This window comes from Castor canadensis, chromosome 1, assembly GCF_047511655.1.
Source record: "Castor canadensis chromosome 1, mCasCan1.hap1v2, whole genome shotgun sequence".
Taxonomy (NCBI): domain Eukaryota; kingdom Metazoa; phylum Chordata; class Mammalia; order Rodentia; family Castoridae; genus Castor; species Castor canadensis.
Window position 1 is genome coordinate 24,215,897 of NC_133386.1, and position 144,179 is coordinate 24,360,075.

General features: G+C 33.7%; 1 long non-coding RNA gene across 1 annotated transcript; it reads right to left on the reverse strand.

The window, feature by feature from the left end:
• Nucleotides 1-16,428: 16,428 nt before the first annotated feature.
• LOC141420674 (uncharacterized) lies at nucleotides 16,429-76,005 on the reverse strand. The gene is made up of 3 exons (XR_012445198.1): nucleotides 75,956-76,005; nucleotides 33,206-33,333; nucleotides 16,429-17,288 (listed from the first exon to the last, which is right to left on the reverse strand). It is a non-coding gene; the product is annotated as an uncharacterized lncRNA (long non-coding RNA).
• Between the last annotated feature and the right edge of the window lie 68,174 nt (nucleotides 76,006-144,179).

A 144,179-nucleotide genomic window follows, 5' to 3' on the forward strand; every position in this document is an offset into this window, starting at 1 on the left:
ATCCTGAGTTCAACCCCCAGTACTATCAATAAAAGAATAATTAAAATGTTTTACAGAATTCAGTGTCACGTTTATTGAAAACTATATAATAAGAAGGTAGAAAAGGAGAGACTTTGCATCCACCTAAACAGCTTCTGCAAGCTACCCCATTCAGCATCCTTTCATTTATGATGATACCCAAGTATAGTAAGTAGAAAAATGAGTTGTCTTATACAATGTTTCTAGTTCTCCACACTAGATGTTCCCGGATTGGTACCATAATAAGACAGCATAGGTTTCATCTTGTCAATGTCATCCAGCTAAGACCCATTACTTTCTCTCAAGCAGTACATAGACTTTCTGTGATGCTATATGCAATGAGTACTAACTTTTATTTATTTATTTATTTTTTCACTTGACAGATTTTTTTTCTTTTATTATTCATATGTGCATACAAGGCTTGGTTCATTTCTCCCCCCTGCCCCCACCCCCTCCCTTACCACCCACTCCACCCCCTCCCTCTCCCCCCCCCCCGGGTCAATACCCAGCAGAAACTATTTTGCCCTTATTTCTAATCTTGTTGTAGAGAGAGTATAAGCAATAATAGGAAGGAACAAGGGTTTTTGCTGGTTGAGATAAGGATAGCTATACAGGGCATTGACTTACACTGATTTCCAGTGCGTGGGTGTCACCTTCTGGGTTAATTCTTTTTGATCTCACCTTTTCTCTAGAGTACTAACTTTTAAATGAGAGTACATCTTTCCCTCCCCTATCAATACTGTTCTCCATTCTAATACCAATAAGGATGGTACAAGAAAGGACTGACGATTGTCTAGATGGATAAGTGAATTAAATTCATAATTGTTTTTATTGTATTCATCAATTGATTAATTGATTAGTATTCATCTTGAGAAGACAACCTGGATTATTTCTTTTTTCTGACCTAACCAAACCCTCTCAATTCAATGGCATTATTAACTAATTATAGTTTACAACTGGAGTTGGATTTTCAAACCAGTTCTGTGTGTAGCATGGTCTGGCAAGAATAGAAAAAAGAACAACTCTGTGTAGTTATAATCTGAGTTATTTCTGCACACTCCCACTTAGCACAAGAGCAATACCTCAGACTTTTTATACCTTTACAAACGTCAAACATGTAATCAACTCAACACAGAGATATTGATTGAGGAGCAAAACAACTTCATTTCAGGTGAAATCAAAAGATTGAACACACAGATATGCTTTCTTGTCTGACAGGGAATTGTTACATTGAGGAATAATGCAAACTAAAGCTATTACCCAGAGAGCTGTCTAAAAACAATGCTATCTCATTTCTTTCTGTAAATAGAATTCATTCAATATCAACAAGCACTTTGTTGCACAGAAAATTCCGAAGACTGTATTTAATGTATTCACAGTAATAATGGTTAAGTGCAATAATATGAAAAAGAAATAAAAATCTGAAAGGAAAAAGCAACAAAACATTTAACTTCTGAACCAATGCCTTAGGGAAAAAAAATACAGTTTCCAGGCATATATGCATGTGTAAACTGTGCAGTTCATTTGGTATGCGTTTGTTGAATTTCTTTCATGTACCTAACACATTCCTTGGCTAGATGAGGCTTAAAAGATGTTAGTAATGGTCATTTACCAGATGGGTTTGTAAAGAAAAAGTAAACACACCATGAAGCATTTAGTAAACAAGAGGATGTGTTTTCACAAACACATACACAACCATATATTCTATTTATATTTGCTATTTATAATGAATGTAATATCCTGTGAAGTAACACTAAATGTTAGGAATTGGGACAGCTTACTAAAACAATGATTTATTGAGGTGATCATTTTATTTCTATCTCATAGCACTGCTTTCACTATTTGGAAAGAAATTCTTCAATTTTCAGAAGCCAATTTGTATATTATTTTAGCTCAGTGCCTTGTGCTCCCTAGTCAGGTGCCACATCCAAGTCTTGTCAACCAGTTTTATGTAATCTATATTACTATTTACTAACCCTTCTTTCTTCTCCCCCTTTCTTTTTAACATTAGATGGGGAGAATTTGATCAAACTCTATTATATGCATGTTTTAAACATCACAATGAAACCCGTTTTTACAATTAAGTTATGCTAATAAGAATTTATTTTAAAAGCCTTATGTAATCTTAACTCCTCACTTTTACAAATGCACCAAGGTAGAAAAATGTTATATACAATACTTGAAAATACTAAATAACAGAAAAGATAAAATGTGAAAGAAACACAAAATATAATATAGGCAATTAGCAATATGGAGCATATCCCTCCCAGGGTATATGATAAGTTGTTGTGTATGTCCCCTACTGTAAAGAAACAGAGGTACAATGTCTTCTGTGATTTCAGGTTTATGATACATCAAAAATCAACTCTGGATATGGTGTGAGGTAGGGTAAAACTTAAATATTTACATGTGTTTATAGTTAGACTAACACCATTGTGGAAAAGACTATCATTTAAAGTATTGAAAGGCTTTGATGCCTATGCCAAATATTAGTAGATTGGAGTTCACTTCTGGCCAAAATTGAGTAATGGGGACTTGATTAATCCTCATGCCTGAGGTAAGTGAAATAAAACAGACAAAATACATGAAAGAATAACTTGCTGTATTCAATACTAGGTAGCACAGTGATTATCAAGAAGAAAATTATGTGAGCCCTAGAATTGTTCCCACTTGGTTTCTGAATAGTTATTAGAGCTTTCATTATGTCTGAAGACTGAGATAGAGTCACAGGACTTGAATTGAGCTCATGAATTCTATAGACAATGGTCTAGAATTTGTAGCAAGGAGCTCCAGAGAAAGGAGAGGTACCTATATGGAAAGAATCCTGGAGATCTACAAACAGTATCAGGAGTTGTCAGATTCTGATAAGCATATTCATATGAAAAAATACTAGAGGTCAGAGGAATAAAAGACTCAATTAAAACAGAGAGAAAGCCTCAGAGATCTCAGGGGACCAAGAATTGTGTCCCAACCAACCAAAGACAAAAATTTTGTAAATTAGGGGGATTTGTATAAACCACCCAGTACAGATTTTTCTCAAAGGGGAAGAAATAAGCAAAAAGCTTCTTTATTCTCTTATAATAAATTTAAAAGAATTGAATCAATTTCACATAAATAAAGTGTATTCCAGAACAAAATTTTAGAATATTTTTAGAATACAAAAATACCTGGTTCTAAACAATGTAAGATTTTAGATTGTTATCTAATCAAAATTCCCAGGTATGCAAAGAAGCAGAAAAAAATGATTCATAATGAAAAGAAACATGAACCAATAAAGACACACTAGAAGTTAATCAAGTGAAAGATTAGGAAGCAAGCTGTTAAAATGGCAATGACAATATATTGTATTATAAAAGGTGAAGGAAAATCTCAGGCAATTAAAGTAGAGGCTTGGGACATCTAAAAATGTCCAAAAAGATTCTAGTAAGGAATAATGCAACTCTGGAATTGAAAAATACATGATGCAAGATTCATTGCCAATTAGAGAGTGAAACATAAAAAAACTGATGAAAACCATAAGCTCACATATCCAAGATATTCAATGAACCTCAAGTGAAAAAAGATTAAAAAAATGTTATTTGGAACCAAATATAAACAGCATATCTTAAAATCAGTCAGAAGGAAAAAAAGCACAAAAACATACAAATGATAGCAGTGGTTGTCTATCCAAAGCAATACAAATTAGAAGACAGTAAAACAATATCTTCAAATTCTTAAAAGAAAAACAGAGAAACCTGCAATTCTATACCTACAACTTTTTTCAGAAAGTAAAAGCAATATAAAGATATTTAGGAATTTATGAATGAATTAATAACTAGCAGTCTTTTGCTGCCATCAATATTATAGATCCTTTCAAGTAGGAGATAATTATTTCAAATAGAAATCTATATTAACAAAGAAAAGCCATGACAATGTAAATACATCATTACATGTAAAATATCTTCTCTTATTTTTAAGTGTGAAGAGATTTTCAAACAAAAGTAGCACATATCTCAGGTACTATGGCAGTTTGTTTATGGCATATATGAAAAAGGTAGGAGGAGATAAGTCAAAGTACACTGTTAGGTCCTTACATGAGATGCAAAGTGGCATTATTACATGCAGGGACTATAAACAGTGAAATAATCTAAAACTGAGTTATTGATTAATAAGCTAATAAAGGAGATACATTTTTCCAAAAATAGTGCTTATTCCAATGAAAAGCACAAAAGTGTAAAAAAATGATGAAATGAAAAAAAATAGAAAAGAAATTGGTTGATGAGCCAACTTTCCCGATAAGCACATTTAGATAAAATTCCAGAAAACACAAAGTATATTTCCCCAAAGTAAATCTTGTTGCTCGTGGATGGGATGGGCAGTGAACTGTGAGAAGGAAAAAGAACAAAATAGATCAGACAAATTTTAGAATTTTGAGTGATTGTTGTGGTCATTATCTTGTAATGGTGACTTTGTGATGATGTTTTATGGATATATATATATATATCTGCATATATATGTATATACATCAAAACTCTTTGAATTGTATAATTTAAATATTTGACATTTATTATGAATCAAGTATATCCATTAAAGCTACTCAATTAAATCTAGTTATTTAATGCAGTAATCATTGATTCTCTTAGATACCCAACTTTAAGAGGCTCAGGTGATTTAAAAGGATTGATTTAGTGGACTTGTGTCACATGCAGAGGCTGCAGCTGATACTTATTTCAGAAAGTCTGTAGGTAATGTCATATGGTAATGCTTCATGTCTCTCGTCCACTTCTTACTAGCGGATTACCCTAGTACAGGTTCTTTTCATTGATCATGACAGTAAATAGAAAAAAGGGTAAACACAAAAAAGGAGGGACTCTTAAATCTTCGACATAGAAACAGCATACAATCACTCTTGACTCATTAAAGCAAGCCACATAATTGACTTCAAATCAAGGGTAGGAGATATGTTCCACCTATCATGTAGCCATAATAAGGGTGTTGTTACAAAGATGGTTGAGGAATTCAGTCAATAAATCAACCACACACACACACACACACACACACACCCAAAAGATACAGTGTTTGGTTCAAAAGAGCCAGTAAAATCAGAAAAGCACTTCAAATAAGAAAAATCAAATTTCTCTTTTCCTTTAATAACTTTCCATTATAGTATGAGCTCTTATCTTATAAAACTTATTGTATGAGCTTTGACCAGTGACTTTAACATGAAATTAATTAAGTGAATTTAACATGAAGTTAAATGTACTTCAAGATAGGTTTTGTCAACTACATTGTAACAAAAATAATTCTTAAGCATATTACTTTAAAATAAAGTCCTTGATCCTATGAAAAACGAAAACAGAAAACACCATCCTTAGCACCTCAATGAGCTCACAATCTTCTTCAGCTATTATTGCTGAGATGTAAAACCTTTGACTCTGAGATTCATACATTTTCAACAATTGTATCTTTTTTAGGTTGAAATCCTCATGTAGTTTTTTGATATTTTTTTGTATGGTACTGACACTTGACTAAATATTCTTCATGTTTTTCCCATTTCTGTAAAAAGTACCTAAGAAAATTTAATGGTGATTCATGTGTACATAGGCTTTGGAAAATGTTAAGAGGAATTACTCATCACCACAGATTGGTGACTCTGCTGACTAACAGAGCTGCCCACATGGTGTCCTAGTTAGTATCAGAGGAAGATAGAACTTTAAATCTCTGACTAGATATACAGTACTGTAAGGTATGAACACACAATTCTGAAGACAGCAAGTTAACATTTGTTAAAGTAAATTAACAATCGCTGTCCTATATGCAATAATTGTTTTTCCAAAGTTAAATACCTATGGTTTCAGGAAATTTTCATGTGAAGCAAAATTCATATTTTAATGTGAATAAAAATCATTATAACACTCTTCCTCAGATGTACTGGTATAACATCCAAATATAAAGAACAAAAATCTCACAGGACATTTTCTTTCTCTAACATTTATAAGTGCTTACGTACAGAAGGAGGAAAAGGCCTTAGAACAAAATATTTAGCTATGTAAATTTTCACATCTATGTGGTTCAATGAGGATACTACAATTTAATTCACTGTAAATTGTTGAATAATAGGGGCACTAGAGAAAGAGTAAGTAAAAGATGAGGTTAATCTGATTAAAGTATGATATATAGATGTCTGAAATACCAAGACAAAACACCCTTGAGCAATAAATATACCCTTAAAAAATGAAGGACAGGAAGGTAAAACAGTCCTGTCTAGGGATGGGTATGAATAGAAGGGACAAGGTAAACAGAGAAGGTGAATATGGTAGATGTATTTTGTATTCATTTATAAAAACAGAACAATGAAATTTGTTGACATTGTTGTAAGTGGGGAGGAAGAATGGGGAAAATGATGGAGAGGGGGAGTTCAGTTAAGATATATTTTAAGCACATATGTTAAACGTCCCAATTCATCCCCCTGTACAACTGCTATATGCTAATAAATTTTAAAACAGAGAAAAAATGATTGTTATATTCAAAACCAAGTCTCTGCATATAGCTTGGAAGTTGCTATCAAAACAAAACAATATGGAAGTGTAGAAAACATTTAGTGCTTGTTCCACAGACACAAAAGAAATGTAAAATAATAATAGCTCCAACCTTGCAGACTGAAGTGCAGTAGGGGAGACCAGGTTGTGAGCATCCCACATCTATCCTTTTGATCTTATTATTATGTGGCACCGAAGGAGAAAAGGTCCTGCTGCTAGGTAAAAACAATCATGGATGGAAAGGTAAATGTCAAGGAGGAAGTAAGGTTAAAATATAAAATCATAACCAAGGTAACAACATTGGTTTGCACAGAATGCCAACTTAAAAAAAAATCATAGTTGGAAAATAGAGTAAGAGTGAAACAGGAGGAAAGAAAATGAAAGGGTTACAAAGGTCATTTCTCTGAAGCATACTGAAGTGCTAACTTGCCAGTTCCTTGACTTTTCAGTGGAGGCTATTTTAGGAAAAAAAGTATATCACATGCATGGGATTCATGCTATTCATGAGAATAAGGTGGATATTTAGTTTTGTTCCCCTTGTTTTTCATTCCATCTGCTGGCCTGTAATTGTATACTGGCTCATTTTTTCACAAAACAGTTTTAAAACAGATATTCCTAGAGTCCTCCAGAGAGATGCATCATATTTGTAAAATGGTGAGTTTTGAATAGTGAGGTTGTGAATTTAATACATGAGCACAAATAACTTTCAGATGCAGGAGAAAGTTTACAGAAATGAATCTAATTTTCCAAAGCCCTACCTCCTAGAGATGCTTGCATTTAAACTTGTGTATAGTCCATGTGGCTTTTGACTATTACTGTGTTTAATTAATAATAAGACAAGTCAGAGTGCTTCAATTGTTAAACACAACACAGATAGAGGGTTTTATTAAATCTCTTTACATTGTTGACTTTGACATTTACTGATTCATCATTGATATTTTTGATTCCTTATAAGTGGTATTATGTATTGCTCATAATGGTATTCTATGTGCCAGCAAGAGGAATTGGGAGTGTTCACCTAGCCAGCCTTGGTCTCATGTGGTGGTCTCTATCAGGCAATTTACATAATGTAATATAGACAATTTAATGACATAGAAAAAAATTTTGTACCATATAAAAAAAAGAAGGCTAGAGTATAGTATAATTTTAATCATATTGTTATATTGTTCTCAACCAAATTAGTATGTATGCAAAAATATATAGAAAAGAAATAACTAGAATATACCCAAAGTAGTACAGTTATTTTATTTCTTAGATAGTATTTATAGTGGTTTAGATTTTCGACTGTTGTTTACTTTTTATACTCAACCTGCATCACCTTCCTGATAGAAAACAATAAAAGTTATAAACAGCTAATGATATAGATATAGAACAGCAGACCATTTTGCAGTTGGCTACATGTAGGGATCTCAGGAGAAATTTAGGTAATCCAAACATGTCAAGTATATGACTTGCTTTTAGTTTCAAAAGTCACATCTCACATACAAAATTTTAGGATCTGAAAATAGTCAGTACCTCACACACTACTCTGGCTGTCCTACCTCCAAGTTTCTTACCTGCCTACATTTTCTCCTTGTTTTCTGTATCACTCTACCCTACTCATATGCATCTTGGTGGAATTCTTATTCCTACCATCATTATTACTATGACACTATTATTACTTTTTTGATATTATTATTTTAAAAATCTTTTTGCTACTTATCAGGAACCTTACATTTTTTAGATTGTCCCAAGGACTATAGCAATAAAAGTCATTAAGAAAAAATAAGAATTCAATGAAAGGGAAATCATAGCTTTGGAGGGAAACTTTAGTATATCACTTTTGAAATGTTAGGAAGAAAAGAAAGAAGAGATGTAATAAAATAATTAATAGCATGTATGTGAATTTAGCAATAAAAAATATCACCATTTAAGGGGTTGGGAAAGTGAATCACTAATATTTTGCAAAAATAATACATACATATTTTCATACCACAGTGTAATAATGGTAAGACTAAGAAAAATGCAAACACTATTAACATATTTTTAAATGCTTTGGAATGTAAAGTTTTTTTATTCCTTTAAATGCCTTTATAAAAGTGCCACAATGTACCCTCACCCAGCACAAAAATAAAAAAAGGCTTTATAAATTAAAAATGAGGAGACAAATTAACAAACTAAAGATGCATTTTATTTTCAGCACAGAAGAAAATTAACAAAAGAATGAAGTGGAAAATAATTTTAAAAACTATAACAAATATTGCAAGGTCAATACAAAATTTTAAATGGTAAAATAAAATTAGAATTTTTCTTCTTGTCCATAATACTAATTTTAAAAGTTCAATAATCCTAGAAATTTAAAAAATTAAGATAAGCAGTTTAAATAAGAGTAAAATGTGTGTACATGCAAAGATTTTTTAAAAGCATACATGGGAAGATAATTTTATTAAAAAGTAACAATTATAAAAATTAATATATCAACAAAGAAAACAAGTAGGACAATAATTGTGAATGAAATAGGAAAAAAATCTAAAATATTAAAGACCATCTAAGAATTTGATTATAGTTCATTTTTTTCAAACTTTTTATAAACAAAAAAAATCCAGAAATTATGGAAAATATCTTTAAACATAGAAAAACAGCATCATCTTCAACTTATCCTATACAATAAATGTGCTCTTGAGTGTAAAATATGACAAAGATAACAATGGTAAAAGGTAGGTCATTTTTACTTCTCTATGAAAATAGATGAATATTCTAAAAAATCTATAGATTTAGTAATAGGAATTTTGTTGTTTTTATTGTGTTTGCTTATTTGTTTATTTTGAGACCAGACTCACTATGTACTAGGCTGCCCTGGAACTTGCTATATAGCTGAGGCAGGCCTCCAACTCCTAATGATCCTTCTGCCTCAGAATGATCCACTGCCAATTGCTCGGATTACAGATGTATATCACTATATTCAGCTTCCTATTTTTAAACAGTATGTTTTATTATAGGAATAAGATAAAAAATAAGCAAGTAATTGACTTATGATCACCAAAAATGCATAGAAATACGACATCAAGCAATTATAAGACTAATATCAGATGACTGTACAAATACAATTTTTAAAAGTATATTTTAAAATCCAATTATATATTTAAAATAACACAAAGTAGTAGATGAATACATATTTGATATGATCAAAAGGAATGTTTTGTTTAACACTATATAGAAAAATAAGCACTATTCTCTTTCTTAAAACTAGGGAAAAAAAGCCTAGCAGAGCCATTTAACATCCCAGTTGCTAAGCCCTGACCTCCTGTTTTGATCAGTCAGTACCTTCTACAACTTCTTCCTGATACATCTGCACCACAGGCCGTACACTGTAGACAAGGAGAATACTTAATCTTCCCTGTATCCTGTCTTCTCTTAATATGACTTATGCTTCTCTTGCACATCAGTTCATTTCTCCCCAGCTGTTTTTCTAAAACCAATTGTTTAAGAGAAAATATTGTTACTTTAGGACTTATACTATATCTCAGACCTATTCTGGGAACTCTGAGTGTGTTACTTCACTTAATCCTCAAAGCAATCCTATTGTTACTATAATGATTACTGTCTACATTTGACAGATATGAACCTGAGGCATGGGGGTTAAGACCCTTGTCTAGAATCTTACATCTGAATGATCTAGATCAGAATTTAAACTTATTTCGAAGCATAGTCATACAGGAAGAAGCACAAGGTTTTTTTTTTTATTGTTGTGCTGGGTGGGGGTACATTATGGCATTTACAAAAGTTCTTACAATACATCAAATATATCATACTTGAATTCACCCCATGTACTACTCTCTTTATCGCCTCCTTTACCCACAATCCTAGAATAGTTTCACTTTTTTGAATTGTTTGGTTTTTTTTTTTTAATTTCATATCATAAACCAGTCAGTTTATTGTTTTGTACTAAGATGTAGAACTTGTACCATGCAGACTGAAATTCCTGTATCAGCATGAACAACAAACTTTCTTCCTTGAGGCAGTTACATGGAACACCAGACTTTATTAGGTTATTTAATAGGTGTGAAATCCAAAGGGAAGCTACACTTAAGACTTATGCCTCATCCAAAAGCCTGGGGTACACTTTTCTACCACAGGAACAGCCCAGGCTCTGGAAGCTCAGACTCTTCCCTCCCCCTTGCTCTGGGTGAGCTCCACCAATGGTGACCTCCTGTAGCGTACTGGCCTAGTCATCAAGTCTCTCTGCTCACTAGTTGGTTGTTTTTGGTTTTCTTTTGTGGTTCTGTGGGTCAAACTCAGTGTCTTACAAATGCTAGGCAAACATACCACCACTGAGCTACACTCCAACCCTGCTTTTTATTGTTAACTTCACCATTAATTAAGGCTCCAAGGAGGCACATTAATTGCTCCCAAGTCCCAACTTCTAGAAACAGTAATAATCCTGTTGGGATGCTCTCCAATCTCCAGTCTTATGGAGTTTTATGGATCATCTGCTTTGCAAAGGTTCTTTCCACATCTTTTGGCACATACAGAGGTTACCTAGGAAAACCAATTTTGCATTTACGTATATGTGCTCACATTACTGGTTTTACAAATTTTATATTCTCAGGTCAAAAGACAAATTCTCCAAATTACTATCCTCATTTTCTGGCATTGTAATATCTTAACCCTAAATTTTATGATAGTTCTTAATTTATCTGTCATTCATTGATCTTATCGTGCATATTGAATATCCAGTTTGGACTGTGATCTCCTTGAAAATAAATTCTAAAGAACTCAGAACTATATACAATGTAGTTATAAAAAGATGTCTAAATTTAATTCTTTATTTAGCTATGTCTTTTGAAGACCTTGAACTCACACTGGTTAACTCCTATTCCAAATAGTATGACAGATTTCATTCATGTTTCCTCCCATTTCACTTTTGTAACTCCCTTCTCTGATGTTAAGAAATCTGGGCACCATAATCTTCATTATATTAATTTATTGATTCAACCTCTGTCAGTGTCATTAACTTTTTATTGACATCACTACACCCACTGTGTGGATGTTCTACTCAGTCCAGTGGAGCTCAAATGCCACACCAGCATCCTGCTGTCCCTTTCTTTCATAGGCACCTGTTTTCTCCACTTAGTTCCAGCCTACCTGTGAAAGACTACTGTTATGCCCACCTCCTAGTTCTAGTTTATAGCCACCTTGCCTGGCACTGCCCAATATTTTTTTATTGCATTATTCAGAAAACAAAAAGGATAAAGAAAGAAGGCAAGGGATGGAGGGAGGGAGGGAAGAAAGGAAAGGAGTGAAGTAAATACAGGATATTTTCTACTTTTAAACATTTGTTGTATATAGAGAACACCAATTTTAAAAACTCTCTACTAAATACCTCTTGGGGAAAGGGCAAATACAAAACTATAAACTTCCCATCACAAAATTTCTAAAAACAAAAGATAGAACACTATATATCATATTCTATGGGCTACCAGGAATACATTTTAAAATAGCAATCTGAGGAGAATTAATATAATTAAATACTTATATCTATGAGCATGAAGAATAATATTAAGTAAATGAAATATCTTAGTTTTCAAGTACTGTAAAAACAATAAAGTAAGTCCAATTAAGACCCAGAAAGTAACTAATACTGAAAAAGTCAGCAATTAATGAGGTTAAAAATAAACAAACAAATAAAACTAGAACTAACTGGTCCATAAAAATGTTATTTTGGAAAAAGAATTAACATAATTTTTTAAAAATATTAAACATTAGTACACAAAATCAAGAGACAAGGGAGAATTGCTAAAGCAAAACTATAATAAAAATCATAAAAAAATTTACAAAATTTTAGATATATTTTAAAGCTTATGAAAATTGTATAATGTTTTAAGACATATTTATAAAACCTAACCCCACTGAGGTAAAATTCTTAAAGAGAATCATTTCTATGGAAGTAGAGAACTGAATCAGCAACTACTCACATGAAAGACAAGACTCAAATAATTTTGCATATAAATTATTTTGATCTTCAAAAATAAAAATCCCAATGACCCTCTCCTTTTTAACACAATGAAAAATCTGTGATAAATTCTAAGTTTCAAGATTCACAGTTCCTCTTGTATACTCAGTAAAATGATTTCCCTGCTTTTGTTGAGTACAGCCTACTGAATTGATGAAAAGTCACTCCCATGTTTATTATGTTACAGAGCAAAGAGAGACAGTCTTGAGTTGGCTGGACCTAATCTAGTGAGTGCTTTAAAAGTGGAAAGTTTTCTCTGGCAAGCTAGTGAGGGAAGAGGAAGAAAAATGCTCTTGCTTGCCCAGGAGAAGAAGAAGCATCTGCTATATTCTGAATTGCCCCTGGGAGCCACATGGCAAGGAACTGTGAGTACATTCTATTTGCTAAGAACTATGCTTGGCTAACAGTTAGCAAGATAAGGGGACTATGGTCATAGGCCTGCAAGACAATGATGCTGTCAACAATTGTGAGAGCTTGAAAGGAGCTCCTGCCTAGTCAAGCCTCCTGATACAGCTGACTGACACCATGATTTCAATTGTGTAGAGAACCCAAATCAAATGGGTCAGACTTCAGACACTCAGACATTGTGAGATAACAAATTTGTACTATTTTCAGTCACTAAACTTTGGTAATTTATTGCACAGGAATAGCAAACTAATACTTTAAGAAATCATGCTACCACACTGAAACAAAGTGACATTCCACATCTCCCAGTGTGAGCTCTGAGAAACACAACCAACAGATAAAATCACCTCGGAAGTATTCTTGCCCCTCCCCAGTCCAATTTAAACTAAATGTGTATGTGAGAAACTAACCAGACAAATCCAAGTTGAAAGATATGACCCAGAATAGCTGCTCTGATGTTTTTAAAAATTATCAGTGTCATGATTAAAAACAAAAGGAAATGTGTTCTACCTTAAACAAAGCTAAAATGGGACATGAATTACATGCAATATGTAATCAAGCATTGGAAGTCTATAACGTACATTTGAGGAAAATGTGACATTGAGATAAATGAGGAAATTTAAATATCATGTCAATAAAAATGTTCATTTTTGCTGTTGAATATTTTGAGTGTGACAGTTGTACTATGGTTAGGTAGGTGAGTGTTCTTATTTAGGCAACATGTAATAAAGAATTAAGAGTATATTAGTATCCAGTGTGTAAAATATCTCTCAAATGGGTAAGAGAAAAAAAAGAAGAGAAACAAATTTGGCAAATATTCAAAGATGGTGAATCTAGAAGTATATATGAATGTCCACTATAATAGTCTTACAATTATTATAGAGTTTGGATCTGGATGTCTCTCAAAGGCCCATGTGTTAAAGCCTTGGTGCCCGACTTAACACTTAGAGCTGAGTTTGAGATATCCTGGTCATTAGGGACTTTAAGGGGTTATTGGAACTCTAACCCCCTTTTCTCTCTCTTTTTCATTCCCAGTTACCCATATACTCCTATCACAATGTACTGTACCACCACAGGCCCAAAGCAATGGGTCACTCATTAACTGAAATCTCCAAAACTGTGGACCAAAACAACCTTGCCTTTTTATAAGTAGATTGTCTGATATTTTGTCACAGTAATAGAAAGCTCTAATACAAATTACAATATTTTTTCTGTGCATTTGAACTTTAAAATTACTGAATAAAGAATGGTGCTTCCTGGTGGCTTCAGGAACAAATGTTCTAAATAAAAATACTCTCACTAAAGTCTATCTCATTGCAGGTTTCCTACAGAGAGAAGTGGTGCTGAATTTGATAATATTTTGGTATTCTCAATGTAATCATTTAAGTCTTCTTATTTTAAAGAGTTAAAGTGATGAAATGATAAATACATTTTCTAACAGTAAAGCATCCTTGAACTCTTGGAGCAAATTATTGTTGGTCATGGAAGATTAACCTGGTAGATTTGTTTCCTAGTATATTTTTCTATTGCATTCTATTCTCATGTGACTGTAGCACTTAGTTTCCCATTTTTTACCTCCTTCTTCATTCATTGTTTAAAATCAGAACAAGAAAACTTAATAGAATTTCTTTATAAGTTTCCCCCAATTTTTTTATTGTTGTGCCTAAGTATATTGTAGGCACATGAAAACAATGGCTTGTCTCTGTTTTTCTTTGTAGCATTAATGACAGGTTTAAATACTGTTTCTAATAAAATTATATTGAAAAACAATGAGGACATGTATGAAGGACAAAGAATGGAGACTGAAAGGACTCCTTAAAGATAATTTTAATAGTGCAAACAGATAGCTATATTGACAGAAAATAAAGGAAGAAATGGCAATAATTAGGTCCCTCTGTCAATTGAATTGGTAGAGTTTGCAGGACTAGTTCAGAATGTTTTCCGAATTACTTGCTAGGTCCTATTTGCAGACACTAAATATTAATGGGGGCTTTTACCAGCTATGTTTTGACTTATAGATTATTTAGTTCAAATTTTACTTTAAAAAATTTGTTCATGGTTTACTTGTCATACATATATAAAAATCACTGTTTACCTGAGTCTTACAAAATTCTTTCTAGTTAAAGAAAGCTGACATTATTAGTTCCACTTTATGGATCATATAACAGAGAGAGGAAATTAGGAGATTTTTCCAAAGACATATTGACAGTGAAACAACAGACTTGAAGATAGGGTCTCAGCTTTCTGCAATTGTTATTTCCATTTCTTTCTGCTATGCCGTTATTGGTTGACTGTAGCTTCATTTTCCTTCACTTCAAATTCATATAATAATGTTCTCAACTTCAAAATATTACATTATTTGAAAATAGGCCCATTGCATGTGTATTAGCTAAGCTGAGTTACATAGGAATAAGGTACCCATCCAATATGACTGGTGCTCATATGAAAATGAAAATGTGTAACCAGACCAGCCCATGGGGAGAACATCATATCCAGATGAATATAGCAATCAAGGTGATGCTCTAGCAAGCCTAAGGATGCCAAGTTTGCCAGCAAGCCACAGAAACAAGGGAGAGGCAGTTTCTCCCTCATAGTCCTCAACAGGGAACAATCCTGGTGACATTTTAATTTATGTCTTGTACTCTCCAGAACTGCCTGTTGTTTAACTCACTCTGTGTGGTACTTTGTTATGGCAGCCATAGAAAATTAATACATATGTCTTATTATACTTGCAAGTAGGAAATTATAATGACCAAAATTAAATAAGTAATGTGTCCTTCTTTCTATTTCACTAAACTTTCCTATATGTTGTTTTAATCTAATCTCACATGCAGCCATGATCTAAACATCATTTAAAAACAATTAATTTAAACTTAAACTCTTACCCAGATATACTAAATTTAAATTTATGGAGGGAAAATCTTATTTGACCTTTTCTTCTATCCCAACCATACTTTTTCCATAACATCTTCTTCAAATAAAATTATAAGAGATCATGAATATACAAAGTTTCCTTTTACCATACAGTTCTTTATATAAAATTATAGTAATAATTTATCACTGTTGATGTAAAGTCATAACATGTGACACACTTTTTAGCATAAGTTTGTCCCATGCAATACCTTGGGACACATTTACATTAAGCAATTGTCTTTTCTAAAATTCAAATTTAACCTAATGTTATTTTGATTGACACCCTTGCCTCTCTCAGCTAAATAATTTCTGGCTGTAAGAATTCAAGTACATAAACCAAGAAAAATCAACAGTCATAATGAACCCTTCAGAAATGCCATTGTGGTAATATCAGATGATTTAAAGAACTTAGTAAGAATTATAATTGACTAAAACAATAAATTTTAATGCTTTAAAAATTAAACTCATACCAAGATCATCCATTGTTATCAATCAATTTAAATGAAGCAATGCATGCATATTTATCTAGAAGATATTTGTTGCAATTATCCATTATAATTTTCCATCCATAGAGACAATAAAAGTATTTAAGAGTTTTACTGATACCTTATAGTAACCAGTAATAACATCATCAAAATTATTCATTATTTAGAGTAGTAATAAGGGTTTATTTGCTGTTCATAAGTGAGCACCTTGTTTAAATTTTGAGGACCAGCCAACTTCCTGTACTTTATAAAATAAAATTCTTGAGTTTCAGACAACTCAATGCCATTCCTGTCTTTGCCCTGGCTATTCTTTTCAGTCAGCACATTCTTGCTCCAGATTTTTAAATGACCAGCAATTTTCATGTTGCTTTAATTTTAAGATGAGCCATTGCCTTTAACACATACCCTTCTCTGTTCGGACTCTGTAAGGCAGACCTAGACACACTCTCACACACATAATTTTGTGTTTCCTTCTTAATGCTTAACATTGTTCAAGCTTGCATTTCCAATGCATTTCTTGCATTTATTTCTGATCTATATTATTTGATTTTTTAAATCTATGTTTTTTCCTGTTGGAATCTAAATTCCATAATATCCCATGTTGTGTCAATGCAATTCACAATAGTATTATCTGGACCAAACACAGTTCTTGTCAAAATTTTAATGTGTTAGAAAATGACAACTTTTCTGGTATGCCTTTGTGGTTAAATCCAAAAGTGAGAAACTTATGGGCTTCAGGAAACACAAACCTTGCCTAACCATCCCTAGTTCTGAGATTTTGGTGTCTTGGAACTCTTAAAATTCATTCAAAGCTATAATCCAAAGAACAGAGTTTGGCAAGTACCTGACATAGTTCTTCAATCCAATAGACCAAAGACTCAAGTTCTCGAATTCACAAAATGCAGATTTTGTTGTGATTTAGGTTCTTGACCAGCACAGAGAAAATAATGATAGCACCTATAGCATAGGAATGAAGAAACAAGACCAAGGTCAATTTCCTAATCAGTAGCTCTGAGAAAGTACCTGTGAGGCTGGAGTTGTAGCTCAGAGGTAGAGTATTTGCCTAGTATATGCAAGACCTTGAGTTTTATTTCTCAACACTGTGGAAGGAAAGAAGGAAGGAAGAATGAACATGTGTTTGACAGAAGTTTGGGGTGGCTTTTGTTTTGCTGTGTGGCAGGTAAGAGTCTAAAAGGAACCCCAGTGAATCACACCCTTGTCTAATTCTCTCTTCTAGACTATGTACAGCCTTGGGACTTTCTTGTAGCCAGTAAAATGGTAAAATGTGACAAAGGCGACATACTGCTAGTCTATGGGTCAGGCTACATAATATCACAAAGGTGATGAATTAGCCATTTTCATACTTATCAATCTAGAGCAAGATTCTTCTACAGGCTTTGAAGAAATAAGCTGCCATGTTAGAGGATCCCTGAGAGAGCCAAGTGGCAAAGACTGGGGAACCTGTAGGATCTAAGAGCCTCAGGTAAATATCAGCAGGAAAACAACAACCTCAGTACAGAAATTAATTTAGCTAACAATCATGTGAGCATAGAAGAGGGTCAAAGCTCCAGAAAAGAATGCAGCCTGGCCAATACCTAGAATGGAACCTTGTAACATCCTAAACAAAGGTCCCAGCTAAGCTGAACTTCTGATCCATGGAAACCCTGAGATAATGTATATAGTTTTAAGTTCCTTTTTTGTGCTAATTTGTCCTATGACATAGAAAAATAATGCTTGCTACTTCTTTTACAAATATTCCTATACCTTTTCTCCTATTACTTCTACTTTCAATGACTCCATATCCTGCCCTCCATATCCTGTCTCACTAAATCCTTGTCAGCTGAACTTATCTTGTCACATTTCAGAAAACTTTTTCAACTACACTGCAGAATATAATAGATGTCATTCTTTCCTCTTCCCATGGTAATTGTTTTTGCTTTCTTAGATTTTATTTTAATGAATTTTCATACAAGGTTCTTGTTTGCAAAAATAATGACTTTCTGTTATCTCCATTTTTTTCTCCAAGTTAATAAAATTCATTGTGTCCCCATAATAATAAATAGGTATGGTCCCTAAGCTCTGAATTTTAAGTGATCCTTAACCCCAGTTGCATCAGAATCACAAATTCTGAACACACTGTAAACCAAGTGTGTTCAGATTTGAGTGGGTAGGGATGTTCTAAACCAACTAATCTCTCTACTCTTATCTATCAATCACATCCATCAGGAATTGCAGATATATACAATTATCTATAATTTGCTAAATCATCTTACTGTCTCATTCCTTAATGATTTTCCTTTTTTTCCCTTTTCCATCTGTTTTGGTAGATACTACTACCATATTTTAGTCTTGTCAAATCACTCATTATTTAAAATTAAGCTCAATTTCTCTAAAAAGCATTATCAATCGCTAGATTTTCTGAATGTTGTTCTATAAAACAGTGCAGGAGACCAGAGTATGGAACACTAAAATATGCTACTTTGTGTAAGAAATGCTTTGAGATGAAGACAATTGACAAGCAGATACAAGAAAAACTTTCTACCTTCCTCCTAATTGTCTAATTGTCTAAAAGCAGGACATAGTTTCACAAAAGCAAAGGTGTTCTTCTCTGTCTACCAGGAAAGGCAAGGGTTGATTGCTGAAGACATCTTTAGACATGTATCATCCTAGAGATGACAACAGAAACATCTTCCTAATAAATCCCCATATATTTGCCTTCCCACAATTTGATGGCCCTAGGTAGTCAGTCTTTTTTTCCCTTATTACTTCTCTAAAAGTTTACTGTTCTTTGATGAAGATATTATATAAGCTAGAATTATAGCCTCCTCTTTGAGAATGATTCATTACTTAGGTGTCTCCATGTACATACAAGATACATATCTACATATCTTAATAAACTTCTATTTTTTTTCATTTTAATCTGTATTCTCTTACAGAGCTCTTTCTCAGCTGAGACACAGAAGGGTACACAATGATCTATCCTCTTTACAATATAATGAATTATTCATTTTCAGTATATTTTTCCTATACTAATAAAAGTATAACTTGTATTAAATTAATCTTTGTGTCCAAAATAGAGTTTCATGCATGAAACATAGAATACAATGTAATTTGTCTGAATGAAAAACATATCAGAGGCACATAGGTAGTAATTTAGAGAACTGTGGACATATGCCTTCAGGAATCCTAAGTAGAAACAGGATAATTCTAGAAATAATGATACTGTGAGATAAAGTGACCTGTGAGGAGACCTCACCCCTGTCTCCAAGAAATCTTGGTATTTGCCACATGCCTCCCCTTTTTTGAGAATTACTGCCTAGTGAACAACTATTGTCAATAGAGTTTCAAAATTTGGGGGACTAAAACTAGTTTGAAAACATCCACAATGAAGTAATGAAGCTAATTTCCTTTATAGTTCAGTGAAATTTATCACATTACTTTGGTTATGAGCCTATATCATAGCTTTTGGCAAATTTCTTTATAGGAATAGAATTACCAGCAAATTAATGAATTAAAGTATTCATATTCTTAATGCCCAAAAGTACATTAAGAAGTGTTTATCTTTCAATGTGTTTTATGCTTTATGCCAAAGGCATGTTAAAACAACTATCTTACATTATAACATTACATGGGTGAAAAATAAAATTTTAAAATATGAAATGAAATGAAAATAATATTCTTTTAATACTTTGTGTCACAAATATTAAGCCTAATCTCTAAATTTTAATCTTAAATTTCTACAAGCATGTACAAGTGTTACCTTACTATAATTTATTCTTATAATTCTTATAAATTAATCTTTTGAATGCCTAACTTGATCAACAATTTCACTACTTTCTTTAGTGTCATTTTATTTGCTACAATTTGAGCTTTATTTCTATGCTATATTTAGAATTTTTTATACTTTATTTTTATTATTTTTATAATGGAGATACATTGTGACATTTACAAAATTTCTTATAAAATACCACGGTTGAATTCACAACCTCCATCATTCTTCTTTATCTCTCCTTCCCCTATTCCTCGAATTATTTCAACAGGTCTCATTTTTAAATTTTCATACGTGTGTACAGAATTTTTCCACCATATTCACCCTCTGACCCCCTTTCCTTATATCCTTTCCATTCCCACTTGTACACACCCCCAGACAGGACCTGTTTTGCCTTCCTGTTATCTGCTTTTGTAAAAAAAAAAAAAAAATGCAATTTTGTTTTTTTAAGATGGCTATGCAGGGTTTCATTGTGGCATTTTCATGTATATATGTATTACATTAAAAATTGGTTTATTCCCTTAATTTTTCTCCTTTCTACCTTAGTCCCCTTCTTATGGTGATTTGAACAAGTTTTAAAATGCTAAATTCACTCTTGTATAAGGAGTACATTAACCATATTCACCTTCTTAACTTCCTTTCTTTTATTGCCCCTCTCTCATATGTGAACTCCCCTTAGTGTAAACTGTTTTTCAAAATATTGCTTATATCTGTATTGGGTCTATATTTCACATATGAGAGAAAACATTTGGTCTTGGGTTTCCTGAGCCTGGCTAATTTCACTTAAGATGAAGTTTTGCACTTTAAAGAAAATGTGCATTTTTTATTATTATCACATGTGAGTACATTGTTTGGGTCATTTCTCCCCCCTGCTCCCTTCCATCACCACCTCCCCCACCTCACTTCCAGGCAGAACTTGTTCTCCCCTTATCTCTAATTTTGTTGAAGAGAAGATATAAGCATAATAAGAAAGACATAGCATTTTTGCTAGTTGAGTTAAGGATAGCTATACAGAGATTCCTAGCATTGCTTTCATGTACAAATGTGTTACAATCCAAGTTCATTCATCTCTACCTGATCTTTATGCTGGTTCCTGATCCCCTTCTCGTGTTGACCTCTGTGGCCTTAAGATTTCTGTATTAGCTCCTCTGGAGTGAGGACATCAAACGCTTTCATGTTTTGGGTTTCCTACCTATCACCATACCTCTCGTATATGTTCTTCCCTTGTCATGTGACCCAAGTCCAACAACATTGCCGTATTTGCCCTAGATCTAAAGTCCGTGAAAATATGCATCTTTAAAAAGTCTTACAATACAGAATCCTTAAGTTTCTAATTTCTTCTATTCTGTTGTTTACATTACATAAAACTTTCACATTAGATACTAACTAGGATCTTTACTGATCATTCAGAGAGCAATTATGGATAGTCAAGAGTGGATACAAAATGCATTGCTTTTAATCTTTACTGTCATTGAGATGGTCAGTTAATGAACTCTGTAGTCCTCTATGCAACAGAAGTGGATCTCCTAACAGAGTCCCTTGATTTGGCAGGTTATAATGTGGTACCCTATTTAATGTTGGCTAGATTTCAACCAAATGACTATGTAAATGTGAAAGACTTAATATCCCATTAGCAATTCCATGATTCATCTAGTCCCTCAGGCTTGTTTCTATCCATAGCTTCTAATACTATACATAATATTGGAATGAGAATATAAAATGTTTAACAAATTGAAACTTGAATGGTTAAAATATGTACCAGATAAAAATCTCCTTTTCAGATAGCCATTTATTTTATTGTAGCTTCATATACCTATGACATCTATTTATCACATTTAGTTTAAAAATCATCATGTTTTCAAGTAAAGGTTTTTTTTTTTTTTTTTTTTTTTGATGGTACTTGGAGGGTCTACACCTTGAGCCACTTCACCAGCCCTTTTTTTTGTAATGGCTTTTTTCAAGATGGGTCTTGCAAACTATTTATCCAGGTTAACTTTGAGTCATGATCCTCCTGATCTCTGACTCCTGAGTAGCTATGATTACAGGCGTGAGCCACTGGTGCCCAGCTAACACAAATTATCTTGAAAAGAGAAATCTGTTGGCTAAGTGTGGTTTAAAAGATGACTAAACATTTATATAACCTCTAAATATTAACACTTCTGAGATTATCTATGTATGATAGCCAAGAATATAGGGAAGTAAAAATAAATTGTGAAGAGATTTCATCTTACTAGTGAATCTTACTTGAAGGATTACTAAGAACACTTTTAGAATGAAAACAATATTAAACATTGTATATGTACCTAAAAATAAAGACTCAAAATAAAATTTGGGAATCATAATAAAATAAAATTTGTCTGCTCATCCTTATCTACTCACAGTCAATCTTGCTAAAAGCAAAACTTAACAATGAATTTATAAAAAGGTAATATAAACTTTTATCTTTTTTTGAGAGGACCAAATACTCTACTTTGACAAAGACAGTGAAGGTATAAAAGCATGTAGCATAATAAGAGTCATATTATTACTTCTTCCTTCTGATACCTAGAAATTAAACTGATTTACTATGAACATATCTAATCAATTTAGATCATTCTAGGGTCTTGCCATTGAAACTGATGGGAAAACACTCTTTTTTGATGAGAAGCATGCATAATTCATTAAAAAATTTCTAAACCATTGATTTACATTCCATAAAACCAGTTTATCTTAAATATTACAGAGTCAATGTTGTTCTGTCAAGCACAAATTTTATTGAAATATTCACATGGCTTTTAGTGTCAAATAAAAAAATCTTTGTGTATAAAGTAGTCTTGAAATTAGAACAATTATAAAAGGGAAACCTAGAAACTGTTAGAAACAAGCCCTGGAAATTTCAAGCAGTATTGTAGAATTTATTTATAGGAAATAATTAAGTTTTCACTGAGTATAGATGGACAAACTAGTATATGTGAGTGTCTTCCTCCATTTTCAGTTCTTTTGGAGTGTGATTATCGGCAATTCTCTGACCTTCAAAGGATCAGACCCACCTGTCTTTGATAGTCTGGCTCTTTAAGTTTGTTTAGATGTGTTGTCATTTTCACTTTGAAGTGACTTTGAGTTTACTGTATGCTCCTTTCTTCTTCTCTTCCAAGACCTCAGTTTAGGGTCACTGCAATGGCTTCTGGAAGGCAGAGCCTTGCTCTCGTGTCCCTTCCCCACGACACAACACCTTCACTACCTATGTTCATCACTATTAATGGTTTTATGACAGTCTTTTCGATAGTATCAAGATAGTTTAATTGTAAAAGTTGTGTAACAAAATTAAATATCTATCAGTTAAAATAAAGGCTATAAATACCCATGCAAGTAATGTGTTTTTCAGTACTTCTTATAATCAGAGATATTATATTAAATAAACATCTTTATAATTACTATGAATAACACTTACCTTGGCCAGAATTATTGAATAAATGATGTTTGTTCTTCAGTACAATGTTCCCGATGGCCAATTTAAAAGATTGTACACAATAATTTCCATTATATTAGTGATTTTCAATGATTCCAAGAAACTTTAATGCTTAAGCACATGCAATATTTATATACAGGGTGATTTTTTTTTTTTTTGCAGAGTTGAAGTGATTCAAATCATCCTTGATAGCTATTTTTTTTTTTAAAAATGGAGTTTCTTCCCCATTATACTGGCAATATTTGGTAACTAAAATATGTTGATTAAATCATTAGCAGATGTATGAAAATAAATTCTAACTGCCCATTAGTAAGGAACTCTAAAGTTTAGTTTATTGCTATTTACAGATTCTATTTATTTTGTTAAGTTTTTATAGAGCCAAATAAGATGTACCATTTAAAATTGCATTAATTTGTTCTATTTTTTTTCAGATGGTTAAGTGTAAAATTACCATTACTATATGAAACTGTTGCAGAACCTAAATTGTGCATATGACAAAAAATAAAATTGAAGAAAGAAAGGTAATTAATCGAGTGCAGTATAGGATATTAAACAGCCATCATTCTCTGTCTGAACAATTACCAGGATGTCCTTCTAATCTGAGTACAATAACACTCTTTCACTTTCAGAAGTCTCATGTCCAGAAGAATTGAAATCTTTTGTTTTGTTTAGTCTCTTTACTTTATTTCTACATGTTCTTTATACTTTCTCTCTTTCCTTTGACTCTTTGCATTCTGACTTATGTTTTAAAAGATATTCATGCATAGATAAGAGGAAACCTACCTTACTTGGGTGCTCCTAAGTTTCTTTTGGCAAGGTGTGTATTTGGCTTATTTCATTTGTCATAAACCAATAGTACGACATGAGATATATCAAGCTAAACATGAAGAATTTATATCAGGACTCATATGCTTATGAAAACGACCAGTGAACCTCTAAAATGTTTGATGTTCATATTTGAAATGGAGCTTTTGTGTGAGAGGCCTGAACATGCTACTTAATTTAGAAAAAAAAAAAGCCCTCTGTAAAAGGTAGTAATATATGGACAGAATTTAAAATGTTTAACCTAATTAAGCCAATGATACAAACTTTGCAGATTTATTACAAAACAGAACTACGCTTTATTTCAATGGTTCAACAGTATGTCAAACTTGCCACTACCACCTATAGCCACAATTTCATTGATTCTATCACTCTATTTTCTGCTTGTCAATTTGAAAGTAGTCACTTACCTAATAAATACTAAATATATTCCTTTTGGGGGAAATTTAGATAGTCTCAGATTATTTATTTATTTTAGACCAATTTCTTCATTTGGGAGCAGTAGCAGAAGTCAATAACTATAGCAATATATCTAAAGGAAAGTAATGACAGAAACACTCCCTCCCATGGTGAAGCCTCTGATTTCCATTCAGTCTACTTGCACTAGCAATTGCAGTTTTCCAAGGATTTGACATATTAATTGACTTAACTACTGAAAATTTGTCAGAAGTTGTTGCTCTTATAACTTAGGACAATAGAATGTAGAAATTTAATCCAATTTTTGGGTGCTGCTACAAGAATTACATGAAAAGAGATTACATATATACACTTTTTTTTTCACATGAAAACATTTATGGGATGCTTGTATAAGCATCAAAACTGGAAAAAAGCAAGATTTAAATTAATATCAAAGCACAAAATAATTTTATAATTTACTTTTTTCCATGTCTTTAATATATCTAGAAATAACAATATTCAGCTAGAATGTTCACAAATTACTAAAGGGCACACTTTCGCAGTGATACTTTTAATATCAGTCATTACAGGACAGGATACACTGTAGTAATAGTCACCACTGCATAGCAGGAGCTTAATACAACAAAGGTTCACTTCTTTTTTATAGATTCAGCAATCCAATGATAGTCAATCAAGCTTATCAAGTTTCCAACATTTTATATTTCCACAAACAATATGACCTGTTATTTGGTAAGAAATTAAATGCTCTCTCTCTCAGCAAAGACACAGAGTTTGTAGGGATTATATTTTTATCAGTCATTAAGTACCTAAAAGTGAATAAGTTTAAAAAGTAGATTAGTCACTTAACTAGATAAAGATATTGCATGGTGTATATTTATGTCAAAAATATTTGTTAATTTTCTAAACTTAAAATTTAAATGTCATCCTGTATTTTATCTGGAAATCCTACAAAGGAACCCAATAATATGGAATGTCAATAGTTTTTCGCTTTCTTATTACAAAAGATTTTTTTCAAACAGCATATTCCATTATGATGTCTTCTAATGACATGCTTAATGTTTAGTTTTTGAATCCAAAGGCAATAAATCAGTTTTTTTCTCTATCAGTTGATAGAGAATTCAGCAGTTGACAGAGTTTGTGGTTTAGATGTTTGTTTCTTTCAGAGAATGCCGTTTCTGAAAAATATCCAAGTTCTAACAAAAGAACTATCAACCTTAACAAATAAAAATTTCACTTTTTTGTGAGGTATAATGGTTTAAGTGAAATATAAGAGTAACTGTATCAGAATGCTAAATTCTTTTCAAATGACTTTGGTTCTACTTTATACCAAATGTAGCTGCTGAATAAAGAACTGCTGCTCTTTTTTATTATTAAGTGTTTAGCAAGCAGTGACTTAAGCTCTGTAGAGAACTTGACTCATTAATCAGTAGGACAGAGTCAAGGCCCATAGCTGAACAAGAGTCAGAGGGAAAGCATCTGTCTATCTGATTACCTTGAGCCCTTTACTTACTTTTCTTCGCATAAACTTGTATGTGCTTTTTTTTATCTTCAGAGAGAAAGTGAACAGAAGTGTAGAGGACAGATAATGGCACAGGGAATCGTAAGTTTTTAGTGTTCTTTACTGTATAGTTTGAGAATCACTAATCTGTGGTATGTTCTTGGACAGTTATTCACTGAAGTTTGTTAATTTCACAAATGAAAAATGATTCAAAAGGGATAAAATATTTAACATGAAGTAATGTCAGCAATGATTATAAATATACTCACTTTGCAAAATGAAAGGAGAAATTACAGTTAGGAGAAAAATGGAAGTCATTAAAAAGACCTCAATCAAATGTTTTGCAATGAAAACTAGAATATCTCACATAAAAAACAAACTAAAATAGATTAACTAAAATAGATTATGTTCTGGGATAGATAATATCAGCAAAGTTGGGCATGTAGCAATAAAAACTTTCCAAAATGAAGAAAAGAGACAAATAAAGACTAAAACAATGTTTAAACTCTACACATAGTACCTCTGGAGTCAGGGGAACTTTCAAAGATAGATTAATTTAAAATAATAATAAACTAGAGATAATGTTTTGGGACACCCAGAGGAATAATGCCTATAGATGTGCCCTGAATTCAATGTTGGTCACAATTTGTATCATTGCAATTCATTTTACTGCCAAGTGGCCTTCTTAGAATATTAGATTTCTGGATTTCATAGAAACTAAAAATGGATATTTTAATCTTGAGTATCATACATTTCTTGATTTTTATTGTAGTGGTCCATGTTTAATAAAGCTTGCACAAAGTTTTTCTGTGCAATTACCTACTTTTCCAATTCTCTTACTCTGAGTTCAAGTTTATATAAGGAATAATTTGATGCAGTTAGCTCAGATTCTTATTTTTTCAAAATTTGGACTTTTAAAAAAACATCTGAATCAAAATTATATAGATTTCTTTACCAAATCACATGTTTTAATAATCTAATGTGCATTTAAAATTTATGGGAAGAGACACATTAAAAAGCTCTTCTCCAGAATATTTAAATCTTTGAATCTATTTTTAACTGAGCATATTTCAGGACTAGAGTTTTTATTAACTGATTTTAAAAATCTTTCTGTAAATCAAGAAATTGCTTGACAGTGGAAGAAAAGATCAAATATAGTAGTCATTTAGAGAAAAGTTTGTACACAGTTATAGATGATCTATAACTACTCTTTGTGAAATTTAATAGAAAGAAGTCTGGCTCTGAGTAAGATACAATTAGAATGTGATTCGGCAGTATTTCATCATTGGTCTACAGCCAAGCAGAATTCAAAAATGAATAAAGTATACACAGGAGGAAACCAACATAATTCTCCCATTATATGCATCCTTCTTCAGACCTTACCTAACAATCTCTGTCTCTGTGACTTAAGATAAATGTACACAGCACGAATGGAGTACCCAGGAGAGCAGTGACATTTATGAAAAACCTGTTTACCTGTTTTCTTAGGTAAAATAAGTTTATCTAAGAAAGTTTACAGAAATGATTTGGCCACAAGTGACATTTCCAACGATGGGGATGGCTGAATTCACGAATGTGGGGAAATATTGTTATTCAAATGCTGATGGCTATTTATGTTGATGAAAGAGCAAAGGACAAAAGTCTAAGATAAAGCAGGAAGCATTGTGTTAGACACTGTGGGATGAAGATTACTCCTGAAATGTCTTCTCTGCCATGTTATATCAAGATAATGCATAATTTAATACCTAAAATTATTTATGTTAATGTCTCCAAGCAATAGAATTAATGATCTTCTGGGGTTATTCAAGTTCTAAAAGTAGAATATGTTTGTGCATGTGTGTGCTCATAAACATACCATGTGTATCCATTTATGTAAACAGCATACTTACTGAGAATTGTTCTGCTAAATTTTAACATGGTGGATATTATAATTAAATGTAACTCCTGACAATAGACTATTTATTTCTCAACTATGCTTTAAGATATTACACTAATGGCAGAAAGAAAAACTCCCCATTTTTCCAAGGAGATTATATCCTTGGCCAGTAGCTCACCAGAGAGTAACCATACCTGATTTTGCTTTTCTTTTTCACTATATTATGTACTTCAATTGGTGCTTATAATATATAAATATGTTATTTGGTTATATTTCTTGTGAGTTATTTCAGACCTTAAGTATAGTATAATTCATTTGCTTTTTTTAAACAAAATGTTTTCAATATCTTTAGCAGTGTACTTCATGGTAAAGTCATAAGGAGTGCTCAAATTCTAAAAATTTTAAAAAGTTATATTCTCTCTCTTTCATCCTCAGGGTGAAGGTATAGAAAGGCATTATCGAAGTTACTAGTTAACTGCTGTCCTAAAATTTCTGAGTGCTTTCACCTTTCCCTCAAAACTGGACCTCATATCTCAATCACTAAGTAATAAACGTGGGAAGATTCATTCCAGTGTTAAAGACATAATCCAATCAGTGTAATGATTTTTGAGAAAGAAGGGAGTTAGCTGCGTTCACAGCTCACTGCTGTAAAGAATGAGATAACAGAGGACTTTGCTGGTAGATGAGCGCCCTGGAGGAACTCCACTGGGCTGCAGCAGGCAGAACAGGCTGGGTACACTGCAGAAAGAGAAAAGTCTGTCTTCATTTGTACTTTCCCCTTAGGCTTCAAATCCATTTTAAAAATGGACTGAAGCAATAACAAAAGGGATTTGCACCCCAATAAAATCACCCTTTTGAATGACAGCTTTGCTGCTTGGGGAGCATTTATCATAATTCAACTGTTTCTATAATGAGGGAAAGCAAATGTAAACTCAGCTACCTGGACCCAGTCATTGAACTTAGATAATTATTTCCCAATCAAAAAAGAACATCCTGTTTTTCTTTGGCATGCTTTGGTGTCTGTTAGCTTTGCTTTTTATAACTTTAATTGAAATTTCATAATCACAGAGTTCAAATACAGAACAGATTTGAGTCAGTACTCTGGAACAATATCATTCCCTTAGAGCACTGCTTTTTTAAAAAGAACAAAAAAAAATTCCCAGGTTTTTATTAGACTTTGTGCTTCTGCAGATTCTTGGTATAAGACTCTCTGCTCTAAGGATGCCTGCTATTAAAGAAAAGCCTGAGGCTAAACTCAACAGGGAAGTGAGTGGAAGAGGCAAGTGAGCTCACCTAGATTATGGGTTTAGCTAGTTTATTGGAGAATTTAAGAGAAAAAATAGAAGGAAAAGCACTAGGGACACAGCAAAAGCCAAAACGAATTTGGGCGAAATCTGTTGTGAAGCGATGTGTGTTTTTAAAAGAAATGTAATCCATGTTTCTGACTCATTTACAATGACCTTATCAAAATGTCATGTAATGAAAGCTATTCAGGGTCCAATAATTCTTTTGAGCTTCTAAACAGCATTTCAAAACATTTTTCTGGTTTGATTATAAATGAACTCAAATTCCAAAAGGTCCACCAAGGTCAATAAAATTCTCAAGAGTCATCATATTGAAACAGAATTTAAACTGCAATTTTTCCTTTCTTTCTGAATCATTCAAATGGTTATGGAATGTTTAATTCAGTTGGAGACTTTGGATTGCATAATTACAATCAAACGAAATCAAGAAAAAGCTCCTAGGAATAGATTTTTAAAGTTATTTTGTACATTCATTATTTATTTTTTAAAAAGTCTCCTAATTTTCTTCCTCTGTAGTATAATTGTAGCTTCTTATTGTTTCCCTGGGAATTGGGGGGACTTAGCCATATGACACTGAACTGCGGTATTGACGTCCTGATGCTCTTGTATTTTTCATGTTCTATATTTTATACATTAATCTGCTGAGAAACATAGAGGGTCAGAGATGAAGGTTATGGTGGTAATTTAGTCCAAACCCTGAGAGTTAAAATGGGAAATTGCATTACAGGATGTTTAAATTTTCTGCTCAAGGAGACATTAATATTTGGTGGCAGAACTAGTCTGCAATGACATAAAGATTCCTCAAATACTTTCAAAATTGCTTTCATAATCTTTTTGTAACATGCTCACCTCTATTTCAGAGGATTGTCAAAATCTGATGTCAGTATGGCCAATAATTTAAGGGCACTGTCTAGCCCAAGGCATAACAATCTCTTGCTTGGACTACTGCAATTTTCTTATACCTGGTTCATTCATTTATTCCTTTCTTCTACAGCCTCTTGTATACCCAGCACCAAGCGTGATCCAATAGATCTTGCCAACCTCTTGTTTAAAACCTCCCATCAGCTATCAGCTGGTGTCCAATCACATTTTAACTAAAGTCTTCACTGTGGCTTATAAAACGCTATAACGATCTAGATGCTCATACCTTAGAAAAATGATTTCCTATCACTTCAGTACTTGCTGACCATGCTCTCATCATACTACTTTCCTTGTTGTTTCAAGAGTCACCAATTAAATACAGAGATTTTGAACTTCCTGCTCCTTTTATATAATGTACTACTTGCCCAGATATCTACATGATCCACTCTCTCACTTAGGTTTCTGCTCAATGGCACCTTCCCAGAGGGATATTTCTTCCTTTCTCCATTAACAAAATATCATCTTTTGCTTTGCTTAATTTTCTTCCTAGAAGTCAACACTAACTGACAACCATAACTGAATGATGATTTATTGTCTGTCCAAGTTACTAGAATATAAATTCCATAAAGAAAGAGACATGGCACATAAAGCAACATGTAGGAAAAATATGCACCCCTAGCTATTTGTGGACCTGTAGAAGAGTGTACCTCCATTGAGATCCATTGAATATTTATACAAACATGATTAAAAATTCCTTTTTTCTTGGAGTCAGTGCATGATATGACCATCTAACTACTTAGGCCAATGTATTGAACTATTAGAATATAAATAATAAAATATTTATTTCTTTGGTATTTCAAAATCATTGTAGAATGTACTTATTAGTCATTGCCAAAGAAAGCCAAAATTGTTCCTCCAATCATAAGCAATCATAGGTAATGTAGTCAACTTTGAAAAATAAAGAATGTATAGGGTCTCCTTCTATAATTATACAACTTTTATTATTATAAGAGATGAAGAAATGAGGAATTGGTGGAGATGCCATTCCTTGAACAAAGGACACTTGCAATAGTATATTTCTACTGAATATAATTTCTCAGTTTTCTGTCTCACATTTCTTTGAATAGAGAATCAGAACTGGTTTGTAAACTTACTACTATTAGGGAAAAATGAAAGGGTGCATTCAAGAATGAACAGAAAAAAGTTGCTATTCTTATTAAAATGTGAACTATATAAGATCAATTATGCTTATAAACAGTATAAATAAGCTATTCAAACTTAATTACTTTATTAATAGAAAATTATACAGTATATTAAAAATTCTTAACACAATACACATCCAAAGAAAATTGTTGATATTGCAATTGCATTATCAAAAGATTTGGTACTCACATAACTCTCCATCAGTTATATATCAATCATCTTTGCTATTTAGTTCAATTATGATGACAAAAAGTCAAATATAAAAGTAGAAAATTCTGAGTTTTCTTTAAGGTCAACTGGGTTGTTTATGAACTTGGAGAAGGCTGGAGTTGATGTCTATATGATTAAATGTAAATGATAATTGCAGGTAATATAATAGTAGTTATTTCCATTACTCGCCAACATTCAGAAGTTCTACAGCTATTCTCTTTATAAGACCTCACTCCTCAGTAGCAACAACTACTGTTTAGATTTATTTCTGAACTGACCATATTGGAGATCAAAATTTTCAAATCTTCCCCTACAAGATGCTTCTTAACTAATTTAAACAACATTTACCTATGGGATATTAACATGCAAAATCATGAACAAAGACCAGCTGGATGTCAGTCAGTTACCAGTTTGGAAGCAATGCTGAGAGCAATTTACTTCTGTTAGTTTGGACATGTGGAGTTGATAGATGATGGCAGTGCACTTGAGCAGCTGGCCATGTAGGAAACAGAAACAAGACTAGTCAAAAAACAGAAGATCTGCCTTAAGGATACCCAGAAGCACAACTTGCAACCTAACTCTGATTTTTTTTGAAAACAGAAAGAGTAAAACAAATAACTTTTGGAACAATAATCACAAAGAAGTCTATGTGAGCCAAATTACACACACTAAGTCTCAGACACAGAACATTATTAACTTAAAACAGAGTAATGATGCATGCCTGGCCAAAGACCCATCACAGTAAGCAGTGAAGACCACTCACACAGGTGGATAAATTAATCTTACCATTCTAATTATTATTGGAAGCAGACAGGATGTGTATCAAAATAATTAGTCAAGTTAGTGGCAATAGGGGAGAAAATATATTGTAATAGCCCAAATTCTTTGTTTTGATTTTTAATCTAGATATGTCTTTTTTTATGTTCTACATGCTAGATTGGTTTCAAATTAAGATTCTCTGAATAAAGTCAAGGAATATGTTTGAAGTAAGAATCATATTTCAAAATTATATTCACAATAATAATATTTAAGAAATGTTTGCAGAAATACATAGACATTTAAATGAAGCTGTAAAATAATAAACTATACAGAAACCACTGAAAGTCACTTGTGAAACTATATAAAGTATTGAAACTGAAATTTGAAGTATATATAAATCTGAACAGAACCAAACTAGAAATAAGTTACAGTTTCAGACAAGGTAATGGGGCTATCTTATTGAAGGGGCTATATAGAAAGTTGTACATAGATTTAAAGAAACCAAATAAGAAACAAGGTTAGCGACAGCAGGAATATTTAAAATCCTTGGCTTGAAGAGGAACAAGAAGGACCAGTACCTGGAATCCAGCAAAAGTACCTGTATTGAGAGAGCTTCCCAAACTCAACCAGATACAGCTGTGACATTAGGTACAGAGCTATAAAAGCTTCTCAGCAACTGGTAGTTGGGATCATATGAATATACATACCAGCATCACTCTCCTTCCACTCTCACTTCCTGCTAGAACCTTTCACCATTAAGAGATTTCATTGATACTAGACTTATAGGATCAGGTCTTTTTCTTGGACACAGTGGGACTGAATAGGTTGAAGAAATCTGGAAGAAAAAACAAGTAGTGAAATATTACTCGAGTTTAGGATTAACACTAATAAAAAGTACATAAGTAGATCACAGCCAAATACTCAGTTTCTACCATAATCTTAGTTAAGTTTAGAGTTGTATATTTAACAACAGATGTAAAATGCTTAGGAAAGGCTGGTTCCTTCTTCTTCTTTTATGTATTATTGTCTTCATTGCAGTTGTAATGTCATTTTTATTTATCCCAGGTGGAATATTTGGTATTTTATCAGCTTTGTCAGTGATGAAATATGAGGCTATGCGTACATGTTGCATTGGGTGCACAACAATGGGACAGAGGAAATAATTATAAGATAACTACTTGTGAATGGCACTCCAAGTGTTTAAACTTGAGATCTAACAGATGCCGATTGGAGCTAAACACTGTAAAGGTAACTTACATGCAATTACAGTACTCTGGCAAAATATTCTTAATGTTAATTTCTCCTCATAACATCTAAATGGTATTTCTCCAATTTTTTTCTTATATTTACTACAACTTGCTACATCATGAGAATAATAATGAAATAAATTACAATATGTACTATAAATAAACAACTTTTAAAATAGCCCATTACTCCTGCTTTGGATTATTTTTAATCATTACAATTTGTTGCCTTTGTTTTTAAAAAAAAAATCATGAATATAGGACTCAATAGTATAATGAAATTAAATGGCAAGATTTATAACTAATTAGATTTATAGTCTTAAGAAAATAATCTACATGTATAAATGATTATTTTTTTTTAATCATTGGCCTGGCACCTTTAATTCCTAATGAAATCTAATCAGATGTGAAATTTACACCATTAAGTAACATTTACTGAATCCACTGGAAATAATTCCTACAGTGTATTTCATCTTCTTGTCAGGAATGGGCTGTGGAGTTCATGAAGACACATTTGGGGGAGGCTTTCACTAGAGGAAAGAAAGATATAAGATCTCCAAGCAATACATTCTTCTCACCAGGTTCAACTGAGGCTCCTGGAAGCTCAGTAACTTAGAAACTAAAAAGATAACTTATCTGAGCTTCTTGCTGGGGAAACTCTGGAAGCAAGTGATTGCCTTAAGGCTCACACAATCAAAGTCAAAAATAATTATTCTTTTCCAAGATCAAAATATAACTTAAGGAACATTTTTATTCAGTTTCAAATAAAAACTTGAATAGTAGATAAGTATCATTTAACAAACTAAATTGTTTCTTCTGTAGCTCTAAGGAAAAAAATGAAGTCAAACTCCATGCCCCGTTGTTTCCATTAGGTACAACTAAAACATTTAGAGCTTGAAACAAGCAGAAGATTCTGAAATTTGGAGAGAAGAGGGAAGACAGAAAAGGGACTATAGAAACCCAGAGACAAAATAACCATGAATTTTTTGAGTCCTATTAGCTTCAAAGGTCTATGACTTGGTGTTGGAAAACTGGGTGACCAGAATAGAGCAAATATAGACAAAAAAGTACTTCCACAGTATTCTGCTGTTTGAAACAAAACTACATATCTTTATTATCAGCATAAGACAAAAAACTTATTATATAATAAATGTACTTTTGTTAAATAGTACCAAATAAAACTGTTTCCTCTACTGCAATATCACTAGCAAACCTTCAGTGAACTCTAAGCTTGCAAGGTATTCTAAATCTCATGTAGCAGTTTCATCACAGAAGATCAAAAAGATACCTGGGTGGTACAGACTAAGTTGTACAGACTAAGTTGTATCTCCTAAGATTTATATCTTGAAGCTCTAATGACCAAAATTTCAGAATATGGCTGAGTTTGAAAAGAGGTCCTTTAAAGATGTAAGTAAATTAAAATCAGGTCATTAGTATAGGCCCTAATCTAATGATATTAGTGTCCTTGTAAGAAGAAAAGTTGAGGACAAAGAGACACCAGATGTTCACAGTCTGACAACCATGCAATGTCACATAGAAGAAAGACAGCCATCTATAAGTCAAGGACAGAAATCTCACAAGAAACAACCCCACAGATTCTATTATCTTGGACTTTAAGCCCCTAGAGCTATAAGAAAGGACATAAATGAAAATAGTTTAATCCTTGCAGTATGTGTTACATTGCTATGGCAGCTTTAGGAAACAAATACAGTTACTTCCTCAGCCAGAGCACTGAAGACACTGGAAAGAATGCAAAAGGCCCAAATTGCAAGGTTATGGGGTATCCTTCTTGCCCCACCAAGTTGATGTCAAGGGGGCCTGGAGAACAGTCAAGATTTTCATAACTTACCTGCAGAAAGAATGTCTTTCCTAATCCAAAGGTCATAAGGAGAGCAGTAATAAGATACTTTTTCCCCTGCCCCTGTCAAGGTAGTGTCAATGGAATCCTAGTGGAAGTGGCAATTCCTACATTTTTTCCAATCAACAATAACTAAGAGCCCTTCCTCATCAGATGTCAATGGAGGTTGAACCGGGAACCTGACTTTCATTTCATTCATGGAAATAAAAAAGTCAAACCATCCCTCTTTCCTAGTCAGAGCAGAGTTAGAGGAAATCAGTGAAAACAGAGGATTTAAATAAGACTCAGATCCTGATTCTGATAATAAAACCTTACAAGAGCTTAGGTTCAAATTTTTAAAAAATCACTCATCATACCAAGAAATAGGAAAATCTTAAAGGGAAAAAATACAGTCAGAATGTGTCAGGACCAAGATTACAGAGATTTTAATGCTAACTTCAAGGATTTTAAAGCAGCTGTCATAAAAATCTTCAATAATCATTATAAATGTACTTAAAGCAAATGAAAAGTTATTAGCAAAGAAATAGAAAGTGCTGGCAAAGAAATTGAAGCTAGAAAGAAATTGAAAATATAAAGAATTAAATGGAAAAGAACCAAAAAATATAACAACTGAAATAAAAAGTTAAGTGGATGACTCCACAGTAGGATGGATGGGGACAGAGGAAGAGTAACTGTAAAATGGACTGTTATAAGCACAAAATTTGAATAAGATGAAAGAATAAACTGAAATACAAAATAGAAACATGTAATCTGAACAACAGAATGAAAATAAACTTGGAAAAAAGACTTGAGGACCAAAAAGACTATAATAAAACATCTAGCATTTGGACACTTGGAGTGTCAGAATCAGATAAGAAAGAGGCAGAGGTATTTTTTAATTGCTTTAAGAAACAATGGACAAGTTGCTTCCAAATTTGGCAACAAACATAAAGTTGTAGATTCAAATAACTGATAACCTCAAACAAAATTACACTTAGAGAAAGCCATTCTAAAATTAAATATAAGCAAATATTTGAAACCTAAATAGGAAGAGAAATATTCTGAAAACATGAGAAACAATCATAAATTTTATACCAGAGATAATAGAAATCAGGAGTGGTACATGTTCCAAGTGCTACAAAAAGTAATATTGATCAAAAATTCTATATTGACAAAAATTTTCTTCAAGTATAAAGGGAAAATTAAAACATTCTGAGATGAAAGAAAACTAAGAGAATTTAATGTCAGATAGGAAACCTAACCAAATAGCTAAAAAGAAGTTCACCAAACAGGAAAAAATTAGCATATAGTTGATCTTGTAATATCTAGAAGGAAGAAAAATAAATTGAGTAAAAATGTAAGAAAATGCAACATATTTCATTCTCTTGAGCTTTTTAATTTATATGTAATGGTTGAAGAAAGAATTATAACAATATCTGATGTGATTATTTGTGTATGTAGAGGAAATATGAAAGACATTTATTTTAATAGAAAAAGCCAAAAGGGTGTAATAAGTTTAATTTTCTATAGCTTCACTTAAAATGGTTGACTGTCAACATCAGGACACAATGATAGCATATACTGGCAGATGGAAAAAAAAAATAACCAAACCATGTATTGTCAAAAAATAGCTTGGTTAAAATACAACAATAAAAATAAGTAGGTTGAAAGTAAAAGTATGGAAAATGGTTAGCCAATATTAATCAAAAGAAAGTAACTTTTCTCTCAACAACTATCAAAACAATTAGAACAGCAGCCAATAAAGAAGAACAACATAGAACAGGATAAAGTCAAGAATCTGATACACATTGATAAAATGCTCTCCCCAATGACAGCAGACATAATATTTCTTTAAGTGCCTATAGAATGTATAACAAGAAAAACCATTTTCTGGGATAAGAGATGAACCTAGATACATTTAAAACATGTGAGTCATTCTGATATATTCTGTGACTGCAGTAGAATAAAATGAGAAATTAATACCAGAAAGATGATGAAAATTTTCAAAGAGTTGTAATTTAATAATTTGCCTCAAAATAAAACAGGAATCAAAGAGGAAGTTCTCAAAAATGCACTGAACTGAATGAAAATAAAAAGAAAGCATGTCACATTTGGGTGCAGCTAAAATGGGCGCAGAAGGTAATTTATAGCATTAAATGCTTACATTACCAGAGAAGAAACATCTCAAATCAATAATAGAGTCTCTACTTCAAGAGCCCAGGAAATGAAGAGTAAAATAAACTCAAACGGAAGAAAGTATAAATATAAAAGCAGAAATCAGTGCATTAAAAAGGGAAACACAATAGAGAAAAATCAATGAAACAAAGTGGTCTTTTTGAAAAGATCAATAAAATTGATCAACCTCTAACAAGACTGACACAGAAAAAGACACAAATTAACAATATCAAGAAAAGAACAGTGGAACATAAGAATAAAGTGAGATGAATTATCTACTCAAATCCAATATTTATTATATGCTATAGAAACCAATATTACATGTCAATAGCAAAAATATACTCACACATATTAACGGAAAAGAATAGATATTACAGAATTGTCTCAACACAAGAGTAGCCAACTGATTTTTGACCAAAGTGTCAAAGCATCAAGGAAGGAAGGATAGAGTTGTCAATAAATGATGGGAATTCATTAAATGACAAAACAACAAATGTCATTTTACACTTCATATCTCTTACAAATTTAATTTGAAATAGATCATATATTTAAATGTAAACTGAAAACTATATAGCTCTCAGGAAAACATGTAGGAGAAAATCTTTGGGACTCTAAGCTTTGGTAAAGAAATCCTAGACATGATACCAAAAACATGCTATTTAATAAATAAATTATATATTGGATTTTATTAAAATTTTAAAAAATCTCCATGAAAGACCCTATTTCAAGGATGAAAGAAAATCTACAGACTGAGAGAAAATGTTTGTAAATACATACTCAACAAAGGAGCAGTATATACAAGATATAAATAATCAGAAATTTAATAATAAAAACAAATCATGAAGATATACAATGGGCAAAAGACATGAGACATTTCACTAAAGAGGATATAGAGGTAAAGGAGCAAGTAAAAAGATGTTTGACATTATTAGGATTAGAGATATGCAAATTAAGGTCTCAGTGGGTGATCACTACACATCTATTTTAAAAAGCTAAATTTAAAATATACTGATTACAGAAAATGCAAGTGATGATGCAGAGAAATTGGATCTCTTACACATTGAGAGTTGGAATGTAAAATGTTATAGTCATGCTTGAAAATAGTTGATAGTTTTGTTTCTTACTATATGAATCAACAATTGTTTTCCTTTGTATTTAGTCAAGTAAAATAAAAATTTATGTCCACACTAAGACTTGTGTAAGATTATTTATGGCAATAACTAGCTTGCTTAGACCCAGCAAAAAATTATTTCATACTTCTGGAGGATGGAGCGAGTACAAGATTATGGAAGATTTGGTGCTTGGTGAGGGTCCAATTCCTAATTTGCAGTGTCTTCTTACTATGCCCTCCATGGTGGAAGAAGCTGGTTAGCTCTCAGAGTCTTCCTTATAAGGGCCCTCATCCCAATCATGAGGATTGTACCCTCATGATCTGATCATTTCTCAAATCACCCATCTCCTATACAATCACTTTGGTGATTAGGATTTCAGCATATGAATTTTGAGGAGACAAAAATATTCAGGTCAAATCACTGCTCAAAGGCATTATGCTTAGTAAGAAAAACAATCCCCAAAGGTCATATAATATATGGCTCCATTTATATAATACTTATCAAATAGCAAAATTATAGCGATGGAAGGCAGATTAGCATGGCTTGGGTCCTGAGGCGGTAGCAAGAAGGGCAGATTCTATGACTATAAAGGGATGGCATGTAAGATACTTTGTGTTAATGCAGTAGCTCTGCCTTTGTATTGGAATAATAGTTACACAAACACACACATTTGATAAAAATGAGCTAGCATACAAGTATACGTATCCATCATGCTAAAGCCAATTTCCTGGCTTTGATATTTTTCTATACTTGTGTCAGATATAGCCAGAGAGAAAACTGAACAAAAGGTGCCCACAACCCCTCTTACAAATTCTTGAGGTTATTTCAAGAGGAAAGTTCTTTTTTTAAAGACCACAAATGATAGATTCAAAGATGTTAGAGTCTGAAAAACATTGCAAGAATTGGCATCCTTAATATTTAAGAGAATTTTTTTTTCTTTTTAAGGAATACAAGACTTTGTACTCAGGACTTCATGGTGTGGCTTGAGCCACAACTCCAGGCATTTTTGTTGTGGTTATTTTTGAGATAAGGTCTTGCTTTTAACTGGGGCTAGCATGGAGTGAGATCTGCTTATATATACTTTCTACAGTAGCTAAGATGACAGGTATGCACCACCAAACTCAGCTTTCTCTGGTAAGATAGGATCTCATGAACTTTTTGCCCATGCTGGCCTTAAATCATGATCCTGCTTATCTTAGCCACTTCAGTAGCCAGGATTATAGGCACAAGCCACCTGTGCCATGCTGGAGAAATATTTTTTAAAACACTAATAACATGGTGAAGTTAGGTTATCTCAAGACTTCTAGGATTTAATGTATGTGCAAAGCATGTAAATTTAAAATGTAGAGCTCCTCTAGAAGGAAGGTGGGAGGTATCAGATGCTTCTTTATAAGTTCAGGACCAGTGAAAGTATATTATTCTTAGGGAATTCAATTTTAAATTAGAGAAAATTAGTTAAACTACAAAACTGATTGTAATCTATCACGTAACTGTCTGCTTTAGAGAAACAATACGTACCTAAATAAAAGTCTAAGTATAAATCATTGTAGAAAAATGTACATTGAAGAAACACTCAAACACATTCACATAGAGTCCATGAATTTTTCACCTTAGTAGAAAAAGCTACATAATATTATGCTGGAGATCTTGTCCAGAGAAATGAAAACATAATTGTCCTTCATCAACATGACAGGGAAACCCGGCTAACAAACTACTTTGCTCATTTTTGTTAATTATTTCTATAAGACATTACACGTCTGTCTTAACTTTGTTAAAATTAAAAACTGAGGTAATAATGTCTGCCTTCTTCAATGGCTTGGAAGTTCCTTCGAGAGAAACACAAATATATTTCTATCAATAGATGCATATGTGTGTGTGATTCATAATACTCTGGATTATATATATTCAATAGGAATGGAATAAACTATTTCTCCATTTAACAGATGAAAATCTGAAACACATTAACTCAGGAAGTTCATGCCCATGTTAACAAACCAATAAATAGTAGAATAGTTTAAAAAGGAAAGTAAAAGATAGGAAGATAAAAATAAGATTAAGTAGGCCCAAAAAAAGCCAATAAAGGTAAATATGTAGTATCTATTATTTTCAAATCAATGTAACTGTTGACTGGTCTTTTGAACATAGGAGTATTAGAAGTATTAACTGACAGAGATCATACCAGTGAACTACTGAAGTAGTAATGATATTTCTCCAAGTACAAACTTGGGATAAGAGAAGATTTTGATACTTACATTTTATTAAAAAACAAGTGCTTTTTCTTTCTCTGTGTGTTTTCTATTTCTGTAAATAAAAAGAATTTTGAAATAGCTCGGTTGCTCTCTAATTAAAGCATACAAGTAGAAAGAGAATAGTTTTTATATAACTTAAAAGCTCCCTTTGCAGTTTAGCAAGCACAACTATCATTTAACTTTTAAAGACAAGGTACATAATGTGAAGTTAAAATGAATTTTATTAAGTGCAATTTTTTTTTTAAATCAACCATGAATCCTTATTCTCCCGATAAAAGTCCAAAAACTTTCCAGTGTCCATGGATGAAAACTTAGGTGATTTAATATGAATTCAGATAATAACATTCAGCAAAAGAAACTACATGTGAGACTCAGTGACCTAAATTCTATTCTGTCATCCTCAAGGTCACAAAGAAAGTCCCATGCCAAATATAATTTGGCATTCTAGGACTCCAATTACACAATGATGAAATTTTTGCTTAATCTTTCTTGTTTGATTCTGTAGGGTTTAATGAGACACAGGAGAGCTGAGGAAGTAAATTACTCTCCATTCATCATTCATTTATTCATTCATTTACATTTTCATTCATTTGTTCACCAAACATTATTGAGCTATGTATATTTGCTCAAAGATTAATAAGACAGCATCCAGTGACACATATGCAAATAGATAAGTCCCATAAAGGGTGGAAAAGCTAATTCTGAAGCAATTCAAAGGTTTCTATTTTGAAGCTTAACCTAGGATCTAGAATACAGTATTCATTTATTTTGGGTCTCACAAATAAAGCATTCATTGAGAGATGAGTTTATGACAGGCACAAGAACATGTGATAGGGATAAAACAGTTAGTGGTAGAGTTCTGTCTGCAGACAGATGCTTATGTCCTATAACTAATAATAACAGGTTATATATTAGAGTATGAGATATTGAAAATACTTACATTTAGATCACCAAACCTAAACTATGAATCAAAGGTCATAATGTGGCATAAACATGTGTTATTTGTGTTTGACTAGTCAAATACAGGAATATATTTAAGGATTTCTACTTCTTCAACCCAGCAGTCGCTTAGAGACCATCCCTTATGCTTTATCAATCCAAGTGCTAAATTGGGCTCCATCCTAAACTCCATCGGTAGACATAATGCCTTAGACCAATCACGACATGGAATCTTGCCAGCTACAGTGACACTTCAGCAGTGAGCCTATAATCTACGGTTATAATTTCAGAAGCCCAGTACACTTATTCAGAAATGGAATGGGAAAAAAGTTAATTCACATGTTGTGACTGTCAAAATATGCACAGATTTTACCCAGAAAAATTCAGAACTGAATCTATCATCTTGTTGACTATGAGCCTTTGGAAGCCATCTTGTACTACATGGAACTTGATGGAAAAAAGTAAAGATAAGAAGAACCAAGAGATGGAGTGAGCTACAGCATAGGTGAGAACAAAACAAAAGAAGCAATTGACATAGAGAAAAATGTAGAAAGATGGACCACTGAGGTGGGTGCATGAGACAAATGTTTTCCCTTTAAATGATAGAAAAAATAACTGCTTTTGCTTGGATATGGTTTGAACATCTCTCAGGGCTTTGTGTGCTAAAATTTAGTCCCCAATGTGAAGTATAAAGAGGGTGGAAAGTAAATTTGACTAGTGTTTGAAAGTGGAGCATTTAGGAGACGATTAGAATTAGAAATGGCCATTCAGATGGAGTCCCATGATTTAATCCTTATGGCTTTAAAAGAAAAGGGAGAGAGACCAGACAGACACATATATAAATATGGTCTCCCTGTCTTTTGCCATGTGATATGCTGAGCCACCTCTCTGCCAACAAGAAGACCATCACCAGATGAGACCTCTAGAATTTTCACATTCAGAACCATAAACTAAAATAGAGGGCTCATGTTTACAAAGTAGGCTACTTCATATATTTTGATATATGAGGTAAAAAACAGATGAATACAATGACTTTGGATGATAAAAGTAAAAGGTTATCATGTAGAAGAACTTTTGTCAGAGGAGTGACAAAGTAGATTTTGAAAGAAAATTGTTCTTTTGACTGAGAAGTAAGAGAAGCAGAAGATTAGAGTCAGGTAAATGAGGTAAGGTGCTGTTAGTGTCATTCTAAAAAGAAAAATGAAAGGCAAAACTCAAGTGGAAAGATAGAAGACAGAAAGGAAAAAAATAACCAATATCACAGAGTAGAATTAGCAGGATATGGGTATCAAGAATGGTAGAGATACAGGCTGAATTCAAAGTTGTGCTTGAGAGGAAGAATAAATAATGAAGTTAAGCATTAAATAGGAAGTACAAGAAAAGAAACAAACTTGGGTGGATAAAAGATGTTATTCCAATGATGTTAAACTTTCATGACTGATTTTTGTAATATATAATAGGTAATTTTAAAGTTTATGGCAAAATATGAGTGTTTAAAATATTTTACAAATCATCAAAAATTAGCCATGCATGTATGTAAATTAAAATAAGATGAGTTAAGATGAAGAAAATGGAAGAAAATGCAGTCAAAAGACTATCAGAAACTTGAGTTTGGGAAGTTTCAGGAAAGAAAGAATGGTTCAAGGAAAGAATAATACCATTAAGTTTAGCTGAAATAGTTTTGGATAAAATGATAAGTGACCACAAAATTTGCAATAAAGACTTCTTTGTTATTTTTGATGAAAGTTATTTTGGTGAATAGAGGGAGTAATTTTCTCCCACTGCATTCAAGAATTTAGGGATGATGTGGTAAATGGACACTTAGAAGCAAATAGCTTATTACAGGAGACATAGATGGTTAACTTGAGAGTGTAGCATGGAAAGATTTGGTGTTGATTTTTTAATTTGGTTATTAATGTATGCTTACTCATATCCAGTAGAAATAAAACATGCCTCCAAATGTTTTAAGAAATAAAAAATATAACTGATGGAAGGATCCAATGATCAGCAGAAAGAATAACTCCAAAATCACACATTAGAGCAAGGAAATGAAGATGGAAACTAGGAATGGGGTTTACTAGACAGGATAGGCCTGGGTATAGAATTGAGGATGGTCTTGTGATGGTTTGCACCTGAGAAAAATGTTGTGAGATGGAAAGGTATAACAAAGGGAGTCAAAAATAGTTCTTGTTGAGAAAAGAAATTAATTCCTACTTGAACTGGAGATTTGGACACATGTACTATTCCAGGTAAATAAATGGAGGGCATTCTAAAGGTAAATGCAAGGATGTGGAAGATAAACTATTTTCCCTGTTCCTTTCCAGTGTTGCATATGGTAGAATTGAGTACAGTTTGAGGTAATAATTGAAAATAAGACAGAAGAAGGTTTCTAAAGTCACTTTGTTGGGAACTTTGCCTTTAGAACTAGGAAATGAACAGTTTTACCTTTGCTAAAGAATCTTTACCTGGAGCAGGGATAGCATCAGATGTCTTTTAAAAAGCATAATAGCAGCAGCTAGACAAGAACTGATGGGTTTCGATGGAGAACAAAAGGCTAGATTCCTAAAGCATTTTTTGAGATGGAATCTATGTTTGATAAATGTAGAACAAATGTGTGTTGTAAAGAAAGGAATCAGTAGATAATGACTGTAACAGAAGAAAAAGAGAGTTTTTGAAAGTATGTATTAAATCAGGACTCTTTTTGAAGCCCACCTGAATTCCATGATCCTGTAAAAATATGCTCATTTCAGTCAATTCAAAATGTAAAACTTTATTTAACAAAGCACTGGAGAGAGGCATAAAACTTAAACCCTCGTCTCTAAAATCTTCATAGCCTTCTAGGAATAAATAAAGCAATAAATAAGAACAAAATGATATTTTAAAGATTGTACTAAAAGTATGCATATGGTTGTGTAAAACTACAAAAGAAGTGCCTAACTTCCCACATACATGAAGGAAAGCCTGGAGATGTATTTGAAAAATGGCCCAGACCATAAACTGAGGTTTTTATAAGATTATAAAGAAAAGGTATGATAAGGAGAGTAACAGGGAGAAAATATGTCCTTGTTAAACAGCAAATTACCTTCATAGGCTAAGGGAAGTTAGTAAATATTCAGAGGGCTTATTTATTGAGGAATGTCAGGTATAAAGCTGGAAGGTCAAATCAGGTAGTTACAAAAAGTTTTGAATGCTATGACACTGAGTTTTTTCCTATTGCATCAGTCTATTTGGGCCATTATATATATAAAAAAAAAAAACCTGAGATGGGGTAATTTACAAAGAGAAATTTCCTTTTTCTTACAGTTCTAGAAGCTGGGAAGTACAAGATCAAGGGTTTGGCAGATTCAGGTTCTGCTTCCAAGATGGAAACATTTGCTTTATCCTTAGGTAGCAGAAAGTCAAAAGGAAAAAGTGCTCCCTTAAATCTCTTTTATTAAGTCACTAGTTCCATTCAGATCTCTGCTCTCATGAATGAATCACATTCATTCTAAATGCCCTACTTCTTACTCCTATCACATTGGTGATTAAGTTTCAGCATATTAATTTTGAGACACATTCAGACCACAGCACTTAACATGATTGTATGATAATATTGGTGATGGGCATAATAATTCACATGATGATAATATTTATTTAGTATTTGCCATGTACCCATAGTTATTATACTATAGATTTATAGAAATCCATTCACTTTTTCTCTCATTCAGGCTATAAGTCAAATATTTACACTGTTTTAGAGATAAGAAATATAAGGTTCAGCTAGGTTAAGTAAATTGGCTAAATTCACCAACAACTAAGAGGAGAACACAGCATTGAAGCCAAACTGCCTCTGTCATGTTAACCACACAGTCAGACTGACCATGATGGATATGGGAAATACTTTGAAGACTTTAAGCAAAAAGATGACATAATGGATTTGCCTTTCTGAAATAGTAACTAAGTTAAATATTGGGAAGTGGTTATTAGAAAGCCACAGCAATGTTCCAGGAGCCAAATAATGGTTATTAGAGTAAAGACAAGGAAATATAAGACAGATTTAAAACTTTTCAGAGGCCAGAATTAGCAGAGTTTGTTGACTTAGGGTATGGTAATTAGTGTCAGGGCACAAAAGAAAAGGAGGATTAGATTCCAAAGAATAGGTGTAAAGTAGGAGATATGGCTTAGTAGGAACAGAAAAGAATTTGAGGCATTTTATCTGTGAATGGCCTATAAAATCACCAAGTTGAATAAGTGGGATGCAATAGGGGAGTGGGGCGAGTCTCAAGAGAAATGGTTCAATATGCCTAAGAGTCAACAAAGTGAGACTGGTATCTAAAGATATCAATGTAGATACAGTTTTAAAAACAATGATGAACAATGCAAAATGTACTAAATGCAGATTTTTTGGGAGACAGTGGACAAAATGTTCTGCAAATTAGACTAGCAAGATGTCAAGATGTAGAAGAAATACAAAGGAAAGAGATGCCCCAGAAACAGTAAAGGAGCAGAAAATATTAGCTGATTATAGTTTTGAGGTTCTGGGGTCCCTGAAGAGTGCCCTTTGGAATTGACCATGATGATAGTACCAATGATCTTAGGGAACGCCCTCAAATGGAGTAGCTGGAGATACTGCTGGTGGCAGGCTATTAAAATTTCTTCTGAGTAGCTTAGTGCTGTTGACACAGGAAGCTGTTTGACTGATACACAAAGATGACAGTCATGTGACTAAGAGTCCAAGAGACTATGGGAAAATGTTCCCTCTGACCTTACCCCCAGATGGTGCTGTATGCTTGTTAGTGGAGATATAAAATAGCATGTCATTGGCGTAGGGGAGCAAAGTTTCCCTTTAACTCCCAACCATTAAAAAGGTTGTCAAAGCAGCACTTTTCTTCGGGGGTAAGGACCTGTCCTCTGTTGTAACTCAACAAATATTAACTAAAATCCTACTCTGTGCCTTCTACTGAGAAATTCCCTCCTGGCCTCAGTGTAAGAGGAAAGGGAAGGTTCTCAGAAGTATTCATAATTTGCTCATTAATTTCCTATATTTAAATTACTTACAAAATTAATCAACATAGAGTCTGCCATACAATGTGTAATCAATGTAGGATAAAAAAACTTCTTGACAATTGTAATGTTTGTTAACATACCAGTTTTTAAATGCAATGAAAGTTTGAAAGTAAAATTGTAAAAGGACTCTAGTGTCTAGAAAAGAAATTAGGAATTTGTCTTCCTTTGTCAAAGTCACACCATTTTCCATTAGGTGTTCATATTAAGAAGAAATACATATGTACACAAGCTTCAAGCTTGTGGACTCACATATATACAAAGAACTTCAGAACTCAAAAAACATAAATACACATGTAAATTTTTAGGGCTATCAATTTTTATGTGAAATTTTGATCTTTAGCCATTTCTTTTATAATCAGTACCATTAGATCTCATATTTATGGCTTTCATTCCTTTTACTTGCTTTGAAACAGTTGATATATTTCCATGAAAATGACATCTTTGTTCTTTAGGAAATCATCTCTGACTGATTCTCCGCCTGGAATTACAATAATCCTGTATTTGTGACATCTTAATCACCTCCAAGGCAACCAATTGTGAGGTTAGAAACAGAGGATTAAAACTGCAAGTGGAAACTGAGAAGCAGGAATTGATGAGCTCTTAATAAACCAAGGTTTTTATTTTCAAAATAAATATCCTGAGGTACAAGAAAGCGTTTTCAAACAAGGACTGTGAAGAATATAGAGAAAATATGCAGAACTGTTTATCAAAGTTTTCCTTGGTGTGTCAGCAGGTCCTTTGGAACTGACAGTGCTGATCTAAACGTTTTGATAATAATAGAAGTGTTAACAGTGATAGGAACAAATAATATTAAACACTGTCAACTGTAACATTTCATTTTCATTGTCCTGATCTGTTACTGCAAAGAATGAAATGAGGAAGAACAGACTTAACTATTGAGTTAAGCCTTATTTTACTAATAATATTAGCAATGGAAGCATGGACATTCAAATGAAAGACAGGAAAGAAGAATTAAAAACAGGGCAGAAGAGATGGAAAGGAGAAAAGAAAAAAAAAGACCAGGGGAGGGGAAAATATAAGCCAATCATGACTTGTCTGTATTAGTGTCTTCAAACTATTTTATATAATGTTCTGTTTAAAAACAAATGTGCATTCTACTTCAGTCCCTTTCTTATGAAAAAATGTGTAATAAATAAAACACTTAAGTATAAAAAAATAGTAATCGTGTTTTATGTTTTATGATTATTTTATGTTGGCCCACTTTCTATCTCACCATCATGAACGATGAACCAAAATAACAGTCTGCTTATTGAAGAGAAATACGTAGCCTTTGAAATGAATGCCTCAGTTTTGTTCTAGTGAAACATGGCATTATGAACAACACAAATTGCTGTTCAATAATAATATGTTTGTGCAGTAAGTATTCAAGTAACATAACATTCCATTGAGCTGAAACAAACATTATGAAAGTGTATATTGTTATAATCTCCAGAAATATAAATTCCTATATTGGTGTTAGAATTTAATATCAATAGTAATATTCCAAAATAAATATTGATGTCTTTCTTTGTATTGAATAATCAATTTACTATAAAAATGAAAACACATGAAATACAAAGAATTAAAGATATGTTCTCAAATATATACATATAAAGTTTTCACTATTTTCCCAATGTCAGAATCAATCAACAATATTTGGAACTAAGCTCACATAATTCATATACAATAAGATTATTAATTTAGGCATATGAGTCTATTTATAATTATGTACTATATAAAATAATTTACTCATTCAGAGACACACTTCTTTTCATATTTCAAAAATACTTATATGTTTCTTTTAAATTAACATGTATACAGTCACCTGACAATATGCATTTAGTCACATAACAGAGCACATAACTGCCACTTGTTTAAGATACAATTCTTTTCAAGTTATATTATGATGTTCTCATTGAAATGCTATCCTAAATCACAACTATATGATTATGAATATTACAACTATTTTGGAAATAGTTGCTTCTCATGTTTCTCTCAGTGAATATTTAGTTCCATTTTTATGATATTAAATACTTACAATTAGGTGTCTTTGTTAAATTTCTAGTCACTTGTCTTTTAAACAACCCAATTCTTAAGTTATTTGTACAAGCATAGACAACTATCTTTGATTGAGTTAAATTCCAACTGATATTCTTTCCACAAACATCAAATTAACTAAAAATTAAAATGAGAAGAATGATTTGAAATTTGTTTTTAGAGATTCAAATTAGGGACAATGCATTATTTTCTGAATTATGTTTTTGCAAGACAAAATTTCTGGTTCATATGGTTAGAAAAATTGCAAACCATGTAAATGGGAAAATATGAATAGTAAAATAATAAAACCAAGAAGAAGCTTTCCATCCACAATTATAGTGCTATGGACAAGTATGTTACAAGGAGTATTGATTTTTAGCTCTAAGTTTTGAATCAGAATAAGCAAAGACAAGTACACAACCCTAGACTCATAATTTCTGAAAACTAAAAACAAACTACTTTTAGAGAAGCACTTTTAAATTTTCATTAAGAGGGCACACACATTTTTGACAACTTTCTGCTGTATGTTGTATGTACCAAATGGAAGTTATTATAACTGTGTATTGTGTTAGATCATTTTATTTGGTTGTATATATATTGATTAGTCCCCTATTACATTTGTAGTAGTGTGTGAGCCCAAGTAAGGGTACATTTTCTGAGTCTTGGAGCTCCGACTTTGAGTCATCAAGAGAGGAGCTAGCTTGAGAGGATAGAATGGTCTCATTCTCCACCTCCTCTCCCCTTAACTGAGCCTCTTTGTGTCTGACAAGGGTGGGGTTAGGACATTGTTCCCAGAAATTTCTCGTTTGTAGCTCCAGGCTACTCTCTGATGTCCACTAACATAGACTATAAGGATAGTGGCTAAACACTGCCTTCTCCAGCTGATGCCATGAATAGCTTGAATTTAGTTCTAATCTAGTTTGATTCTATCTGGTTCTGGCAGAATTCAGTGGTCCCAAGTATAAATACTACAGCAGTGTTTACTAATTCTCTTAACTCACAAGTTCCTGCAGAAATTCTAGCTCCTGTCAGATAGGCCTTGCAAGATAGAGCCTCTTGCACTCAAGCCCGGAGACCCTGACCCTGTCAGGACTTGTTAGAGGTCACATACCAGATGCTCCTCATCAAATGGCTGAAACACGATAGTGACATGAGTCTCATATCACATGGTGCATTGCTTCCTCTAAATCTGCAACCTCACTTGCAGGCTTTGACTTTTATGTCAACCTCTGCATTTTTCTTCATTATCCCTCCATCATCCCTGACCTTCTAAAGCACACACACACACATACACACACGCACACGTAATGATAACTCTGAAGAGTACAGATAGGACGAATGTGTCACAGGACTCAGGACATGGACGATTGCCCCGTCTACCTCCTGTAGGGTGGAATGCCCTGTCGCTATTGTTTCTGCAGCATCAGCAAGGCTGCTACTTCTGAGATGATGCAGTCAGCTAGTTATTAACCAAAGAGTATAACATAATCTCATGGTTTTTTTTATGAAATGAAAAACTAATTTTCATGCCTGAAAGAAAGATTAAGTCATAGGCAGGCAACATGTGGCACCATTTAGGGAGTAGGGGTGGGGAGTGGTGGGAAGAGAGCAGTGAGGAGAGAAACTGGAGGATGTTTCCAGGCTATCTTCCCCACCAGGTGCTTACTATGTTAAAAAAAAAAAAATTGCACTAGAGAAGCTTTGCAGACCCAATTTTAACCAAGACCAATGTTATTTACAGCAATACATACAAAAACAACCCCAAATAACATCATGTACCAACTGACAGAATACACTGGAAAGGACACAGTAACAGAAAAATATAAATTGAGCATGATCCCACCAAATAAATGGACTATAATCTCCAAACACTCAAGATTGTAAAAGACAGAAAGATTGAGTCAGGGTCCCAGATTGAAGAAGAAGACCAATGAACATCAAAAGATAAGCAACACAGCCATAGGCTGGACTCTGGATGATGAAATGTGACTAATATCCACATTAGGTAATAATGATAACAATATTGTACAATGATTATTTCCTAATAGTGTTAATTGTGTTGTGAAAGATATAACATGATATTCTTGTTATTTTGGATAATATGCAGGGGTGTCTTGAGATAAAAGGGCCTTGGGTCACTAAGATATTCTCAGATAGTTCTGAATAATAATATTTCCATAGTGAACACAAAAGAATAATTAATCAAGTATTTCAAAAATGTTAATATTTAAAGAATGGGGGTATACAGTATTAATTAAAACTTTCAATGTTAAAAATATTGCTTTCATATGTAACTGATTATACTACAAGTGCTCATTTGAAGAAGTGACTCACTAATAAAAAAGAATATTCCAAGGTTATTATTATTGTCTTTTATCATATTTCATTCATATCTTTTTTCCTGTTTTATATAGTTTAAAATTATGAATATTTTATTCTTTGAAAAAAATTAAGTTGATTAAAGAAGACTCCACCCCCTAAAAAATTCAAGAGAAGTTTTAAAATTAACATCTCCAGAACACTCTAGAGTTACATCTTTCTTGCCATGTGTTAAGCCTTAGGCTATCACTATGATTTCAGTTACCCTCTCTTTCTCATAGCCCCTCAACATGCCCAGCTTCATCTTGAGTCTGAATTTCATACTTTCCTCAGGATCCATGGCAGAAAACTGTTTAAGAAGCACTTGTATTAAACAATGTTCTTGGGAGGACAGAACCAATAGAATGCAAACATAATTATTAGGGGATGTTTTTAGATGGGATAACATGATCAGAGGCTGAATAGTCTCAACAATGGCCATTTGCAGGCTAGAGAACTAGAGAAACCAGTAAGTGTTCAGTCCAGGAAACCTCAGAATTAAAAGAACCAATCACAGTCCCAGGCTGAAGGTCTTGAAGGCCCTGAAGATTGCTGGTACAAGTCTACATTCAAAGGTTGAATAATTTGGAATCTGATGTTGGAGAAGTAGCTGCAACAAAAACATGGACCTAGTCAAGAAGAGTCAAGAGCAAGTGCCTGTTCACAAACTTCTTCCTTGGCTTTTTGTTCCAGCTGAGCCTCCAGCATAGTGGATGGTGCCATCTACATTCAGGGTAGGACTTCACTCTCAGTTCAAAGACACACATGGCAATCAGCTCACAGAAACATCCATTTCCCGTCAAGTTAGCAATTAAGAAAAATCACATTTCTCCATTTCTGAACATCATTCATTCTCTTTGGAAAAGATCTCAATTTAGAAGGAAAGAATGTAATTGGTTAGCAAAGAAGTTTCTTCAATACCTCCCTCCTATTCGAATTAAGAGCTGTTGGAAGCCATAACTCTGAAAGAAACCAGAAATCAAATAACATTCACGAGACCCTCTAGTTTCAGCTATGGCATAAAAGGCCTCAAAAATCATCACTCCTGCCTCTCTGACAAGAAGAACTTGAACCAAATGAAAATACACAACTTTTCTTGGACTTTTAGAGAACTGAAATTCCTGGGCAAACTGTCACCCACAAATCTGGAGAGACAGGTGAATCGGGAGTCATATATAAAATCTACCTGCCTGGTATAGAAGTTACTGGAGCCATAAATTGGAAGAAATATTTGAGTGACCATATTTAAAAAAAAATGTGAGTATGTGTGTGTGTAATATATCTCATATATGTTGTATATATTACACAATATAATAATTAAATATATAAAATCTATTATACACACATGTATATTACTGCTGGGGATCAAACCCAGAATCTCACACAATGCTGGGCAAGTGCCCTACCACTGAGTTACATCTCCATCACTAAGTGAAAATTTTGTCAAATTGCTAGCAGCTGAATATGTAAGATTTAGGAGTGTCTAACTCTGTTATGGGTTTTCCCTTCTGAACATATGCCAAGTTATTTACATGGAAAAAATCCAGAAAGATCTCCCCCTGGTTATAGCAAAAGGAAGAGAAGTGTAATCCTTGTGCATCTTTTGTGTAATCTTTGTTGTCTTCTCGACAACAAAGGCCTACTCTGTCTATGGAGAAAGACTCTTCCAAAGTCATGTCCCAGAACTATGGAGAAAGGCATTCCTGTCACTCCACTGGCATTCAAGTCTCAAGAAGAAGGAAGAAAGAAAAAAAATACACATGCAGGAAGGAACACTTGTGAAGGTCACAGGCCAGGGACACAGGAGCAATAAGAGATTGAGGTTAATTAGAAGATTATATAGTCCTTCCCTTACCTTACTACAGTTACAACAAAGCCCTTGTTTAATAATGGTGATTACAGAGCCACAGGACACAGACTCTTTCTGAGGAGAAGTACTTAGAGACATTCGAAGTCAAGAGGGGAGACAAAAGCAAGGATATTAGACGAGTCTGAAGCCCTTGGCACACATGACTATAGCAAGCATTGAACAAAGCTCAACCGCTAGCCAAATTTACATCAATCCTCACACCACGTGCCAGTTTCCTTCATCTCGTGTTACTCAATAAAGCACGTTTAGTTTCGTAAGTAAATAAATATCATGCCAAAAGGTAAGAAAAGCTGTAGTCTGAAGAATCAAGCATCAGAACCAGACTTTAGCAGGTCATTGACATTAGAAACATTTTGCAGATAATATATCTACTAATAATATGTTAGGAGCTTTCACACAAATAGTAGACAACATACAAGAAGAGATGGTGAGAGAGTAGAACTCTAAAGAAAGCACTGAATAATAAGGTAGAATTAAAAATATTTAATAAATGAAGAATGCATTTGATGCTCTCATAGGCAGGCTCAAGATAATAATCAGTGAGCCTGAATATGTCTATCATAACTTTCCAAAATGAAATGTTAAAATGAATTCACAAGAACATCAAAGAATTGTAAGAAAAAAAAATTAAAAGTGATAGCATATGCAACTGAAATAAGAGAAGGGAAAATAAAGAGCAAGGCAAAAGAAAGATTTAAGGTAAAAATGGCTAAAATCTTCCAAAATTAATGACAGATGTAAAAACACAGATTCAATAGTTTCAGAAAACATCAAATGGAATAAATATACATAAAACTATACTAAAGGACAGCACATTTAAAGTGCACTCAACCAGTAGCAGAGAAAAATCTCAAAAGAATCCTGAAGAAGAAAACAATCTACCTATAAAGGACTAAGAATATAGTACGAATACAAATTTCATTAGATTTCAGAAACTAGGTAATGGGGAGAATAGAAGGAAAATTTTACCCATTAAACACAACTATTGAAATAAAGAAACCACTGTTTACACTAATATAGTCAACAAAATTATCCTTCAAAAAGAACTAGGAATAAAACTTGAAATAGGGAATTCATTACCAGCAGATCTAATCTGCAAGAAATGTCAAAATATTTTCTTCAAACAAAAGGAAACTGATATGGATGAGATGTTTGCAGCTATACACACACATCTCACACACACACATGACACACACAAACACACGTGCCAAACTCACACACACACAAATGCACACAAAGCTTCTGAGAAGAAATAACTGAAATTAAAATAAAGTCTTCTGTTTACTTGCTCTTAATGGATCTGAAATGTAAATAATGATAAGAGTGTATTGGATGATTACAGTTTATCAATAAGTGAAATAAATGACAAAAGTGTCACAGGATTGAAGAGAAGAATTAAGCATGATGTCTTATGCCATAACACAAAATATGATTACTTGAAAGAATACTCAGATTGGTAAAAATATACATTAACTACTAAAATGTATAATGTAAAGTTTAGGGAAAATTCTAGAAACTTTTAAAAGGTAAAAAGTAATATGCTATGACAAGTAAGAGAAAAGTAACTATAAAAGCTCGTCAACTAAAACTAGAGCAGGTGAGAAAGTAACTCCTGTCAATAAATATAAAACATTTAAAACCATGGCTGGTATTGATTCAAATATATCAGTAATCACCATAACTTTAAATTGTCTAAATATACCAATTTTGAGGACAAGTTGTCAGAGCAGAAAAATAAGTTGCTAACAAAAATAACATCAATTTAGATAAAAAGACTCAAGCCCAGCACAGTGGTTCAAGCCTGTAATCCTAGCTACTCAACAAGAAATGGTCAGGAAGATCACAGTTGACACCAGTTCAGGCAAAAAGTTCACAAAACTCCATTTCAGCCAATAAAAGCTGGGTGTGGTGGCACACACCTGTCATCCTAGCAATGCAGAAATTATAAATAAGAAGATCATGCAGGCCAGCCCAGGAAGAGAGATCTTATTTCATAAATAATCAAAGCCAAAAGGGTTGGCTTGTGGCTCAAGTGGTACAGTGTCTGTCTAGCAAGGCCCTGGATCAAAACTCTAGTACCACTAATAAAAGCAAATAAATAAATTGGTAGATTAAAGTTAGTAGGATGGAGAAAGTTATACCATGCAAACACAAATCTAAGTAAAACTGGAAGAACCATATTAAATTCAGACAAAGCAGACTTCAGAGTACAAGAACACATAAGCAATAGGTATAAATAGTGGCAATATATGATGAGAAGGAAATCAATTCTCTAAGAATACATGGGAATCCTAAATACCTTTTAACCTCTGCCTCTAAACATGATGCAAGAAACAATGGTTAGAGTGAGCTGTCATTAAATACTACAGTAGAAATCTAGAAATAACTAAAGTCAACAACCTAAGCTTACAAGTTAGAGAAAGAAGAAAAATTCAGTGCTAAAAAAAGTAGAAAAAATTAAAATATGAAATGAATGAAACAAAATTAAAAAAATATAAAATCAATGAAACTGTAAGATAGGTCTTTCCAAAAACCAATGAACTTGGTAAATCTCTAGCCAGGCTAACCAAAAAATAAAAAGAGGTAAGACACACATTATTATTACGCAAATGAAATAGAGGTTATCACTACTGACCCCACAATCATTAAGAGAAAATCAAGAAGTACTATGAAGAATTCTAGATCCACAAATATTACTCTATTTGGTTGAAATGGATTATCCATTAAGAGATAAACTACCAGAACTCACACAAAGAGAAATAAATAATGAGCTTCATATTAGTTACAAAAGTTGGATCTGTGCCTAATTACCTTCCAAAAAAAGAAATAATCAAGAAAAGATGGTTGCATTGTGAAATCTACCTAACATTTAATTTTAGAAATAATACCAAGTTCCTGCAACTATTTCCACAAAATGGAAGCCAAAGGAATGCTTCCTAATGCATTCAGAGAGGCCAGCATTACCTTAACACTAAAACAAGATAAAGGCACCAAAAGAAGGAAAACAACAGATCAGAGGCTCTTATGAACAGAGACCCAAAAACTCTGAAAAAAATATAAACAGAAAATGTCAACAAAAAGTTTTCAGCCAAATATTAGAAAATGAAACCCAAAAAGTGTGTAAAATAAATTATATATTACTATCAAGAGAGTTTTATGACAGGTATGTACTCTGGTTTCACAACTGAAAATCAACCATTTCTTTATCAATAAACTAATAAGGAAAAAAAATCACGCAATCATATTTATTGATGCAAAAATACATTTGACAATATACAATACTTACTCATGATTTAAAAAAAACAGGTCAGCAAACCAAGAATAGAGAACTACCAAAAACCCATAGCCAGCATCATACTTAATAATAAAAGGCTGATGACTTTCCTCATACAATCAGCAACAAGGCAAATATTGCCTACTTCAGCACTCGTATTCAATATTGTATTGATTTCCTGACCTGAATGTAGCCCACATAGGCAAAATGAAAAAAGAAAAGGATAAATTGGCTAGATGCAGTGGCACACATGTGACATCTCAGCACTTGTTAGGATGAGGCAGGAGGATGGAACCAGAGTTGAGCTCAGCTTGGGCTGTATAGCAGGTTGTAGGCTTGGGTTATAGAGGGAGAGCCTCTCTTACAAAAAAAAAAAGTCAAAATTAGAAATTAAGGCATAAAGCTCCATTCATAGATGGCACGAATCAGCATTCATAGGATATTGCAAACTCACCAAAAAGTTCCTGAAACCAATAAGAATAGAGTATCATCCATATATGTGCTTGTACATATATATGCATACACAAAAATAAACACTTGACATTTGAAATTTAAAAAACTAATATCATTTACTGGAGTACCACATTACTATAAAAATGAAATAGGTAGGCATATATTTAACAAAATGTGTACAGAACATATAGGTAGAAAACTATAAATATTGACCAAAAAAACAAAAGACCTCCATAAATCGAGAGATTTTTCTATGTTTTTTGATTGGAGAACTCAAGGTTAATAAAGTAGAAAATCTCAATTTTTTTCTGTATTTTTTATTTGTATTAAATTATTGTTGTACTGGAGGTACATGGTGAAATTTACAAAATTTCATGCAATATATCATAGTTTAATTCACCCCCTCCATCATTCTCCTTCACCCCCCTCCCAGTCCTGGAGTGAGACATGTTGTTCCATATATCAAAGCATTTTTATCAAAATCCTGTTATTTTTCAGAGTTGACATATTTATGATAAAGTTTACATAGAGTGCCAAACAAACTAACAAACAAAACCCAGTCCAAATAATTATACAGAAGAACAAAGTCGAGTGATTCTCCCGACTAATTTCAACATTGTGTGTAGTTGGTTCATTCCTTGGTTAGTTAGTGAAGTTTTTCATAAGATTCTTCACTGTACAGTTACCTTTTCCCTTTCTCTACTCTGTTCTTTATAAGTGAGGAGTCTACTGGTTAGGATCTCACCTACTCTCATGGAGGTGGGTAAGGCTTTTGTGTGCATGGAATTAAACTCCAGCTCCTAGAGCAGAAAATAACTACATACACACAATTTTTCTTTACAGAAAATTGAAATTAAGGCAACAGAGTTATCCTCTGGTAGGATTGAATATTTATGATCATTAATTATTAATAGTAATTAATAGATTAGTACTATTTATCCAATTTTTAATCCTTATGGGACAATTGAATTAGTATTAAACATTAGCTGTCATACTTCTTTGTGCATTAATTGATCACAGTGAGTAAAATTTTTTTGACTAAAAAATATTTTAAGTAAGCCTGTTGTCTCTTCTTCTTTTGTTTATAGTGATGTGTATATTTAATTTGATTCTCCTTGAGATAATTTTTCCCGACCATTTAGAGTAACACAACATTACTCTACATATTTCCTATTTGCAACAAATATTTTTCTTCTGTTGAAAACTTCACATAAGCTTCTGTTTACAAGAATATTGACCAATAAAAAAAGGAAAAAAGAAAACTCTCAAAGTTCAGTGCTATTTAAAGCTTAATGGAAAAAGAACTCATCAAGCTGTATCTTACTTTAGTAGCCAGTATTGAAGGGCTTAGTACACTTTTACTGCTTTATAAATTATTTTTAGCCTATTGTCTTGAAAAATGGATTTTTTTCCTGTGTGTTGTTTAAATTTCTATGAATGCATTCAGAAATATGAGACATCTATATTTGGAACAAGCACAATCCTGAAGTGAGAGATTTAATTTCCTTCTCGACCAAATACCAGCCTTGAGATTTTAGACAACATAAATTAATCTGTATTTTTTCCTCATTGAAAAAAATGAGTTGAATAGGAAAGTGAAATGAGGACTGGTGCCAAAAAGCTCCTGTGCTCCCATCTCAACCAATAGCTGGGCACAGTGGTGCTCGCTTGTCATCCCAGCTACCGCAGGGGACATAAATAGCAGAATTGTTGTGCAGGCAGGCCCAGCCATAAACAAGACCCTATCTCAAAAATGACCAAAGCAAAAAGGGCTGGAGATGCAGCTCAAGCCATAGAATGCCTGCCTATGAAGTGTGAGATCCTGAGTTCAAATCCCACTACTCCAAAAAAAAAAAAGTGAAATGATAATATGTTAGCAAAGGTGTGGACAAAACAGAAACCTTCTATACCACTGGTGGAAATGCAAGTTTGGTGTAGTCATTATGCAAACCAGGATGGCAGCTGCTAAAGAAATTAAAAATAGAATCACTTATAAATGGAATATGACCCAGAAATCCCTCTGTGATGCATATGCAAAGGAAAGGAAATCACTGACTCATAAACATGATGCACTGATGCTCAATGCAGCATTACTCATAATATCTATGATAATCAAAACAACTTGCATGTTTGGCAAGGGATGAATGATAAGGTATCTGTGGTAAGCACACACAGTGGGATATTATTCAGCCTTAAACAAGGGAGATCTCTCATTCGCCACAACACGGACAAACTTGGAGGACATTATGCTAAGTAAAATAAGCTGGACACAGAAAGAAAAATATGGTAGGATCTGACTTTAATGTGGAATTGTTATAGGATTGTCATAAAAAACTAAACAATGCCTGAAAAGTACAGAGTGAAGTGCATGACAAAGAAGGAATACGTGTGAGTTATATATGTATACACATGTGTACATGTATATATATGTGTATGCATTGGCCTTTTCTCTGCATCCTGAGAACAGGGAAGATGTTCCTAGTCTAGCTGCTCCATTTAGAGGAAGTGCCTTAACTTTGATTTTGGTCTTCTCTTTTCTAAGGAAACAATATACTCTCTGTCTAATCTTTTTGGAATAATTCAGTAATAATGTAAACATGCACCTAGCAACATTCTTGATAAAATGGCTACTCAATCTTTATTCCTCCTTTAGTTCCTCATCTAGAACACAAACTAGTATTTCTAGACTAGGGAATATACATAATTTTAACTATTCTTTCAAAAATTTGGCAAAATGCTAGGTGCAGATTGTGGGGTTTTTTTATTCATTTATTCATATGTGCATACATTTTTTTGGGTCATTTCTCCCTCTTTCCCCTCTTGCCTCCAGGCAGAACCTGTTCTGCCCTCATCTCTAATTTTGTTGAAGAGAAGACATAAGCATAATAAGGAAGACAAAGTGTTTTTGCTAGATGAGTTTGGATAGCTATACAGAAAGAATCCTAGCATTGTTTTCATGTACAAATGTGTTACAACCGAAGTTGATTTATCTCTAACTGATCTTTACATTGGTTCCTGTTCCCCTTCCCATGTTGACCTCTGTTGCTTTAAGGTTTCTGTATTAGTTCCACTGGAGTGGGGATATCAAACACTTTCTTGTTTTGGGTTTTCTACCTATTCCCATATCTCCCATATGTGCTCTCCCCTTGTAATGTGATCCAAGTGCAACAACATTACTATATTTGCCCTAGATCTAAAATCCACATATGAAGGAGAACATAGGATTTTTGGTCTTCTGAGCCTGGCTAACCTCTCTCAGAATGATGTTCTCCAGTTCCATCCATTTACTTGTGAATGACAAAATTTCATTCTTCTTTGTGGGTGAATAAAATTCCATTGTGTATAAATCTCACATTTTCTTGATCCATTTGTCAGTAGTGGGACATCTTGATTGTTTCCATAACTTGGCTATTGTAAATAGCGCTGCAATAAACATGGGTGTGCAGATGCCTTTGGAGTAACCTGTGTCACATTCCTTTGGGTATATCTCCAGGAGTGGGATTGCTGGATCATATGGCAGATCTATGTTTAGATTTTTAATAAGCCTCTAATTTTTTTTCCAGAGTGGTTGCACCAGCTTGCATTCCCACCAGCAGTGTACAAGGGTTCCTTTTTCACCACATCCTATCCAACACCTGTTGTTAGGGGTGTTTTTGATGATGGCTATTCTAATAAGGGTGAGGTGGAATATTAGTGTGGTTTTGATTTGCATTTCCTTTATGGCTAGAGATGGTGAACATTTTTTGATGTGTTTTTTGGCCATTTGAATTTCTTCTTTTGAGAAAGTTCTGTTTAGTTCAGTTGCTCATTTCTTAATTGGTTCACTGATTTTGGGAGAGTTTAGTTTCTTAAGTTCCATGTATATTCTGGTTATCAGTCCCTTGTCTGATGCATAGCTGGCAAATATATTCTCCCACTCTGTGGGTGGTCTCTTCAGTTTAGAGACCATTTCTTTTGTTGTGCAGAAGCAATCTACATGTTTAATGCAATTCCCATCAAAACTCCAATGACTTTCATCACAGAGATTGAAAAATCTACCCTAAAGTTTATTTGGAAACACAAGGGACCACGAATAGCCAAGACAATACTCAGCAAAAGGAGCAATGGTAGAGGTATCACAATACCTGATCAAACTATATTACAAAGCAATAAAAACAGCATGGTACTGGCACAAAAACAGACTTGAAGACCAGTGGAACAGAATAGAGGACCCAGATATGAATCCACACAACTATACCCACTTCATTTTTTACAAAGGTGCCAAAAATATATGATAGAGAAAAGACAGCCTCTTCAACAAATGTTGCTGGGAAAAGTCGTTATCCATCTGCAAGAAACTGAAACTAGATCCAAGTCTATCACCCTGTACTAGTATCAACCCAAAATGGATCAAGGACCTAAATATCAGACCTGAAACTCTGAAGTTAGTACAGGAAGGAGCAGGAAACACTCTGGAACTAATAGGTATAGGCAAGGACTTCCTCAATACAACCCCAGCAGCTCAGCAACTAAGAAAAAGGATGGACAAATGGGACTTCATAAAATTAAAAAGCTAAGTGCAGATTGTTAGTTGCTAGAAACTCTTAAATTAATGAATAAATTAAAACAGGGTAGTACTAGTTTTATAAGTGATACTCTAAAAACATTGCAAAATCCAAGAAAGTTGTGCTGGAGATGTCAGTAAAATTGAATACTTATCTTATTAGTTCATGTGTGTTCTGTTTGCTTAGAAAATATTAAAATGGACCCTGAGATTGAAATAGTAACTTACAGATGTAAGTTATATAATATTGAAATAACAACAGTGATGTAGACTTTTCTTGGTTGTTTTGTAAAAATCAAGGTATGATATGTGATTAATATAGCATACAATATGCAATGCATAGTGAATGTGTTGGTAACTTTAAGTTACACATGATTACTGTTGATTTTATCGAGTTCTTTATATTTTATCTGACTGTAAAATATAAAGTTAAGGGCTGAAATGATTTTAAAAGAGAACTCCTTAAAATTTCAGTTTTTGAGTCTTTGTTCTCTTCCAAACAAGTGACTTCAGGTGTTCTACCTCACCACACCCTCTGCCTGGAGCAATGTGGGCAGTGACAGTGCCCTGGCTAACTACCAGCCTACCAGGAGGGGAATTGGTTTAATTGCCTGAATTCTGGCTTCACAAAGCAGCTTTTAGACCTAAAGCTGGAGCAGTTCACATCTGTGACTGTCAGGCTTCTGCTTTGCAAATGAAGAAATCAGCTGTGTCTGCTCCCCTCAGGATACCCAGGGGGTCCAAGCCTCATGCATAAAGTCAAAACACACAGCTGATTTCCATATAGAATACAAATAACATATTCATTTAATATGATAACTCTTGAAACTTACTGCCACATTATTTTAGGCTTCTGTGCAGGTAATTACCATCCTGCTTAGGAAAAATCGATGAAACCATTAGATCAAAACCAAACTCCTTTCACTTCATTTGCACATGTGTCATTTCTATACACATTCATAGTATTTTTCTTAAATACACTCACACAGGATAATTTCTGTCTCTTTAATGTTGAGGTAATTTATGGTGATACCATGGGCTTTGTGGAATACAGAAGGACTGGGGAGAAGGAGGAAGGATTTGTTAGTTTTTATAAACAAAGTGCCTTATTTATTTACTTATTTTATAGCTATAAAATGAATATTTTTATTGCTTTGCTATCAAAACAATCACTAGCAGCTGATAAAGTGCAGGAATTCACAGGGTGCTATGCAATGAAGTACCATGTCTGACTTCACATCTGAGAGCAGGACTCTGGTAATGACAACTTTGATGGTTAGATTTTAATTACTCAGCCACTGCTCACTATACAACTATCTAAATAGGAGGGCAGGCACGTGATGTGCAATTTGCAAACTTTCATTATTACTAATTAGATTTTTTTTTCCTGTATCAGCCTAGCTAAACTGCAGCTACATTTCTGCAGATTGTTATTCCTTGTATGATTCTTGGTTAGAGCACGCTACAGAACATACTTGTATGAGATATGTAACATGGAAACGGAAGTAAACCATAATCACTGCACTCTGAGTGCCTGCAGAAGCTGCAATAGCTACAACAGCTCACACACAATATCACGGACCTGCTGCTTCATTTCATAGTACTATGGCAAGAATTCTGCCTGCAGTTCCTCCAGCTGCACCTGGCTTTCCTTGTTCAGCTTGGTGATTTCTGAGCAAGAAATGTGTGAAACTTTGTGGCCCCAATAAATACACTATCTCAAAAAACATTGATTTGACGTGTATTTCCAAATTTGATTGAAGGTCCTAGTATCAGTTGTCTAAATAAGAGGTTCAAAGTCAATATATGAGTTTTCTCATTATAATTGTTTCTTGAGCACAATGTTTCACAGGTATGTACTGGTATTCCATCGTGTCATATAAGGTATGAAACTTATCAATTCTTTTATTTTGGCAGTACTAGTGTTTGAACTCAGGGCTTCATTGCCTATTTGTGAAATAGGCAATCTGCTGCTTGAGCCAGGGTTCCAGTCCTGTTTGCTCTGGTTTTAGAGATAGGGTCTTGCTTTTTGTTCAGGCTAGGCTAGGCCACATTCCTCCTATTTTATGCTTCCAGTTGTCATTAGAATGACAGACATACACCACCGTGCCCAGCTATTGGTTGAAATGGATCTCATAAAATTTTGTCCAGGCTGGCCTCAAACCACAGTCCTCCCAATCTCAGCCTGCCATGTAACCAGGATTACAGGTGTGAGCTACCAGCACCTGGCCTAGTATCAATTTTTTATTGGCATCCAGTGGTCCTATTATTAGTTATTAGTTCTAATACTTCTCTTTTGTTTTATTGTCATTATTTCCTTTTTAAAAAACAACATAACAGAAGGTGGATAGATGTCCCAAAAACAGTGAGATATTAATCAAGTATGTTCAAATGGAAGCCACTTTAATGGAGGCCAGCCTTCTATGTAAGTATTAAACACTATGTGACAGACTTTACAAGTTGCTGCTGAGAAATCTTCCCAACTCAACTCTCCAGTGCTTAGAAATTTTTTTTCAGAGAAACTATAATATCGTGTTCTTTGTTATCATTAGCAATGCATCCATTTTTAAAGAGTATGTGTTTCTTAGAAAACCCCGGCCATTAATATGGACAACATGCTGGCAGAAGTAGGTCTGTGAGCTGCTACCTCTTCAGCAAAATTCATTGTACAAATTTGAATTATATATAATGATATGCTATTATATATAACAATTTATTTATTTACTAATTGTTATAGCTGACAACTGACACAGAAACAAGAATGTTGATTGGGGGTGGATTGAGATGGGACATTGTTCACAGTCAGCAAGTGGGTGTAGATGAACACTCACACTTAGAGGTGATAATTTAGAGTTCTCTGGTATACAGATATGAAACTTTTTTTCAGATAAGCATTTGCTCCTCTTTAGTATGTCATGGTGAGGACTTGTCTTAAAGTACCAGATGACAGGGATAACATTTTTCTTACCTTACATTTGATCTTTGCTTTTTTCAGAAACCTAAGATACTTAAGTGGTATCTTCACATTGTCACTGATGGCTCCAGTGGAGTCTGCCCAGGCAAATGATGGAGTTGAAGAGTGAGTATGCATTCATTGTGGAGTGTGTGTGTGTGTGTGTGTGTGTGTGTGTGTGTGTGTGTGTGTGATGGAGGGATAACAACATTGCAATATTACATGACTGTAGCCAGTCAAGCAAAATTCTCACATGAATGGTTCTTCAAAAATTTCATTGTGTCTTCTGCTGTACTCTTCACACTGAGATGTTCTCTTTTCAACTTATAAATACCTTGCACTCTATAGAAAGCAATATAGATGTTTGGAAAAGATACAAATACCATTCCTTAAACAGATGTACCATTTTCCTTATTTCTGTACCATACACAATAAATATTTACAATATATTTTAATACTTTCTCAGTAAGTCATAAAACAGTCTTGCCTTGATTTTGCAAGTTAGAGGAGCATGGTTTTCTCAAAATGAATAAACTCTTAATTATTAATTAAAATATTAAGAATTAATTTCTGATTTTTTTTCTCCTAGAAACTAGTTTTATTTTGTTACTGCTCACTAGTCTCAGAAATTTTCACAGATAAATAAATTGAGTAAGCTACATTGTTCATCTCTTTTCTTTGATTCTGAGACTCCTAATTTTCATGGACAGAGAGATAGATTGATGTCCAGATAGATGAATGTGGATATAAATAAGAAAAAAATACAAATATGTATTTCAAAATATTAGAAAACAATGAACAGGACAGAAGTGGTAATAGCTTGGAAATTTTTCCTTCTGTTCCTTGGAGGAACTCAAAACTTTCAAATTCCCCCTACAATAGTGAAATAAGGGCTAAAAACAGGAAATAACTGAAATTCTCATTATGTAAATTTCCTGCTGTAACTACTACCAAAAAGTGATGAACATCTCAATGAAAGGTTTCCACATTTAGTTTCATTATAATAATTCCTGAATCTCTCATTAATATAAAACTACATCTGCCATTTGAAATTTTCTACCCACATACTAAGAATTTTAATCAGGATCTTACTGCCTCCATTTGTTTCAAAATAGAAAAATAACACCACCTAACATTTCAAGAAATTGTATACAAGGTGAGAAATAGAAAAGATGAAGAAAGAAAATTAATTTTGTAACAAAGAATATGAATTTAGAAGAAAGCACCATAAATACTATACCTCAATATATTACAAAAGATATTACATTTACAAAACAAGAGCAAAAAGTTGTGGAAAGTAAGACTAAGGGAATAATGAAAAAATAAAGCAGGAAGGTAAATTAAAGGAAATTCTTTTGAAAGTAGAAGAAAATAATAGAAAATATTAGGGATCTAACAAAAGGCATAAATGATTAATGCAAAAATGCATATGAGCACCCAATATGATCTTCAGAAGACTACAATCAGTGGAGTAATACTGGTGAATATTTTCTGAAATCAAACACAGTTTTTCATGGACATGAGTTTATATATTAAAGGACTCTATTGTGTGTACCTAATAGAAAGAAGGTAAATGAAAGGCAAGAAATAAAACATTCACCTAGTAATACCTCGTTAAATTTAAAGAAAATAGCAAACCCCTTGCAAAAATCACTAAAAATGTTTTGTTCTTTCAGTTTCCTCTCAAACACATGTAATTTAAAATTTGGCAAAATATCTGAACAGACATCTCCAAATAAGGTAGACAGATAGGAAGCATTAGAAGAGATGTCCGTATGTTGACAGGATATGTATATTTAAACAATGAAATAGCATTGGGTATTTATTACAATGGCTAAAATCTATAAAGCTGACAAATACAGATGTGGAGACGAAGAGCATCAGGAACTCACATTTTCATGGGAATACAAAATGGCTCACTCACTTTAGAGGACATTTTGTCAGTTTCCTGTGACATACTCTTACCATACCATGAACTCATAATGCTCCAAAGTTAAAAGAAGTTTGTTTCCAAAGTATGCCTACTTTTGACACTTTTATTCACTATGGTACTAGAAGTACTAAAACACTTCCAGTCACATAACAGAAAGAAATAAAGATCATTCAACTAGGAAGAGAAAATCAAAATCAAATTGCTATTCTTTGCAGATAATATAATCTTATTTATATAAAACCAGAAAGACTCCACCAAAAATGCTATCCTAACAAATAGATATATTCAGCAAAGTTTCAGGATACAAGTTTCATGTATGATAGGTGAAATATTTGAAATAGAAACAAAGAAAGCAATCCCATTTTATATTATCTAGCAAAAATTATGTAGGAATAAATTTAACCAAAAAAAGGCAAATGACTCTACAATGAAAACAATAAAACATTGATGAATGAAAGGAGGATGCACATACACAGAAAAATGGAAAGATATCTCATGGTCATGGATTGTAAGAATCAATATGGTTAGTTAAAATATGCATACTACCCAAAATAATCTACAGATTAAATGCAATCTATCAAAATAACAATGACATTATTCAAAGAACTAAAAAAAAGAAATCCTTAAAACTGTGTGGAATCACAAAAAAAAAAAAAAAAAAAAAACCCTGAATAGCCAAAGTCACCTCAAGTAAAAGGAACAAAGAGAGAGACATTGCAATATCTGATCTCAAAATATGCTCCAAGGATGTAATAACCAAATAATATATTATGGGCATAAAAACACACATAAAGGCTGAAGGCAGAGCTCAAGTGGTAGAATGCTTGCCAACTGATTCTTAACAAAGTTTCTGAGACATGCATTAAAGAAAGGACAGTCTTTTCAATAAATAGTGATGGGAAAATTGGACATTCACATGCAGCAGAATGAAACTAGATTCCATCAAGCACTAGTTACAAATATCAATTCAAAATGGATTAAAGACTTAAATGAATGATTTGAAACTATGAAGCTATTAAACGAAAATGGAGCAATGCCTCAGGAAATTGGAATGAGCAAGGAATATTGGGCAAGATATCAAAAGCACAGGAAAGAAAAGCAAAAACAGACAAAGATCATATCATAAAACTAAAAGTCTTCTGCACACCAAAGGAAACTGAGTGAGGAGACAAGCAATGAAATGAGAGAAAATATTTGCAAATTATACATCTGATAAGCAAGTTAATATCCAAAATAAATAAGCAACTCAAAGAACCCAATAGCAAAAAATAAAAAGTAAATAACCTGGTTTTAAAATAGAAATATACCCAAGTAGAATGTTCCAAGAAGATATACAACTGTTCAACAGGTGTATATTAAAGAACATTCTTTTTTTTAACCAAGAAAGAAAAATTTTAATCACAGTGAGATTTAGTATATAAATGTTCATAGACTTTACCGTCTATATTCTACACTTGTTTGTCTCTTCCCAAATTTTTTTATTGTTGTATTGGGTGGGGGTATATTGTGTCATTTGCAAAAGTTCTTACAATAAGTCAATATATATGTGTGTATATATATGTATAGAGAAAGAGAAGGAGAGAGAGAGAGAGGGAGAGATAGGTATGTGCATATATATCTATATATATTATACTTGAAATCTTAAAATCACTAATAGTCAGGGAAATGCAAATCAAAGCCACCATGAGATGACACCTCATTTTAATAAGAATGGATATCACAAAAAGATCTGGAAGTATAGCCCAGCCACAAAGTACTTCTAGCATGAGTGAAGACATGAGCTCAATCCAAAGTATTACAAAACCAAAAAAAATTTTAAAAGACTGAAATAAAAAGCAATAATTTGTAGGAAATGAAACATGCATGCATTGTTGGTGGGGCTATAACTAGCATAGCCATTATCAAAAATAGTATGGAGATTCCTCAAAAAATTATCATATGAACCAGAAAGTTGCTGTCCATTGAAAGAAAATTAAATAATTATGTCAAAGAGATATCTGCTTTCTCATGTTTATTACAATGTTATTAGGTTAAGAAACAATCTAAGTATCCACCAAGTCATTAATGCATGAAGAAAATGTGGTTGGCTATACAAAACGCAAAGCTATTCAGCTATAAGAAGAATAAAATACCATTAATTGTTACAACATAGATGGAACCAGAGATCATTATAGCAATTGAAATAACGCAGAAAGACAAGTATCACATGATCTAATTGATATGTGAAATGTAAACAAAACAAAAAAAAGCTAATCTCATAGAAGTAGGGAATGGTGGTTACTAGGGGCTGGGGAGAGTACTAAGAGGTTAGGATGAGGAAAGGCTGATAAATGGGTAAGAAATAGTTAAATAGGAAGAAGGCATTCTAGTGTGCTTTTGCAGAGTAAGGTGACTACAGGTAATGTACTGTATATTGTAAAGGACTAGAAGAAAGAATTTTGAAAGTTTTTACTATAAAAAAGTAAAATATTTGAGAAAATATATGTTTACATTGATTTTGACTTTATACTATGATACATGTATTTAAATATCACATGATTTCCCACACATATGATTTTTCTGTTTTTATATATCAATTAAAATTTTTAAATGAAAAACTCATGTCCATACAAAAATATGCACTTTGTTTTTCTTTTATTCATATGTGCATACAATGTTTGGGTCATTTCTCCCCCTTTTTCCCTACCCCTCTCTTACCCCCCTGCCCCTTCCCTCTCCCCCCCACCCCCTTGCTACCCAGCAGAAACTATTTTGGCCTTATCTCTAATTTTGTTGAAGAGAGAGTATAAGCAATAATAGGAAGGACCAAGGGTTTTTGCTAGTTGAGATAAGGATAGCTATACAGGGAGTTGACTCGCATTGCTTTCCTGTACATGTGTGTAACCTTGAGGATTTTATTCATAATTACCATTTTCTTCAGGAAATTTGGGACTTAGCTAAAATAAACAGGGCATAAGAAATCATAAATCCAAACATGGTGAAAACAGTAGAAGGGGGTCCTAGAATATCAGCAGTAAACCTAGACTAGAAGACTGAGAGTCCACAAAGGAGCAAAAGACAGCGGTCAGTAGGAGATAATAAAACCTTAGAAAGTTTTCTCAATTCAATAGAAAATTTAAATAATGATTAAATGATGAGGACAATAGAGTAAAAGGAAAGACAGTAATATTATGTTCTTTGGGAGTCAGCAGCGCAAAGAATCTGTCTCCCCACCTAGACCACAATTGCGCTAGTGAACACATCTAGTGCACGCTGACTGTTTTCTGGCCTCGGGGGTCTACTGAAGGCTTACAACTTCCAGGAAAGGCTTGGGTAACAAATGGCAGTTAATTTTGACCAAGTTCACCATTTAAGACATAGTGGCTCACCATCCCAGGCCCAGAGCCACAAGGCCAGCAGCCATACATGTGTTCCTAGAGTAGCTTGCCAGTGGCTTACAGGAGCCAGAGAGGGCAAAAGGGATCCAGTTCTCCAAAATCCTAGATCTGTGCTCTAATCACAAACTTCTGATTCTGATGACAGAAATGAAAAGAGGAATTTGTTGTTATATCCCTTTCTCTGTTGCAAGTCTTTTTCCCTCTGATTAAAATGACTTCCAGGGAACTTAAAGGGCCTGAACCCTTTTGTTCCCTTTGCTTTTTTGCTCCCTGTTGAGTCAGACAGGAAAACTAGGACACCCAAAGAAACTGTATCCTTGGTGAAAAATATTCAGTGGCAATGAAAAAGTGAAAAGACTTAGAAGACCTGAAATTTACATTCAAGCTGATCCTCAACTCTAAGACAACCTACAACAGTAATAATAATAAAAGTAAAGAATAAACTGTACTGGATGTTGTGGTTCATGCCTATATTTCCCACTAGTCCAGAGGAAAAGCCTGAGAGGTGGGCAGTTAAAAGCCAGTCCATGGAAAAGGGTAACAAAATCCCATCTCAATAAATAAGCTGGGTGTGCGGTTCATGCCTGTAATACACCTTCATGGAGACATAGGTATGATGATTGCAGTCCTAAGCTGGCTCCAGGCAAAAATTTAAGACCTTATCCAAAAGCCAACTAAAGCAAGAAAGAGGTGGGGTGTGGCTCAAGTAGTAAAGCATCTACCTACAAGTTCCAGGTCCTGAGTTTAAATCCAGTACCACTAAAAAAATAAATAATAAGAGACAACAAACAAAAGCAGTAACCAAAAAAGAAAACTCTAGATAAGATGGAGAATCTGATCTCCAGAGTTAGCACTTGTTAACTTTAGGTGTTCAGTTTCCAGCCAAAAATTATAAAGCACACAAAAACACAGAAAAATGTAGCTCATTGAAAGGGAATCAAATAATAAATCCACACACTGCCTTTTTAAAATACCAGAGGAAGGCTGGGGATATGTCTCAGTGGTGAAGCACTTGCCTAGATGTGTAAGGTTCTAGCACTGATTCCCAGTGCCAAAAGAAAAAGAAAAGAAAAATTAAAAAGTCTTTGTGATGGTTAACCTTGGTTGACAATTCAGATGGATAGAGAGATGCCCAGGAGATTAGTAAAACCTTTCTGTGCATGTCTATGAAAGTGTGGCACAGTAACAGAGGAGCAAAGACTGACCTGGAATGTGAACAGCACCATTCAATTGTCTGAGGGCAAGGACAGAACAAAAGTGAAGAAGAAGAAATACACTTAGCACCTGCAAGCTCTTCCTGAGCAGACGCATCCCTTGCTGCTGCCATCCATTTCCAATGAACAAACTCCAACTTCTTCAGTCTTTCAAAACAGACTCACACCAGTGACCCTTCAGGGAACTTCTGGTCAATCAGCACTTACTGGGACTGAATTGTTGGTCCCTCTATTCACAAGGCTTCAGCTTCTTGGACTAAGCAACTACCAGATTATCTGTTTCTCTAGCATGCTATCCAGCCTCTAATCATGAAAGTCAATCTAACAAATCCCTTTAATAACTATACATATAATAAAATATATAATATTCTTTAGGTTCTGTTCTTGCAGAGGATCCTGACTAATACAGATCTGATGTCAGGTCTAATACACAAAGACCTTAAAATAATTAACTTAAAAATAATCCCAGACCATTAAAATAATATGTGGAGAAAGATCAAAGTGCTATGAATAAAATTGAAATATCAATAAAGAGATAGAAAATCTAAAAAAAAAGACCCAAACTAAATTATTCAGCTGAAAATAACAGTGACTCATGATAAAAGCGAGAGCACACAAGGGAGGGGAGAGGATAGGTAAGACACCTAAAAAACTAGCTAGCATTTGTTGCCCTTAACGCAGAGAAACTAAAGCAGATACCTTAAAGCAACTGAGGCCAATAGGAAAAGGGGAACAGGTACTAGAGAAAAGGTTAGATCAAAAAGAATTAACCTAGAAGGTAACACCCACGCACAGGAAATCAATGTGAATCAATGCCCTGTATAGCTATCCTTACCTCAACCAGCAAAAACCCTTGTTCCTTCCTATTATTGCTTATACTCTCTCTACAACAAAATTAGAAATAAGGGCAAAATAGTTTCTGCTGGGTATTGGCGGGGGAGAGGGAGGGGGCGGAGTGGGTGGTAAGGGAGGGGGTGGGGGCAGGGGGGAGAAATGAACCAAGCCTTGTATGCACATATGAATAATAAAAGAAAAATGAAAAAAGAAAAAAAAAACATGAGAAATAAAAAGAAAAATGATAGTTTCATAATTAAAAAAAAAATGAAAATAACAGTGACTGAAATGTAAATGATACTAGAGAAATTAAAATGTAGATTTGGAAGTACATCCTTATTCACCTTCTTAACTTCCTTCTTTTACCCTCCCTCTCTCATATGTTGCTTCCCCTTAGCGTAACCTGTTTTTCATAATATTGCTTGTATTTGTATTGGGTCTCTATTCCACATATGAGAGAAAACATGTGGCCTTTACAGGAATGAACATAGAATTGTTAAACTTGTTGAAATCACCATAAGAAGAGGGCTAGGGTAAAAAGGAGAAAAATAGAGATGAACCAAATTCAGGTTATAATACATATATACATGAAAATGTCACAATGAAACACCCTGAATAGCTAGCTTAAACAAACAAAAATGCCATTTTTTTTTTAATAAAAACAGAACAGGAAGGCAATACAGATCCTGTCTGGGGAATAGGTACCAGTGGGAGGGGGGAGACTATAAGAAAAGGGAGTCAGAGGGTTAATAGAGTAGAAGGGTTCTGTACACATGTATGTAAATTGAAAAATGAGACCTGTGAAAACTATTCCAGGAATGAGGGGAGGGGGAGTAAGGAGAATGTTGGAGGGTGAATTCAACTATGACATATGTAAGAAATTTTGTTAATGTCACAATGTACCCCCAGCACAACAGTAATAAAAACAAAGTATTAAAAAACCCTCAAACTGAAAAAAATGTAATTTGGAAAGAAGAATCAATGAACTTGAAGTTAGGGCAATTGAAATTATCTAATTTGAGAAACAAAAGGAAAAAAAAAGATTGAAGAAAAAGTGAACAGAATGTAAGGCACCTAAGAGAAAGATCCTCTGTCACCACTGATATGCCCTGAATGAAATTTCAAGAGAGTCCTGTATGGTGAGATGAAATGACATCAGACAGTAACTTAAACTCATTTGAAGAAATAAAGGTCTCAAAGCAAACAAATAGGCACTATAAGAGATAGCATTGTAACATTCATTTGTGAGTCTATATTTTGTTTTGGGCATAATTTAAGAGACTAGTGCATTTAAAAGAGTTATTAGTTTATGTCTTGGAGCACATAATGAATAAAGGTGGAATCTTATAACACCAACAATCAAGGGAAATGAGAACCAGAAGAGCAGAGTTTCAGCTGGTATACATTTAATTACAAGTGGTAGAACTTTAGGATGTTAAATGTAATTCCTATGATAACCACAAAGAAAATGTTTATGGCATATTCACAGAGGATAATAAGAAAGGAATTTAAAACATTTCCCTAGAGGAAAAAAATCAATTGAACACAAAAGGCTACAATAAGGTAGGAAATGAGGCACCAAAAAAGCTATAAAGAATATAGTAACAATACACAAAAATCAGTTCTACTTCTATATACTAACAATGAATAAGCTGAAATGGAAATTACAACAGAAATTCCATTTACAATATCATCAAAATGGATGGAATTCTTATGAATTAATCTAACCAGAGAGATAAATGACTTGTGCATAGAAAACTACAAAACATTTTTGAAAGAAATTAAAGTAGACATAATTAGTGATAGAGTAAAAGATTCTAAGTGTTAAAATGTCATTATTATCCCCAAACAATTCACAGATTCGCTATAATCCCTATCAAAATATCATTTCTTGAGAAATAGAAAGGCCCACCCATAAGTTTGTATAGAATCTTAAGGGTCTCCAAATAGTCAAAGGAATATTGGAAAAGAAGAGAAAAGCTGGAGAACTCACACTTCTTGACTTCAAAACTTATTTCAAAGATTCAGTATTCAAAACAGTGTGGTACTGGAATTAATATGGAGATATAAACCAATGAAAAAGAATAGGAAGCCCAGAAATAAACCTTAATGGTCTAATGATTTTTGAGAAAGGTGACAAAACCATTGAAAGGGAAAGGAACAGACTTTTCAACAAATGGTGCTGGAGAACAGACTATTCACATGCAAAACAATAAAGTTATTCTTTACTTAACGCCATGTGCTAGCTATACATCAGACAAAACACTGATAACCAGAATATACAGGGAACTTAAGAAACTAAACTCTCCCAAAATCAATGAACCAATTAAGAAATGGGCAACTGAACTAAATAGAACTTTCTCAAAAGAAGAAATTCAAATGGCCAAAAGACACTTAAAAAAATGCTCACCATCTCTAGCTATAAAGGACATGCAAATCAAAACCACACTAAGATTCCACCTCACCCCTGTTAGAATACCCATCATCAAAAACACCACCAACAACATGTGTTGGCAAGGATGTGGTGAAAAAGGAACACTTGTACACTGCTGGTGGGAATGCAAGCTGGTGCAACCACTCTGGAAAAAAAAATTGGAGGCTTCTTACAACTCCAAAGGCACCTGCACACCCATGTTTATTGCAGCGCTACTCACAATAGTCAAGTTATGGAAAAAACCAAGATGTCCCACTACTGATGAATGGATCAAGAAAATGTGGTATTTATACACAATGGAATTTTACTCAGCCATGAAGAAAAATAAAATGTTATTATTCTCAAGTAAATGGATGGAACTGGAGAACATCATTCTGAGTGAGGTTAGCCAGACTCAGAAGACCAAAAAATCATATGTTCTCCTTCATATGTGGTCTTTAAATCTAGGACAAATACAGCAATGTTGTAGGACTTGGGTTACATGACAAGGGGAGAACATATATGGGAGGTATGGGGTTAGATAGAAAACCCAAAACATGAAAGCATTTGATGTCCCCACTCTAGAGGAACTAATACAGAAACTAATATTAAACGACATTAATATTAGTTTAATATTAACTAATATTAAAACGACAGAGGTCAACATGAGAAGGGGATCAGGAACCAATGTAAAGATCAGTTAGAGATTAATCAACTTAGGTTTTAACACATTTGTACATGAAAGCAATGCTAGGAATCTCTTTGTATAGCTGTCCTTATCTCAACTAGCAAAAATGCTATGTCTTTCTTATTATTGCTTATTTCTTCTCTTCAATGGAACTGAAGAAAAGCTCAGAACAGGCTCTGCCTGGAGGGGAAGGGGAGGGGGGAAGAGGGTGGGGGCGGAGGCAGGAGGGAGAAATGACCCAAACAATGTATGCACATGTGAATAAATGAATAATAAAAAAATAGCCTTGTACTTAGTTGGAATCTGAAGAGTGAGAAGTGAAAATTTGATGAGAAAGAAGTTTTTGAAATTTCCAATCCCAGAGCTCTGACTCATTTATTTAGCACTTACAGTATGCCAAGCATTTTCAAGGTACTAACTAAGGATAAAGCTTTCTATATGTCTGTCACTATCAGCTTATTTTCACCAGGGAAAATCCTCCTTTCACGTGTGTACACTACAAAAATACATTATTCACTTAAGACTTTTAATAAAATCTTAATTACTAAAAAAATGCAAAATATCTCAAAATGGACCAAAAATCTCAATGTAAAGCATAAAACTATAAAAATCTTAGAAGAAAATGTAGATTGGAATTGACAATGAATTGTTGAATACGACACTAAAGACATAGGTAGCAAACAAATAAACAAAAGAAGACAAGTTGGACTTGATGAAAATTTTAAAACTTTGTGCATCAAAAGACAGTGTCAACAGAGTAAAAATACCATGCACAGAATGGAAGAAGATATTTGCATAGCATATAGATAATTAAGGGATGAATATTCAAAATATATAGAGAACACCTAAAAACCAACAACAGCAGCAAAACTTCCTTACAAATGGACAAGGAAGTCCTGGGGACTTACCTCAGTGGTAGAGTGTTCTCCTATCATGTGCAAGGTCCTGGGTTCAAGTCCTAGTACCCAATAAAAATGGAAAAAGAACTTAAATAGACATTTCTCTAAAGACCATTAGATACATGAAAGGATACTAAACACCACTAACCATTAGAGCAATGCAAACCAAAATTCCAAATATGATGTTGCTTCAGATCATCAGGATATATAGGATTTATAGGATGGCCACTTAAAAATGTAAACTAACAAGGGATTCAGGGATGTGGAGAAATGGCACATATACTTTTGGTGGGAATATAAAATTTCCAGCCATTGTGAATAACAGCCCAGGAGGTCTTTAAAACAAAAATAGTATTACTATGTGACTCAGAAATTCCACTTATAGGTAATTGAATTGAAAGTAGGGTTATGAAAAGAAAGCTGCACTCTCATGTTCATTGCAGCAGTGTTCACAACAGCCAAAATGTACAAACAACCCAAATACCCATCAACAAATGAACAGAAAAAGGAAACGTAAAATGCATGCAATAGAACATTGGTCATACTTAAAAAGGAATGAAATTCTGGCATGCTACAACATGGAAGATCCTTTACAACATTATAAGTGAAATAAGCCAGCCACAAAAAAGAAAAATGCTGTATCATTCCACTTATCTCAGGTACTTGGAGTAGTCAAAATTATGACTACAGACAATAGAATGCTGTTGTCAAGGACTGGGAGATTTCCGTCTTGCTTTGGGTGAACTTCATATTTCAATTTCCCTATTTATCTTTTTTGGAATTAGAATGTTTATATTATGCCTGTCTTGACATTGAAGCTTTGATGTATCTAATTTATTATTTCATTCTTCAGGGGCTCACAGCTGAATGGGCTTGCCTTGGATCACATAGGAGACATTGGATTTGAACTTTTGGTGATGCTAAAACAAGTGAAGACTGAGACACTGGGGGATAGAATGAGTTAATTCATTTTTCATGAATCTTGGAGGGTAGAAATTATAGTTTGGATGTGCTTTATCTGCTAATACTTTTGGAAGACTGGTTTTCAGAGAGGCAATGTTAATACAAGGTGGGAACTTTTAAGAGGTGGGGCCTAGTGGAGATTGTTACTGACCCCTCCTTGTCTCTTCCTGGTTTTTGGTCTCTCTGTGTAATCCCCTCCCTGCACATCCCACCACCGTGATGCCGTGAAGTTCTCACTCGAACCAACTCAATGCTAGCCTCATACCCTTGAGCCTCCAGGACTCTGAGCTAAATAATATTTTTTTCTTTATAAAAAAAATATTTCTTTATGGCAACAGAAAACATACAAAAATTGAGGGAGAGGTTAATAGGGAGTTATTGTTTAGTGGACATAGAATTTCAATTCATTTTTATTAAATGAATGCATTTAATAACACTGAGCCATACACTTAAAAACTGTTAGTAAATTTTATCTTTCTATGTTTTTGCCATAATAAGAAATTGAAACAACAACCCTAAACCAAAGTTCAGCTTAAAGGCCAAGAATTAAAGACTTAATTATGGTTATAAAAAATGTACATGTGATCAGATTAGATAATGTGAAAGTTACAATTACTTGAGTCATGTAAATAGAGAGGATGCTACAATATTAATGTGGTTTAAGTATTTCCCAAAGGTCCATGTGTGGGAAGCTTAGTGACCATTATGGTGATGGGGGATGGTATGGAAACTTTAAGAGGTGGAGCTTAGTGGGAAGTCATTTGGTCATTAAGCATGTGGCCCTCAGAAGAGAATCCTAGTCTTCTAGAGTACATTCTTGCAAAATCCAGTTGTTGTAAACCAATAAGCATGGTCCCATCCAGTTTCTCTCTGCTTCCTGGTTCAAGATATGAGACTACTCCACCACTCGTACTCCACTACCTGCCATTCAATGTGTGATATATGTCAGAATTTGTGGTGCCATTTGGACATCCATCTTCCAAACTGTGAGCATAATAAACCTCTCTTCTTCATAAGTTGCTTGCCTTAGGTACTTTATTATAGTGACAAAAAGCTGACAAATACAAAGTATACCTAGATGGAAAGAGTATGACTTCTAAAGAGTACATATTTTCTAGTAGCATACAACCCTCTTCCAAGTTCCATCTTTTAAAAAATGAAAAGGGGGAAAAAGCAGTCTTCCTTGTCAATTTCTTATCTCTCTTCTTTGCTTCAGAACAAACTTCTTGAAATAGATATTTTAAAAGCTCTTCTTTCATTCCCCATCTTGTACTGTTGTCATTGTTCTTTATATTTCAGTCTTATTCAGTCACATCTTTTCCCCAAATTCAACTGAACTTGGTCTTGAAAAGATAGCCAGTGATTTCACTACTCTGACACCCACCTCTTACTGAAAGGTTGTTTTCACCATTTTTACCTTATTGTTTCTGCTCTTAGTTCACAGTTCTCTTCCCCTAATCTCCTTTGTAGACTTGTCATTTTCTAAGGAATGTGGTATTGCATCCTGATCACCCTTCCACCTTTCCATGCATACTTCTTCCAGGTGATCTCATTCAAAGCCATGGCTTACATGTCTTCTTCTGTGTTCTAGTAACTCCCTAATCTCAATCTTCACCTCCAGAGTCTCTGAGATTCAGGATGCAATCTAAAATCTCCATTAGGCTGAATATTCAGAATGTTAATCTTAATATAGAATGAAAAACAATACTGATTTCTAATTTCTAAATCTGTTACTCTCTCAGTCTTCCTTATCCTGTTTTAATGGCAGCAACATCCAATAAATTGAATGTAAGAGATATATTTAATTCTTCTCTTCCTTCAAACTATTATACCATTCAAGTCTTAAATCCTATCATCTTGATTTCAAGACATATTTGAGTTTCATCACTTTTTTCCTTCATATAGATTGGACTAATTCTATTTGCCCTCACATTAGGCCTCAGCTTTTAGGATATTACTAGTAGTACTTGTGATTGTCTCTCAACTTCACTCTGTAAGAAGTAGGTAAAGTTATATTTTAATTAAAAATAATTCACATCTTTATACTTCCTTGCTAACAGTCTCTAGTTGCTTCCTACCAATTTAGAATAAAATCCTTTTTTTAAGTTTAATTTTTTTTAGATTGGATTCTCCAGAAACAGATCTTGAGAATTCTGAAAGATGGTCTGCAACATACCTCAGATTGTCTCAACACAGGACAAGAAAGTGGAACGAATATTTATATGTATATAAATCTCCCATCATTTACTGGAATATATATGTTCTGACTTCCATCATTCATTGACCAAAGCCTAGTCTTGAGCACTTCCAGACTGCTCAGCTCACAAGAGACATCAATCTGTCAACAAAGAATAATCTTAGGTGTAGGACACTGTGTACTGCTATAGGGACTGTGAGTGTGAAAGGAGATATGGCATTTGATGTTGTCTGCTATATGTAATTTACAAAGAATAGCACAACCTGGCTCTGACTAACTCTTTGACCTCACTTTTTTTAAGTCCCTTCTTTCTTTGTCCCACACCCCCCGACTCTTTTCTGTTCCTAGTATATTGGCTGGCTTTTGCTCTCCAGATTAAGAATTAGCTCATTTCTCCGCATTAAAGACTTTCTCTTCTCTTTCTGTAAAGATCTCTGACTCAATGTATATTTCTTAGAGAGGCTTTAAGCTACTGTCACTCTCTACTAACATACTTCTTAATACTTTTAGTCCTTTCAATAAGTGTTTATCATTTTTCCTCTGCAGCAACAAAAGCAGCTGATAATAAGGTATTTGGCCACTATAACTCCGAGCAATGTTAGGCAATATTAAACTAGGAAGCAAATATTTGTAGAATGAATAAAAATCCTCATCTTACAAAGTAGGAAGTTAAGAGATATTCTGGGTTAAGAGATGTTCTGGATTAAGGGCTCTAGTAATGAATATTATTAGCCCCACTACTTGTTGGCTGTTGGCACTCAATGGGTCCTTCATGTCTCTGTAATTCAGTCATTTCAAAGGGATTAAAATAGTGCACACTCACAGTGTTATTACGTGCCACTGATATATACACAACACTTAGAAAATCCTTCTTCATGAAAAACATTCAGGAAGGAGTTTGGAACACCTATATTTGATAATTAGGTTGAAAGTAGACATTCTTAAGTTTCAAAATTAGAGGTTTAGATAACTTGAAAAACTAAAGCATAATATAAACACATTATTTTAGAAATACTGAATAACTAGTAAAACAAACAGATTTTAATGAGTTAAAATTATCCAAAGAATAGAACTAAATATAAGAAGAAATGGAGCAGAAATTGCTTGATTTATTTAACATGAAACAGGTGTTATTTATACTACTGTTAATTTTTTAAGTGAAACACTTTTTAAATAAATTAAGTAATTACTATTTTTAATTGTTAATTTATTTCAACTCCTTTGTATATATAACCAGAAGTGTGACTGCTGGATGACATGGAGCTATAGCTTCAGATTTTTAAGCAACCTTCATACTGTACTAATAGCTATACTAATTTAATTCCCACGGACAGTGTACCAGGATTCCCTTTTGTCCACATCCTTGCCAACACTTATCTTTCATCTTTTTATAATAACTATTCTTACTAGACTGAAATGATACCTTATTCTGATTTGACTTGCAATTTCCTCATAATTAGATATGATATTGAACATTTTTTCATGGACCTACTGACCATTTGTATGACTTTTGAGAAACATCTGTTTAGTTGCTTTGCCCAGTTTTAAAATTTGGACTGTTTTCTTACTATTGAGGTGAACTTTTTATATACTTTAGAGAAGTGATGAAAATGGTCATCTTTTCTTCTTCCTGATCCAGGGAAATGCTTTCAGGTTGTCACTGTTAAACATGATGTTAGCTGTTGGCTTGCCATATGTGGCTTCTATTATATTGAAGTACATGTTTTCTGTTGAGTTTTTATCATGAAAAGGTTATTAAATTTTGTCAGATAGTTTTTCTGCATATATTGAGATGGTTATATGATTTTTGTTCCTCATTCTGTTAATTTGTTATATCAACTTTTTGATTTGCATATGTTTGCATATATTGAGCCATCCATGCATCCCAGAGATAGATCCCACTTGATAATGGATAAATTCACTTCTTGATCTTGAAATTTCAAACACCCACCAACAAAGCATCAGCTCAAATCTTAGTTTTACATTTTTTTACTCTCTTATTCAAAGGTAAACATTCTAGAAACTTAATATATTGAAAAGAATTCCTAAATACATCAATGTCATTCCCCTCTGAAGTAATTGCTATTTAAAAATATTATATTTTTGCTAAGGATTCTACATTTGAACAGTCATAAGTAGAATTTTTTCATCATAGATTAACAATATCTAGGATAGCACAATTTTTTTTCTGGTGCTGGTAATTGAACCCTCACACATTCTAGGTAATTGCTTTACTACTGAGATACATCACAACCACTATGATAAGTATTCTTATTTGTAAAATAGTTTGCTACAAACCACAAACATCTGCACACTGAGATTTAACTATCACCATATTGATATCTTCTTGTCAGGCATCTTGGTATATATTCATTCAGATTTTATGCATACACTTATGTGTTTTGCAAATATCAAATGGTTTTATCTGTCTTATAGTCACTATTCTGGACACTTAACACAAAACAACAAGGAAAAAAGCAAGTATCTCTACTACCACATGGACCATGTAGAGTGGCAAGGGAAATTAGTGAAGATGCAATAATACCTTTCAAAATAATAAAATATAATTTGAAACTTAAGAAAGAAAAAGACATCATATTATAAAGAAATAATATGAAATATTTGCAACAATTTGGTAACAATAATCTGAGTCATTATTAATACACAAAATGATACCGTTCCTCAAATGGTCATTTGCCATTTAATAAAATAATTTGAATATGTATCCTATAACTACCTGTAATTTCATCTTTTTTCTGTTTTAATTGTGACTTCTGCTTTTCTAATGCTTCATATGCACAAAATTTGAATATTTAAAAATTGTTTTAAATATGATCTACCATAAATATAAGGATTTACTTCCCTGTAGGCTCCCAAAATTTTTTTTGATCGTGGTTATCTAATTATGCTTCATGCATAATTATGCTTGACCACTGTTGAAATGGTCTTTCTCATGAGGTTCTTTTTTTTTTTATGCGCATATGCATACATTGTTTGGGTCATTTTTCCCCCTGTCCCTCACCCCTACCATTTCCCCCCTTCCCCTTCACTTCTAAGCAGAACTTGTTCTCCCCTTATCTCTAATTTTGTTGAAAAGAAGAAATAAGCAATAATAAGAAAGACAAAGCGTTTTTGCTAGTTGAGTTAAGGGTAGGTATACAGAGAGATTCCTAGCATTGCTTCCATGTACAAATGTGTTACAACCCAAATTGATCATCTCTACCTGATCTTTACGCTGGTTCCTGATCCCCTTCTCGTGTTGACCTCTATTGTTTTAAGGTTTCTGTATTAGTTCCTCTAGAGTGGCAACATCAAATGCTTTCACGTTTTAGATTTTCTACGTATTCCCACACTTCCCATATGTGCTCTTCCCTTGTCATGTGACCCAAGTGCAAATATGAGGAAGAACATACGATTTTTTGTCTTCTGAACCTGACCTCACAAGGCTCTTCTATGCTTAGTGTTTGCTATTGTGTTTGTTTGTTTTGTTTTAACAATACTGTTTTGTCTTTTAATATACTGTTTTTCAAATGACCACACTAACAATGTTCTAGGTTTTACACAAATGCAAAAAGCTAAAAACAGAGAAATTCTAGGGGACAAAAAACAATAAAAATAAGAAAAGGTGATCCTCCTCCATTCAAATAAGTAAAACAAATTTGGGCTAAAGTTACGAGTTTTTTTTACTCCTAAACATGTTTTATTCTTTCTCTAGTTCCTTCGCGTAATGACTTGCCAATAAAAGCCTGTGATTAGCTTTAACTGCTTAAAAAAAAAAAAAAAGGTAGCATTTACGGAAGTTCCTGTCCTTGTACTCAAAAGAATTACAAAATCCTGAGCAAACTGTTATAGATATATGACTAGTGATATATGACCAGGATATACCTCTTCTGATGTAAAATTAGGCTTTTAAATAAAAATTTCAGTGATCTGAAATCTTGAAATTGGTTCATAAATTTCTGAGTCACTTCTCAAAAGGTCTGATGGTTTAACAGATTAAGTGCTGACTATGAGTCAATACTGGGCTTGGTCCTAGCTTTGCAAAGGCAATTATAAAATCAAATCCACATCAAGAGATATATTTTCTAGTAGCTAAACACACAAATACTACACTATATGACAGACACATTTAATGATACAAAGGAAGGAATAATTAATTTTTTTCAAATCAGGATCAGGGAATGCTCAATGCAAGAGCAGCCCTCATATTTTAGTTTACAGCGTGCAACTCTATTAGTTATCTGTACATGCTGTGCCATTTCAAATTGCTATCTTTTATTCATGTTGTTTCATCTACTTGGAATTCCTGATCCTCTGGTCTTTGTGAAAAATTATACTATTTACTTTTCAAAGCTACATACAGGTTTCACCTACTCTGTGGGAAATTGGAAAGGGAAAGAAATAAAGGAAAGGTGAGCAAGTGGTGAAAAACAGCCTGGTAGCCAAATTATGGAGGGCTTCACATGCCATATTATACATCTTACAGTTTCTGAGACGGGTAGAGAGCTTTAGAACATTCATATCCAGATGGTGGTAATTTCTAATGTTAAGTCTGTAATCAGTTTGATAATATGATGAAGGATAAAATGAGACTAGAGGCAGTCTATCCTTATAATATTTCATCAGTAGAAAAGAACTGAAAAATTTAGTTGAACGAAAGCAGTAAAAGGAGAAGTATTAGGGAGAATATTCCAGAGACATTCAAGAGTAGTATCTTCATTTCTTGAAAATATTAATATGTTCCAATGTGTGACATATTTCTGAGAAAGTCTTAGAATAAGTATTGTGCAACATAATAACATTAGCAAATAAAATGACATTCAAGTTTCAAATATATTGTTTCCAATGTTACTTTTAAGGGAGGTATGAACAAAAATTAATTCAGGACAAAATGAACTTTTGAAGGAGAGTCCCTCCAGAGTAACCAAAATATTATCACAAAAGAAGAGTTGAAACCATTTATTAGAGACAACTTATGCTGTTTTTTAACAAGAAAGGTGACTTTTGTTGGGAGTTAAGCAGTGATGTGAAGTTTAGGTCATGGGATTAGAGTCTACAAGTACATGTTAACAAGAACTAGGACATGTGTTTGCATGGCAACAAACCATTCTCATAGATTTCAACAAAATAATATTTATGGACTATATCACAAGCTTCAAATACGAAATACAAATTATGACTTAGCTTCCTACTTTCAAAATTTGAGCAAGATTGTTAAGGTCTTAAAATGTTAATTTTCTAATATGCTCACAGGAATAATAATGCGTATTTACTTGGTGCATAGCAAACACTGAATAAGTACTGTCATCATGATTAAATGAAAGCGCCATAGACTGCAATACTCTAAAAAACTAAAATATCATGTTACTGTTTTTAATTCTTTAAAGATACTTGGTTCTAATAAAAGACCTTATATTTCTAAAAATTTGGTTTTCTCAAATCTCAAGAAATATCAGAATCAATAATTCTAATTAACTACAAGGGTTGTACATTTAATAGAAATTTTCCTTCCTGCCATTTTCTGTTCTTATTATGTACATACAACAAATAAGATAAACATCTGTTAAAATGTTATTGAGACATAAATGCAAATGTTTCAATTCTCCATTCAGTCTTTTTCAAGATCTATTAGAAATATGTCAAGTCACTAAAAGCATATCACCTAAAAGTGTAACTGCCTTTCTTCAACTTTTCTGAAAAGATATTTTGGTTAAAACAAATGAATTTTTCTATATGAAATCATATAGATGAACTGTGTAACATGTTTTTCCTTCCTACAAATTCTACCTGAGCTTGACAGCGGCAGAGTTTTTGATCAGATATCATCAGTGCTGACATATACAGAGAGAACATAATTTCATTTTATGAGCTGCTATGCTGTTACATAGAATTCATTTTACAAAATGGTTATTGCTAGGTCTTTCATTATAGACACTGAAGAATTTTGTTTTACATTGGAATAATATTTTCTTACACAACATTGGCTTTCTAATGGCTTATCATTTGTAAATAATTTAACAATGGCCTGTTTTATATGCTGTAGTTTGGGGCACTCTGCAAAATATATTGAATCTGTTCAGGTACATATTCAGTATCCAACTTGAAAGATAGTTTTTCTTATAGTTACTGTATCTTTGAACCCAGGAGTCCTTATTTAGTCCCTATTTTTCATTTGGCATAATTTTTAATTGGTCTCAAAATTCAATGTGAGTCTTTTGGCTTATTTACTCTATCTCTTCCCACCACAATTCTGAACTCGAATATTTGCTTGGTGCTTGGTAAGTACCAGGAACTTTCATGTTAATTATGTCATGTATACAAGAATGAAAAGGACCTGGCTCCAAAGCTCCAGGAGATATAAATCAAATATAAACAAGACAAAATCAAGATGATATTTGGAACAAGAAAATAAATTTTACCGATAAAGACAAAGGAAGCACTCTAAACACCTTGGGAAGAATCTCAACACTGCCCCAGAGGCTGAAGGAAGATCTCTGCCTTTGTCATGGCATAAACTAATACTCAGAAATCTGAAGACTGGGTACCTTGACGCTGCCTCTATTCCCAGCACTGGGGAGGCTAAGCTAGGAGCATGATGAATGCAAGGACACTTTGGGCTGCAGAGGAAGTTCCAGACTGGCCTGGGCTACATAGCAAGTCCTTGTCTCAAAAGAAAACAAAACAAATTTTGCCAGCTAAAATTTAAATTTCCCAGAGTAGTCTGTACCTAAAATCTAATAACATTTTCTCCTGAATGGGTTGCCAAATGCAGGCTCATAGTTTGTCCTTTTATTCTGTTCTCTATGTGGGAGAAGTTATTGCATTCATGTTTTAAAAATATGTGACCCTAAGATTGTAAAGATATTGTGTAGGATACTGTAATTATGGATACATGTCATTTTACAATTGTCTAAAACTTCACAATGTTTAACACCAAGAGTGAGCTCAGTGTGAACAATGGACTTTGGGTAATTATGTTGTGCTAATATAGATTTATCAATTATAACAGATGTGTGTCTCACAAAGAATAGTAATAATGGGGAAGGAAGTATGTGTTCAGGGATAAGAGTATATGGGAAATCTGTGTAACATATCCTCAATTTTTCCATTAATCTAAAACTGCTCTATAATAATCTATCCATTTATTTTCAATGTATTTATCTCTCTGGTGCAAAACACTTACTTGCTTTGCCCAGCCTGGCAAGCTCTTCCTCTACTGCCTATTCTCATCTTTTAACCCTCCTCTAAAAAATATGCACACACTACACACACACACACACACACACACACTCAAGCTTTCCTGTTTATTATTGGGGACTTTTTTTGAGACTAGCACATTAATGACTGAAAAAAACATCATTTACTTTAATGTAAATACTCTAAAATATATTTTCTCATACACTAAAAAAGAATAAGATGTAAAGAACTGAAAAGGAGGAGGAGGTTATTTTGCTTACTGGTATTAATTTCATATGTAAGAATGCAGTTAATGGCACCCATTTATGCACACATATATACATACATCTAGAAAATTCTTTTTCTTCCATTTCTGTGACTCCAATTACATATGCATAGGAAATAAAACACATGTAGCATTTCTTTCTTCTGTTTATACTGAGTTCATTGAAGAAAGATTATGCCAAGTACATAATGGTCTCTCCTTTTGATGAATAGCTGAGTCCCTTTTAAGAGGAAAATCCTTCCTTTCAAAAAGCTGTAAAATATAATTATTTTTAAATAACTAAATTAAGTCTAAAGTATTTTATGTCATTATGAAGTAAGTATGTGCATACACTAAATAACTCATTAATTTAAAATTTTTTGTCCAAATATTAGGCTTGAGATTCAATGGTTACATAATAACAATATCAGGAATACCAATGCTGGATAGAAGCTACCTGCATGGAGCCAGAAAATAGTGACCAATCAAAGGTGGCCTTGTCCTTGATGTTACAGATTATATCCTGATTTTATAACGTGTTAACACGTTGCAATAATGTAATCTTTTTATGTTAACCTAGTCCACTTTACTGTGGACTTCAGCCTTGTCCTTTCATTTGAAACTATGATCTGGTAGAATTAAACTTGAAATACAATATAGAGCCTTCTGCCTCTCACTTGCTATGTTGCTTTTATGTATACTAACATAACCAGAAACTCTTAACCAAGTAGCATTCACAATATATCCTTAACCTTGGAACTCTTGTTATTGATGAAGTTCTGGATCAAGAAGTACATTCTTTGACATGTTAAGCTTTCTGTTGGAAATAATAAACCAATAAAAATACACTGTGGATTCATCTATCTTGAATCATCTTTGATCTGAGCACAAGCTATTAAGAACTAGGTTTTCTGTCTCTTTATTTCTCATTACTTGACATAATAAAGAAAATGAAATATATTGAGTGGTTGCCTGTCTATGTCTCCTACTCTCTTTCTTTTTCAATTTCCTCTATATGGGGGTGGGGAGAATGAAAGCTCAAAAAATATAGCTGTGGGAATGAAGCCTGTGTTGTTGCTACACTGCACATACTCTTACAGCCTTCTAAATCGTAAAATGTTAGCAGCAAAAGTAAATCTTAACATGTTGATAGTTAAAACCATGCTGCAATATGGCACATCAATTGCCTGTTATGTTTTTGAGAACCAAAAAGTATTCTCTTCTGTATCATTAACATAAATTATACTGGTTAAATCACTTTAATTCTCTTTAATTCTCCAGGTATGGTATTGTTGGTTTGGTTTTTTGTTTGTTTGTTGGAATTTTTTGGTTTATTTTTTCAGATGGCACAATTGTTGGTGTCAGTTTGGGTGGGGAAAGGGAAATCAGATAGTGTATCAGAAGTGTAGACTTCTTGTGGGATTATGCACACAAAGCAAACTCAAAAGGTTTATCAGATGAATATTTCACATTAAACAAAATAATAACCTGTGCAATTTTAAACAGTTTCTCTTTTTCCCATGTTTTAGAAGAGCAATGTTGTGCTGTAAGCACCACAGTGGTATGCTTAGAAAAATAACAAATATTCAAAGACTACCATCATGCTATGTTTCTCCAGATGTGAATTTTAGCACCTACTTGAGTAAGGAAAAGTACTAGAGTTAATAGAACTTTAGTCGACTGTAGCTCATTTTTGAAACACTGAATAGCTGGAAAACTACTGGAAATAATATTTGTTCCCAGGAGGCAGATATCAGTTAATTTCTTAAACCTACATATAATTGACAATTTTCCTGTTTTTGATTTTTAAAAAGCTGAACATGGTACCTGAAGTAAACAAGGTCAAGACCTCAGCATCCTCTCTGCTAACCACAAGTGGTTGATTTTGTTCAAAGCTGCTCTATCCTCTCACTGTGATGAATATTTTAATCCTTAAAGGTGGCAGCAGCCCATGTTTGGAAGTCTTTCATTTTGAAAATGAACAGAGCTCTAAAAAAGCCCTATGAGTTCAAATAGGGTAATCAGACTTTGAATTTGTTTCTCATGAGATTGCTTTTATATGTCATAGCAGTCCACTGAATTCTCTCTGTTTATTTTCTTGGTACTCATCTGGACCCCCTGGTATTCTTATTTATGTTCCTACATCATCTATAACAGACTCTGTTTTCTGTTGTATTGAAACAGATTTTATTGCCTAGGATTAGCATGACACAAGGTTTTGATGAGTAATCAAATTCAATAAATGTATATAATCCTTCTCAATCATAGTTCATTAAGATTCTCTTCATCTGAATCCTGGAACCCCTACCTCATATAAATTTGGATATTGGAAAGATAAATGATGACATGATGATATAGTCACCTTCATCCCCACAGCTTGCAATCTTTAATTACATAAAGTTACTCAAATATGTATAAACCAAGAAATTAACATAAATTGCACATAAAAGTAAAAATAAGGCAACATCCAAAGGTGAAAATAAAAAAGAAAGTAGAAGGGTTCAGGAAACTCAATATAGCAGGTATATATTCATTCGTGTCCCTTGAAAAATGTGCTGATTTTAACATGGAAGTTGGGAGTCACAGAGGGAATTCTCAGAGGGAGAACACAAACAAAAGGCACAGAAATTCATCAGAATCCTGTCTGGGGCAGTAAAGTAACACAACTCTGAAACACACACACAACAGCAGCAGGAAGTATGTCTGGCAAGGAATGTTCGAACAATACCACAACAGGAAAATGGCTGGCCACATTCAGAATGTGTTGATTACCACAGAAGTTTAAATGAAGATTTATGAAAGGAGCCTGATAAGATTCCATATGGCTTTTAGGAAATACATCTGTTGTAAAATATCAGCAGGTAGACATAAAGAATACATAACTCCTCATTTTCTAGAGAAGTGAGTTCTCAAAATATCCCAACCTAAAGAATACTTTCTGGTCTTACACTGTGTCACTAGTAGTATGTTGATGTTATCCAATGTTGTCAATATGTATATACTAAGTATAACATCTAGTAATATTTTGTGGCAAATTTTTAGGCTTTTGAAGGAATGCTTTCCACATTACATCTTTATGTGAATAAAACTAAAGCCTATTATCTGATATTGAGATATAATTTATAGACCTTACAATTCCCACACTTAATATGTAAAATAACATGCTTGTCATTATATTCAAAATATTGTGCAACCATCATCATAATCAATTATAGATCACTTTCATCAGACTAGAAAGAAACTTTGTTCTCATTACCTCCTCCATCTCCTATACTGTAAATAAACATTATTTCCTTTCTCTATGAAAATTCACCTTTCTGAAAATTGGATATAAATGGAATCACATATGACATATTTTATATTCGAGTTGCCCATTCATCAGTGAATAAATATCTGGATCATGGCCAAGTATTTCTATGTGCCATGCAATTTATACTATCAAGGTGAATTTAGTGGGTACACTGCGTCAACTGGTATCAGTTTCTTCTGCAGGGTCTGGACACCTATGGACTAAAGTCAATAAAATTTTACCCTACTAAAACCTTGTACACCTAGGCTTAGTCACACAACATTGCTGGGAGAATGAGGTGTGGTCCTTAGTTGTTCTTAAAGCTACAATGAGAGAGGACAAGTAGAAGCTCATGTCTGATACCCTGGAGAATCTCTTTTTTTGTGTTTATCCTTTTCTGATTTTAATCTGTATCCTTTTGCTATAATCAACCATAATAAATTTTTTGAATTTTTGTCCTTCTTGTAAATCATGGAAACTGAGTGTGGTCTTGAGCTGCCTAAAACAATGTCCTCTGAAAAATTTTAATTGAGTCATATGTATTAGACTATTGAATTGTGAGTCATTGGAATAGTCTAGATACAAATCCCTTACCAGATATTTGTAGCAAGTGTTTTCTCCCATTTGCTGGAATGTCTTCATTTTGTTGATAAGTGTCCCTTTCAGGCAAAATTGGTTTTAGTTTTGATGTATGAAATTTATTTATTGTTTATTCATTAATATTTATTTTTCTCACTTATGATTTTGATGACTTATCTAAAAAGGCTTTTCCTAGCCTTAGGTTACATAGCTTTACTTCAATATTCTCTGACAGTTTCAGCTCCTGCCTTTAGCTATTTCATCTAGTTTGAGTTCATCTTCATGTAAGGTGTGAGGAAAGGGCCAACTTCACTTTTTTTCATATAGATACCTATCAGTATGAGCACCAATTTTGTAAATGAATTATCTTGGAAGATTTTTAAATAAATTAATTGACTGTAAATGTAACGATGCATTCTTGGACTCTTAGTTTTATGCAAATAATCTTTGTCTACCATTATGTCAACAGCATACCATAACTTTATATGTTTTGAGGTTGTGAAATACAAGTCCTCCAAATATCTTCTTTTCAGTATCAATTTATTTATAGTGAATCCCTTGAATTCTCACACACATTTTAGGGTCAATTTAGAAAAAAAAAAATGGAGTTTTGACAGGCCATGATTGAATCTGTAGATCAAGTTAGAGAGTCTTTCTGTTTTATCATTATTAAGTCATCTGGCCCATAAAGCAGGAAGTCTTTATTTTTGTCTTACTTTATTTCTTTCAATAATGTTTGTCATTTTGAGAGCATAAAATTGCATTTCCTTTAAAAATGAAATATCCCCAATTATTATTCTTATGCCATTGTTAATAAAATTGCTTTTCTCACTTTATGTAGGATTGTTAATCCCACAAAATATAGAAATACAATTGTATTTATATTTGTCTTGTACTGTGCAGCCTTAACAAACTCACTTATTAGTTTTATGGGTTTTTCTTTTTACTAATTTGTTAGAATATTCTAGACATAAAATATCAGCAAGCAGAGACAGTTTTTCCCTTTCCTTTTCAACTGATTTTGGTTTTGTTGACTTTTTTCTATTGTTGTTCTATTCTTTGGGTTTCTACAACTTGAACCACACCCCCAGTCCTTTGGGTTTTTCTTTGTGTGTGTGTGTGTGTGTGTGTGTGTGTGTGTGTGTGTGTGTTTTCAGTTAGGGTCTCACATTTTTGACCAAGTAGCAAGGATTACAGAAATGGACTACCATACCTTTCCTTAATTCATTCATACATTTGCACTCTACTTTTTATTACTTCCTTTTTTTGCTTGCTTTGTGTCTTGTATGCTTCTTTTTTTCTTAAGGTGGAAGATTAGATTGTTGATTTGACATTCCTTATAACATAAACATTTTACATTTCCCTCTAAAAATTCCTTTACCTGCATTTCATAAACTGTGCTATTGAATTTTAATTTCCATTCATCTCAAAGTGTTTATTGATTTCCCTTTTGATTTTTTATCTACTTTATTATGATTATTATTATTCATTTATTCACATGTGCATAAATTATTTGGGTCATTTCCTCTCCCGCCCCCCTCCTGCACCCTCTCCCCCCAATCACTTCCAAGCAGAACCTGTTCTGCCCATATGTCTAATTTTGTTGAAGAAAAGACATAAGCATAATAAGGAAGACAAAGCATTTTTGCTAGTTGAGTTAAGGATAGCTGTACAGAAAGATTCCTAGCAGTGCTTTCATGTACAAATGTGTTACAACCCAAGTTGATTCATCTCTAACTGATCTTTACACTGGTTCCTGATCCCCTTCTCATGTTATCCTCTGTCACTTTAAGGTTTCTGTATTAGTTCTTCTGGAGCGAGGACATCAAACATTTTCATGTTTTGGGTTTTCTACCTATACCTATATCTCCAGTATGTGCTCTCCCACTCTGAGTGAGGTTAACCAGGCTCAGAAGACCAAAACTCGTATGTTTTCCCTCATATGCGGGCTTTAGATCCAAGGCAAATGCAGCAATGTAGTTGGACTTGGATCCCTTTTGATTTTTTTGACTTATTTTTATTTAAAAGTGTACTGTATAATTTTTTTAATACTTATGAATTTCTCAAGTTCTTTTCTATCACCAGTTTCTAGCTTTATTCCATTGTGGTCACAGAGAAAACTATTGGACTGTATCAGTATTCTTATATTTCTTGAGGCTTGCTCCATGGCCTAGAACATGATCTCTGGAGCAACTTCCATGGCACTTTGAAAGAATGTCTCCAGTTGTTTGGTGACATCTATTAACTGATGTCTGTTAAGTCTCTTACATTTTACAGTTTTACTGTTTTTTTTTCCAAATGTTTTGTATCCTTTTCATCTTCTGATGATTTGTGTCCATTTCATTAATTAAGTATTGAATTTTTCTATTATAGCTACATATTCTCTTTTCCCCTTCAGTTCATTCAGTTTTTTTTCTGCATAGATTTTAAACTCTTTCATGAGCTGCACATGTGTTTGTATCAGAGCTCTCTTTGTTTTATTCCCTTCTCTCCATGTTGATCTGTCTACTTCTTTTTTGCATTACTCCTTGTTGTTAGGCACTACTGATTGACAGCTTATAGCCTATTGTTTTTGATAATTCCTTAGAGGGTACATTGCTCAATAGTCAAATCCAATTAAATATTGGCCCCTTTGCAAATTATTTTTGGTGCCAGTCTGAAGTTTATTATGACTCCAGAAGGGACTTTTTTAAAGCTGTTTTCTTCCATGCTCTCCTGTTAAAATGCTTGTCCTACAATTCAGCATATTGTTCATGGAACTGGCAGCCTCTGAATTGTTTACCACCAAAATCTTCATTTATAGAACAACTTCACACTTGAACTTCCCTACATTTTGTTTCAAATAGTCACATTGGAAAGAGTTTTGTCCCTGTATCTTCTCTGGTCCATTTCTCAACCTGAGCAAAGTCCCTGAGCCTCTGATTTAAAACATGGAGTGAAAATAAAAGTACACTTCTGTTGGAGTGTTGCCCCTGCTTCAAGAGAAGGATCTGAGTCAGGGCAAGAGTCCTGGATATGCTGAATCTACATTTCCTGCCATAGAACCTAAGCCCTACACTTAAAGTAAGGTTGGGTGATTGAGACCCCACTGTTCATGGTCTACTACCATGAGGCAGAGCTTTATCCCTATTTGTGAGTCTATTCAGATGAAGGGACTGCATGCACTTGTCTGGAATTAACTTCTGCAACAAAGCACAATGGAGAATAAGAAATACTGGAGTCCTGACCTGCCTGGGAGCACACTTTATAGCCTTTGGCTAGAGCTAAGGGCAGAATGAACACCTTCTTCTTGGTCACATGTACTTAGGGTAGAACTTCCATGATGAGGAGCTAAAGTTTCAGGAATACTTGAAAGACTTTGCTTCAGATTTTGTCATATTTCTTTCACCCTTCTCCATCTTGCTCAGAATGTAAGTGTAGGTTAGAAAAAAAGCAACCATCTTGCACTACTGTGACCAGAATTGAAAAAAAAAAAAAACACAATGAAAAAATATCAATATTAACATTTTGGGCAGTGAAGAAATACAAGCAGTTTGCTACCTCTATAATACTGTTATATAAGAAAATAAGCCACTGTGTGATTGAGCCACAAATTGTAGGTATTCTGCTTAAGTAAGATTAATAGGATCAGCTTAATCTCAAGGATACAGGGGTGGTTCAACATATGCAAACCTATAAATTTAATACAGCATATTAATAGAAGCAAAGATGAAAACCACTTGATCATCTCAATACATGCAGAAAAAGCCTTCGACAAGATCCAACACCACTCCATGATAAAAGCTCTAAGAAAACTAGGAATAGAAGGAATGTTCCTCAACATTGTAAAGTCTATGTATGACAAACCTATAGCCAACATTATACTTAATGGTGAAAAACGGAAACCATTCCCCCTAAAATCAGGAATGAGACAAGGGTGCCCACTATCCTTACTCCTATTCAACATAGTCTTGGAATTCCTAGCTATAGCAATAAAAAAAGTAGAAGAAATAAAAGGAATACAAATAGGTAAAGAAACTGTCAAAATATCCCTATTTGCAGATGATATGAGCCTATACCTTAAAGACACAAAAAACTCTACCCAAAAACTCTTAGATACCATAAATAGCTACAGTAAGGTGGTAGGATACAAAATCAACTTTCAAAAATCATTAGCTTTTCTATACACCAATAACGAACAAACTGAGAAAGAATATATGGAAACAATTCCATTTACAATAGCCTCAAAAAAATCAAATACCTAAAAAGCTGGACATCGATCTACCATTTGATCCAGCAATACCACTCTTGGGGATATACCCAAAAGACTGTTACTCCAGAGGCACCTGCACATCCATGTTTATTGCGGCACTATTCACAATAGCCAAGTTATGGAAACAGCCAAGATGCCCCAGCACAGACGAATGGATTAAGAAAATGTGGTATCTATACACAATGGAATTTTATGCAGCCATGAAGAAGAACGAAATGTTATCATTCGCTGGTAAATGGATGGAATTGGAGAACATCATTCTGAGTGAGGTTAGCCTGGCTCAAAAGACCAAAAATCGTATGTTCTCCCTCATATGTGGACATTAGATCAAGGGCAAACACAACAAGGGGATTGGACAATGAGCACATGATAAAAGCTAGAGCACACAAGGGAGGGGTGAGGATAGGTAAGACACCTAAAAAACTAGCTAGCATTTGTTGCCCTTAATGCAGAGAAACTAAAGCAGATACCTTAAAGCAACTGAGGCCAATAGGAAAAGGGGACCAGGAACTAGAGAAAAGGTTAGATTAAAAAGAATTAACCTAGAAGGTAACACCCACGCACAGGAAATCAATGTGAGTCAATGCCCTGTATAGCTATCCTTACCTCAACCAGCAAAACCCCTTGTTCCTTCCTATTATTGCTTATACTCTCTCTACAACAAAATTAGAGATAAGGGCAAAATAGTTTCTGCTGGGTATTGAGGGGGGGAGCGGGAGGGGGTGGAGTGGGTGGTAAGGGAGGGGGTGGGGGCAGGGGGGAGAAATAAACCAAGCCTTGTATGCACATATGAATAATAAAAGAAAAAAAAAATCAAATACCTAGGAGTAAACTTAACAAAGAATGTGAATGACCTCTACAAGAAGAACTAAAAACCCCTGAGGAAAGAGATTCAGGAAGACTACAGAAGGTGGAGAGATCTCGCATGCTCATGGATTGGTAGAATCAACATAGTAAAAATGGCTATACTACCAAAAGCAATCTACATGTCTCACACGATTCCCATCAAAATCCCAGTGACTTTCATCACAGAGATTGAAAAAAATCTACCCTAAAGTTCATGTGGAAACACAAGAGACTGCTAATAGTCAAGGCAATACTCAGCAAAAAGAGCAATGCTGGAGGTATCACAATACCTGACTTCAAACTATACTACAAAGCAATATCAATCAAAACAGCACGGTACTGGCACAAAAACAGACATGAAGATCATTGGAACAGAATAGAGGACCCAGAGATGAATCCACACAGCTATGCCCTCCTTATTTTTGATAAAGTTGCCAAAAATATATGATGGAGAAAAGACAGCCTCTTCAACAAATGTTTCTGAGGAATGTGGTTATCTGTCTGCAAAAAACTGAAACTAGATCCATGTTTATCACCCTGTACTAGTATCAACTCAAAATGGATCAAGGACCTTAATATCCGACCCCAAACTCTAAAGTTCATACAGGAAAGAGAAGGGAATACTCTGGAAGTAATAGGTATAGGCAAGGACTTCCTAAATAGAACTCCAGCAGCTCAACAACTAAGAGAAAAGATGGACAAATGGGAATTCATAAAATTAAAAAGCTTCTAAACAACAAAAGAAATGGTTTCTAAGCTGAAGAGATCACACACAGAGTGGGAGAAAATATTTGCCAGCTGTACATCAGACAAAGGACTGATAAACAGAATATACAGGGAATTAAAAAACTAAACTCTTCCAAAATCAATGAACCAATTAAGAAATGGGCAACTGAACTAAGCAGGACTTTCTCAAAAGAAGAAATTCAAATGGCCAAAAAACACATGAAAAAATTCTCACCGCCTCTAGCCATAAAGGAAATGCAAATCAAAACCACACTAAGATTCCACCTCACCCCCGTTAGACTAGTCATCACCAAAAATCCCACCAACAACATGTGTTGGCAAGGATGTGGGGTAAAAGGAACCCCCGTACACTTCTGGTGAGAATGCAAGCTGGTGCAACCACTCTGGAAAAAAATTTGGAGGTTTCTTAAAAATCTAAACATAGATCTACCATATGATCCAGCAATCCCACTCTTGGGGATAGACCCAAAGGAATGCAACACAGGTTACTCCAGAAGCACCTGCACACCCATGTGTATTGCAGAGCTATTCACAATAGACAAGTTATGGGGCCAAGATGCCCCACTACTGACGAATGAATCAAGAAAATATGGTATTTATACACAATGGAATTTTACTCAGCGATGAAGAAGAATGAAATCTTATCATTCGCAAGTAAATGGATGGAACTGGAGAACATCATTCTAAGCGAGGTTAGCCAGGCTCAGAAGACCAAAAATCGTATGTTCTCCCTCATATGCGTACTTCAAATCTAGGGCAAATACAGCAGTGTTGTTGGATTTGGGTCACATGATAAGGGGAGAACACATACAGGAAGTATGGGGATAGGTAGGAAACCCAAAACATGAAAGTGTTTAATGTTCTCACTCCAGAGGAGCTAATACAGAAATCTTAAAGCGAAAGAGGCCAACATGAGAAGGGGATCAGGAACCAGTGTAAAGATCAGTTAGAGATGAATCAATTCGGGTTGTAACAGATTTGTACATGGAAGCAATGTTAGGAATCTCTCTGTATAGCTATCCTTGCCTAAACTAGCAAAATGCTTTGTCTTTCTTATTATGCTTATGTCTTCTCTTCAGCAAAATTAGAGATAAGGGCAGAACAGGTTCTGCCTGGAAGTGAGAGGGGGTCGGGGGGAGGGTGGGGGCAAGTGACAGGGGGGAGAAATGGCCCAAACAATGTATGCACATGTGAATAAATGAATAAAAAAATTTTTAAAAAGATTTATAGGATATTTACTGATACAGTCTCATGTTTAATTTTCTCCAAAACATAACATATATGTATTAAAGGCAAAGTTAACTCAGCAGAAATAAACCCAAATATTCCTCTCCTCAATCCCATTCTTTCTATTTTTTTTTTTGCTATTGCTTCTTTATAATCACCAGTATCTGCAGTGTCTCCCGAGTCCAAAGCCCTCATCCTGTTCTTTTTTTTTCTACCTCTTCCACCAAATGAGTCACTAAATCTTTTTATGGCTCAACCTGTTAAGTATTCATCTTTTTCTCTTTCCTATCAGCACTGTCTTAATGTGAATTTGTTGTCATCAAGTTCACTTAAGTTACTTCAGCAGTCCCTCAGCTCTCTTTCATTTCTTCAATTTCCATAAATGCAATGTCTGTAAACATTTTTAATGGTAACCATTTTTAAAGGCACATTTCCTGTGTCTTGCTATTAATATGTTTTAGTGATTCATTTTTCTGCAAACTATATTAGACTTTAATCTTTCTTAACATAGCAGCAAGGTCTTCATAAATTCACCTAAGAGCAGATCTTCTGTGTCCATGTTCTGTCATTTCCAACACAAGCCCTGTACCGTGAACAAGATGAAGATAACATTCTCTTCTATTTAAGTCTTTGCATCTATTTATCTCTATTCTAGAAATGCCTTCTTCCTTTTGAGTATCTGGTGAATTATAAGTTTTAAAATTTCCACAAAAGTGTTACCACAAAAAAGAATGTTTCTACATCTTCTTTTGGTATTCCAGTAGCCACTACAAGGCAATAGATTTTTTTTCTTCTCTTAGAAGACAGAAATATAAACCTTGGAAGCTTATGCCTTTTATTCTTGTGTGCAGTGTGTGTATGTGTGCATATATCTATGATTTATTACCAAATTCTTTATACATAAGTAGGAGAGTACTTGCTTAGTATTTATTTATATGTATTATAGAATATTTATTTATAGAAAACATAGAGAGAAAATATATATAGAAAACATGTTTTATATATGTATATAATTATAACATATATATATCATTTTCTATATATACAATATTTTCCATATATACAATATTATTACTTCAACATGTAACCTGATTAAAACATTGAGGTATTTTACATTAATTTGTTGTTCTTGGTTTCCAAATTCTGGTGTGTACAGTCAAAACACACCTTATTTTGAATCCTATTTTTTCAGTGGCAAAACGCAGTCCTACCACAACAAAAAAATGATGTGTTTGATGGAAGGTGATTAGAGAAAGCAAAGAAAACGTACAGGAATAGTTTGAGTGTAAGATCTCAAAACAAAAGCATAGAAGAAATTTATTTTGTTGTAAAATTATCACAAGTATAATGTTGTTAAGTACGTAGTTAACACCCAGGAAGATGTTAGACTACTTATTCTATTAGCTTCTATTACAGAAATTTTTAAATGTTTCACAAGTAATGTCAACCTTTTTATATACTATGCTAGGATAACCCTAAATTTATCTAAATTTTATAAGACTAGGTAATTTCTGCTATGGCTTAAATAAGGCTTGAATATTTCCCACAAATGTTCATGTGTTAGTAGCTTATACCCCATGGCAGCAGTGTTGAGAGGCAGTGGAACTGTAAGAAGATGTTCCTAGGGCAATGTCATTACATCACTGCCTTTGAAAAAGATTAGTGTATTTCACAAGGGACTCCTGTCAGGGTTTGTAAGAGTGAGTTACAAAATGAGGAAACCTGGTCCCTGGATCCCTCTGTCTTCCTATCTGCCGTGTGATCTCTTCTACATGTGGTCTTGCCACTTGCCCATCTGCCATGACGCTTTCATAAGAAGCCAACAGATATAGTTGAGTGATCTTGAACTTTTAAGCTCCAGAAAGTTCAATAAATTTCCTTCTTTACACATTACCCAGTTCAGGTATTTTGTTACAGCAATGGAAAACAGATTATAACAATTGAGAGAAATAAAGTAGATATACTAAATCTTCAGATCATTGGGTATACATATCCACATTCATTCTAAGCCATGTTTTCAGATTCTGATGTTAAAAATCACAAACAATTTCCTCTATTTATATAAAAAAGTGCACTCAATAAATTGTTAATAAATTTATGGCACTTTCAAAAGCTGTCTATGAATTAAATAGTAGTTTGTATTTTATAAAGATAATTTTTGTGAGTTTCAATGCAAATTCCAAACACAACTAGCTCTAATTTTTGAAGATTTAAAACAAATATGAGACACACATGACTACTATAAGGCAATAAAATGAAATAGATGCTGTCACATAAGTACAAAAGCAGTGGGCACAACAGAGTAGTCAATTATATCTAAAGGGGTAATACAGGGTGAAGAAAAGGGTAAGAATACTTTGTTGATTAAAATGATTTATAAGATAGCTCTAAAGGGATATTCTCCACTAAGATTCTCTGAAAAGCAGGGTTACCCAGGAAGTAAAAGAAACTGACGAAAGCTGTCCAGATGTACCCTTCCTGATGTCTTCAGAAAAGTGTAAAGTAGTACACTGAGGGGAAAAATGATCAAGGTTATGAAGTCAGGGACCAAGATGGTGATGGAAATTGAAGCTACAAAGAGAGGCAAAGGCATAGGGTAATGTCATCATTAGCTTCCTGTTTTACAGAGATCACACTGCTATATTGCAAAATAGGTACCAGAGGTCACAACACTAAGGAAGCAGAGAAAAAAAGCAGGTAAGGGAACACTGCAGAAGTTCAGGCAGGTGATGAAGGTCTATATCAATTAACTGTAGAAAATGAGAGGAGATTATTCACAGATAATTACTGAAGGGAGAAGTACCAGCAAGTCATAGTGCTATATTGTATTTGGCATCTAGAGTGACTCCCCTGATCCTGAGTTGGATGCCTGGGCATCTGGTCTAAGCAATAAAGGCTAAGTTGGTTTTAGAGCTAGGGTAGATCCTTTAGTTTAGCACCTTTATTTTTTCATTGATAAAACATAGCTTAGTGTTAAGTGATTTTCCCAAGACTTGTATCGCCTTGTCTAATCCTTAGAAGAATGAAATATAACTCTCAATTTCCATTTTAGAACACTTTCCAAAATACACTACTATAATCAATGCTTTTTCAATTTTCATGCCATGCAAGATGACATAAGGGGAAAAAATTAAGTTCCAGTTTCCTAATTGTGCCACAGAAAGATTTGGGTGCCATGTATCACACAATGACAGATTTGCCATTTGAGGATATGATCTAAAATTTATGAGCCAATTACTATAATCTAATCATTTTATTTTTGGGAATAAAAGTTCAACTTTCATCCAATTTAATAATATAAAAAACATGATACATTCTGTCAGTAATATGTCATTTATCACCAGTTGTAAAGAAATCATGAAGTTTTATGTTCAATAATGAGGCAGCTCTTCTCATGTATGGTCAGATAAGAATACTCAAAAATCAAATTGGTTTCACTTAATTGCTTTGCCAATTTTATATATATACCAAATGAATGTGGCTTAAATAGAAAATAGAAAAATGGCTTTAGATTGAGAATTTTGAAGAATATACAAATAGATTTTGCTGTGTAAGTCTGTCTGTGTGTTTATCTGGTTTTCTTTGGGCTGAGAGAGTATAAACCATAAACTAAAGATAATAAAAATTATGGCACAGGTATGTCAGAACCGGTAACAAAATATGGTACTGTTCATGAAAATAATGCAATCCATATGAAGTCTTGATTATTTTCTTTAGCTATTCTGTATGATAGAATTTGGGGGAAGCACCAAGTTACTGATCATTAACATGCTCACCAAGTCTGGAGATGAAGAAGAATAAAACAGGTACACGGAAACAGTTACAGTCTTCAACTTAAAAGTTAAACCCATCTTTATAATAGAGACTTCATTAAAACTGCTTAGTCTATTTCATAACCCTTCCACAAATAATTCCTTTTCCCACTTCTCAAACAAAACTGCCTAGTCTTCTCTCTTCTATGATTACAAAAATGGTGTGTTCATTCATCTGAACTTAACCACAGGCCTTGCTCAGACAATATTTGAATTCATAGCTTCTTTTTCCTTGCTCCAAACAAGTAGCTCCTTTTAAGTCTGTCTCTTTCCACAAACTTCTGTCAGCAAACATATCTTCAAGACTTGTAGTTAGTTCTCCTTCTTCTTTTTAAAAATTAACCACCCTACAGATACCAGCTAGCTATAAAGCATTCAAAATTACCCTATGTATCTTCATTTCTCTGTCCTGTCACTCATTAACTCATCAAATATCAAATAATCAGAGATTTCAAGTAAGACAAAACTTACTGCTAAAGGAAATGAATTTTCTTCATTTTGTTTCTCAATTCCACTTTAACTCTTTCTGCCACCTTACTGCATCTTTCTAACCCTGGCAGTTCCCCAGAAGTAAAGTTTATTGAGAAGGCTGGTGTTAGAATCTGCTGGCCCTAATAGGGCAAACCATTAGGTACATTCTCATCCCTTTGTAAATTGGATTATTTGACTGAAAAATTGTTCTTAAATTTGATATAAAGACTAGAGAGAAATAATTAGCAACACAATTTGATAAGAGAGAAATAAGTGTCATAATATAACTTGTGATGAAATTCCAAGCCTGAGAGGAATCTCTTGCAATACAATTAAGCATACATAGAACCAGATGTTTCTGAAATGCCCACTTGCATCATTTTTGAGGATAACTATCCTGGAAGTATTTCTAAACCTTCAGCTCCATCATCACATGAGTCTATAAAGCATATTACATTTAAATGTCTTGCATTTATAGTTATCATCACACAGATACCAATAAACAACATTGAAAATCCTTCCATACAAAGAACCACTAATAAATTAATTATCCCATTAATTCAGTTCACAAATATGTACCATATGTCTCCTACATGGCATGTTCATGAACAATAATTTCTAGGGGGGTTTTATAGATTAAACAAAAACAAAGCTCAGAAAGTTAAATAACTTACCCAAAGTCACATAGCCAGTAGTTAAACACATGGTCAAGTTATACCAAAGTCCATGTGTTTTTCATTCCATTCCAGTGACCTCAAGAAGCTCCTGGTTTAGAGGAGGAAATGTACAACCAAATAAATAATTTTAAAATACAACACAAGAAAGAGGTTTGCTTTAAAGTTTTTTAGAGAATACTCTTCCCTTGAGACCCTAATAAATTTAAGAAAATATTACTTAATGAAATAATTTTTATTATTTTAAATCATTAGACTATTTCCTGAAGCAGACAAACTCTGAGCAACTCATGAAACTCATTGAAATACTATAATTTGCCTGTAAATTTCTTTGCTGATGATGTAAAACATGACTATGTTTGGCCTTAATTTTGACTTCTATAAGAATTGGTAGTTTTACTTGGAGAGCCTCAACATGAAAATTTCTGAGTACCCCTCTGTTCACCCTTCTGGTAAGCAGGTGGCCTTGCTTCTAATTCTGGGAGGTGAAGGAGGTTAGTTAAGGCTTCTTTGCAGAGCAGTCTGAATCTACAGGTCTCATCCTTGTCCCAGGTTGCTGCTATTGGACATTCTGAGCCCTGCTGTTAGAGGTGCCCACACTCATCTGGTTTAATAAAAACATTCCATCTTTCTACAGAGCAATCACTGTAGGAATAGCACATCCCGTACTTCTCAGTTGACACTCTCTGCCTACTGTGCATAGAGTGTTCATGATTGAAACCTTAGCTTTCTCTCCTCTTTGGCTTGAAAGTTTCTTATTTTTATCCCACTGGTTTGCAGAGGCAAATAAAAAAGAGAGAGAGAGTATTAAAATGCATGTTTTTATTTCATTGTATACATGTCTCTACTTCTGTATAAACTTTGTTCACAGAGAAGAAAAATAGTCTGCACAAGTTTTCTTCTAAAACTAAAATGTTATTTTGCACCAGATGTACCTAAAGGCTATAACTTAGCCCGATATAACAGGAAAAGAAGCCTGGAGCAGACAGAAATGAGTCATAGTTTAGAGCAGAGACTTGAAGATGTCATAGAGATGCTAACAACGTATGACAGATCAGAAATAAAAAGACAAAACAGAAATTTCCAAGCAAAGAAGGGCAGGAAAGAGAATCCAGGCCACTGAAATAGTAAGTTGTCTGGATGTGGGGGGTTTAAGAATCCACACTGGAATTAGATCTGTGGGAATATCAGATAAGAAAAGGTGAACTAGTTCAAGATCAAGCAGATTGAGGCCAAATAATTAGAGGTAAACTGCAAAAACAGCAAAGCATCCAAAACAGAAAAGCCAATGTATTATTAACTGATAAAATTCACCACTGCCTGAGAACATTGAGGTGGACTAGAATACTTTAAATGAGATAAAAATTTTACATAAAAGTAAACTTAAATTTAATGTTTCAACTATGTAACAACTCAAGCAAAATATAAATCCTTAGGCAAAAAGTATCTAAGCTGGTCAGCAAATATATTAGGACTAAAATATCTTACTACATAAAAACTGGGGAAAAAAATCATTAAAAGTTGCTTGCTTATGATTCCTGATTATTTTACTAGTAAGGTAATGGAATAACTGGAGTTTGTAGAAAATTTTTTGCAGTCTACCATGTGAAGTATTTACATATAATATTTGATCTTTGAAATAAAGCTGATTTTTGTAACTCTGAGATGTTTATCACTATATCTATTTTAGAAATAATGAAACTAAGACAAAAGATGTTAATGATTTCCAGATCTATATCCATGTAATATAAGTGAAAATTTGCTAAGCAATCCATTTTTTGTTTTTTTGGCAGTGCTAAGGTTTGAACCCAGGTCCTTGTGCTGGCAAGACAAGTTCTTTACCCTACACGTTGGACTAAACTTCCAGCCTTTTTAATTCAGTTTAGTTTTCAGATAGGGTCTCATGCTTTTTCCCCTGGGCTAGCCTAGGGCAATCTTCCCACCTTCATCCCCCAGGCAGCTAAGATAACAGGTGTGCACGACTACCATGCCTGGTTCAAAAACTCAGTAAACAATTTTAACATTTAATTTTCTATGTAGGAAAAAAACTATTGAGGAACATTTCACACGGCACATATACAACCTAGCAAAAGATTATATATTTTTAACTAAGACGAAATCCATTAGATATGTTTGAGATAAAAATGTTTAAAATTTTATATTAAAAGTTACCTTGAAGTCAATAAAATTTGAATTAAAGCAATTCATAATAAAGTTGACATACTAAGAATTTATATCTATAATATAAACCAAAATGGAAAAATTTAATATTCACTCTATTTTTATCCACTAAACTGACAATTTCAAAACAAGAATAATTATAAATATTGCTAATTGGGATATGAAGATATACCTGGCTTTGATAATGGTTAAGCCAATTATAGTCTATTTAGATTAACCAATATGGATGCCTTCTACTAAGCAATTGTGTAACTATGGGTCTATTTCATAAAAATCAAACCAAACATGCAATAATGCATGGTGCTTCTCACAATATTATTTATGGAGTTGTGAAGTTAGAGGAAAAATGAATGTGTTATCCATGAAGAATCAGTGCATAAACTGTAAAACATATATAAAGTAGAATATTGTACAGCAATTAAAATGCAGTCATTCCTCAGTGTCTATAGGGGATTGGTTCCAAGATCTTCAGAGGATACCACTATCTGCAGAAGTTCAAGCCCCTTACAAAAAATGGCCTAGTGTTTGTGGATAACCTATATACATCCTCTTATATGTTTTAAACAATTACTAGATTACTTATAATAGCTAAAACAATGCTATTTAGGTAGTTTGTAAAGATTGGTTTAAAGAAGAGTGACAAGAAAAATGTCTATGTATGTTCAGTACAGACAAAATGTTTTACTAATATTTTCCATCGGTAATTAGTTGAGTCCATGTATGTGGAACCTGTGGACATGGAAGGTTGATTGTCTATCAATTATAACTCTACCAGATGACTTTGATCTAGTATTGTTGAGTAAGGAAACCAAAAGCATAAAAGCAGGGTAATATTTCTAAACATTAAAGAAACATTCATACATAGCTGCATATCAACATGAAAATCTAAGAATACTTGAGTGTATACTGATGATGATCATGTGTGATGAATGATTTGAGTTCAAAAGGATGATGGAACTGTTCCTGTAAAGATTGAAAATATAAAGTAAACTGCTTTTAGAAATAGTAAAGCATTTTAGAAAGATTTTAAAATTTTAGAACATGCATGTTATTTGACAGCATTTTTTCATTTTATTTGTATTAAATATTAAGACATATAATTTTACCTATCATAAAATTAATAGTAACTTTTCATGCTCCCATATAAGTTCTACAAGTCATTTATAAACTTTTACTTCCTTCTTATGATATTTTGCTATCTTTGCATTTGTTGAAATAAGCTTCCATTTGTATCACAAGTTAATATTTAATTATTTTTACATTCTTTCCAGCTACCCAGATCTTATTCTTGACTTTGCCTCATGATAACAGTGAATATTTCCATTTCAGTTCTTGAGTGTACATATTAATTTTTCCTATACACCTGCATTCTAATATTTCCTATGGCAGAGACTCTTCATCAAATCCTAGTTATTAGAATGATTTTTTTTCAAATTTTCATCTCTTCTTTTCCTGATACCCACTTTTCCTGAAGACATCTTCTATCTTTACAACTTCAGTAAAATTTCACTTTTGCAAGATTGAAATCAGCAAGTGTATCTGATTTAGTCATTGTTGTCTTCTTGTACTCTCCTCCTTCCTCATCCTTTCTTTCTGTTCCTTCTTTTAGTCTAATATATTTGAGTCTAATATATTTTAATCTAAAATACTTTCTTGTAGGGGATGACAGTGTTTGGTTGTGGAAAGAGAAATTTTACTAGTGTTTATACCAAAAGTTTCTGAATAAAGAAGTACTATCTCCATGCTTTCAAATTTTAGTACAATAATAGACATGATCCAAAAGAGTAAATTTTAAAAAGCCTATTACCCCCATCAATCTATTCCTCTGTAATCCTTAACAATAACACCTTCCCTTCCAATGACTGAACTACACCTTTACATACACTATGACCCCATTACCCTATAGCCCCCACACCTCACACCTCTTCTCCCCACTCCTGCCCCCTCTTCTTGTGCCATCTTTTTAATACCCAAATATGTACATACACATATATATATATATATATATATATATATATACATATATATATATATATATATATACTGAGGAATATATATATATATATATTCCTTAGTAACTGGTGCTGGTAGACAATATCACTAATTTTTCCCTATATATTACATAAATAACTGGTTTGGCATCAAATTTCTGATTTTGTTATTGCTAAGTTATATATTTGGGTCAGGGAACAGAAATAGTACAACAACCTAGATAACAACTAAGATAGTTAGAGTATAGAAATTAAGTCAAGGGAAAGAAAACAGGTGATTAAAATTTCCAATTAATTAATCAACAGCATGTGAGCAAAGCACAAAATAGAAACATGGCAAAAAAAGAAGGGAGGGGACTACAACTCCTCAAAAGGCTAACAATAACATAATAGAGAATTTGATGGGAAGTAAAGGAGATGCATCCCTAGTTGCTAACCTCAGAAGAATGATGATAGGAGTGTTCAATGAGCTTAAAGAGGAGCTTAAAGTAAATATGTAAACACAGCTTAATGAATATCAAGAGAACATGGGTTAAAAACAAAAACTTAAGAAGACACAGAAACAACTATATGAACACAGAGGATTTCAACAAACTCCAAAATGAAACTAAGGGGACTATAAAAAAACAGAGATAAATGAAATAAAGAAGACAAAACAAGATAGAAAGAGTATAACAAAGATATGGAAAGTCTCAGGAAAAAAAAACCCAGAAATTCTGGAAATAAAAAGTTCCTTAATCAACTAAAAAATACAGGCAAAAGCCACTGCAGCAGACTGGAGCAAATGGAATACAAAATTTCAGAGCTTGAAGACAAAATAGATATAAATGAGAAAAGAAAAAGACTCCTAGACCCAAGACTCAAGAGCTGTGAAAGGAGTATGCAAAAAATCAATGATTCCATCAAAAGATCAAACCTGCAAATCATGGGCGTTGAAGAAGGAGAATAGGTCAAAGCCAAAGGTAAATGTAACAAATTCAATAAAATAATAGCAGAAAATTTCCCAAATCTCAAAAAAGAGATGCCCATTCAGGCCCAGGAAACCTCTAGGACACCAAACAGACATGACCAAAATGAGTCCTCTCCCTGCATTCGATCATTAAAACAAATAGCACAGAGAACAAGGAAAGAATATTGAAGGCTGTAAGAGAGAAAAATCAAGTAACATATAAAAGTAAACCCATCAAAATAACAGCAGATTCCATAACAGAAACCTTAAAAGCAAAAAGGGCATAGAGTGAGGTATTTTGAGCACTAAAAGAAAATAATTTTAGTGCTAGGATAAGGTACCCAGCAAAGCTATCATTCAAAACTGAATGAGGAATAAAAATCTTCCATGATAAACAGAAACTAAAACAATACATGACCACTAAACCACCACTACAGAAGATCCTGAGAGGAATCCTATACATAGAACAGGAAAACAAACATAGCTATGAAAGGATGGGAATTATTAAAACCTAAGAGAAGACCAGAAAAGTAAACAGAATATCATAGAAATTAGTTACATATACACAAACCCTTACAAACAAAGCAACTAAATGGCAGGAATCACCACATACCTCCAATATTAACACTGAATGTTAATGGCCTCAACTCCCCCATTAAAACATACCAATTGGCATATTGAAATAAAAAGGAAGACCTGACAATCTTGTTAAGAAACCCACCTTACAGAGAGAAACAAACATTGCCTTACAGTGAAAAGAATGAAAAAACTTTACCAAGCTAATAGCCTCTGAACACAAGCAAGAGTAGCAATACTTAATCAGACAAAGTAGACTTCAAACCTAAATTAGTCAAAAGAGACAAAGATGGTAACATCATATTAATAAAAGTAGAACTACATCAAGACAAATTAACAACTATAAACTTATATGTGCCCAACATCGGTGTACCCAACTTCTTTAAACATACACTACTGAACTTAAAAACATAGATATACCCTAACACAATGGTGATGAGAAACTTTAGTACTCCTCATCAGCAATAGATAAGGCATCCAGACAAAAAGTCAACAAAGAAACTCTAGAATTGAATGACACCATAGATCTAATGGACCTGACACACATATACAGAGTATTCTATCCTATAACAACACAATATACATTTTTCTCAGCAGCCCATGGAAACTCTCCAAAATAGACTGTATTGTAGGTCCCAAGGGAAGGCCACATATGAGAGGGAGAGGATAAAAGAAGGCAATTAAGGTGAATATGATTGATGTTCTCTCTATACAAGAATCAGTACAGAATTTTAAACTGGATAAAATAACTATAAGAAACAGACTAATGTAAAAAGAAGAAAATAGAGGAGGTGAACCAAATTGGGCTATAAATACATATATACATGGAAGTGCCTGTGTTTCTATCTTAAACAAGCAAAAAGGTAATTTTTTTCTTTCTTTTGTAAAATCAGAGAACAAGAAAGCAGAACATTTCCTGCCTGAGGCAGGGGGATTGATACTGATGGTGCAGGGAGGGATAAGGTAGGGAAAGGGTGAAGAAGGATAAATATGGTGCAAATACTGTATAAACATATATGTAAATGGAAAAATGATACCTGTTGAAACTATTCCAGGAGTGGGGGGGATGGGGTGAAACAGAATGGTGGAGGGGATGAATTCAATTATGATACATCTGATATATTGCAAGAACCTTTATAAATGCCACAAAGTACCTCTACCCAGCACAATAAAAGAAACCAAAATAATAAATAAATAAAAAGCCTTACTGAAGAAATTACATTCTAAGAAGTCTATATATGCATAACTACACATATGTCCTTCAAAATATATAAATTAAGAGAATAACAAATAATATCATTCTGATTCATAATTTATACATGTACTTCAATGTAAGATTATAGGATAGAATTATAATGATAGAAACAAATTGCATCAATGCCACAGCCTATTTTATCAGAATCTCATATTATCAATTATTAAGATATTATGAGTTTTCATTTGCTCTTACTTTCATTTTAGAGTGGTTATGATAAATAATATGAAAATATAAAATATGTACTCCAGAGGCACCTGAACACCCATGTTTATTGCAGCACTACTCACAATAGCCAAGTTATGGAAACAGCCATAACTGACGAATGAATCAAAAAAATGTGGAATCTATACACAATGGAATTTTATGCAGCCATGAAGAAGAACAAAATGTTATCATTTCCTGGTAAATAGATGGAATTGGAGAACATCATTCTGAATGAGGTTGGCCTGACCCAAAAGACCAAAAATCGTATGTTCTCCCTCATATGCGGACATTAGATCAAGGGCAAACACAACAAGGGGATTGAACTTTGATCACAAAATAAAAGTGCATGAACACAAGGGAGATATGAGGATAGGTAAGACACCTAAAAAATTAGCTAGCATTTGTTGCCCTCAACGCAGAGAAACTAAAGCAGATACCTTAAAAGCAACTGAGGCCAATAGAAGAAGGGGACCAGGAACTAGAGAAAAGGGTAGATCAAAAAGAATTAACCTAGAAGGTAACACCCACGCACAGGAAATCAATGTGAGTCAATGCCCTGTATAGCTATCCTTATCTCAACTAGCAAAAACCCTTGTTCCTTCCTATTATTGCTTATACTCTCTCTTCAACAAAATTAGAGATAAGGGCAAAACAGTTTCTGCCGAGTATCGAGGGGGTGGGGAGGAGAGGAAGGGGGTGGAGTGGGTGGTAAGGGAGGGAGTGGGGGCAGGGGGGAGAAATGACCCAAGCAGTGTATGCACATATGAATAATAAAAAAAGAAAAATTAAAAAAAAAAAAGAAAATGAGGAAGACATGAGCAGTAGATCTACTTCTGTATTTCACTGGAGTTAATGATTCAAGAAGTAGAATTATATAATTCATTCATGATTGCTTGAAAATCTACATATTCAAATTATTGTTAATTTAACAATAACATAAAATTGTTCTTTCACACTGTTTAAGTACATGAACACTAGCCTTATGAATGTAACCTATGGAGTTTCAAGTTGGGAAATTAAGAATAAGTTTTATATGGGTCAGTATTTTAAAAATTAAGTACCCTGTATCTGTTTCATTTTATTTCATCAATCATGTAATGGAAAAAATGTAAGTCTATTAAATCTGTTTTGTTGAAATGTCATGCAATCTCTGTCAACTTCCTACCAAAAAATAAGAGATCAGAAGAGAGAGGGACTGAGCTGTATTTTGTAACCTTTTTAAAAACTTTACCAAAAAATCTCTAAAATGTCTGGGGAGGGAGATTGCATGCCTGTGCATGCCTGGGGAGGGCAGTGACTGGGTAAATATCTTCAAATTGTGAGAGCAAAGGCAAGATTGAGAACTGTCATAAGAGAAGACCCACTTTTACACCATTTTCAATCTCAGCCTCACTTACTTCCTGCTATTCAAAGGCAGTGTTATGATAACTCAAGCTATGTGTTATCCAGTCTGCACACTTATGGACTTACTTTACACAACTCCAGTCACAAAAGCAGGCTCTGTAGAAACGAAGTCTCCAGTCTGCCCAGAATGCACTTAAAGATCTTGATGCTTTATTTTTTACAGGTAGAAAAAATACTCAACTACTGGGAGGTATTATTGAAAGGAATCAAATGTTCTAAGTAATAGAAATAAGATTCTGTTCAGGAAATCCTAACTTTAAGAAATGGATCTTATTATATCTCAAAAATAGTGATTAAAGTGCTATTGTGAATTTAAGATAGATATTATTTGATTAGAAGGAATGAAAACATCTCAATAACAAACTTCTAGTCACAAAATAAATTAGTAGAGGGCCCCATGCTGAGGAAGTCTGAAGTCTCTAGATATACGGTCAAACTGAATAACAAACAATCTGTTTATTATACTAAAATGTTTGCATGAGTCTTAATATGGGAAAATGAAAGTGACCAACAGATTCATTATAATATTTGATTAATATTATAATCATAAGCATTAAGATTAATGTTTATAATGAGGAAAAGAATAATTTATGTCATAGTAATTGCTTTTCATTTTCATTCCTTCTCCTTACAAAATATGCAAATATATTCTGTCTAGTTTCATGCTATATAATGAATCTATGAAAACCATGGCAGAATAGGAAAAGCTATCACCTTAATTTCTCCAAAATGGTGATGTCTAATAGACATTTAATATTCATTAATCTTAAAATGCATGGTCAGAAAACAAATGGCTTTCTTACCTACCAAGCGCTTTTCTTATAAAATATTGAAAGTTTCTATATTTGTGCAAATATAGGAAAGGATAGGTGGGAGGTGTACAGTAATTACTAGTTACCTGCTTCGTGCTGTGCTGACTAGACCAATGGATGGAAGTTTGAAATAAAAATTGAACACATAAGTTGCACATTTATGGGAGTAGGTTGGCTGGTTCTCCTTCTACATGAATTTGGGGTTATTCTGTTTTTCACAGAGTTTTCCAACCCTTACCACAGATTGAAAACAAGATAGGAGTGACCACCTTGCTCTGTGTCATATGATTTTTCAAAGTCACTTCTTCCTGTATCTCCAACTAGACTTTGGTCCCAATAAAATCAAAAGCTTTTTTCTCATAACAAACAAAAAGTATTTGATATTAGAGGTCTAAATGATCACATCGGAGTAGATGAAGCTAACTTCTCCAAATATGTTATTTGCTAGAAACAGTTTCTGTTCTCTTTACAGGACCAATGAATTTTAAGAAGAAAATGTGTGCTGTCAGTAATATATTTAATATATTTAGAAAGTTATAGTCACTGAAACTTTTAGAATTATTTCAAAAATATTGATCTAACTGGGCACTGGTGACTCACACCTGTCACCCCAAACTATATGAGAGTATGAGATTGGGAATATCACGGTTCCATTCCATCTTGGGCAAAAAAGTTCACTAGACTCCATTTCAACATAAGCAAGCTGGGGATGGCATGGTGGCACATGCCTATAGTCCCAGGGGATGTGATGCCTAAACTAGGAAGATCAAGGTCCAGGCTGGCCTTGGCACAAAGCAAGATCCTATCTCCAAAATAACCAGAGCTTTAAAAGGACTGGAGATGTTACTCAAGCTTTAGAGCACAACCCAGCAAGGGCAAAGCCCTGAGTGCAAACCTCAGTACCACATAAAATTTTTTTTAAAAAGATCTGATTCATTTGCTAACATTTCCTTTGTTTTCCTACACTGATCTTTGAGCTACTCCTGTATTTACTGTAGTATACATTATATGGTAGTAATGTTATGATATGAATCATATGTATGAATTGTTATAACAATATAAAAATAAATTTAAACATAATTTGAAAACATTTTTTAGAAAGCCTCATGATTTCACAACTGAGGAGTTCACTGTGGGAAAGACAAGCCTAGCATCAGAAGATCAAAATGTGGTTCAGATCATTTCACTGTGAAACAAAAAACTCTTCTAAAGCACAGCAGAATCTCAAATACGTGACTAAGCTATTTCCTCAAAATAGAAATGGCTCCACTTAAATTATCAGAGAGGCAATAAGTCAGAACAATGTTAGGGTTCACACACATCATATAACCTATGTGAATGAAGAGTTTAAAAATAGGAATTTGAATAAAGAGAGACAATTCCCAAAGTATTTACTTAAAAGCTATATTGAAGGGATTAAAAACCATCACCACTTCACTTTCTTGTTTTTGGTGTATGAGTGTCTACGTGCATACATGCATGCATGAAAATTTTGCATGCATGTGTTTATTTTGTGGGTTTTAGTTCAGATCAGAGATAAAGAATATCTGATATATTTCAGAGATGTTTTCTTTCCTGAGAGCTACAAAATCAAAGTAAAGATCAGTGACCATTTTTTATTTCCAGCCAACTGAAGAGAATGCTTTGCAAGTGACAGATATATCCTTGGCTTTTATGATGAAGCATCTGCAAAGTATTCCTATTTTGAGCCTGGTATTTCACTGTACCATTTAAAGTATTGTAGTATATTAAATATTAGGCAAGTTGGTATGACCTTATTTTTAGATATATTGATGGAATATTTTATGTGTAAAGTTAGAATGGGATTAATTTATTCTAAAAGTAATGAAGTAGATTCTAAGTAGAATTTTTGATCATTAGATACAAAATGTCCACTAAAAATGAGACAGAATTTTCTTCTGAATAATTGTTGTAGATATTTCATAATTCATAGACAAATCCATTAAATTAAAAAATCAGTTAACCATTTTCACTATTCATCTTCCCGAGGGTATTTATTTTCATAATTAATTTGATTCACTCAAGTGTACATTCAGTGTGACTTGTTTGAAATTAAAGCCACACATTTTTGTTTCTGACAGTGTAAGTCCTGGGAAATAACACTGTGACAATATCCAACACCCTCATAAAGAGGAAGATATTGTTCATAGGGAGGAAAAGAAGTACAAGAATACTGCTATTTTTCCTGTGAAGTTAGACAGAAATCAAAATATGCAGAAGGGTTTTATAGCAAAACCTTTAATACAGTCTTGAAAACAAAATATATGCTCAACAAGCTTTTGTGGATCAGGTACTGCAGAGAACTACCTTGGGAAAAGCTCTCTAACATGAGCCTGAGGTTGTGTATTTTTAGAGCTGAATTTATTTTCAAAGCTTCTTATGTGCATTTGTCAGCAAAAGGATATCTTAAGCTATCAGAATTTGTAAAACCTCTAAAATAGTATTTGCAGAGATTGAATTCCTAAATGAAGAATGATAATTATAAAGACTGAATTTCAACCTAACTATATTAGAAAATACCTCACTCTTCTTGAGTTTATAGGACCACTGCTCTAGAAAATTTTATGGGTTTCTAAAAGACCATACATAGCTTCTATATACCCACATTAGCACTATTAAAAGATAAACTATAACACATAAAAACTCTATTAGAATTTAATTTATCTATTAGAATTTTAGGTCATTAGAGTAGTCATCAATTCAAGTATTGGGGACCACAGGAACATATGTCCAGTGAAAGAGTATGTTCATGGAAGCAAGACAAAGAAAATATTTGGCTGGTTGAAATGGAATAACAGTTGGCAGTTTCTGAGTGGTCCCCAGTTAGATGTTAGTCGGCAGTTTCTAGTTGACAAAGCTTAAGTCTCATGCTTCTAGAATGCTAAAGTTTACATTGATTTAGGTCAGAACACTGGAGCTACTTCAGTTATGGCTTTGCAATAAGTTACTTTCTGTGTGTGTGTGGTCGTAAAGATAGAAACCAGGGCATGCATGCCAGGCAACTGCCCTATAACTGAGTTATTCTCCTAGTCCTCCATTACTTATTAACAACATCTCAAGGAAGATTTTTCTTTGTCTTTACACATTAGAAACTAGCTACAGCACTCCAAGCCTCTATAATTACCTTTTAAGATGAAGCTACTGCCATGAGATTAACTTTATGCTTCATGTGCTTTTGTTCTGTTGTGTATGTTTCTCCCTTACAGAATTTTTCTTACTAATTTTGAACCATACCTTACTGCAGTGATAAAACTCATACATCAAGCCTTTGGGGAGGGTTGTGACATGAATTTCTTCTTTTGAAATTTCTATTTTCAAAGATTACTGTTTTACTCCTTAAAATAATCATAATTCTTATTGAAAAGAAGATAAAAACTGATTTTTTTAACTCAATATTTAAGCAACAAGTTCTTTATAAGGTTATGGTAGAATGTTGCAAAATAAAGCATTCTACTCCTTTTGTTTCTGATTCTTGGGAAGGATTCCTAAAACCCCTGTCATACCCACAGTAAAGGAGTATCATTGCTATCCATAAGTCTTGGATCACATGCATCTATGCTAATGAGGTGACACTTAGCGAGCCCCTAGATAGCTTCATGATGTTATTGTTCACCAGAAAGACAAACCACATTGTTACAGTGTTGGAATTTTGAGGTAGCCCAACCTCTGGAGGAGGAGACAGGAGGTAGAGATTGACATCAAGTACAAACCCAACAATTTAATAGTCATCCCTATGTAATGATACCCTAATTAATGTCTGAACAGCAAAAAGTGAGTGGAGCTTCTGCATTGCTGTCAATTATGGTCCCGTTAATAGGAGGGCAACAAACCCTCACCATGGAGGGAAAGACACTGAACCTGCATGTTCAGGACACTATCAGACCTTACTCAACACATCACTTTACTTGGCTGTTTCTGATTTATAGTCTTCACATCAAAAATAAAATTGATTATATCACTTTACAGAGTTCTCATTCAAATCTTAAAAATTTTATATATGAAAATCCAATGATTAAGGTTAAAAACAAACAAAAAATGGATACTATTAATAGTAGAATTGACACTGAAGAGAAAAAGATTAATGAACTTGAAGACATAAAAAGCAGAAATTACCCAAAAGGAAATACAGAAAAGGAAAAATGAAACAAAATGAACCTACAATATTAATGAATTCTTTCAGCAGCTTAAACTGTATGTAATTAGAGTTCATGAAGGAAAAGAGAGCGACAAGGAGGATATAAAAATATTTAAAGAAATAATTTTAATAAAATGTCAAAATTTGTTTTATAAAATCCCAAAGCATAAACCAATGGAAGCATGAAGCTCAACAAAGCCCAACTACAAGAAATATGAAGAAAACCACAGCAAGAAACATAGAAATTAGAGATTAGAAGATTCATTATTGTTAAAATGTCAACTGTCAGAAAATCCCAGATCTATATATTTAGTACAAATCTAATAAAAATTTGAGCTAGATTCATAGAAATCAATTAGACAACCTTAAAAACAGGAAGACAGAGATGGTAGAATGTCCAAAATGGTAGACTGTCCAAAATGGTAGAATGTCCAGGAAATAGAGTTGGAGGACACAAAATCTGATTTCAAAAGTTACTGTGAAGTACAGTGTCAGAAATAAAGTCAATGGTGGTCCATTTTCAAGGCAAGGCATTTTACCCTAGTCTCTTGTGTATCAGCTTGCAGATGTTGGGAGAGGACAAACTTATAAGAGAACTTAAACTGGGAGGGGTAAATCACAATAGAATGAGGAGATGGGTAAAAAACACATATCATGGGGAGACATTCCTGCCACAAAGAGAAGTGAATACCACTTAAAGCCCACTAATAAATTTGACAAATCCCAAAAGAGGCATATTTTTAATTAACCCCATAGGAAATTTAGACAACATACAGGAAAGAACGTACAGCTCATAGGAATGGGGGGGTTGTGGCTGTTCTAAGTGCCCCATCTTGCAAGACCACCATTAAAGTCTTGCTCTCACTGTACTCCACAGGTCTCTGAGTCCATTCTTTGAGTTTGAATAGGTGAGCATATTTCTCATATACAGTGGTAATAAGATAGCCTAGTAATTGTAAAACCAGACAAGAGAACAGAACAAAGATTCTAGAAATAGAAACATACAATCAGTTCATTTTTGAAAAAAGATAGACAAATAAATGAATCACCTCTATTCCTCATACCACACACAAAAATTAATTCAAAATTGGTCTTGGACCTATAAGCAAACATCATGAAAGATCTAAAACATAAAATTTAGAGGAGAAAATTTTGTGACCACTATTTAAGCAAAAATGACTGAGATAAAGCCTTTAAACTGCAGTTTGCATAAGAACAACAAAATAATTGATCTTTTTCAAAATTAAAAGTACTATTGGTTGAAAGATACTGGTAAGAGAATGAAGAGACATGCCGTAGATCAGGAGAAACACTTTCAAGTGAGACAGATAAAGATCTTATAAATGGAATATAGAGATATAGATATTAAAATAGGCAAATATCCCAAAACTCAGTGATACAAAACCAACAATTTGCAACTCTCACACAATGATGTTAGGAATGAAAAATTATAGCCACTTTGGAAAACATGCGGGCAGTTTTCTATAAAGTTGAATGTACATTTACTATACAACTCAATCTGTCTCTTAAGAATTCCCCAAGTGCACTAAAACTTCAGTTGTTTACAATGGCTTCCTTTGTACTCATCAAATCTGGAAAAACTTCAAATAGCCTTCAACTGGCAAATGGATAAACTGTGGTACATTCAAAACAATGAAATGTCACTCAATATTAAAAAGGATTCATACAACATGGATGAATCTCAAATCCACCATTCTAAATGAAGGAGCTAGTCCCAGAAAGTACACAGTCTATGATTCATTTTACATGATGTTGTGGAAAATGCAACTGGAAATTTGTACATTCAACCATAGGTTTAGGAACCTGATTTTAGAAGGTAAAATCAAAGTAATAAATTCAGAAACATAGTAACAATGATGATAAATACCAACTTGGACTTGAGTGACATTGTATGGTTTTCAAAGCATTTTATTTTTATTTTCTCATTTACTCATCATACCTCTGGGAATTTTTATGAATTTGAATCATTTATAGTTTAATAGGATTCTACCATAATTTAGCAAGTTACTTCCATTGCTCAATTTCCATTATATATTGCAGTAACAATGATTTATAGTAGTATCATCAGCAAGGATGGAATTGTTTACTGTTATCAATGTGTCTTATTCTCTCACTCTTTCTACAACAAAGGGAAAAGTATTCCTATAGTAAGAACAAAAGTTGTCTTTGCACTTTGATTGAAATGCAGAAAATCATACACATAAAGCACCAAATTTAGTAATGCTATCCAAGCAAGAACTAAAGCACAGCAAATAATGCAGTGACTTAAAATCAGGTGGAAAATAAAGAACTATATGTTTTTAAAGTCTAAACATATGAGCTAACCTCACAGTGACCTATTCTCTCAACACATGTATTGTAACATATTTTCACAATGTCAATATCATAAGGGTTTATTAGAATTTATACCTACAGCAACCCAAATGTTCGAGACCATACTGAAAGAAATAATTTAAGGAGAGAATGAAAAGAGGTCTTTATCATTTATGGTTACAACCAGTCTGGATTTTATCTATTCTCAGCATCTATGGTTATAAAAATTAACTTTGCCTTTGACTTTTTATCTATACATTTGGAAAATCGTTCCTACAAAAAATATGGAGATAGATATGTGTATATCATGCATTTTCCTAATCAATTGCACAAATGGATTTCTCACAAAAGCTTGAAAGATGCATCAAAACATACATATACATGAATCTAAGTAACACTGGCACAGTTACATTTATATTGAATGTGTTATTAATCTACTTTTTCTATAAATACATGTGGGATTTCCATGATGATGTTTTAAGGATACAGAAAACACTTTCTGGCAATGCAATTAAACCACCAAGCATGAAGATATCTAAACATATCAAGTGACAACACAGCATTGCTACGAGGTAACTATTTCAACATCTGCGTCTCTGAAGTTAATCGTGACTTCGGTAAGAGCATCCTCCTCATGTGCTGCATGAGAGAGGCACTAATTAATCATTAAATGGCCTTACATCATCCAGGGCTGCTGCTTCTGTTTCAAATCAACTGGAGTGGGACATAGCAGCAGCAACAGTAGCAACAGCAGCAGATCCAAATATTAAACACGACAGGGAAAGTGTGGATTGCTGTAACTCTGTAAGGACTATGGTTTGGAACTGATACTTGGATTGTTTAATAAATAAGAACCAAAAGTCACTCTACTGAATGATGGGCTGTATTGGCCACTTGCCAGGAGTGTTTTCTAACTTACACTAATAAGAGCTAAATTTTTCTTGATTGTGAAGGTGTGAGCCCTTGAGACTTTTCACCTTGCTTCATGATGGAATATAACATTCGGGAAGCAGTACATACCAGCAGTCTATTCTTTACCATCAAGAGCATAATCCATTATTTGAAAGCTTACATCCAATCACTCTATGCAATATCTATTGCCAGAAATATCTAACTAGGTTAATCAGACCACCATGATCATAATGTACTCCCCTAAAACATACAATACATACACATATGAAGATGTCATAATGAAACCCTTGTTTTGTACAATTTATATTTGCTAATAAAAAATGTACTCATTTTATGGGCTTGTCATTAGATATCTAAAAACTATAAAAGAGCTCATAAATAAAAAGAAGAATTTTCAATACACACCAACCAGAGAAACTTGCTGATAAAATCCTGATACACACACACACACACACACACACACACACACACACACACACATACACACACACACAATTAGTAGACTATTTTTCTTCTTACAGAAATAGATAACCTTTACTGAGGGCTTATATTATGCCAGTCACTCTAAGAACTTCACAAATACTATCCTACTTAGTCCTCACAACCACCTTACACAGTAAGTACTGCGTTAGTCCCATTTCTTGCTGTACATGGCAGAAAATCAAAGATCAGGCAGTCCTGATCCTTTCATCCTTTGGTGAAAGTCACCTTGGCCATATCAAAATATGGTGGATTGTATTGTGGCAGGAGCATCTGTAAGATGGAGCAGTCACACAGTCAGGAAGCCAGGAAGTGACAGGACCAGACTTGCTCTTTTTAACAACCTGCTCTCAGAAGAACTAACTGGGGTCCCCACAAGAGCTACATTTATCTTCTTCAAGGGCATTACCCCCAATGACCTAATTACCTCACACTAGGCTCCATCTCTTATAATTATTGCTATTATTATTGAAAATAATAATTATTGTTCTTTTCCATATGACTGAACTACAGCACAGAGAAGCTTACTAATCTATTCAAGTACATATGATTACTGCATGGCAGAACTTGGATTTTAAAGCTCCCATGAATATCTCGTTAGGGAAACTCTCATATACATATGTCAAGCCATGATTTCATCCTTGGAAATTGTGAGATCAGCCATAATACTCACTAATAATAGGAAATAAACTATTTTGGTATATCACCCAAAACAATACCTAAAATATCATACATACGCTGTAATTCCATTTGTATAAAATTCTAGAAAATGTAGACCAATCTAGATGAAACAATACATATTAGTGGTTTCCTGGAGAAGGGGGTGGAAAGGGCAAGAGAGGGAAGAAAGTTTTAAAACTGGCATAAAGAGCCTTTGGGGGATTATGGATACATGCTCCACTTTGTATGGTGGATTTGCACATGCATGCATAGGTCAATCTCATATTTTACCCTTAATATGTGTGCAATTTCCGGTATTTTAAGTATACATTTAAAATTTTTGTTTTTCATTTTAAAAGTATTCACTGGTTCCTTGGTTCTCTGTTACTTTGATCTCATCATCCATATTACTAGCACTAATTTATCTTTAATTTTGGTCACCTTGTCACTGCTTATGACTTTTGCCTTTCTCTTCTTTCTCCCTTTTTTTTTCTTTCTCTTTTGGTGCTATGGATCAAAACCTGGGCCTTGTCCATGCTAGCCAAGTGCCCTCCCATAGAGTTACATCTCTAGATTCTACTAATGCCTTTTAATATGCAAGCCAGATGCAATGATTCATGCCTGAAATTCCAGCTCCTTGGGAGGCAGAGATGAAGGGGATCCTGGTTCAAGACCAACCCCCACAAAAACAATAGCAAGACCTCATCTTAGCAAATAAGTCAGGCTTAGTGGCACATACCTGTGATCCCAGCTATACAGGATACCATAGGTAAGAGGATCTTAGTCCAGGCTGGCCTAGAGCAAAAATGCAAGACCCTTTCTAAAAAGTAACTTTAAAAGGCAAAAAAGGCTAAAGGTGTGGCTTGAGTGCAAGGTCCTGAGTTCAAACCTCACCACAGCCAAAAAACAAAATGAAACAAGCAAGCAAAAATAAGCTACAGGCAGGTTAATTTAAGTTTCATAAAATTTAACTTTCATATATCTAACTCAAAGTTAACTTCAAACAACTAGACATAATTTGAAGTAGTATTTTTTTATATATTTTTACTGATTAGTATTCACAATAAGCTTCAGAGACCACAAAGTCTGGATTTCCTCCTGGCTGAATTTCTCTTGGGCATTATTATAAGTAATTAAATCACTGAGTTGTGGGGGTATTGGCACTTGATTTTATAAAATAATGCCAAGTTGTTTTCAAAGTGGCTGGTTCAATTTTAACATTTCACAGTGAGATGAAAATGTATCTGAAATCCCATTGCTCCGTATCTTTTTCAGCACTTGATATTCTCAAACTCAGTTTTTAAACTGTGTCTGATAATTACTTGGATCCTCTATAGATTCATTTTTATTTTGAGGAATAGGATTTGTCTCCTTTTCTGCTTTATTTAAAAGTGACAGACATTCCATAAGAAAATTTGCGAATAATTCAATGTTCCACATAATTTTAAATTCCCCCAAAGAGAATTCAACTTACCTCTGGCAGACAATTAGTCTAGAGGGAGTGTCTTAGTCTGTTTGGACTGCTATAACAAAATACCAAAGACTAGAAGGCTTATAAATTGACAGAAATTTGTTTCTTACCATTCTAGAACCTGGGAAATCCAAGATAAAGGGACTGGCAGATATGGTACATGATGAGAGTCTGTTTCCTAGTCCATGGACAGTGTGACCATCTTCTTGCTGTGTCCAAAAATGGCAAAGGGATAGAGAGCTTTTTAGGGTCTCTTCTGTAAGGTAGCTTACACATTATCCTATTCACGAAGACTTTACCCTCATAACCTAATCACCTCCCAAAGGTCTTACCTACAAATACCATCATATTGAGGAATAAGTTTCAACATATGCATTTTGCAAGACATAAACATGTGATCCATCTATAACTGGGAGCAATAAGCATGATTCACCTTTATCTATCAGGGCTTGCGGTTCAAAACTAAGCTTTACTAGTTAAGAAGGCTGGTTTATTTCCACACCATATTTATTCCTGACATGCATACCATCCATTCTCCCAGACCACAGGTAGAGATGTGCACCAGTGTCCCATCTTTTCCTAACTCTTAACTCCAATTTTTATCTCCCTGACCCTGTGGGTATTCTTTGCTCAGTTCTGCTAAACTTCATTTTCTGCTACCTTTTAAGAAACAAAAGTTTTCTCTAATGAAATTCAACCTGAAGGCACACCCAACTTTGGTATTTCCTTCTTCTAGATATTTATCCATAATCCTTTATTTTCTTGTCATCTAATTTATACCTTTACAGGGAAATATGTTTACTTGCATGTTTTTGTCCCTCTTCTAGTGGTTCTAAGTTAGGATATAGGTCTGAATTAGCTAATCTATCAGTAAAGGAGGGTGAATGCTCTTTGATATTTTTTAAAGTAATGCTTCAAATTGAGGTATGATAGGTAGCCTGATTAACTTTACAAAGTGAATACACTTGTGCAACTAATCAGAAAATAAAACATTTACTGCACCTGAGAAATTCCCCTCATGTTCCCTGTGTCCCTACCCAAGATAACCACTGTCCTGACTTTTAATACCATAGATTAGTTTTGCCTGTTTTTGAAATTTTTAGCTCAGGGCAAAATATGATTAAGAGAAAGCCTGACACTCTCAAGGTAACTCTTTATATCAAGGGAGACAGATTGGAAGGCAGAAAGGCAGAATAGAATTGATCTGAGAATTATGGCCAGTAAAGTATTGGAAGGTTGTTACTAGCATGTGGAATGGACTGGAATCATAAATATAACAAACCTATTATATTTTCAAGAAAATTGACCTGATAAACAAAACACAAGTCTAGACTAAAGCAATCCTATAGGTGCTCAAAATTTAACCCTTATATAATAAGAAGTAAGTTGAGAAAGCTACTGGGTTCCCAATTAGCCCCCCCACCCCACCATACACATGCTCATTTCAGATTCAGCCAATGAGGAAAAATGAAAATAAACGATATTACTGCAGTACAAGCAGGGACCATTAAAAGCAGAGGACAATTGAGCAAAATTGAATTCTATTTAAGGAATATTTCCTACCCTGAGAATAAAGAGTCCTCACAGTATCTATCCAAGGAGATTTGAAAAGTGGTATGGAACAGTGACAACTTTGTGGTGCTTATTATTCCTTTTCCTATATAACAATATTGACTGTGAATTGTGCTCTTGTATTGCCATTTTATAGCATTCACTGTCTTTGGAATTCATTGGCTTCTAGACCTAAAGATACCACTGCTAAATGTGTTGTTGACACAGTGCACGTCACCCAAAGATCCTAGACTCTGAGTGTAGAATGTCAGCAAGATTAATTTGGGATTGGTTGTGTTACTTTGGAGAAGGCAGAATATGTTATAAGTAGAGAATGGAGCTAAAGAATATTTGGTGACCAGAAGAGTGGACTGTGGCATAGACAGTGGTACTTAGGAAAATTAACTCCTGATGTCTCAGTTTCTGAAATCCTTTTGGAGCCAAATGGGGACATACACCTTAGTTTGGTATATAGGCAAGAGTAATGGATACTACTTCCATGAGCCAGCAAAAAAGATTTTGATAACTTCTCCCTTGCTGAGTGATGTAGTAGGTTCTGTGTTTCACATAGTAAGCTGTGAAATGGTGAAATCTCTATTAGCCTGAGTCTCTGAGGAACTCTAGACAGTACAACTTTCTATTTGTTTAAGACACTACAATTTTGAAATTATATGTAACTGCAATACTACTTAGCCTGTTATTTCTGGGAAAAATGTGGTATAAAATATGTTTCTTATGGCACTTTGAATTCTGCATGGTGGTTGGTGTTTGTAACCCAGCCCTTTTCCTGGCTTTGAGATGCTGAGATAAGATGAAAATGAAAGTAAATTTACCATAGATATCTTTTAAAGAAAAGGAAAGTAAAACTCCTTATTCAAAAAGTTTATTTGTCCTGATATAACAGGATATAAGGTAGAAGGAAAGATAAAATAGAAAACATATCCCAGTTAGCCAGATCTCACTCTTTTAAGGGTCTGAACGGCATAGCCATTTCATCAATTTATACCAAATGTCCTGAAATTACCTAGTCTGTCTTCCTGTATTGTACAATATGATACTTAGGAGCTGTTGAAACAATTTTCCCAAGTGGTTATTGCTTTTGCTACTTCTAACTAACTGCAAAGCGAAAAACATTCTAAAAGATCAGAATAAGGATTTGTACCACTTAAACATCTGTTTATATTGTTTACTTATTTCCTTCTTTATTGTCGTGGTCATCACACCAGAATGTAAGTTCCATTGTGGTCTCACTGGGAGACAGCTTGGCATGAGGAAGAGCATGGACTCTACAAACACTACTGGAATTTGAATGCAGGTTTCACCTCTTTTGCTCACCAGGGGACAATATGGAGCCATTTGGTGCCTTATTTCCATCATCTGTAAAGTAAGTCTGAGAATGAGCTGAGATCAATGTCAGGCATGTTAAGTGTTTTATAAATGTAGCTACTCCGTTAAAGCTTGGATCTTATCTATATTGTTCACTAAGTTATCCCCAGTAACTTGCACATAGCCTTGTGCATAGCACCAGAAAACAGCCTAGAGATAAAAATGACTAAATGTACTTATCATTACAAAAGTAAATATCTTTCCCAGAACCTTGAGAATGACTTCAGATATGTGTAAAGAGTCCTGAAAAACATAAATTTAATCATAGAGACTTTATAGTAACTGTTTCAGCAGCTTTTAATAACATACTATAAATCAGGTATTTCAGGATAATTTCCTGGTTCATTTTTGTAGGACTATTCCACTATGAAGACTGAAAAATTCAATTTAATACATCGCCTATTGGCTTATGATGTAAATTGCATGGTATAAATATTTGTTTGGAAGGCTAGGTTGAGGCATTAAAACAACTCATCATCTTGTTGAGTAATAACTGATAATGATTCCTGCTACCTATTATGGAACTCAAATGTCAATCCATTGTTTGTCTAAGACACTTGGAGCTAAGAACAAAATGATCATTAGACTGCTTTGTGCACTGCTTTTTCTCTGACCAGACAAAACAAAGAAAGAAAACACTCTCTCTCTCTCTCTCTCTCTATCTTTCTGTCTGTCTGTCTCTCTCTCTCTCTCTTACATACACACACACACACACACACACACACACACACACACACATATACCTCAGTGCTATTGATGAGTGACTGTACCAACATACAAAAGATAAAAAATGATTCTATGCTGACAGAAATTGAATAAATAAACCTCCATTATCCAGTATTCAATTATTCATTGTACAAAATGACCAGACTCTATTTTATCTACTCTGAGCTACCACCACTTTGCTATTGCTATCAACTCAAAAGGAAGATGGTGAAAGAAAGGAAGGCAGCGAATATCAAGTCATTTGTGTTCTGCTGTTCATTTTAAACTGCTGAGTCTTAGCCTGAAGGAAGAAGGAAAGATGAGAAATTGAGTTAAATTCAGATGCTAAGAGTAGCTTCAAGTTTTTCCTGGCTTCAGTTTATCTGGGTTATGTAAACCGTCATTAATACAGACAATTAAGAGTTTCTAAATTGAGGGTTCTGTTTATTTGGTGTAGCATTTAAGATTTCCTAGTCCTTAAATTCTCAGATCTAAATGTGTTACTCATGGAAGACAAATGACCATTTGGGACTTCTCTGGAAGAAAATTTCAAATGAAAGAAACATTTTTTTTTCAATTCTGTTAATGACTTCAAGGAAAGGTGTAATTGCATGATAAAAGTAAATATGCTATAAAGCTTCTTGGCTAGAAACAAGAGCAGCCTGCAGAATTCATCATGTTATAATGGACACATCTTTACTGGAGAAAGAACTTAATGTTAATTCAAAATGTTCTGAAATGCCAGCATAAATTATAACTGCAGATTTTGAGACATCTTCTCCAATGACATCTACAGGTTCTGGTAGATCTTCACCAAACAAGTTAACAGATGAATACGAGGTATCTGCTTTTCTTGCTCTTATGCGTAGAGATACTATAAGAGTTGCATCAAAGTTGGCCTTAGACAAGAGAGTACCACGAAAAGATTACCTGTCTCAGTTTCAATTTGTTTCTGAAAAATTACAAGTTTTGAGAAAATTTAAAATGGAATTTATAGTTTTATTAAACTATGGCATCTTGTGTCAGAACTGGAAGAATTAGAGGAAAGATTTTTTTCCATCCAGGTGGATGTCCTAAAAGTTGTAGACAGATTTCTCCTAGTGGTCAGAAAACAATAATTAATTTATGTTTTTCCTGCCCCACTTCACAACAGCATCCATTTTATTCAATTTTAAGACAAAAGAAAAAAATCAAGCAAAGTAAAGAGATATCAGGTTTAAAAACTAAATAAATACTAAACCAACTGGTAGGAAGGGGGAGGTGACAGGGAAAGGGGTAGGAGGATGAATATGGTATAAATAATATGTACACATGTATGTAAATGTAAAAATGATACCTGTTGAAACTGTTCAAAGAATCAGGGGAGGGGGGATGAAAGAGCAGTGTGGAGGATGTGAATTCAAGTGTGATATATTTGGTATATTGTAAGACCTTCTGTAAATGCTACAATGTACCCCCACCCAGCACAACAATAATTAAAAAAAAAGAATTTTAAAATAAAAAAATGCTAAACCAGGAGCAGTTTCTCAAAATTCAGTCATACACAGTATTTATTTATTCAGTGAAAGTCTAATAACTAATGTTCAAAAAAGATAAATAACCCTCTCATTTTCCTTTTCTTATGTCATAGAGGAAAAATGTTTTAAAAAATAAAATGTATAAAATACAAGTGCTACTAAAAATACTTTTGTTAAGGCTGGGTGTGGTATTACACATCTGTAATCCCAGCTCCTAGGGAGATGGAGATTTGGATAATATTGCTGCCAGGCCAGTTCAGGCAAAAACAAGCCTGGTGTGGTAGAATCTGTGCCTGTAATCCAAACTATATGGGAGGCATAAGTAGGGTTATCAAAATCTGAGGCCAGCTCTGGAAAAAAATACTACACCCTATCTAAAAATAACTACAGGTTAAAAAATGGTTAGTGGTGTTGCTCAAGGGGTTTAACACTGACCTGTCAAGTGTGAGGCCCTAATTTCAAATCCCACTATCCCAAAACAAAACCCTCTTAGGTAAATAGAAAGTAAATTGAATGGATTATGTCTTTTACATCGATATGTGTGGTTAAAAAATTTATGGTAATAGTTTTTAAGGTTATTTATTTGTTGATTAATAAAACTCAATTTTGAATTTCAAAAATAATTACCTTTCAGTAGCTGATTTACTTTTCATTCATTGGGACATTCAATAAAAAAAAATCATAAAATTGGGTCAAGTATTCTATAGGGAACTAATCTGGTCCACATAGTTAATTTTTATTATTATAATAAATGTTTTCATGCATTCAAAAAGTGTAATGAATATTGTAATTAAAAACACAAATGAATTTCAACAGCAGTTAAAATGTTGCCATATTTTTCTGTGTCAAAAAATTGTTTTGCAGAAGCATTCTATAGAAAATTATAGACACATGGTTCCAACCCTAACCTAAATATTTTACTAAAAATTGCTATAAAAATGAGGACATTTTTAATCTAATCACAATTAACATTGTCATGACAAAATTAATAGAATTTCCTGAATTTTAACTGCAAAAATTCTTACTAAAATTCCCTCAATAGTAGCCAAAATGCTTCTGTGGCTGATTTTTCAAATCAGGACTAAACCAAATGACACAAATAATATCCATGTATAATATCTCTTAAGGAACTTTTAAAAATTAAAACATAACATACACACAGAATAACATACAAATAATAAACTGAGAGCCATTGAATTAACAGATAACTGAGTTATCTGACTGTGACCCTAATAGGAAACACATTAGCTCCTCAGAAATGGTTCTATGTCCCCTTTCAGCCAATACCCCAATCCTGCCCCTAAGCTTAACTACCATCTCTTTCACAACATGTTGATAGTTTCACACTTGTTCTTCAAAAGTATCTCGGCTTTCTTTGGTCCTATTTAAGAAATAGTTATTTCCCTTTCATACCATTCACTGTAAAAACAAAAAAATCTGTGGAAATTTCCAATGGTATTGTGTATGTAGATCAACTTGAGCCAAAAACGACACCTCAAAAATTTTTGACTATTTGCCAATGATCATACTGAAAAATGTTTAAAAATAATGCTTTACAAAGTTGTTAGTGTAGAGTCTTTTGTGTCTTTCATTAGATTTATCCATAGATAAGTGATTATTTTTACATTAATGGAGACATTAGTATTTCATTTTTTAATTTTTTACTGGTACATAAAAATTCTAATTATGTTGTATAATTTCCTGAAATTTAGAAGCTCTGCTATATTCATTTATTGCTTCAAGTAGCATGTTCATAGAATTTTTTGTATTTTTTATGATATATAAATGAGTTATTGTTAAATAAGTGGTTTTTTAACTCTCCTTTTCCAATTCTGAGAATTTGTATTTCTTGGTCTTTTAGCAATGGTTCTACCAACAAGAAAATTCTGAAGAAATATAATGATAGAATGCATCTTATTTTCTTCCTTAATTCAGATGTCTTACAAAATGTATCATTAAGTGCAATATTATCTATATGCCTTTTGTAATTAACCATTATCAGATTAAAATTGTTCTTGATCTGCCAAATGACTTTAAGGTATTGAATTTAAGCAAATTCTTTTTCTGCAACTATTGAGATACCATAGTATTTTTTTTCTTTTTTATTCCACTAATATGGTCAAGCATTATTTTCAGACATATTCAAGTGTCACAACAACTCACACTCTTGGAATATACCCAAGATTTTTGTGAGTTGATATCTTTTATCCACATTTCTTGATTTAAGTTATTAATATTCTGTTTAGTACTTTTGTACCTATGCTCATGGATAAATTGTCCTTTTCTATTTCTTCCTGACAGTTTTTCATTCCATATTTTGTAATTAAGGATGCATGAAGTTCATAAAATAAGGCAGAAACTGTTCCCTTTCTTGGTGTTTTCTGAAAGGCTTCTTGAAAGTTTGAAAATATTCATTCCTAGTGAAGAAACATCTGATTAATATCTGATAATTAGATATTATTCTAATGTTGTTTGTCTCCATTATTTCTATTAAAAGGTCAGCTCTCAGTTTTATTGTTTCTCCTTAGATTATAACACATTTCATTCTCTAGCTATCTTCAACATCTTCTCTTTGAGTTTGGTCTTCAGTGCACCTTGAAAATTCACCACTGGGTTTTCTGCATCCCAGTCACTCATTAGTAAAAAGACTGTGAAGGATTTCACCTGGCAGGATTTCATGGGAAATGATACTAGACAATTCTCATGGTCCATTTGAATGAAACCTGAAAAGCTTAGGTCTAGCAAGGAAAGGAGAACAACTTTGGGGATTTGATGTCACATATTCAGAAAGGGCATCTCAAAGGAAGTGGCATTTAAGGAAATGATGATGCATGGGAAAGTGTGAGCTACAGAAAACTGTGGGAGAACCTATGGTTGAAAATAGCACCAATCCTAAGGTATATATAAGTTTGGCCTGTTTTAGAAACAGAAGACAAGTGGTAGCTGAAGCAGAGTGAGCAGGAAAGACTTGTAAAAAAGGTCAGAGAGATGAGTGCACAGTCTGTTCATATTTGGTTTTTTATATCTTAAAATCCATGTTAAAGACATCATAATTTTTCTCAGTATGATGAAAATTCAATGCACATTTTGGTAATCTTAAATTGTAGATTGACATCTTCTGCTGCTGTGATAAGAATAAATGTAGCTATGCAGGAATGAAAGCAGAGCCCAGGTAGTAAGCTTTTCAGCATTCCTGGTAAGAGATGATTCCTTGTAAGCATTTTAATCTGGTTGTGGTACTGAGATGTAGACACATTTACTGTTCTCTGACCTTGATCTTTCTCTCATACTTCATACATTAAATGTCAGAAAATCCCCCTGACTCTATTTTAAAATAGTTCCTGTATCTTACCACTTTTCCCCACTTTGAACACTGAGCCAGGTCTCATTTGGAGTCACAATAGCTCCCTCACTGCTCCCCTGCATTTTTGCTACACCCAGTCTCAAACAGCACTCTTCAGTTCAGAACATTCTCATAGCTCACATTTCATTCAGAGCAAAAGTCAAAGTCAAGACAATGGTCTACAATCTTTCCACAAGCAGACTCCTTTTCACCTGCATGATTTGGCTTTCTTTTCAGGTGTTCTCTCTTCTTCCATCCCATCTAGCTTCCTTGCTCTTCCTCTCGCGAGCTCTTCATGCTCCCAACTTAGAATGTTTTTTCTCTACCCTCATTTAGAATGATTTTCTTATCACTTCTGCTTCTCTATCCTTTTCCTGTCTTTGCTATAGTATAATGTATAGTATCATAGTATTATGGCCTGTGTGAGGCACACTATTGAGTGTAGTGGCTGTACCACCTCACCTTGCTTACTAATTGTTTATTCCACTTTCTAACATTTTTATAAATTCACTTATTTAATGATGACTATAAGGGACTGAATATGATCAAAGTATGTCACACCCCTATATGAAAATGTCATAATGAAACCCATTATTTGGGCAATTTAATAAACACTAATAAAAAGGAAGAAAATAACTATTTCTTATTATCTATTTCCTTCGCCCTGAATAGAAGATTTGTGAAAGTTGATACATTTGTCTGTTTTGTTTCCTGATGAACAAAACAGAGTGCAGCACAAAGAAGGTAGTCAATAAATGAAATGGACTAATTTAGTGAATGAATAAGTGAATGACTGAAGGCAGCAAGCTGGGAGACAGAGTTAAAGAACCTAATTTCCTATTTGAGGAGGTGGCATTTCATCATAGATAAGAAAGCTAAATAAGGAGTAGAGAAGTTTGCTCTACAGGGGCCTATCAGATAGTATGCTTATCTGTCTGTATTTTTAGGAAGCCAGGTTTTGGAGTCTAAATTTTATTTGGAAGTTGTGCAATAATGGAAAAAGAAGACAGTATACCCAAGAAGATTTATTTGTGAGTGGTAAAGAGAGCCACACTGAAGTTCTACTATGGACAATGGTTTGTTTTGTTTTTTGTTTTTTTTCCCCCAAGCTGCCCAGTTAATGACTAAACCAAAAGGAGCTGAAAACAAAGAGAAAGGGCCAGATTAACTATCTCTGCATGAATCTGGCACGCTCTATGACAATGGTGTTTTCAGAATCAACTCTCTGTCTGTTATTATGTTCATTTTATGGGCATGATTCCCATCCTATTTTCTTCCCTTTTGGTTTCCTCTTTTTCATCAATAATCCAATCCAAGTGCAGAAATACTATGAACGTAACATGCTTACACTGAGTACAATACACTCACATCCTTAGAGTATTCACTCTGGAACTTTATTTTGCACTAAAAGGCCTTAAGTTTGAAACCTTTATTTTTTTCACCTGCAGGACACTTCAGTCAACAAAAAGGGATGTCTTTTCTTTCCACCTAGCACTGTGGTAAAACATAGTGGAAAGAGTGACAATGGCCAGATGACCAAGATTTCCACTTACTTTATTTGAGATTTGGAATAGTGTTACTGAAAGCTTTGCTCTATAACATGTATAAGGAATTTTCAACTTATCCTGAAACTATTCCTTAATGTTTGTCACTGCCGAATCAATATTGTCAATCTAAATTTGCAATTAGGAAATATCCATATATGTAGATATGCATGTTATATTTTTAAAATAAAAAAATGCAGAACAAATGTAAGTCTATGCTAAAACTTCAGTTAATTTATGCACTGTACATAAATTCATGGAAGATTAATTCTCTATTGAGAATAATTTTTCCAGTAAAAAAAGATAATTATTAAATAATAGAAATTTTACCACAGTGAAATGTTCATCAGTTACACATGGGTATTTTCTTCACTTATCAATCCACAAGGTAAAATTCAGTGTGGTATTCCTATAGTCCAAATATGGTTTTTCCTCTTTACAAACCATCTAGATCTTTGATTGCCTTATGTTGATGGGAGGTAGCATGTGTAAGAGCTGATTAGGTCTTTAAGAGGGACCTTGGGTCATTTCTGCATATGCACATATGAATAATAAAATAAAAAAATAAAATAAAATAAATTTAAAAAGGTATATTTACAGAATTGTGTAATCATCACCAAAACCAATTCTGCATATTTTCATAACCCAGAAAAGAATATCCATACCCTTTACCAGTCACTCTTCAACACACAGACATAGGCCCTGGCAAACATTCATCTGTTTTCTGTCTCCATAGATTCGGCTATTCTGGACACTTGACATAAATATACAGTACATGGCATTTTGCCTTTGCCTTTTTTTTTTTTTTTAACTAAATATAGTGTTTTCTAGTATCATCCATGTTATAGATGTATTTCATTCCTTTTTAGTGACAAATAATATTTCATTGTTTGGATATGCTATCTTTTGCTTATCCATTGATCAGTTGATGGACATTTGGGTTATTTTCAACTTTCTTTTTTTACTAATCTGAATAAAATTGCCATAATAAATATCTATGTCCAAAAAAAAAAAAAAAGAGGGACCTTGAAAGTAGTTTAATTGTCATGATAGTGAGGAAGTTCTTGCTGTCTGAGAACTGAATTAGTTATCACAAAAGCAAATTGTTATAAACTGAGATGGCCCTTGGTTTTGTCCTTTCTGCATGTGCCTGCTCAGTACTTTCCACTATGAGATGAAGCAGCATGAGGCCCTTACCAGATTCTTGTACTATCCTCTTGAACTTCTCAAATTCCAAAATCATGAGCTAACTAAAGCTATATTTTTTATAAATCACTCAGTCTCAGTAGCAATAGATAAGATTAAAATACACACAATGGCCATCATTTCATATTTAAAAATGTGTTAATCTTTCAGTTATTTTGTAATACTGCAATATAATCAGTATCTAAGAAGGTAGGATGAGAACAGGAATTTCAGAGCCATGAGTTTCAGACACTCCATAGAAACACAATGATGAAGAGTTATGAGCTATGATTAAAGAGTTGAAAGATGTCTTATATAATGATTTTGAATTTACCTTTGCATCCTTCTTGAGCAGGAAAAGAAAAAGGAATACAGGACAACATATAACAGGTAGTTTTCACCATGGTAATAACCGTGTTCAGTTCTCATAGATGACCTTTAAAGCTTAGTATACTTCCTTCTCAAAATGAATGGTATCCTATTTGTACCTTGAATGATAGACAGAAGTAAGCTCCCAACCCCTTTCTGCTTGCCCAATGTCTTACAGTTCATGGAGATGCTCATATGTCCATACATCCCTGTGGTACATCTGGCACAAAATGATCTGTCTGAAAAATACTCAGCTTCATCACTTCTCTGAAAATTCTACACTGTCCTGATAATCCTGATGACTTTCAGTTGAGTATCCTTCTTAAATTTTCTTTCTCATGTCTATTGATATGAAGCTATAATGATCTAACAATTTTAAAGACCAAAAGCACAAGAATAACATAATTATAGATTCCAAATCTAGCTAATAAAACACATTTTGGAGTTACTGAATGAATTTTTCAAGGTCATTAACATTACAAACTTTTTTAAACGAGAGAAACTCCTTCACAGAAACTAGCCATAAAATTCACTTTCCCACTCAGGTACTTTTTAATCTTTTCACAGGCTTATTATGGCAATAGGTTAAAAAAAATCATAGAACTGTAACCCAACCCATAAGATATTAAAAGTCCCTTGTCACTGTTTAGTAATGTATAAAGCATTTTTATTGCTAGGTATTGAGGTTGTTTTTAATCTGAATAATAAAACTCTGACCCACAACCTATATAGAAACAGCCAGAGTAGCAACACCACAGTCTGCAGCAATTGACTCAGAATGGTCAATAACTGCCAGCTTCCTGTGTTTTTGCACCACTATTAGTCTAAGAAGCAAATATGTTCCCCAAACAATCACCTAGTTACCCCAACAGCAGCTTCCCCATGACATTCTTTAAGAAATCCAGGTCTCGAGATTTTATGATAAAATTTCAAAGAATAATTTTACTTAGAAAATCTTTCCCTACTTCCAAGGTATGCTGCAACCAAAAACTTCAAAGATCAAGTTTCCTAGGTATAATTTCAGGAAAGCACCTACATAGGTGCTCCTGTTCTATCTATATACCTGAACTGCCAATATGAGTGTACCTCAGGATGAATTTACCTCGATAAGCTGAGGTCAGAACAATAAGAAAGCTGAAAAAAAAGCTCTTGAGAATCAAATAGGTTTTTTAAATGTACCAAAATTATAGTTAATACCACTGGAATTGAAATGTACCAAGAATGCCTTTAAGCATAGAAAAAAAGCCAATAGGAAAGAGAACTCAGCTATTGAGGAAATAAAGGTATCCATCCCTGATGTGGCTCAGGTTGGTGAAATATTCAACTCCCAGAGCAATATAAACTAAAGAAGGAATCATTTTTAGATAAGAGGACAAAACTAATGGATATTCTCAGCAAGCCTAAAAGCTGTGCTACTGCAATAGTGCAAAGATAATGGTTTCTACCTCTACAATTCCTTTCAATGATTGTTTTGCCAATATACAGTGTAAAGGAAACAAAGACTAATAATTGCTTGTCAGTATTGACGAAGCAAGACTGGCATCATGAAGGGGAAGAGCTGGTATGCTACTTCCCAGCTATGGTAGATGTTGACAGGCTGTGCTATGTCCATACTCCAGGAATGGGAAAGGAAGAAGCATTGGAAGGTCAAGTTAAATGAGCTGTTCACATCTTTCCAGTTAACAAAGCACATTTCAAAGGCCAAAGAGTTGAATCATTGGGGAAATTTTAAAAGGTGCAAAATGAATGTAAAAAATAACATTGAGAGTTAGAACTCTGTGTACCAGGCCACATTATAGGCAGTAAAAGAAAGCTTAACTGTAGAATCATAAAACAAGATTGCCAACCATTATTATTTTGTTATATAGGAAAAAACTCCTACACTACATTAAAGTCCAATTCCTCAATGATGTATAACACAAAACACTCAAATAGATTTGTGTAACTGAGTTTTCTCTCAGATTCTGCGATAAAAGTAAATTACACAAAAACTGACATGTTTTACTTTCAAATGGCCTCAAATAAGCAATACCAAACAACCCACTTCCTTTAAACATGAATGCAGTTCTTGCTACATGTTTAGAGACATAAAGTGAACTTGGAACTGGTAGAACACACAGTATAGAAAGAGCAAAATTTGATAATCACAAGGGTTAAATATGAAGTTATGGCAATTAGTTCATCTGTACTCTGTAACAGGAATAGCATTTTGCCCAGCAAGAAAGATCTCAAAACACAAATGAAGAACTGGAACAAAATGGATGGGTCGAAATAAAATACATATAAAAATAGAAACTTGATATCCAAATGTTTTTAATAATTTCCCTAAGGATTTAAAAACAAACTTATTTTTATATCTTCCCATGGTAAACAGTAAGAATTCAAATGGTACCTTGACTTGAAAAACTCTGTATTTCTGTCACTAGGTTTTATGTAGGCATGTACACATGTTGACAGCAATACTCAAATATCTTGACAATGAAAAATAATTGCTAACATTTGATTATGTAATGGCCAAGCTTGTCACGCATTAGTTTTGCCATCATCTGCCTACATTTCAACAGTAAAACTCATTTCACTGGTAGTTTTCGCTTAGTTCAGCCTAGTTGCAACTCACTTACCAAGGCAACGAAAACGTTAGCAAAGCTTACTCTTAGTCAACAAATTTGATGCTATGTAAATTCACTGTTTTGTTTCTGTGCTTAAACACCTCTCCTTTTCAACAAACATCCAGATTTGAGAAGTGTGAGATTCAGCTGCTGTGGGTTTCTCTTCCTGCAGGAAAATTAAGTGGTAAAACATAAGCAAGATTTTATACTACTAAACAGTTCCTCTTAGGTTAACTAGAGGATTGCTACTGCTACAGTTGAAAATATAAAGACTTATTTTATTTAGTGGTTTGAAATAATCTCAGAAGTACAGTCCAAAAAGTGGCATAACCTACCTTGTATCTGAACTTATTCATATCAGCCAGTTGGTTCCAACACAGTTGAAACCCAGATTTAACTATTCTGTGACAAGCCATGTCTTTCTTAAATGAACAAACTCACAAGTCTTCTATGCTTCTTGCTCTATTTATTTAAAATTTCTCCCAGTCTTTTCTTTCTTACCAATTTCATTCAAAGATTTATCTGCATTATGTACATTAAAAGACTCAAAATACATACATCCTGCAAGTGGACACATCCTTCTTAGCTAATAAATGAATAGTCTTTTTTTTTTTCAGTACCTTTCTGACAACTCCTTTCCACTCAAAATTTTACTGAGGACTTCATAATATTTCACTGGGGATTCTGCAACTGCCTTCAAAAATGCCTTGGTGCTAACTGTCGCTTTATAGTCAAATCCAACTGCAACACTAAACATCAGTTATTTTCCAAATATCAACATCTGTTCTTATTACTTTTTACACCTCATTATTACCAATGGAATAAAATCAAAATTTATTTAGCTTCACAAAAAAAATCCCAAGTTACTATTTTTGTTAATTCCCTTCCTTCCTTCCTGAAACATATATACTAAACTTCAGCCAAAATAATTCTTCACATGCCAGTGATATGGCACAGACATGTAGAAAGGGAATGATAAATTACACAAAGAAGCCAGGGAACAGGTGCAGCACCATATCTAGGTGCAATCTGCCAAACATCCTGCTCAACCACTGTCCTGGAGTAACGGCTGACTACTACAGTTGTGGCAATTTCTTGGTACATTGGTACAGTAGACCTCAACAACTACCCCAACAGGGACATTCTACACTTTAAGATTAGTCAAAAACCTCATTTGCATCTCATGCTAGTTGCAGCCTCATGCATGCCTCTTCCTTCTGAGGACATATTATTAGGTAGACCACTCCCCATTTCCTGATTCTTGGAAATGCCTTCCCATTTCTTAGAAGACTTCACAATTATGTATATACCTTTTGCATAATCATCAGACCCTGTCTGCCCACCCTCAGTTTCCTTTGAGAGCACACTATTACTTTATGATTTGGCTTTAATAAAATGTAGCTTTTGCTTAAATATATTTGTGCTGTTATATTTGTGCTTAAATTCTTTCTTCTTTCTTCAGTCTGTATACCCTGACACTGGACATTGGGTAAACTGGAGACAGGAAATAACTACATATTGTATATCCTACTTGAAATATTTCTCTTTCCTCTTTCATATGGCAGTTCTGTACTTAATGTTAGGATGAACTCAGATTTCACTTTTAAAAGATCTGGGTTTCTAAGAAAGGATAATTTTCACCTTCCTCTGAAATCTACAAGGACTTTGTCATATGGCTACTATAACAATTTCCTGAAGCTTTAATTTTACATTTATGAACTTATTTATATTTTAAGTTGTAGCTTTCTTAAGAAGAGGGTTACTCACTTTACATTTTTAAGACATTATTTAGTACATCCAAGACAGAAGAGTTATTGTCCATAAGTGTTTACTGAGTTATTGAAATGAATGAACTCTTGAATCAATCAAATTTATTCTATGACTATACACTGTGCACTCATCTTTTCACTGTTTCTAAAGGATCACAGAAAAGATTGAGCAGTTAATGGAAATGGAATAATATTATAAGTATCTCTACATTTCAGGATGAAAATTTAAAGTCGATAGCTTGCTATTTGTGAAAATGACACATAGAATATATAGGAATTGTCACAATGAATGAAGAATAATTTATTTATCCACCCCTACTGTTTAAGGATCTCCTTCTTGTAGGCAGCTATCATAGGTATGATTTGTCAAAATGACAAATCCAAAAGTGTTTCTTATGTTCTCCATTGAGAGGCAATGATGGAAGGTGGTTTCCATTTAAAAAAAACAGAGATAATCTTAACTTGCTGTTGCAGAATGAATATATTCTAAAAAGTATCCTAACTTAAAATTCAGTAATTTTAGGGAGATTTTTGATAAAGGAAATATTTCTACTTACAGGTTGTGACTTGTTTTTAGTTCAGAGCTAATTGTGCTCATCTCAGATGAGGTTTAAGTTTATTTAATTTCTAAGTTTCCATAATTCACTTATTATTGTTCCAACTAGATTAAAGTTTATGAAGTAAGTAAGAACTAAATTAAAGCCATAGTAATAAATTTTAGTTCACTCTGTTATTTAAAGTTGCTTGAGTCACTGATTTTTCCCAGAAATTTACCAAAGAATAGCATTCTTCCTAATAATAGTAAAACAAAACAAAACTAAAAAACAGGGTAGTGTTTGAAATATATATTAATTCACATATTCTTTTACATATGCATGAAGAAATTAAATACACATAAAATATGGATATCACAACAAAGAAAGACTTAAAGAAAGATAGTGCTCACCACTGATTTATCAGGGGAATAAAAAGGGTAGATAAACAATGGAAATACACTAATATCAAAGAGTTTAAAATCAAACTGAAAGGTTTACTCTAGGTCCTGTTAGGTCCCACTGGGGAGAATGCTTGTATGCTTTTCTATATCTGGAATACAAAATCTGATAAAGGTTGTTTGCTAAGTTTAACAAAAAGTTGGCTTCAATTTTATTTGCTGGAAGTTTAAAATTTATCACTTCTACTTTTATTGCTTTTTTTTCCCCTCCTACTCCAGACTCCTGTTTCTCCTATTGCAACATCATGATATTGAAGTTAGCAAGATTAAAGCTCTTTGTAGGTACTTAGAATTTTTAAAGGAAATATTCATTTAGTTTGTTAAGCAAACTTGTTTTGGTGATGAGTTAATCTAACCAGGAGAGTTTTTCCAAATTCAAGATGCACTATTTGAAACATAAATCTAAAGGTTCAACATTATCTCTTCTTCATAACATTGCAATGTAGTTTGCAGTTCTTCTTTAACATCCTGCTTCTATCATCTCTGTATGATCTCCCAGAGGGTTTGAGAAAGTGGCTACATAAACAACTCAGTGATTACAAGTCAGATTTATTCTTTACTCTCAAAGTATGGAAGGCACTATGCAAAGTACACTTCTTAATAACAAAACGCTGTTGCGATGAGGCAAATAAAGAGTCATTCTCTGTTCAATAACCTCAGAATTAAGCTCCACCACCTTGAGGCAAATAGCCTACCCACCCTCCCCTCCAAAAAAGCAGACATTTCCTAAGAGGAATGAAATAATTCTGTCTACTACTGAAAGCTTTCAAATAAATGTGACTTAAAAATGTTGGAGAAGGGAAAGAACAGATAAGCTTTTAAGAATGAAATCAGCACTTTCAAGTCATAAATCATAGTATTCGTCCTGAAAGAGGGTCTTTAAAACTTCTATGCACTACTTAGTATGCAGAAACCTATTAACTCACACTGAAAAATCTAAATAATGCTTGTATAATTAAATAGAAAACTTATCTGGAAATCAATAACATTACAAAATAGTATTTCCTCCCAAATTACTGGGTTGATAAAATGCAAATCCAATTATGACCTTAGTGAGGAAAATGTACAATATGATTATTTGAATAAACAATAATAGAGTATAAAATTAAATATACAGTTTAGTTTCTCCTTTGGAAAACATATCTATGATAATTTATATACAGAAGCAATGAGAAGATCATTGCTGATTTAATTGTTATTTATATCATGTGGTCTATTTAAAAGAAGACTTTATCTCATAGAATTCTTGTGAAATCCATTGTTATTGTGAAGCTCAAATGAAATGTAGAGGGAAATGGATTATAAAATATGAAACATAATGCAAACATGAAACTTTTAAATTGCATAATAAACATTAACCATCTGACCTTTCAATACTATAAATTTTAGTTATGTTAACTCTATGTGACATATTCCTTTTTGATTGCCTTTTTATCCTAACAACTTCTAGAATTCTTGGAAAGTATCCTGTAACTTAAGGAATATCTCATTAAGTTTTCTCAAGCAATAATTTTGCCTCCTGCTCTATAGAGATAAAGAAGTTCTCCTCCCCCAGAGGAACTCTTCCACATGTTGAGTAGCCTGTGAGCCATGTTCACAGGCAACCATTTACTTTTCCATCCAAACTCCTTTCATGTTAAGTAGATATTCTTCCCTCACATAGCTATCATTCCCATTTTTAGTACACTTTGTTCTCTCTTGCCTTAACCTTAAGAAGCTTGAGGAATTGTGTATTTTAGCTCTCATGTCATTCTCAAAAAGCCATTAGCTTTAAAACTCTTCAATTCTTTTTCTTGATGTAAAAACTTTGCTCTCTGCTCATAAATTAGTGACAGTCTTTTTTGAAAATATTTCTGTTTCCTTAACTCCTGTTATTTATCCCACTCAATCCTAGCTGTCTTCTCTTATCTCTCTATTTCTTATAATGGTCAAAAATAGCCTCCAGGTCCCTAAAACCTTTTTTACCCCCACTTATTACATGGAACTCTGTTGGTGACAAACTTTTATGACTATCACCATTTGGCTGCAATGACCATCTTTATGTCAGATATATCCAAATTTGTACTTGCAAACTTCTCATTTGAATTATAGAGCCATGTATTGACTATTCTTCCACCTATGTGGGTACCCAAAATGTATGACAGAGTCCACAGGTCCAAATTAGAGATCTCTCATCCCATGCCATCTTCATGCATTTTTTTTAAAGTTCTATTTATTTAAGCATAAACACACATGTAACAGTACAGTGTTTAAGAATACCGACTCAGTCAAATGTCTGAATTCAAGTGCCTGTTCTTCCTATTAGAAGATGAAAACTTTAAATAATTTATTTAATATCCACATTAATCTTCCTATATGAAAATGTTCAAATTTGAATTGAGTTTTAATTGACCTAAGTGGAGTAAAATTGAAAACAGTACTTGATATAGTAAACATCCAATAAATAGTAGCTATTATTCACTATCTCATCTATATCATAAGCACCTAAGTAATTACATGAAATATAAATCTCAGAGCCATGTTTGAAATCTAATAGTCTTTTACTTTCATACCAATTCTCTCTCAGACCCCAGTACATAAGCTGCTAAAGAACACTCAAAAGTGTCCATCAAACTCACCAACATCATTCCTACTATAGCAAAAACCATTACGAATCTCTTTATTTACCTTTACTATTGGCAAAGAACTCTCATTTTGCTTACTCAAATCATTTCTTGGGGAGATACAAAATCTGCATAGTCTCAATTTTGCTATGAAACAACTGAAGGATTCAATTTCAAAACTGTATGTGTTTTTAATTTATTTGCAATATGACCTTGTGATATTTTATATTTATTTAGTCTTCATCCCCATTTTCTTATAAATACAGCCCCTAAAATCCCTGGACTCTCTAGAACAATGAGTGGCTTCTTGTGATAAAAGAATTACTTGGTGTCTGCAATACCCAGGTAGCTTATAGTAAGATGACACCAAGTGACAGGAAAGATCATGGCATGGTTAAAGGGTTGGTACTTTCATTCCCACCTTCCAATTTTCCAGGAGCAAAAAGGGTTTGAAATTAAGTTGATCTCCAAAGGCCAATTTCTTTTTAAGCAATCATGTCTGTGTAATGAATCTTTAAAAACTAAAAGTATGGCACGCAGGAAGCTTCCTGGAGACTAACTAGTACACCTGAACAGGGCATGGAAACTCTGCTCTTCTTCTCCCATACCCCAACTTGGGCATCACTTCCATAGAGATTCCCTGAGTTTGGGGAGCAGCTCTAATAAATTATTTGAACACATGGAGAGGATCATGGGAACACCTTATTTATAGCAAGTCTGATGCAGCTTTAGGTGACAACCTAAGACTTGTTACTGGGATCTGAAATGGAGGACAGTCTTATGGGACTGAGCCCTCAACTTGTGAGAACTGATGCTAGCTCCAGGTAGACACTATCAGAATAGAATGGAGTTGAATTGGAGGATCCCCTCTGAAGTCAGCTGCGAGTTGATTGCAGCCCCTGACCCCAACCATACACACATTTTTATGATCGGAAGTGCTACATTTATTGAATGGTGTGCACTTTAATATTTTGTCCTTTCTATCCCTATAGTCATTTACCTGTAAAGAATACCTGCAAAGAAAGATAAGAGTTCTAAGGTCAAGTAACTTTATAAAGCATTACCTACTATTTCTCTTCATAAAGATTTATCATTAATTATTCCTAAAAAAAGATACTGTGTCTCCTCAAATTCCAAATAATTTATATATATATATAATTTATATATTTATATATATATGTGATTATATCTATATAATCAAATCATCAAACTTGTGAAGTAATGTTACTAGCACATTTTGGAAAACATCGTTCCATGTAATGGCTAGCTATGAATTTTTATAAACAAGAAATAAAAAGGAACAGAGGTGTACTTTAGAAAGATAACTACTTGTAACACGAAGAGTAGATTTGATGTCCTGTGAACAATTATGTAGATGACTAAGGGCAGTATTCTGTGATTTTCTTCAAGTAATCTTATGTAAAGTAATAATCCACCCATTCAAATGCTAACCCAAAATACTCTCTCAGTAACCCATACTCAAAATCAGCCACACCATTCTCCATGCTCTCAGACATTCTCCAGATAATTTCCAATCCCACTGTCATGACTTTCAAGACTTCATTGTCTTTATTGAATGTGCAATTTCCTTACAAGTTCCCCCACAAAAACTACTTTTTACAAAATTTTCACTGTGAGGGGAAGGAAGGGGAGAAGGCACAAAATCAAACTTAGAGGAAGTAAATTATAAGGAATGTTTAAACCAAATGCAGTGAGGTTAAGGAAATGTCAGAAAAGGGAGTTACAAATATTGACATCCTGGAGGAAATTCTAATGGATATCTAGTTCCATTAATTTTACTCATCTTTACCCTCAACTCCAGTCCTCAACCCTTGAGGTATTATAATAGTACCGAGAACAACTTCCAAGCCTGAAAAACATTGGCATTGTTGCTCAATAAAGGTACAAACTCCTTAGTCCAACGAAATTCATCCACCATGTGGTCACAGTCTATCTTTTCAATCTGTTCTTCTACAGTGGCACATTAATTCATCTCTCTGGCTTTGTGTATGACTTCAGAATAGACCTCTGTTAGAAAATTCTAGAATAAATCCACATCCAGATTTTTTTCTCCTTTTTTATATCTCAGAGTATTGTACTTCTGAGCCCTCTTGCAAATACGTGTGTCCTTGGACTTTCAATAGTAATGATGCGTATCAGTACTTTCCAAGTATTTCATTGTCAAGATAATATCTTATGGTTGTCTTCCTGCACTAGAGACTGAGAAACACAGCTTAGGTTCAAGATGGTGGAATCTTTGCCAGACTGAATCTGTGACTAACTTTAAAGAGTCTCTCTACTGACCCTTGTGAGACATGAAAGATTAAGAAATAATACATTTTTTTTCTGTTTAGTCATTGAAGCATGGGGGTAGTTCGCCACTGAATTTTTAGAGAATATACCTTCAAGTTATTTGCATTCTTTTCTAGGAAGGGGAAAGAAAAAAATAAGGTATTTTAGCTCAGAAAATACAATGAATGATATTTAAAGAATTCTATAATTTCCTGGGAAGTACACTTAGTAAAAGCCAGCAAACCTTGAGTAGGATAGAGAAGAATGTTGTTTTATTTTCCTTTTCTGTTCTTTTTTAAATTTTTTTTGTGTGTTATTGTACTGTGCAGCTACAGAAGGGACATCAATCTGAAGAACTTCATTATTCTAAGTGATCAGTTCTGTACGTTTTATTATATTCATTTCACTTAAAGAAAAGAAGTCTGTACTCAGAATAAAAATCCCTAAAAGGAAGAATGTTCATAAGGGACATATCAGAAA